Source organism: Engraulis encrasicolus, chromosome 20 (genome assembly GCF_034702125.1).
Source record: "Engraulis encrasicolus isolate BLACKSEA-1 chromosome 20, IST_EnEncr_1.0, whole genome shotgun sequence".
Classification (NCBI taxonomy): Eukaryota; Metazoa; Chordata; class Actinopteri; order Clupeiformes; family Engraulidae; genus Engraulis; species Engraulis encrasicolus.
The window spans coordinates 49170568-49313067 of NC_085876.1; the positions used below are offsets into that span (position 1 = coordinate 49170568).

The 142500-nt window shown below is 42.5% G+C and overlaps 6 protein-coding genes and 1 long non-coding RNA gene across 7 annotated transcripts in view; 3 read left to right on the forward strand and 4 right to left on the reverse strand.

Annotated features, from left to right (window-relative positions):
• Positions 1 to 9918: 9918 nt before the first annotated feature.
• LOC134435952 (uncharacterized) lies at positions 9919 to 11093 on the reverse strand. Its single transcript, XR_010032142.1, has 3 exons — positions 10994 to 11093; positions 10188 to 10286; positions 9919 to 10028 (listed from the first exon to the last, which is right to left on the reverse strand). It is a non-coding gene; the product is annotated as an uncharacterized LOC134435952 (long non-coding RNA).
• A 6517-nt stretch (positions 11094 to 17610) lies between these two features.
• On the forward strand, positions 17611 to 22384 carry LOC134436080 (class I histocompatibility antigen, F10 alpha chain-like). Its single transcript, XM_063185105.1, has 4 exons — positions 17611 to 17893; positions 20466 to 20765; positions 20870 to 21151; positions 22212 to 22384. Exons 1-4 carry the CDS (start codon positions 17611 to 17613, stop codon positions 22382 to 22384), a joined length of 1038 nt encoding a protein of 345 aa, XP_063041175.1.
• Positions 22385 to 28668: 6284 nt separating this feature from the next.
• On the forward strand, positions 28669 to 79586 carry LOC134436081 (uncharacterized). Its single transcript, XM_063185107.1, has 24 exons — positions 28669 to 28762; positions 32026 to 32325; positions 33775 to 34074; positions 34176 to 34465; positions 40029 to 40339; positions 43105 to 43274; positions 44621 to 44914; positions 45764 to 46063; positions 46172 to 46453; positions 46701 to 46838; positions 58430 to 58558; positions 63515 to 63808; positions 64842 to 65141; positions 65947 to 66273; positions 66629 to 66763; positions 69235 to 69375; positions 69486 to 69521; positions 69653 to 69696; positions 71147 to 71222; positions 72859 to 72911; positions 73313 to 73388; positions 73945 to 73971; positions 74076 to 74128; positions 79419 to 79586. The coding sequence occupies exons 1-24, from the start codon at positions 28669 to 28671 to the stop codon at positions 79422 to 79424; spliced, it is 4176 nt and encodes a 1391-aa protein (XP_063041177.1). The 3' UTR covers positions 79425 to 79586.
• LOC134436719 (coiled-coil domain-containing protein 42 homolog) lies at positions 39943 to 42056 on the reverse strand. The gene is made up of 2 exons (XM_063186062.1): positions 41482 to 42056; positions 39943 to 40337 (listed from the first exon to the last, which is right to left on the reverse strand). The coding sequence occupies exons 1-2, from the start codon at positions 41965 to 41967 to the stop codon at positions 40002 to 40004; spliced, it is 822 nt and encodes a 273-aa protein (XP_063042132.1). The 5' UTR covers positions 41968 to 42056; the 3' UTR covers positions 39943 to 40001.
• Positions 79587 to 82698: 3112 nt separating the features above from the next.
• Positions 82699 to 91326, forward strand: rnf5 (ring finger protein 5). The gene is made up of 6 exons (XM_063184986.1): positions 82699 to 82922; positions 83741 to 83759; positions 85536 to 85648; positions 88344 to 88398; positions 89679 to 89790; positions 90954 to 91326. The coding sequence occupies exons 1-6, from the start codon at positions 82720 to 82722 to the stop codon at positions 91064 to 91066; spliced, it is 615 nt and encodes a 204-aa protein (XP_063041056.1). The 5' UTR covers positions 82699 to 82719; the 3' UTR covers positions 91067 to 91326.
• A 30459-nt stretch (positions 91327 to 121785) lies between these two features.
• Positions 121786 to 132130, reverse strand: LOC134436082 (class I histocompatibility antigen, F10 alpha chain-like). Its single transcript, XM_063185108.1, has 7 exons — positions 131996 to 132130; positions 128751 to 129044; positions 123468 to 123767; positions 123083 to 123364; positions 122601 to 122807; positions 122247 to 122390; positions 121786 to 121970 (listed from the first exon to the last, which is right to left on the reverse strand). The coding sequence occupies exons 1-7, from the start codon at positions 132045 to 132047 to the stop codon at positions 121786 to 121788; spliced, it is 1464 nt and encodes a 487-aa protein (XP_063041178.1). The 5' UTR covers positions 132048 to 132130.
• Positions 132131 to 136625: 4495 nt separating this feature from the next.
• The window catches only part of slc44a4 (solute carrier family 44 member 4), a 47261-nt gene continuing 41386 nt past the window's right edge, over positions 136626 to 142500 (reverse strand). The window contains exons 20-23 of the mRNA XM_063186065.1: positions 139883 to 139953; positions 138830 to 138924; positions 137355 to 137439; positions 136626 to 136974 (exon numbers count right to left, since the gene is read on the reverse strand). Of these exons, the coding sequence (XP_063042135.1) occupies positions 136862 to 136974; positions 137355 to 137439; positions 138830 to 138924; positions 139883 to 139953 (364 nt within the window). The 3' untranslated portion in view covers positions 136626 to 136861. The remainder of the gene's footprint in view (positions 136975 to 137354; positions 137440 to 138829; positions 138925 to 139882; positions 139954 to 142500) is intronic.

Sequence of the window (142500 nt, forward strand, 5' to 3'; positions counted from 1 at the left end):
TCCTAAGGGTCTATTTGCCATGTACACCACATCACTGGGCCATGTTATCTGTTCTCACAGCTTCTCATACTACTGTTACACCAATGAAGCACAGTTACTTTGTGCCAGATGACTCCACGGTCACACACATTTCCGCTTGCCTCTCTGAACTATCCACAAGTATGAAGGAATGCAACCTTCAGTTGAGCCTCGCCCAAATGCACTGCTGGTGATCCCAGCCAAAGATTTAGGTTGCCATGATATCGAGCTCAATATGGATTCTGCTACTGTTGCCTCAAATAAGGCCACAAGAAATCTAGGTGTCATTGCTGATGACCATCTATCATTCTCTGACCACATAGCCTCAGTTTCCCAGTCATGTCCTCTTTTTCATGCCCTAATTGAATACAAGGCCCTGACCCTTGCCTATGAAGCTACAACAGGCCCTACTCTGGCTTACCCGAAAGCTATGCTAAAGCCCCATGTCCTTTCAGGACATTGTCTGTCTCCAGTACCAACCGTTTCACCTTGCCCTCTACTTACACATGTAGTGGCTCCTGTCTATTCAGTTCAGCTGCTGAAAGACCCAAAATACCTAGTGACACCATGATTCATCACTGATGATGTGCCCTGACAAACAGCACATGGATATTATCATAGCAGTTGTGTCTTTATCCACCCAAACCGCACTCCAAACAAACAGATCCTGAAAACACATTAGTTCATGCCAATGTAATTATTAGTGTTGCACCGATACCATTTTTTAGCCCCGATACCGATACCCGATACCTGATTGTGCAGTATCAGCCGATACCGATACCATACCGATACTACTCGAAATTTATATACAGTATATATATATGAAAAGTAATATAGGCTACTACTTGGATGTAACATCATTGCTATTATGGCTTTGTCAGGCTGCTGCCTACTCCAGTAGAACTTTTTATACTTTTAAATACCTATGATATAAAATAACTAAGATCAAGGCTCCGTTTAACTGTCATACTAGCATCTGTAAATGGTATCGGTGCCCTATTTGTTGGTATCGGCCGATACCGATACCACCATTTTAGTGCAGTATCGGGGCCCCGGCCGATACTGGTATCGGTATCGGTGCAACACTAGTAACGATCATGTAGTAACCTTTATTTTTTTTAAAACTTTGATCTTGAAAATGACACCTTTCCTGAAGTCAGATTTTCCTAGATTTTTAGTATGTTATTAGGGACACTTAGAGGTAACGAAATCAGTTGAAAAACCTTTTGTATCAATTTTTTTGGGGTTAGGTCTTTTTTTTGCATAGATGTACTCGCCTAATAATGGATCGATCAATTTTAAGTGGGTATACTGAAATCCCTGAAATTTTGAGGTGGGTATAGTGTGTATACCTGCGTTCTACGTAGACTACACCACTGTCTTCAAATAGGCCTATACCGTATGTAGTCATCTTACCGTCTCACAGGGAAGCAGACAGAGGGAGGACAAAGGGGTGAGTTGTGCCGGGCCCCAGGGAGAGAGAGAGGGTGCGTACAAAATTGGGTCCCCAACAGTGGTGTAGTCCAGTGTTTCCCAACCAGGGGTACATGTACCACTAGGGGTACGCGAGCACACCTCAGGGGGTACGTAGAGAAATGTACTAATAACAAATACATGGAGTGTAACCACTTTGGGATAGCAGAATATATAAAGATCATGCGTGAGGTTGGGAAACACTGGTGTAGTCTACGTAGAATGCAGGTAGGCTATACGCAGTATACCCACCTCAACATTGCAGGGATTTCAGTATACCCACTTAAAATGGATTGACCCATTATTTAGAATAGCACAAATATATACAGTATACCCACCTCAAAAAAAAAAAGCTCAAATATATAGTATACCCACCACAAAAAAGTACACTACACCACTGGTCCCCATTACATTGTATGCATTGTTTCAGGTTCAAACAATGCATACACTGTAGGTTCAAATCCCACCTTTACCACTCCCCACCACACTCCATGGCTGATGTGTCCTTGAGTAAGGTACCTAACCCCACACTGCTCCAGGGACTGTAACCAATACGTAACCTGTACTTAGAAAATAAGTGTAAGTCGCTTCGGATAAAAAAGCGTCAGCTAAGTGTAAAGTAATGTATTTTTTTAAAAGACATGCTTATGGGCTGTTTGCACCTTGAGCTTTATTAAAGGACCTGTTCAGTCAATTTCAACACGCAGTTGTAATGCTCACACTACCCTGGACTTGTCAGTATCTGAGGTTTTTTTTCTTTCTTCTTCTTCAGCCTTTTCCGAGATCCTGGTCATTGTAATGGGGGCAGCGCTTTGTTTACATTTCAATTTTTTCTTTTAAATTTATTCCCAAAAACATCCAAAAGGTTATACAACATCAGCAGACAACTAGCAAATAGCGGTACCTTTTGGGAAAATATTTGGAGTAGGCCTATGTTAATTTTGTTTTAAATGTAAACAAACGCTGCCCCCATTAGAATAGCTCATATCTCGGAAAGGGCTGAGCCGAAAAATGTGGCATCATCGGGTACTGACAAGTCAAGGGTAGCGTGAGCAATACAACAGCATATTGAAATTGACTGAACTGGTCCTTTAATGACAGGGCAGTAGAGATGATGACACATGGGGGCAGGGTTGGACCACAACCCAGGCCGTAGGCCTACTCGAACCCGGGTCCCCAAGGGGCATGCAAGCCCAGATGTGGGGACCTTATAGCGCACTGCGCCACAGCACACCAGGGGTGGTGGCAGCTCAGGTGGTAGAGGAGCCGTTCTGCAACCTGAAGGTTGCAGGTTTGAGCCCTGCTTGGCATGCCTCCATTGATGTGTCCTTGAGCAAGATGCTTAGCCCCAAGTTGCTCCTGGTGGCAGGGTGGTACCCTGTGTGGCAGCCACAGCCACCCGTGTGTGAATGGGTGAATGTGAGGCACACAATGTAAAGCGCTTTGAGTGCTCGAAGGAGTGGAAAGGCGCTATATAAATGCAGTCCATTTCCCATTCACTAGGCCTCCCCAATGACCCCCAGGGGGCTGTGGAGAAACACACCTCTGGGTTGTACTTGGTCCCACAGAACTGTCTAAAATATTGAATCGCTGTTTAACAGGGGGGGTAGCAGCACATTTTTTGGCCCTATGTACAATCAGCTCCAATCAGTGGTGTAGTCTACTTTTTTATGGTGGGTATACTGTATATTTGAGCATTTTTTGAAGTGGGTATACTGTATATATTTGTGATATTCAAAACAATGGATCAATCAATTTTAAGTGGGTATACTGAAATCCATGAAATGTAGAAGTGGGTATACTCCGTATAACCGCGTTCTACGTAGACTACACCACTGACTCCAATGGACCCCTCTAGTCATATATCGACACAAATCGGACCCTGTGTGGGCCCCCTATATGCATGGGGCCCTGGTGCCTTAGTCTCACTTCACTTCACCCCAGGGGTTCTCAACCTTTTTTGAGCAAACGCCCCCTTGGCCTCATCAAAAGTCTCCAAACGCCCCATTGACCTCATCATAAGCCTCCCAACGCCCCCCTGGCCTCATCATAAGCCTCTCAACACCCCCTTGACCTCATCATAAGACTGGTAACGAATTAAATTGACTAATGAACCTCAATGGCAACTAAACACCACCCCATCTCAGCTGTATCCTTCTCAACGCCCCCCCTAGAGGCCCTCAACGGCCCCTGGGGGGCTGTTCCGCCCCCGTTGACAAACAGTAGTAGGCTACTTCACCCCATTGCTGCCTAATCACATCACAGTGCTGTGGTAATCTCATTGAAGCCCAGACCACCCCAGCAAGCCTGACATACAGCAGCGGGTGGATCACCAACAGATAGACGCACACACACACGCACCACACACACACACACACACACAAACACAAACACATGCACGCACGCACGCGCACAAACACACATACACAGTATGTACAACACTACACACACACACACACACACACACACACACACACACACACACACACACACACACACACACACACACACACATGCAGTGTACACAAGCTCTCTCTCACCCCAATATTTTGGCAGAAGTAGGCCTACGTAAAATGACGCGTGAGGCTAACATTTAGGCGCCGTTAGAGTTTTGTAGGCCTAATAGACAGCGAACACTGTTTGGTGTCTTGTGGACTTACAGCTATTATTAGGCTATCATAGCGAAGCTCTCTTGTGAAACTACATGTGGAGATATTAGTTAGTAATGCGATTTGGATTTTTTAATTAACCCCTTAAGACACGGCTTTATAAATTACCTGTTACCAGAATGGCAATGACCAAGTCATAATGTATTACTAAAGGCCCCGTGCACTGTCACAGTAGTGTAGTAGGCCTACGGTATAGTAGTTAGCTTTCAATGTCTATTACAGCGTGCCACAGGAGGTACGACACGCATTAAGGGGATATATAATAGTATAGGCCTAGGCCTAAAATGCATCCGTTTTCTAGGAACCGAGTTTGGACAGGTGGTCGCTTCCTCCACGGCATTTTGGTATTGTCTCTATGGCACTCTCGGAAAGTATTGCTGTTGTCCAAATTCCACATCAGAAGCCATCCGTCCAATGCATTTTTAATCATGAATCCTAGAGAGGCTCTAGTTTGCCAAATAAAATCCATGTAGCCTATAAGCTATTCCAATCATGTTGTGTGTGTGCGTGCGCGCGCCTGTCTGTCTGCCAACGACAACGACATCAAGTAGGCTATTGCTGGTGCCACATTGTGCCATGGACTCGGACACCTGACCTGATCACCTTGAGTTTTGATTTGCATAATGTAGCCTAAACAAAACGAAATGGCACGAAACGTAATTTACAGTGCATCGCTTGGTTGGCTTTTGTGTGTGCTTTTAGTGTTATCTGTTTCAAGAGATGAGCCAAACCAGGCTATAATAAAAATGAAATGATACGACAGGGCATTTGTATTTAAGCGTAGGCCTACTGCACTGTAAATGATTTTAGGTAGGCTACTTTTTTTGTTTATTAGCCTACTTTCAGTGTCTCATCTGTTTCAAGAGATGGGCCAAATGATTTGTAGGCGGGAGTGTTTTCTCATGCCAGCCTGCCTTGCTGTCAAATGAAAGCCAATCAGAAGGGAGCAGTAGGTAATCGGAGACGCCGTTGCAACATCGCTTCCCGACAGTACCCACGGGCAGTGCAGATCGAAAGTAAAAAATAAAGTTTACTTTACTGCGTTTACTTCTGGATAGCCGACTGGACTATAGGCTACAGTAGAATAGCCCCGTCGAATGTTTATCTTGAATGTGGTAGCGACATTTCGGATGCTGGCTGCCGTATGTATTTAGAACAGGTTTACATAGGCTAGTTATATTACTACGGCGACGTATTGAAGACAGTTTTTTCTGGATTTAAAGGCGCAACCAAGAAGTTCTTGCTTGGAGGAACCCGTGTGCAGAAGTTTTGAGCAGAATGCGTCTCGTAAGCCTAGACATTTTGACGGTCTGTGTGATTCTCCCTGGATGCTTCGGTAAGAAATCTTTTTTTAACCTAAACTTATCAACTAGGCTTGAGGGCTTCGCTATTTTAGAAAAGATTTGCACAATAGACCATGGGCAGGGGCGGAGTGGGAAGAGTATTCCCACCGGGAGAATTTTTCCCTTAGCGGCCCTTTTTACCCCTCCACCAACACCAAAAAAAAAAACAACAACAACGCGAACAACATGGTTCCCTAACCAAAAAGACAAAAAACACGAAATCTGCAGTCGTAGGTGTACTACATGTGGACATTAGTGTTGTCAAAATATCAACCTGAAGTGGAGAATTGTAGCCTACACTTGATGAAATAGGCCTACACAGCCATCATCACAGTCCAAAGCATTCACCATAGAACATTGCAGGTTAGGCTACATCACGCTACTGTTCCATGAAAATGTGCACTCCACTGTCATTTTGACAGTTTGTAGGCCAATTGAAATATCGTAAAAGAGTCATTTATGTAGCCATTTATGTATTAAGCCATTTATGTAGCCCCTCCCTTTACCATTCAGATAAATAAGCGGACCAAAGTGGGTTCCTGTTGAGCTAGAGCAAGTACAGTGAGTCCAATATGTATTTGATCCCTTGCTGATTTTGCCCGTTTGCCCACTAATAAAGACATGATCAGTCTATAAATTTATGATAATATGTATTCAAACATGGAAAGACAGAATATCAAAAAGAAATTCCAGAAAATAACTTAAAATAATATATTTTAATTTATTTGTATTTAATTTAGGCTAATAAGTATTTGACCCCTCTAGCTAAAGAAGATAAAGTGCTTTGTGGCAAAGCCCTAGTTGTCTAGCACTGAGGTCAGATGCTTCTTTTAGTTAATGACAATGTTTGTGCATATAGTAGAAAATATTTTTGCCCATTTTTCTTTGCAGATTATCTCTAAAACATTAATAGTTTGTGGCTGTAGCTTGGCAAATGGAAGGTTCAGTTCTCTCCATAGAATTACTATAGGGTTAATATTTGGAGACTGTCTAGGCCACTTCACAATTCTTATTGAGTCACTCCTTCGTTGCTTTGACTGTATGTTGTGTATTATTGTCATGTTGGGAGATCCAAAAATGGCCCACCCTTCAGTGTAGTGGTGGAGGGAAGGACGTTTGCACTCAGGATTGCACATTACATGTCTCCCTCCATCCATTTGTTGACGATGTGAAGTTGTCCTGCCTTGGCCAGACAAACACTCTCAAACCATAATGATACCACTTCCATGCATGATGGTGAGGAGGGTGTTCTTGGGATCATAGACAGCAGTACTCTTTCTCAAAACACATTGAATTGTGTTAATGCCAAACAGCTTGATTTTGGTTTCATCTGACTACAGCACCTCCTTATCATATCCTAAACCAGCCTGATGTCCGTTGGCAAACCTCAGGTGGGACTGCACAGGTTCCTTCTGAAGTAGAGGTACCATGTGTGCACTACAGGATTTTAGACGTCTGTGGCATTAAGTTCTACCAGTAGTTTTCTCAGTGATTTTGGTCCCAGTAGCTTTGATATCATTGCTTAGTTCACCCCGCACAGGTCTAGGGTGCTTTCTTTCTGTTCTCATGGTTATCAAATCCCTACAAAAGGTCAAATCTTGTATAGAACCCCAGACAGGCTGATGGATAGTCATTTCGTATTCCTCACATTTTGGAAGAAATGCATCAACAGCTGGGTCATTGATACCCAGTCTTTTTCTTGTGGCTTTGCAGCCCATTTAATCTTTGTTCAGGTCTAAAATCTTGTCCCTGATATCATTTGACCGCTCTTTGGTCTTTCCCATGATGGTGAGGTTGGAGTGTGACTGATTCACTCATACTATGAACTGATTCTGCTGATTAAATGTGTCTTTTATGCATGTTAGTATGTACAGGTGTCTTTCATTCAGATGACAAGTTGATCGGAAGTGCCCATCTGGTCTGTGGGCCCGGAACTGTAATCAGTTGGCAGGGGATCAAATACTTACTTTGTTCGATGAAATGGAAATAAATAAATATATATTCTTTTAAGTTAATTTCTAGATTTTCTTTTTGATATTCTGTCTCTCCATATTAGAAAATATATTATCATAACATTTATTGACTGATCATGTCTTTGTTAGTAGGCAAACCAACAAAATCAGCAAGGGATCAAATACTTACTGGAATCACTGTATGTGTACCTGTAATGCAGTTACCTTAAGTGAGTGGAGTCTGACAAGTACTATAAGATATTTAAAAATAGAAGTATTTATTTTAATACCAAAAAGGTTCAATAGTAAAACAAATAAAACAGTGTAATTGCCCCTCTTTCACTAGTTATAAAGAAACAAAATTCACAAACCAAAAATGCATAAGTGGGGTAGCTCCCACTATGACCTAGATATAAGCCCAGGTAAACTCACAAAATAAAAAAAAAAACCAATAAAAGATAAGGTACTCACTAGTACACTTCAAGTCCTAGACTCTTACTATTAGAATTTTACTCTTTAACAGGAAGACAGGATGAGCACTGGCACAAAGTTTTGAGTGTGGGGATTTTTAGAAGGCTATAGCTTACAAAAAGTCTGTCATTGTGCAATAAACCCATCATGCAGCAACTAAGCCAAACCTAGGCTACTTCAAAGCACAACCATAAGTCAACAAAATTAATAACCAGACAGTGTAGGCCTACCTTAAAACGCTGTCTTCGTCGCACCAAAATGTCTTTGTTTCTTGCAATTACATTTTAATCCACAGTTTAGGCTACACACCCAGCACTGCTCACATCAGAATCTTGTGTGGTAATTATTTTGTTCCATTTCTTCAGACATTACATAGGCTACATCCTAAATGTGCCACATATAAATATATGTATGATATAACATTATTTCGACTGTAAGGAGATATAGGCCTACCGCTAGTTCTAACAAACCAATGCCATCAAAACATGTACAACGTGTTTTCCTGCTTAGCTGCAGTTCACCTCCTTACCACTTGGTGGAGTCTGTTCGTAACCCAAGTCAATAACCACAGAGCAAGTGAATCTGGACTGGCAGACTGTAAACTGTAACAGTCATGTGGAAATCGGAAAATAAATCACAACTTACTAATATTTCCATTCCTTGGTAACCAATCTAAATATCACAGGTTCTTGAAATACTGAAAACGAAACTATGTTACTAAGATCTAGTAAACTTCTGCGATCTACGGTGTATGAACTAGTGATGGGCAAATGAGGCTTCCTGAACCAATGAGGCTTTCAGGCAAAAAGGTTCGAAGCATTCGAAGCATTTTTTGAAGCCTCATTTCTCACTGGCGCCATCTGGTGTGCAATGAAATGACACGGCAGGCATTGATTTCATTTTTAAAAAATCCTGTGTCTTATTTGTATTCGTTCCGTTTCAATAAATGTGATCGGGTGTGTGTATGGAATTAATGACTCGTGACTGTGGAACACTCAAATCAAGTTTAACGCTGACCCATGTGTTATCGTGGAAGTGAGAGAGAGAGCATCATTTTCTGGAGGTCGGCGCGCGACCGGGAGTGGGCCATAAACGCAACAGCAGCCAATTAAACCGGAAAGAAATATAATGAATAGAGTCACATTATAGGCCTATGAATGAAATGTAGGCCTAATTCAAGAGATTCTAACAAATATCAGTTATCCACTAGGCTTTCACAGAAGGCTACCCTGCGAAATTATTTTTTTTAAGTTGTTTATTACACTGCTACCGCGAGGATTTGAACCAATGATCATGAGAATTCAGGTCGGACAATTTAACCACTGCACCAGCCATGTGCCTTCTTGAACAGCAGAGCTGAGTTTCCTTGTTGTGGTCAAGATGACACAACTTGTAAAGCCCATTAAAACCTGCACAAAAACCATTAAAATAGGCTAAATAAAATATGTCTGCACTCTTATTTAGCTACACAGTTGAGTAGGACTACTAACCCACACAGCAAAAGTACACCGTGATGGATCCGCCCCGGAGTCCACCATCCGGAGGTCATCCTCCGGAACGGATCCGGTAAACGGGGCCGTATCGGCGTCCACTTGCACGCCGCCTATCATCCGACGCGGAGGCGTGGTGCGGACTCAAAAGGGACCCGTTTGTCACCCGCAACGGATCCGCGTGCAGAAGCGTACCTCCGCAGTGAGCCCGGTTCGGAGGCGCGACATCCGATGCGGACTCATTCCGTGCCCACTTATTGCATCCGTCACGGTTCCACTACTTTTTATCAGTTACGGACCCATTCCGGACTCATAGATGTTCCGGGCCGGGACCATCGTTTATATAATCCCAATAAACGAACACTAAACCAGTTAACCGTTTCAAACAGCATTTAGATTTAATTCTACAGATAACACAGACCTGGCCTAGACACTGTTTAAATAAGAACCCGAAAAAAACACAACCTGACGAGGAACTTCACTCATCACGATTTTTTATTTACTTGACATTATTTTTCTGTCTCACTGTCATGTTGAACAATCGCGTGTCGTGGCTGCCTTCTCTTCCTTCCCTCATCAGTCGACGGGGAAACATCACATCAGCGCTCCGATCTGAAAAGGCAACAGAGCTAAATTTAGAGCTTTCATTTAAATTTCGTAAGATGACAATCAGACATTGCATTGCATATGGAATGGACAACGCTCTTTCACATCTCTATCCCGTGACAGTAATGATGTTGAATATTATAAGATGTACAATGTCCTACTTACTCTTGGTCGTAAAAGCCGGTAGGCAGGCGGGCATCACCGTAGCAGGGTGGATTACAGCTGGCTAGCCCTGTCCGAACCAGAGGTAATTCCACCTGTTTACTGTTGCACAAGATTAAGAACAAATTCAGATATTTGTAGCCCAACCACGGACATCTGTATCAAACTATGAGCTCAGCTACTTCATTCATTCACCAATGGTGGACAGCATATGGGACGAGGGCGCAGTTCATGGCCATCCATTATTGCTAATAAATAATTAGCCTGGATTTCGTTAACGTGAGGAGAACATGATGCCACCGCTTTAGGATTTGTACCGTTAAAACACAGTTGGTGCCAAACCTGTTGAGAGCATCACCAATCCGTGTAAAAGTGTACCACGAGCCAAATTCAGACCAATATAGCCGTTTCACAAGAGTATTTGAACACTTAGACCTACGTTTAACTTCACACAAGTTTGCTTCAGTCAACCGGTTTGCTATTAGCTGGCTAGCAAGCTAACGTAAACAAAGGCTGTTAAAATGGGCACAATGTAGATACATTTTATTCAACTGCACTTCCTCCATGTATCGGATGGCATCATATTTTAACAGCATTTAGGAAATACTACAATAGCCAATGTAGTTCTCCAAGTCTTTGAATGAATGAACTAGCTGTCTCGTTTTGAAAACAACTAGGGTTAACATACACTTTTAAAGTCATAAAAAACAAAATCCTACGAAATATCAATAAGCATTGATAGTATAAAAGCTTCAGATATACTTTTTGTAACTTTGTGTATCACCTAATATAAATAAATCAATACTTACTGGAGAGCGCTGTTCGGTCGTGTCTGCCCCAACAAAAACTGTACCAACGTCCGTTAGATTTTACAGCGCGTCCGCGTTTGTGAATCAGATATGGATGCGATTATGGCCCGCATTTTGACGGTAGAATTTGGGGCGGCGCACGGTGGCGACCCTGATCCACCAAGTGGAACCCAAAGGAATGTGACAGTGACACGGATGTGGTGACTTGAACGCGGCTCCGCATCGGAGTCCTCTGCTGTGTGGGAATAATTGCTGACAGAACTGCTGTCTCGTGTATGGTAGCTTAACTCAAGGTAGGCCTAGAACTAAATTTTTTTTTTTNATTTTTGGAAAAAAGGTTCGCACACTTCTTTGGATTTTTCTTCTTGAAGTTATTTTTTCATCTTTTTATTTATTCATCCATTGGCAATGACGTTTCGACCTCTCGGTCTTCCTCAGATGGAACCAAATCAAAGTCACTTCATATCCAGTCTCAACATTCAAACAACAAACGCAATCTGAAAACTTGACAAGTGCTCCGAGGCGCAGAAAGCTTGTTTGGGTAGCGGCGCGCAATGACACGTCCACGCGCTTCGCAAAATGTGAAGCCTCATCTGGCATTGTCACGTGGTATTTCTTGACGTCAAACGCCTCGAAGCGAGGCTTCAGATTTTGCGCCAACTTTTGCTCGAAGCACGCTTCGAAGCCTCGCTTCAAATTTCCCATCACTAGTATGAACATTATCAGTAGAGAAGGGGTGTGGCCAATTTACTGTTTGACACCGTCACTGAGGTATTGCGGTCGGGTAGACGGTATATATAGTGGTGAGTCAACCTTGCGTTTAATGAGAACAAAATTGTAGCTAGTCAATCCTCGTTGAGTCAGAAAATCACTATAAGACCGGTTGAAAACATAATGCGGCCGAATATTTAGGGGCCGGCTGAGAACATAATACGGTCGCTCTAATATATTTCGCGGCCGCGGCCCACCGGGACAAGTCCCCGATCTCCCGATGGCCACTCCGCGCCTGCTATGAGGTCTCCTTCAGACCCTTTTACCTGCCTGCCAGACAATTGTGGGCAGCTGACTGTCATTCTGTTCTAGCCTATGTGCCTGTTCCCAATAGTAGAGTATCATTTATTGATCCCAGGGAGAAAGGTAGGCCTATCAAGTAGCATACAAGACCTTAAACACAGGTGGGCCTATTGCACACATCATTACACATATACTAACCATATGTAGCACACTCTTACATACATTCAGCCCAAGGCTATGTAGTGTCTTTTCCATTGGGTTCCGCGTTCCGGTGCGGGCTTTATAAATATTCATGTAACTTGACGGGGGTCGATGGTGCTGTCTCGCACGCATTTCCATACAACAGGGACTAGAACTGGGCCGTATGATAAGCTGCTGCAACTAGCCGCGACAACACCGTGTTTTCACGCCATGGTGAATCTAAGCCCTAATCTAAACAATAGGACCTATAGGCTATAGGACTAAATATAACCAGCGATCTCCTTCTCTTAGACCGTGTTTGGGCTTGTTCGAAAGCTGCGAATCTTAGCTTTAGGTTTTTACGGAGTACGCTTATGCCTCCTCAGCGCTTGTTTAGAGCGGAATAGTGAAGATTGAAGGCAGCCACCTTTACAACAGACCTCAGCTCAGCCCGCTTGTACTTTGTCTACCATTGCCAAACCGATGTAGTTCACGAGGTGGCAGGTTCACGGCCCTGAGGGGGATGAGATGTGCAGGAACACCTCAATCACAATAGCACCATAGCAGAGATTACTAATGGTATCGTGGACATGTGAAATGTTTTTATATCCTAAATATCTAACATACTTTGTGCTACTCAGTGCAAGATATTCAAGATATTACAGGAATTTCCGTTTGATGCGTTTTATGCACGCATCTGACATGTATAATTATGTGTATACAGGTCCTTCTCAAATAATTACCATATTGTGTTAAAGTTCATTTTCCCCCCCATAATTTAATGATAAAAAAAATAAATTTTCATATGTTTTAGATTCATTGCACACCAACTGAAATATTTCAGGTCTTGTATTGTTTTAATATTGATGATTTTGGCATACAGCTCATGAAAACCCAAAATTCCTGTCTCAAAAATTTAGCATATCATGAAAAAGTTGTCTAAACAAGCTATTAACCTAACCATATACACTTAAAAGACTTTCTTACATACCCACATACATGACACAACACTATAGCACATATATCTCACACACTTGCACATACGCCAGTAAACTATTTATTTTCTCTCTCTCTCGCTCTCTCTCTCTCTCTCTCTCTCTATCTCTATCTCTCTCTCTCTCTCTCTCTCTCTCTCTCTCTCTCTCTCTATCTGTCTTTGTATGTGTTTATGTTTTATTCTTTCTTTTGTCTTCGTCAACTGTCTAGTGTCGATTTCATGTAACGAAAAAAAGATTTATGATCGTACAGCAGTGTGCATGTGAAGGGAAATGGACTACTGGGGATGTGCAATGTACTGAAAACTGAAATGATTATTGAACTGTATTGGATGTGTAATGTTACTGACCTGTATTGAGTCATTGTACACAAATGTATTGTTGGTAAACTACATTGACACAAAACTACTACCTATAATAAAAGTATGGGTATATACACGTGTGGGTAGTTGGCAACCAATGATTCCCTCTGCTTTTTTAATAATGCGCTGTAACATCTTCTTGTTGTCGAGTGTACACAATTTTACCCTAATATAAATAACATTTTCAACAGTTTTTAAATAACAGTTTTGAATGAAACTATCTAATGCTGGAGTTGCACAGACTTGTCACTGTTCAATTTCATGTCGTTTGTAGCTCCAACTCCTTCACCTGTAACACCTGTGCCAGAGGAGGCCTTCCCACCTGCCTACCTAACAGAGGAAGCAGAACCACGTCATGAAGCTGCTTCCCATAACGGAGGGTCGCCTGAGGAAGAACCAGAGGAGCCAGCACGACTCCATGTTCCAGCTGTAGTCCAGAACGGAGGGTCGTCTGGGAAGGAACCACAGGAGGCAGCGCGACTTCATGTTCCAGCTGTAGTCCAGAACGGAGGGCCACCAGAGGAAGATGCAGAGGAGGGAGCACAACTTCATGGCCCACCTGTAGTCCATAACGGAGGGTCACCTGAGGAAGAACCAGAGGAGGCAGTACGACTTCATGTTCCAGCTGTAGTCCACAACGGAGGGTCGCCTGAGGAAGAACCAGAGGAGGGAGCACGACTTCTTGGCCCACCTGTAGTCCAGAACGGAGGGCCACCAGAGGAAGATGCAGAGGAGGCAGTACGACTTCATGGCCCACCTGTAGTCCAGAACGGAGGGTCGTCTAAGGAAGATGCAGAGGAGGGAGCACGACTTCATGGCCCACCTGTAGTCCAGAACGGAGGGCCACCTGAGGAAGAACCACAGGAGGCAGCGCGACTTCATGTTCCAGCTGTAGTCCAGAACGGAGGGCCACCTGAGGAAGATGCAGAGGAGGCAGCACGACTTCATGGCCCACCTGTAGTCCAGAACGGAGGGTCGCCTGAGGAAGAACCAGAGGAGGGAGCACGACTTCTTGGCCCACCTGTAGTCCAGAACGGAGGGCCACCAGAGGAAGATGCAGAGGAGGCAGTACGACTTCATGGCCCAGCTGTAGTCCAGAACGGAGGGTCGTCTGGGAAGGAACCACAGGAGGCAGCGCGACTTCATGTTCCAGCTGTAGTCCGTTCTAGAGGGTCACCTAAGAAAGCACCATTGGCTGGTAATGTAATGTATTCCTGCTGATTAGGTGTTAGGTCGCAAAACGACCAAGACTGACTACACTGTCCATGGGAGCAGCAAATTCAAATTGTGGCCGCTAGGGGCATCTTGATTTCTAGGCTACTTAAACTCTTTTTTACCCTGACAGAAATAACATTTTCAACAGTTTTGAATGAAAATATTTCTTCAGAAAAAAAGACAGTATAATTACAATTGTACAATGCACTCAGTGAACAACCCTCCCCAAACTCCCACCCATTTACCCAGCCTCAGCTAGCCTATAGAAAGTGATTGAGTTTTAAGTAATATGAACATACACAGGCGCACACGCACATGCGCACGCACACACACACACACACACACACACACACACACACACACACACACACACACACACACACACACACACACACACACACACACACACACAGAGGGGAGAGAGGGGAGGGGAGGAAAAAAAAAAGAAAAAAAAAGGGGGGGTCATCTATTGTTCATGAATTGGTCCTTGTATGCTGTCATAATATGTAAGGAAAGATCCCTTCAGCGTATAGCGTATTTTTTCCAATTTTAAGAAGGAGAATGAAAATATCTAATGCCGGAGTGGTACATGTCGTTTGTACTAGCTCCACCTCCTATACCTGTAACACCTGTGCCAGAAGAGGCCTTCCCACCTACCTACCTACCAGACGAAGAAGAATCACTTCATGGGTTGCCCAAAGTTGCATTCTGGAACGGAGGGTCGCCTGTGGAAAAAACATCTGCTGGTAATGTAACTGTTTACTGCTGATTACTGTCTTTGCAGGAACAGAGAGAGTAACTAATGTTTTATTGAATCCAATCATAAGGTGTTAAAACAGTACAAATTCTGCAAACTGCCACCAGAAATATTTTTTCGGCCATGGCAGCTTGGATTGTTTAAGTCAGCCGTTCTCAAACTTCAGAACACCAAGACCCACTTTGAAATGTGAAAAAAAGAGACAGACAGACCAAGCGCTGCATATTAAAAAATGGCTCGTGGAAGTGATGGCACGGAGACAGACACCGATTCTCCTTATGAACATTTAAACCACCTGTGCAGCAAAAACAAGTAAGGACATCAACAACGTCCTTTTCGGATTTGAAGCGGCACATTGAGTTAAAACATCCATCCGGTGTGAATGCATATCGCCCTCGAGGGTCATAAGGGAGGAAAGGGGGATAAGACCCCTGCCAAGCCCAAACGTAAATGACACTGCCAGCAGCCTTAAAGAGGTCCGTGGTGGTCTCACAGGAGCAGGTAGATAAACCTATATTAGGGCTGCACAATTAATAAAATTAATCGAAAATAATCGAAAATTGTGAAATCGAAGTCGTGATTTCAATCGTGATTTAATCGTGGCACTAGTGACCTACCTTTGAGAGCGTCCTTGAAGCCAGAACATACTGGTGTATAATTTTTAAAAAAATCAATAATCGTGATTAATAATCGTGATTACAATTTTGACCAAAATAATCTTGATTATGATTTTTTCCATAATTGTGCAGCCTTAACCTATATATATATATATATTATTTTTTTTAAATGCTGGTAGACTTTGTTGCACTAGGCCAGCGGTTCCCAAACTTTTTTCCTTGCGCACCCCCTTGTACTTTTCAATGTGGTTCGCGCACCCTCTTAAGTGAATGTTTTGGTGTGCTGATGGCCACTCAAGTATGGTTTCACTGCACAAATCATTGCACATTATGCAGAATCATTTGGAGAATCCTCATTTCCGATGGACCTGATGTTTCTTCCAGCATACAATTCACCATGCAATTAAAAACTACTTCATTTTCATTAATGCTGTTATAAAAACACACACGTCCACCATTGCTCTATTCACCTCGCGCACCCCCTTGTGGCAGGGGTGCACGTACCCCAGTTTGGGAACCCCTGCACTAGGCTATAGAACTGGTCTACCTTGTCTGTACTGCATGCTGCTGCAAGGTTCATCACCTGGTAAGAAACCCACAATTGCAGTGTCATTAGCAAATGTCTTATTATCAGTTTCAAAGAATGTATAGTGATTTCTAGTTTGTGGTGTGAAAAAAAGTATTTATTTGAATAGCTCACTGAACTTTGAACTAATTCAGAATTAAAATTGTGAACTTTGAACGTGAACTGTTCACTTTCAGCATGTATGAACTGAACTTGAACTAGTTCAGAAAAGCTGTGAACTGGCACAACACTGGTGTGTGTGTGTGTGTGTGTGTGTGTGTGTGTGTGTGTGTGTGTGTGTGTGTGTGTGTGTGTGTGTGTGTGTTTGTGTGTGTGTGTGTGGTGAGCGACACAGCAGGCGACTTGCGATTTTTCCAAGGAATACAATGGATATTGTACTATACACAATGACGTCTGACACTCCTGGACACTTTGTTGATCCCTTTGACTTGGCTTTGTACTGCTCAGCTAAGGCACATGTGATATATCACTGGGAGACTTTTTCTTTGTACACTTTATAATTGTGTGTGTGTGTGTGTGTGGGGGGGGTATTGAGAGAGAGAGAGAGCTGCCTTGGGTTGACTGCATGTATAGCAAGAGTGAGCTATATACGTATGGTTAATATGTGTGAGGATGTGTTTAATGTCTTGTGTGTAATGTCTTCTGTATTTATGTATGTAGGTCTATGTATACTTACCTTATTTTCCCCCTGGGATCGATAAATTATACTCTACTGTACTCTACTATGTTTCTTCTTTCTTTCTGCTTATGTTTCTGTGATGGCCCTTTAGTTTTAGTGGGTTATACTGGACAATGTAATTATGGTAAAATAGCAGCATGCGACTTTCCATGCCACAAATATTTTAACACGGGCTACCGCTATTCCCTTTTCTTTTTCTCCTCAAAGCTCATATGGAGCCAGAAAGGCATTCCCTGTACTATGTGTACACGGCCCTGTCACAGCAAATCTCTGCTCCTGGCATCTACGAGTTCACTGCCATGGGTTTGCTAGACGACAGAATCATTGACTACTACAACAGCATGGGCAAGGTCAAGGTTCCTCGGCAGGATTGGATGAAAGCAAAGCTCCCCGCAGACTACTGGCAGAAAGGGTCCTTGTCTCGCAAGAATAAAGAGCAGAGGTTCAAACTCAACCTCAACACCCTGATGGAACGCATGAGAGACAACGCAAGTGGTAATACATACATATACATTTTTATTGAATATTTGCTTAATTTTATTCAGACAAATCCATGTCATTATTTTTAATGCAATTGTTACTCATATCACCCTGTGGTTCTCAACTTTTTAAACATTTAAAGGTGCACTGTGTAAGATTTTCAGTTGTTTATTTCCAGAATTCATGCTACCCATTCACTAATGTTACCTTTTTCATGAATACTTACCACCACCATCAAATTCTAAGTATTCATTATGACTGGGAAAAGTGCACTTTTCATGCATGAAAAGGGGGATATTCTTCATGGTCCGCCATTTTTAATTTCCAGAAATAGCCATTTTTAGCTGCAAAAATGACTGTACTTGGGCCATACTAGAAAATATTAGTTTATTACTTAGTAAAAGTTCATGAAAAGATGACATTTGGTAATAGGCAACTAAGTTTCAATGAGCAGCATAGTTGTAGTACCTCTTTTGACCATTTCCTGCACAGTGCACCTATAAAGCAAATATTTTCTAGTATGGTCCAAATAGAGCCATATTAATAGTGCAAAAATGCAAAAATGTAGGCCTAGTGGGATAACCAAACAAAACAGGCTCTCAGCGAGAGCAGGGACCAAGCGTAGGGTCAGCCCTGTGAGAGAGAGCGAGATGCTGAAAGCCAGCCACTTGTAGTAGCCTCCATCAAAGCAAACCAGCTCCAGCCATCTCCAATCTGCAGGATGAGACACAGGCACAAGGGGGCGGAGCCCACCCAGACGTTAGACAGTCCAGTCCTAACAAGGTCCATTCTTTTGGTGCTGCTTTTTAACTATGCGCAGAGCCAGCACCTTATACAAACCCCAACTCCGATGAAGTTGGGACGTTTGGTAAACAGTGAATAAAATCAAAATGCTATAATTTTCAAAACATTTAATCTATTCATTAGATGGAGAATAGTGAAAAGACAACATATTAAGTGTTAAAACCGAGAAAAAATATTGTTTTGGGGGACATATGTACTCATTTCTAATTTGATAAATCCAACACGTCTCAAAAGAGTTGGGACGGGGATCAGTGAAATTTAGTAAACATCCAAATAAGATAAAACAACAAAGAAGAACATTTCAAAATGAATTGTACTGACGGACAATATAGGTGTCCAGGTATAAGATCATCACAGAGAGGCTGAGTCACTCAGAATTAAAGATGCAAAGGGAATAATTACCATAGTTATTACATACATTTTTGAATTCCCTTTGATTTACCACGATTGAGTGTATATAAGACATATTTTTGTTAATAAAATCATTGTATAGGTTCATAACATCATGAAATATATATTGGCTGTAGTCTCACTCTAATTCCTGGAGTGCTAGAGCTATTGAAAATTGACCATATTAAGAATGCTTAATGCATGAAAATGATACAGGGGTTTAACATTCTCCTAAGCACCTGAGCTCACTTGAAATAGACCCAGAAGACATGGGAAACTGTCCTTTGCTTACAGAAGTCAGCAGAAGTTGTAGAAGTCCATTCTTTTTGACAATAATAGAGCATTGCACATCCTGTGCTACAGTGAAAATGGACCATCCAACTTGTGTTAGTGCTAGCTTCAAAAGTCAGCCTCCATGATGGCATGCGGATGCAGTAGTGATTGGTTAAGATGTTCTCACTCATCTGTAGAGTTAAATACAGTGCTGAATGGTATAAATGGGTTTTAAACAGCATGAAAAGCCACTCATGCATTATATTTTGAAGGGAGATCTTCGATTACTGCCACATAGTAAGGTCAAATTGCATTCTCTACTATGTTTTAACAGTTTGGCTCCATCATAAGGACCAGCAGGTGATAAAATGGTGGGTTTTTGGTCAAGACCTGTCACACTGTAAGCACTACAGAAATGAAAACATTGCAAAACATGACAAGGAATACACCCACCATTTAAGCTGGTGAAATCATGTCCAAGATAGGAATTAACACTGTTTTTTTATATAAAATCATCTCATCGGTTAATGTATTTAACTGTTAAGTGTTGTCTTTTGTTTTATTTTTAGTCTTCCTCGACATTTGCTGCCATTTATTGTCCCCGTCCCAACTCTTTTGAGACGTGTTGGATTTATCAAATTAGAAATGAGTACATATGTCCCCCAAAACAATATTTTTTCTCGGTTTTAACACTTAATATGTTGTCTTTTCACTATTCTCCATCTAAGGAATGTATTGAATGTTTTGAAAATGATAGCATTTTGATTTTATTCAGTTTACCAAACGTCCCAACTTCATTGGAGTTGGGGTTTGTATATGCAGCGGCAGATATAAAGGTAAAACAAAAAAGTTGTGTGAGGAATTGAATATATCTTTTTGATCGGCACTTTATGACGATTGCTATATTATGATCGGCAGCTGATTGATCAGAGTATCTCTACTTTTTTTGTGGTTGCAGGGGAACAATGAACTTCATACTATAAAAAGGCAACATACGTACGTGTGTCAACACATCACTTGATAGAAGATAAAGATGGTCATGGCTATGGGCGGCAACCATATATTATTTGAATAGCATAGTTGCATATGTTTTATTCTAATCACTCATGTTCTTCTACAGATATCCATTCCCTGATGTGGAGAGTTGGCTGTGAGGCTGTCAAAAGGCCAGATGGTTCTCTACAGTTTGTCAAGGGTGTTAATGAATACAGCTACGATGGCAGAGATTTCCTTTCCTTTGATGACAACTCGATGCAGTGGGTGGCACCAGTCAATGCTGCTCTGCAGACGAAACACAAGTGGGACGGAGTGCCAATCCTGAACCAGTACACCAAGGGCTACCTGGAGAAGGAGTGTGTGGAGTGGCTGGACAAGTTCCGAACATATGGAGACAGTGAACTTACAGAAAGCCAAAAACATTGTAGGTTCCTCCAGTAGCACCAGTACCATTGTTGGCAGGATTTACATTTTAAAATAATTGTAATAAATAATTTGTTTCTGTTTGTTCATGTTTCTGTTTGCTAGATCGCCCGAAGGTTTACCTTTTTGCCAGAAACGGGAGACCTCATGGTAGATACCAGTTGACCTGCTTGGCCACAGGCTTCTACCCAAAGGACATCAAGATCAGCATCCTGAAGAATGATTGGCCTGAGAAGGATGGCCACCCAAGCGATATCTTGCCTAACGGAGATGGAACCCACCAGATCAGAGTGACTTTCCTACCGGTGAAAGACGAAATACACATGTATAGATGTAAAGTGCATCACTGGACCCTGAACGAATCCACTATAGTCGATTGGAAAACAGGTGACACTGTCTTTCTGGGCTACGAGTCTTACATGATTTTACAGTTAAAGTGATACTGCCCCATTTCTGGAAATAAGCTTATTTTACACCTCCCCTACAGTTAAATAAGGGGTCTTACACACTAGGGCAGCAAAGCGTCGCGGAATGGGTGCGTTTTTTACTGGCATCGGTGAAAACACATTGAAACATATCTGTCCTTACACACCAACCGGCGGTAGTCGAGCGTCAGCGGCGCGGGAGCCGGCTCCGCGCCACGCTGCATTTGGAAAATAGAACTCGAGCGTATTTTTCACGCCGGCGACCGGCGGTGTCTCATTCAAATGAATGGCAAAGTAGCATGCTAGCTTTGGCTGTGGGGAGGGTTTTGAATAGGACTGGCCGCACACGCCGACGCTGTCAGTGTGAAAGGCAGAGAAAAACACGCCGGCCAAAACTAAGCAGAAAGACCGCGTTCGTCCCGGGACCGTTCCGTTCCACCTTGGTATGTTTTGGCCCTAATAGGGTTTACCGTTCTCCTATACTTTCAACCGTTCTCTGGGTACAGCAGTGCAAATTTTACCTCCAAGCTAGCAGTTAACATTGAGTCCTATGAGACCAGTTAGCCGCCAGCTGGTCTCATAGGACTCAATGTTAACTGCTAGCATAGAGGTAAAATTCGCACTGCCATACTCAGAGAATGGTTGAAAGTACAGGAGAAGGGTAAAACTCAACTATTTAACTCAAGGGGAGGTTTAATATGAGCTTATTTTTTTTATTTTTTATTTTATTTATTTATTTTTGCTTCAACAAGGAATGCACAATTTCGTTGTGCTTGTCACAATGACAAATAAAAGATATTGTATTGTATATTGTATTGTATTATTTCCAAAAATTGGACAGTATCACTTTAACTAACATACATAAACAGTGTGTTTAGTCAGTGTGTTTAGTCATCATTATTATTAGTAGTACTAGTGTGGATATTAATATTATGGTTATGATGATAATAATAATAATAATAATAATAATGATAATAATGATAATAAAACAATAACAACAGTTATGTTTCTGACATTTGTAGATGGGCAACTTGTAGATGAGGTTTCCCGCCCGGGCTCCGGCTCCGGCTCTGGCCCGCCAATTGGTGCCATTGCTGGTGGTGTCATAGCACTGCTGCTTATTGGTGCTGGTCTGGGGATGATCTTCTTTGCCAAAAAGAAAAAGAAACTCTGCTTTGGTAAGTTCTGCACATGAGAATGAAACAAAATAGTTAACCAGAACTGTCATTTCACTGCAAGCTAGCCTACAAGGTTACGGTTGTATGTTACGAATAAATGACTCTTACTCTAACTCTTAAATAAAAGAAATATTGAAACGGCAATCTCCAGATTGTTAGCCAAGGCTGATTAGAAGTTGAATTTTTTAGAAGAAACACATTTCTTATCGTGTTGGCCTCACAGATGGTACTGTATGTGAAATGTTTTCGTATCCTAAATGTCTTACGGTAGGGACACATACACGCGAATTTGCGAACTTTGCCATTCATTCCTATGAGAGAGGCGAAGGCAAGCGATGGCGAGGCGATGGCAAGCGACAGCAAGCGAACAGGAGCGAAGCGAAGCGAAATTATTAAAGAAAGTTTAATGTTATGCAAATGAGGAGCGAATTCGCCTGCCACGGCCCAATCAAATCAACAACATAACTGTTCCATTCCATTTGATTCGCCGCGACGACCTGATGACGGTTGAATTTCGCCTCTCTTCGCTTCGCCTGGCTTCGCCTCCTATGTGTCCCTACCGTTAGGGTTTTTCACATTTATAGGGTTTTCACACCTGGTCCCTTTCAGCCACCTAAGCAAACTCAGAGTAGTGACTCAGCGTTTTTCCGAGATCCTGGTCATTGTAATGGGNGCAGGTCTTTGTTTACATTTCAAAAAAATATTTTTATTTATTCCCAAAAACCGTGGCCTAACGGTAGGGCACTGGGTTACTTTGCCAGCGACGCGGGTTCGATTCCTGACCCGGGTCACTTGCCGATCCTTCCCCATCTCTCTCTCTCTCGACTCATTCCTGTCTCTCCTCCACTGTCCTGTCAAAAATAAAGGGAAAAAAACCCCTAAGTGTAATGTAGTGTAATAACATTATAACATCTCTCTTCTGTATAGGAAGCCAACGGAAACGGCTAAACACCTGTGCAATGGTGAGTGGGAAGCATTCTACCACAGAATATCCACAGGTATAAGAGTTCCTGTTAAATTCCACTTGGAAGCCTAGATAGCCATGCGCTGTGTGTTTTTAGCTATTTTGAGCTTTGCTCTGTAGACCTTTCTTTTAGATTACTCTTTTATCTTAACCCCTCCACCTTTGTATGTGTTTTAAATGTTCTCTATGTCTGTTAAATGTTTTGTGTGTGTGTGTGTGGGTGTGGGTGTGGGTGTGGGAGTGAGAGGTGTACCACCACTGCAAAACAATTGTCCATACTGGGACAAATAAAGGCTGCTATTACTACTACAGTAACAGGAAGCCAAATGTATCTTCAAGGTGTCAACAAAGTTTTTTTTTCCTGTACTCTTCAGGTTGAGATGATCCATGCTCTGGAGTAAAAGTCAAGAATAAGTAGCCTCTTTGTGCCCTCTATGGGCCCACCAGCAGGCTGTTCACTCATTGCTGAAAAGGCTCAACTACATCATAACATGCTGGTGTGGATGGTGGTCTTCTCATCCTTTTTGAGCCGCTGTGACCTGTTAAGGTGGTAACATTAGGCCACTTTCACACCAAAGCGGTGAAGCGTCGCGGGACGGAAGCCATTTTTACCAGCGGTGGCGAAAATACATGGAAACATATCTGTCCTTCCACACCAACCGGTGGTAGTCAGGCATCAGAGGTGCGGGAGCCGGCTCTGCTCCGCGTTGCATTTGGAAAGTAGAACTCGAGCGGATATTGGACGGTTACACGCCCATTTGGGCTGCTTGGGATGGCCGTCTGTGGGTAAAAACGGGAAAAATCGTCCATTTGGCGTTTTTTTTTCTGCAGTTTTATGCCCATAGAATCAATTCAATTTGTTGAAATTGGAAAGAATTTAGTGCCTCTCTCCGGCTTTTGAGTACCTTTTGGGTGGGATTTGATCAGACACATCTGGCAAAACTGCCTTGCCTCTGACACAAATGTACAAAATGGCACCTCAAATGTTTGTTATGCAACTTGGCAATTTATGGAACACAAGTGACACAGTACATTCCCCAAATTACTGACAAAAACTGTGAAAATTATATTAATATATTAATTAATTAATATATATTAATAATACTTTGAAAATAAAATATATAGTTATTGACAGATTGACTAATGGTTTTGACTGCCTTGTCCGTACACAGTGACATAACGAGCAAACATTTTGATGGCTCTGACACGTTCACAGACACAAAAACCTGGTTTTGAGAGATTGGCCAAGGGTTTTGAGCAAGAGATTGGGTTTTGCAGGTCATCCATGGTGTTTTGCCAATTGTTCAATCTGTTTTGGAAATGAACGTGATGTTTTGCAAAATGCGAGTAAGATTCGAGAAATGTACAAAACCAATTGAGAAATACTGTAATGACACATTTGACAAAATATGTAGAAAGTTAAGCCCTGTGTATGTGTTGCGTGTGCGTGTGCGTGTGTGTGTTTTAACCAGATGTAAGAGGGGTCACTGTAGCAGACTGCGCTACGATAGGATCCAGACCATGGGCAGACTTAGAGTGCGTCTTAATATGTGACCTTGCCTCCTCCACTTGCCTCCTCCACTTGCTTCTCGTCATGACATCACTGACAACAGCATTATATTTCAATATCTTGCAAAAGCTCAATTGTAGAGTCTTTTTCTCGTTTGCAATAGAGCTCTTCAGCGTTGACGTCAACTTGTATGCGGCGTTTGGACTACCGGTTCCATGGCGATTTTTTACATTGCAAAACGCCATAGAGATTCAGGTTTGGCAAAAATATAAGTTGCACGGCAACAACGAACATTAGCATGTCCCCGCATCCCTTTCTCATTAGTGGAAGGGATCGTATCACCATGTTGGTGTATTCACATGTTAAATCACGACGATTATAATTCAATATTGCTAACCCCTTTCTGATCATTAAAACTTCCGAACTACATACTTTCCTTTGGTTGCCATGGGTACAACCTTCCGCACGTACATGCCGTTAGATACAGGCGCCGCTTCTGTAGTCACCAAAAGCTTCCGGGTTTAGCATATGGACGCAACATCGTATTTATGTCGAAGTTTGACACAAAATGATCAACCATGTCATACCTACAGCCTATTTTTAACACCCTCGACAGTTTGCGGGGGTTCGCTAAGCGCGTGCTTGCACTCGGAGCTTATTTGAAATTTACCCCTATTCATTCCCAATGGAGGCCGGAAGCCGATAGGAACCAGGACGTCCTTAAATGCTAACATGAAAGACTACAATCTACTACATGCTTCCGCTTCCGCTGAAGAACTCTATTGGGATGGTGAATGAAAAACAGTGGCTAGGCTGACAGCTGGGAAACTTTATCGTTTTCTCCACGGAGGAGGGGCCAGGAGGCTGGACGAGGAGACAAGCGCAAGTGGAGGAGGCAAGGTCACATATTAATACGCATTCTTAATTGCATGGGGACCCGGGTTCGAGTCCTGCCTGTACTGATTCCCGGCCCCGGCCCCATCACTTCCTCCCTGCCATTTCCTGTTTACTCTTCAACTGTCCTGTCAAAGTAAAAGTATACAAATCAAATCTTACAACAACAACAACAAAAAATCTAACAACAAAAAAGAGAGACAAGCACACAAGGGTCTTTTGACATGAAGCAGCTCATGATCTCTGTCTTTTTCTGTCTATAGGCCCGTATTGAAACACAGAGGATTAATATTCCTCAAAAGCCCACCCTGTGTGTGTGTGTGTGTGTGTGTGTGTGTGTGTGTGTGTGTGTGTGTGTGTGTGTGTGTGTGATCTCTGTCTTTTTCTTCTCATGTTGTTCTTGTCTGCGCACTGTACGCTTTTGGTACTGATGACGTGGTGCTCTGGACTGGTGACTCAAATGCACTGAAGGACTGGACAGCCATTGCGGAACACATGTGAAAGTTTATTTTGGACCAGAGTTTATCATTATATCATAAAAAATGATTATGTAAGAAGATAACTATTAGTTATTATTGCAGGTTATTGTTTCAGCTTCGTAATGAGAACATTGTTTTCCCAAGTTGGCCTGTTATCTATTTTATTTTTTAAAAGGTGAATATTTCACAAACACATTTTCATATTAGGCTATACTTCTATTTCATTTGCAGCAAAGTGTAGCCTATCATAGCCTACTGACATTGGCACAGTTTGATTCATTATGCAATACATAGGCCTATATTGTTACATAGTAGGCCTTTATGTTATGCGTTATTTCATAATGTGTCTATAGGGCCACACAAGTCTAATCTAGTAACAATTGTGGTTCACCTGTCCAAATACTTCATTGGCACTTCATCGAGAAGTCATATTAAAATCACACACTAATGAATGTTATTAAATTAGACACAGGAGTCTAATCTCATAACAATTGTAGTTCGCCTCTCCAAGTTGGCCCTACTTGACACTATTTTCACACCTGGTCCTTTTCAGCTAAGCGAACTCAGAATAGTGACTCAGCATTTTTGCAGCATAAGTGAACGCTCCAAAGCGTACCCAGACCCCTCGGAAGCTAACTGTACTGAGACCTTGGTTGACGTGGTCTCAGTTCGGTTTGCTTATGAGTTCTGACAAATCACACTTGTGACTTGGTGTAAACATTACATTACATTACATTGGATTTGGCAGACGCTTTATAATCAACGTGACTCTCAAAAGAGGACATAATCAAACGAACATCACAAGCAAATACAAAGTGCACAGGAGATATACAGAACAACAAGTGCAGTTGCAAAGAGGGGTTAGGGTTTTTTTTTTTAAAATAATAAAGAGTACACGCACAACACACATACACAAACACATACACACACACATACATACATAAACTACACTAAACTAAACATCATGTCAAGAGTCTGCCATGGGGTTAGGCCAGCTCAAGCATTAGTCTAGTAGCTCCTCTCGAAAGAGGAAGGTCTTTACTTGTTTCTTGAAGGCTGCAAGAGATGTGCTTAGTCTTGAGTGTATTACAAAAATAACTGGCTGGCTAATCACTTAAGGAGGGCTCTAGAGGACCGGGTGTGATCAAAAAGAGGACTGACACACCATAAAAGCCTACCAGGACCAGAAAGATCAGCCAGTTCTTTTTGTAATACACTCACAATATGAACAAAAACAGAACTGAGTCCTTTTGCTGTCGGTTCACTTTTTGGTCCACTTAAAGAGGACTGAGTTCGGTTCACTTAAAGGGGACTAGGTGTAAAAACCCTTTGACACACACAATAAACCATGCAGCCGTACCAACAATCACATACTATATACATACACTGCCGGGGGCATACAGTGTTATTGTGGAAGGTTGTTGTGTAGTGATGGTAGATGGGATGAAGCTTTTGCTGAAATGTGCTCGTGGCCACCCGAGTATCTTGTAACTCCGTCTGGATGGGCAGTGGTGATTCTAGGGTAAATCGGGGGCCCAAGCGAAAATTCAAAAGGTGGAACATTCGCAACAAATCACCACTACTGTAGCATAAAGTCTTAGCTGTTGTTCACCCAAGCGGCTGCCTACCTAGCCTGGTGACAAGATGCGCCTCTGCAGATGGGAGCAGTGTGAAATGTTGATGGAGAGGGTGGGTGTGGTCTCTGATTATTGACTGTGCTAGACGTGTGACAGCTTTGTGGTTAAGATAAGTTAGGTTGTGTGGGGTGGCGAGTGATTTTGGATGCAGTGTGTGTGATTTTAATGATTTGTTCCTGCAGCTGGTGGAGAGCATGATATAAAGACAGGGTGAGCAGTAGCCTACACTAGGATGGGCTGGATGATGTGTTCAGGGTGTGGATCACCTGGACGTTTACGGATCACATTAAGTCTCTGTTGAGATCTTTTGTGGATGTTGGTGACATGTAGACATGTGTTGGAGTAGTCTGCCTATTGTGCCTATGGGTTTTCTATTTCATGGGGGGGGGGGGGGGGGGGGGGGGGTTTATAAATGTAGCACTTTCAGGAAAATTGTAAAAGCCTTGAGTTTTTCTTTGCTTTTGTCACAGGGTGACTAACTTTGGTGAACTTTTATTGTGACACCAGGTAAAACAAAGATGGCTGCCCCCTGTGTTTTCATCATGACAATGAGATGCAGGTGTGATTGATTAAACAACTGAGCAGTATGATTGGTGCAGACGGGATTAATGACTGTTTTTAAACCAAGGGTTGGACAGAGAAGGCAGGACGGGAGACGACCAGGACGAGGGGTGAGCACGGAGCAGGTGAGTGAGCCGCGGAGGGGGGCCGGTGACTGTGACAAGGCTGGGGAGCAGCGGCAGCAGAGGAGAGAACGCCGCAGACCGGTATCCGGGTGGAGCCAGCGGAGGATGAGACGGTACGCGATGTGAGTCCTATGGACGGTGACCCAGGCAGCCTGACAGTTCACGGAGGGAGCGCGGTGGCCTACGGCCGGATGGATACGCGCCCCGAGCTGAAGATGGTGCCTCGTTGGGATTGGAGGGGGAGGCAGATGAGACCCCCCCGTGAAGATAAGTACTGTAACCTGGCTACCACGGCCTTCACCAATGAGCTGCTCCCCCAGCTTCTTTCTGTGCCCCCCTTGGCTCTCTCTCGCTCACCCCCTTTCCACCATTGACTGTTATAGAGTGCATTGACTATTAACTCTGGCTACAGCCACACACCACAGGATCAGGCACAGCTAGCCCCTTTTGTTTTCGTGGATTAACCACGCATATTGCAGTGTATTTCACCTATGGAGTGCAGTGAGTGCTGAAGATTATTTCACGTTTGCTGTGATTGGGTAGCGACAACCTATCTGTGTGTGTGCCAGCCTTCATATTAAATGCACACTAAACTTTTGGATGTTCTGTGCAGAGTTCCGGAGTACATTCGCCCATGAGGGGTCTGCCAGCTTGCCTCCTACACCGACGGAACCGAGTAGGCCTAGTAGTAATGGACGCTGCTACAGGACTTGTGATCCTGAGTGACTATGATTGTGGCTTTCAGCCCTTGGGACAATTGTATTTTATATGAAAAGTAAATAAATGTATGTTTAAATCCTGAAACTTGGTCTTGTCATATTGGTGGTGTGCAGTTACTCCCCAGGGTGGTTGTTTGTATCAAAGGGGGCGCCGCACAGAAAAACGTGCGCCCTCTACCTGTGACACTTTTGTCACAGCAACGCACATGTGAATAAAATATCACAAAGTTTTTTCTTTGTAATGTGAACTCGTGCTCTTAAACAGCATGCTGACACACTTTTGATGTACAGCTATTTAATTTATTTGAAATGTATTTGATTGCTTGTTTTTAATTGTTTACTTGCTTGATGGGTGCATCCCCCCCCCTGCTTTTCCCTTTGAGGCATGGCCAAAACAATTCTCACGTATTACATGTCTGTGTGTTTTGTGCTGTTTTACGCGTATGTTGAATAGGACTGTTCTCTCACGCACACAGTTTCCTTACCAAACTTCTGTAGTGATATATGATGGCTTTCTGTTAGTAGAAGATCATTGGCTGATGCTTATTATGAACCAGTGTGTGTTCCCCGCATCTGCGCTCTATACAGCTTGTAGTGAAGAGACGGAAGGTTGGAGTCGGCGAGCCGAAGAGCCTACGCACTTAGGCGGCCATAAGAATCCACAATTCCGAACCTGGATGAACAGTGTGGAGAAAAGTTGAAATCAACATTGATCAGGATGCATCTTCTTACCCTTTTCACGATCTCCGCGTTTCATTCGGCATGTTTGGGTAAGAGTTCTTTTTTAAACTGTTTAACGCCAGGGACAGGTGTCGAGGAACAAAATGAAACCGAAACGAACTCTACACCCCCTCGGATCGCATAACGATTTCGATAGTCAAGATTAAAATTTTTACACTCAATGTGTATTTTTAGCCGAGGGACTGTGCGAAACAGTTGTCCGATTATGTTTTGGCAAACAATACAAATTCTTTGCCTTTCGAACTGACTTCGAGGAGCCATTCACCGCGTCTGGATTCGGTAACAGTCGGTGTAGGATACGAAGTTTGTTTGTGACCTTGTAAGGTCTTCGTTTCTTTACGGCTCAAGTATGCTGTTAAAATGTTTGGTTTTCAACATTAGGTTACCCCTCATCAGATAATACGTTGTTGTTGTGAGGCTTATGTGCTTTAACGGCACGCCAGAAGGAGTAGGCGTAGGCTACTATGCACCGCAGACCTCCCCAATGTTCATCTCCACCTGGCGATCCAAAACCAATTCTTCACAAAAGCGGAGCGCACTTGTTTTCGTCCGATTTTGTGTTCTCTTGGTAGCGGACAAAGGTCTGACACATATGTAGGGCATATTGCTTCTGTATTAAACCACTATTGCCAACGCTGAAAGACGTATAGTAGGCCTAACATTTGGGATTCTTCTGCATTAGGCTAAATGACTTGATGAACCATCTCCACTCCCCAAAAGACGTAGCCTATTGTTTTGAATAACTTAATTGATACGTTCATCAAATGGGCTACAATAAAATAGGAATAAGCACTGTAAGCTACTTATTATCAAGTTTGCATGAAGTGTTTTGCATTTGTGTTTTGCATTGTGCATTTCCACTAACCCTAAGTGACTCTGAATTGTAATTAATGTGTCATAGGCTGAATCAAATCAACAACTGTCAGGAAAAAAGCTCAAAACTGCTACCAGAAAACTTTCTGTTATGGCAGCTTGAAGAATTGTAAAAGCCCAACAACGAGGCTACTGTGAACACTTAAAGTGTAAAGTTTATGTTACTAGAGGTGTGCTGACTTTTAAAACAGGGGAAGCCCATGCTACGTGTTCAGGGTTGTAGCCTATCATGCTTTTCTTCAAATGTGTATTTCTGCATAATTCTGCTGCAAGACCTGACCTCAAATACTGAGCATGACGGCCCTCTGAAACATCAAAGAATCCCAAAAAACGCTCCTGAATGTGAGTCTAACAAAAGATGTCACCTGCCAAGCAAAAAAGAGAGCAGCCTGCACTTCACTTATTTCATCAGAGACAGTGGCAGCAGTCGTATTTTGCCAGTGTTTCTGGGAATTCTCTATGGTCCCTTATTATCTGATTCTTGACTGCCAAGACAAGTTATGACATGTCAATCAGGCGATTTCAGAAGAAATCACTTCATTAAGCTATAGGACAACATGTTGTAGTTATGAAACTACATGCAGTATTGGGCATATCTTGTGTTTTGTGAGTTACTATTTATCATCAATATTTATCATTGGAGATGTTTCTGTTACGCCCGAGAATGAGGGAGGCCATCCGGCTTTCTGAATATCTGTGGCTGATGGGGAGGTTCAAAGCTGTGTTGACTGTTCAGTAATTGTAGGCCTATCATTATAGTGTTTGTGTGACAAAAAAGAGAAAAGGGAACGCTTCACTGGGTCATGTATCCAGTTAGTGTAAAAGGGTGCTCATCAAAAAGAACTTGGGCGTCCAAACTTCCATGAAAAGATAAAAAACACTATTTGAGGCACTCCTTGTGAATGGGTCGAAATGCGTAGGCATGTACAGTATTCAATAAAGGCTTTTTAACTTTAGTAAGGAGTGCCTCAAATAGTGTTTTTTTAATCTTTTCATAGTGTTTGTGTGCATGTATGTGTGTGTGTGTGCGTGCGTGCGCGCCTGCCTATATACCTTCTTATATTAGTATAACAGTATGCGACCTCTTGACATACACATTTTAGTATAATATTACAGTAGCTAAGCTGTTCTTCTTTTTAATTTTTCTCATCAAAGCTGATATACAGCTAGAGCCAGAAAGGCATTCCCTGTACTATGTGTACACGGCCCTGTCACAGCCCGTCTCTGCTCCTGGCATCTACGAGTACACTGCCATGGGTTTGCTAGACGACAGGAAGATTGACTACTATAACAGCATCGGCAAGGTCAGGAAACCTCAACAGGACTGGATGAATAAGACAAAGGTTCTTCCTGCCGACTACTGGGAGAAGGGCACCCAATCACGCAAGAGTAAAGAGCAGTGGTTCATACTCGCTCTCAACATCCTTATGGAACGCATGAGGCACAACGCAAGTGGTAAATGTCAACACATCCTGGTGGCATACTCATGTAATTTTATTATGAAAAATAAAAGGGAAAATCCCACTGTTTCTACCACAAGAGCTACTTGTGTAATATTTGTGATTATACATATATAATGCTCGTAGGCGGTGTGATTAATAACACTAGATGTGAGGAGTCATCTATGGAGTGTTGGTGGATACCCTCACTATTGGTGACTTGTCCAATCAGAAATTCTTAAATAACTCGAACGGATCTAACTATTGTATAATATACAGTAAAATGTGATCGTGAAATCAATCAATCAATCAAAAATATTTATATAGCACATTATCATAAATACGTGTTATTCTATGTGCTTCAGAATAGAGAAAAAAGGGGAAAAACTATCCTGTATTATGAGAATAAAGCTGTTTAACTTCCTTTTAAAACAAGATATCTGTTGGGGGAGTTCTAATTTGGACAGGGAGTTGGTTCCAGCATTTTACAGCATAATGACGAAATGCCAGTTCCCCCAACTTAGACCTGACCCTCGGCACAACCAGTAGATGATATTCTGAAGACCTAAGACATCTACAGGGGTTGGACAAAATATCTGAGACACCTGTCGTTTTAGTGTGCAAAGTTTCATGGCTCAAGTGGACTAGCCTGTTGGCCAATCTTTATTAATTGCACATTGCACCAGTAGATTGAAGTGTGAAGGTTCAACTAGCAGGGTAAGAGCACAGTTTTGCTGAAAAATTTGCAATACACACAACATTATGGGGTGACGTATGAGAGCTCAAAAATGAGAAATTCTTGGTGCACGTGTGTAACTGTTGCATCTTTGACCGAGACAGCAAGTCTTTGCGATTTATCAAGAGCCACAGTAATGTCTGAGAGCCAAGGTAATGTCTGCATACCGCCAAGAAGGATGAACCACATCCGGCAGGATTAACTGACATACACTCATTTTGGTTTCCATGCATGTAAATATGCTATAGATGGCCTCAATGGCATATGGTCAAACTGAGAACACCCTACACTACACCTGCATCTTAAATGATGATCAATACAATCAGGAGCAAACACAATTCATATTTTTAAATACCATACATATTACTCAAAACAGCTAACTGACGAGTCATTAACAAATTATAAACGCAGCATGGCTTGGCGAATCAGACCATGCAGATATGAATGGTGAAAATGAAGGGGGGCGCGGGTGGTACCCAAAAGTTAAGTACAAGTGCAGCATCAGGTGTTAAGGCAAAACCTGTGGTAGCAGGAGAACAATGAAGGCCTACTTCATACTAAAAAGCCAACGTATATCAAACCAACGCATCACTTGATCTTAGTACTAGATAAAGATGTACATGGCCATGGGCAGCAAGGACTTATTTGAATAACATAGTTGCATATTTTTTATTCTAATAGTTGCATAGTTGCATATGTTTTATTCTAATCACTCATGTTCTTCTACAGATATCCATTCCCTGATGTGGAGAGTTGGCTGTGAGGCTGTCAAAAGGCCAGATGGTACTCTACAGTTTGTCAAGGGTGTTGATGAATACAGCTACGATGGCAGAGATTTCCTTTCCTTTGATGACAACTCGATGCAGTGGGTGGCACCAGTCAATGCTGCTCTGCAGACGAAACGGACGTGGGACGACGTGCCGATCCTGAACCAGTACACCAAGGGCTACCTGGAGAAGGAGTGCGTGGAGTGGCTGGACAAGTTTCAACCATATGCAGACAAGGAGCTTGCAGAGACCCTAAAAGAGCGTAGGTTGCTTCAGTAGCACCAGTACCATTGTTTTCTTTTAAATGGCATCATTTACATTTCAAAGTCATTGTGATAAATAATTCATGTTTCTGTTTGCCAGATCCTCCAAAGGTTTACCTTTTTGCCAAAAACGGGAGACCTCATGGGAAATACCAGTTGACATGCTTAGCCACAGGTTTCTACCCAAAGGACATGACGATCAGCATCCTGAAGAAGGATTGGCCCGAGAAAGATGGCCACCCAAGCGATGTCTTGCCTAACGGAGACGAAACCCACCAGATCAGAGTGACTTTCCCACTGGAGACGATGGAAATACACATGTATAGATGTAAAGTGGAACACAGGACCCTGCCTGAACCCATTATAGCTGAATGGAAAGAAGGTGACGCTGTCTTTCTAGGCATTGAGTCTTATATGATTTTACGGTTAATTTGCATACATGAATAGTGTGTTTGGTATCATTGTTATTATTAATAGTATTATTATGGCTATTGCTATTATTGTTAATAATAATAATAATAATAATAATAATAATAATAATCTGTCATATTTCTGACATTCGTGAAGAACTTGTAACTGAGGATTCCGGCTCCTCCCTGTCAATTGGAGCCATTGGTGGTGTCATAGCAGTGCTGATGCTCATTGGTGTTGGTCTGGGGATGATCTTTCACATAAAGCAAAAGAAACTCTTCTTTGGTAAGTTCTGCATGGAAATGGGACTGAAGCAAAATGAAAGAAATATTGAATCTATGACTTCCAGTTCTCACTGTTTCAGCTTCTACTTGAAAGCTATTTTACCCCCTACAGAAATAACATTTTCAATCGTTTTTAAATGACAAGTTACATCTAATGAACATATCTAATGGCAAAATTGTACAGACTTGTCACTGGTCAATTTCATGTCTTTCTAGCTCCATTGGTACGAGAGGAGGCAGAACTACATAATGTGCAGTCTCGCATTAGCAGAGAACCGCTCAAAACACACTGAGGAAAACTGCATGAACATTTCAAGGATGATGGAAAAACATTCAATGAACAATACAAAGACACTGAAGAATATTCCATGAACACTTCAGTCCACCATGTCACTTGCACTTTACTCTTCTACACTACTGCACATACGTACCTGGTATATCTATTGATTGAACGTCTGCTGCTGTGAGTTAAACACGTCAGTGGGTGGGACAGAGGACATGTCGAAAGGCGATTGGAACAGAGGTGCTGGCTGAACGCTTTTATTCCAGAGACATGAAGACGACAGGTACCAAAGAAGAACGAGAGGAGGAAGAGGGCAAGCTCGAGAGGAGGCGGCCGCGGTTGGGAGAAGGTACCGGAGGGGGGACACCCAGGCACTGACGCCGACGACAGCGGAAGAAGATCCTAAGGATCAAGGCTGCGTCCTGCAGCCCCACAGAGGGAGCGAGACCGCATCTTGCCAATGGTGGTCTGCGACCGGAGTGCACGGTGGAGACGCGACGCCACATGGAACACTGCGTTGCCTGGTCCCTGTGGATTACTACTTCCCCCCTCTCGGACATGCACGCTAGACTATTATGACAGTGTTATATTGAGATTGGCGTGATTTATACCAGGAGCTGGAAAAATATTGCATTACAGGACATAGAAACGTTGCAATTGTTGCCTCATGGACTTTGAACTCTTTGTACCTTTTGGGTTGACTGTGGGGAATGGGGATGGACTAGTGGAATAGTAGCAATTGGATCGTCTGAACTGAACAGATGTATTTTAGTAATAATGGTTAAAGTAGACCAAATATTGCTCAATTGAAGCTCCTTTTGTGCCTTGACGTGTTTTCCCATGTAGGCCTACAGTTATTCCTCAGGGTGGTGATTGTCACCAGGGGGTGTCACCAGAAGCCCCCATGCTGTGACTCAGGGGGTCAGGATTTGGCTGATTAGCTTCGCCGATTAGCAAGGCACTTCCTCGTCGCAATTCTCAAAAAAATTCTGATTTCTGACGCCACTTAGCTCAAAGAGGGTGGATGCGATTGGTGGGTGCGCGATGGGCACACATACCTGTTCTGTAGGCACCTCCATGCATCCAATGCCAGTCTTCCATATATTTCTTTTAGGTCAGTCATTAACGTGGCACGTAATTGGCTGAGTAAACTGGCGGCGGAAACGACTCCATCTTTGAAGCTGAAAAATTCGTTCAATTTTGGCTGAATTCACTAGCCTAGCATTTCCCATTGAAATGACTGGAGGAGGGACTTATTCACTCTCTCCAGTTCTTATACTACCTCCATGGTGACTCTACAAAAAAAATGAAAAAGGTTGGGAACCACTGGCATAGAATACTGGCGTTCTAAACCCTTTTTCTACAGGGACCCATATTTTTACCATTTTAAGCTTTGGTGACCCAACCACGCGAGCGCCCGCACGAGAGGGAGTTACATGATTCTCTGTTTCTTGCGAAAACTCATTCGTTATCATTTTATTCCTCAATTTGTCTTTGGTCAAATATATAATAAATGTTTAATGTATCACTTACATTTTGTTGCTTCTCAACATTAGTTTAAATGCCTTGTCATTTATTCAACATGGGATACTGTATATATGGTGTTAGAATTAAACCCCTTAAAATCAAGAGGGCTTCGAGACCCACTGTGGGCCTTTGGCGACCCATAGGTTGGGAACCACTGTTCTATGCCAATGTGTTAACTATTGGTGTTTTGAATGGTGCTTCTAAATGTATGCATTATTTTCTTGTATTTTATTTTTTTGTGATATGGTTGTGACCACATTCAAGACTGCAGGTGCAGGGCAAAAGGTCAGAATACTATGAAGATGTTACTTTTTTGTTTGTTTTACATAAATTGTTTGCAGTGTAAATGTTACCTTTCCCAACTTTTTCTAATCTTCTGTTTTCCCATTTTGGTGAGTCTGCGGCTGACAAGAGTGGCACCCGGTGTAGTCTTCAGCTGTTTTAGCCCATCTGCCTTTAAAATAAAAAAAATTCTATTCTTACATTTTGAACCGAAAATAATAATTTTCCTAAGTAGAAGGATTCTATTTTGTATGCCTTCTGCCTCTGCCAGGTTACCATGGTATTTGAGGTACATTTTTAAAATGGTGGGTATAACCAAACCAAACCACTCCACAACCAAATATTAACCAAATCGTAACTCATACAAATAACCACACACTTGGATTTAAAAATGTTTTGTGAGCTATGTGTAGTTTCCTATGGACAAATCTCAGAGACCTGCATGTTGTCGCATCAGGCCCCATATTTAAAAGTAAACATGATCAAGATGATAGAAAATATTTGATTAAAAAGAAATCAAGACTATGTTTTACCAGTGGGCAGCAGCTCATCCTCTTGATTTTAAACATGGGAGCGGCCGGCCCCCAATTATGTTCCTGTCCTGTCTTGAGTACAGTCTCCTCGTACACATCTTGGAGTGTATTGGGTAACGCCAAAGACATCATATAGAACGGTATTATACACTCACCGGCCACTTCATTAGGAACACCTCTCTACTGCTGGGTTGGACCCCCTTTTGCCTTCAGAACTGCCTGAACTGCCTACAACAAAACTCGGGTAGGCTGTGGAATTCCAACAAAGATAAATTGGTACTAATTGGCCCAAATTATGCTAAGAAAATGTCTTTATGCCATTATATTCCCAGCCTAAAATGTTGATGTAAAGCAGGGTTGACCCATGTTTTCATGCTGTTGATGCCAAATTCTACCTGAGTGTTGCAGTAGCTATCAAGACCAGGCAACATTTGTCCGATCTTCTAGTGCCGTTTACTGTATGGTGAGCCTGTGTACATTGTTGCCTCTTTTTCGTGTTCTTAGCTGACTGGAGTGGTACCAAATGTGGTTTTCTGNAGCTGTAGCCCATTTGCCTCAAGATTTGATGTGCTGTTTAATCAGGGATTCTCTTCTGCATACCTCGGTTGTAATGAGTGTTATTTTTTTTACTTAATGTTGCTTTTGTATCAACTCAAATCAGTACGCCTATTCTCCTCTGACCTCTGCCATCAACAAGTCATTTTTGCCCACAGAATCGCTGTTCACTGCTTTTTTTTCTTTTTCTTATAATTCTTTGTAAACACTAGAGATGGTTGTGTGTGAATATCCCAGTAGATCTGTCTTTTCTGAAATACTCAAATCAAGCCCTTCGGCACCCACAGCCATGCCATGTTAAAAGTCATTTAAATAACCTTTCTTCCCCATTATAATGCTTGGTTTGAACTCTATCAGATCATCTCGGCCATGTCTACATGCACAAATGCATCGATCAGAAATTTGCATCAATGAACAGTTGTAACAGGTGTTCCTAATGTAGTGGCCGGTGAGTGTATAATCTATATGATGTCTATGGGTAACACTCCCTCACCACTTAGCTTTCAATGCAGAACAAGCAAAGGCTTCTATCAAGAAGTACCCATGACTCTGACAACATGCTATTCTGTTGATTTGGGCAGGCTTAATTGCCCATGGGGACCCGGGTTTGAGTCCTGCCTGTGCTGATTCCCGGCCCCGCCCCCATCACTTCCTCCCTGCCATTTCCTGTTTACTCTTAAACTGTCCTGTCAAAGTAAAAGTATACAAATCAAATCTTACAACAACAAAATACATCAAACAACAAAAAAGAGAGACAAGCACACGAGGGTCTTTTGACATGAAGCAGCTCATGATCTCTGTCTTTTTCTGTCTATAGGCCCATATTGAAACACTGAGGATTAATATTCCTCAAAAGCCCACCCTGTGCCTGTGTGTGTGTTTGTGTGTGTGTTCGATTTTGGTGATGATGCTCTGGACTGGAGACTTGGATGCACTGAAGGACTAGACAGCCATTGTGGAACACGTGTGAAAGTTTATTTTGGACCGGAGTTTAGCATTATATCGTAAAAAATATATAACTTAAAAATGTAAGAAGATAACTATTTGTTATTATTGCAGGTTATTGTTTCAGCTTCATAATGAGAAAATTGTTTTCCTAAGTAGGCCTGTTTTTTATTTATTTTTTCCCTAAAAGGTGAATATTTTAACAAACACATTTTCATATTGGGCTATTATATACTTCTATTTTATTTGCAGCAAAGTGTAGCCTAACATAGTGTACTTATATCAAAACATATGGCACAGTTTGGTTCACAGATGCAATACATACGTATACTGTTACATAGTAGGCCTAGCCTATATGTTATGCGTTTTTTCATAATGTGTTTATAGGCCCACACAAATCTAATCTAATAACAATGGTGGTTAGCCTCTTCAAATTGCCTACTTGGCACTTCATTGGGAAGTCAAATTTAAGTCACACACTACAAGTGATGTCAACTAAGTCCTGAATAAAAAGATGAATCTTCTCCAGTTGCTTTACACTGTCCTCGAGTGGCACGGCATCCTCGTCTCCAGTCGCTGCACGGTCGGTGTGGAACAGGTTCAAAATGCCACTTCAGAGATAAGCATAGGACGGTCTTTAAACATGAAACAGCACATGATCTCTGTCTTTTACATGATCTCTGTCTTTCACATGATCTCTGCCTTTCACATGTTGCTTTTGTCCTTTCCTAAGTAGTCATTTAAGGTGAATATTTCACAAACACATTTTCATATTAGGCTATACTTCTATTTCATTTGCAGCAAGGCGTAGCCTAACACGACCTTCTTACATCAACATTTTTGGCACATTTTGGTTTACAGATGCAATAGCCTACATACTACGTATATGGTCACATATAGTAGACCTATATGTTAATGCGCTGTTTCATAATATGTCTGTCTACTATAGGCCCACAGAAGTCTAATCTAATTGCACAATGGTGGTTAGCCTCTCCAAATAGGCCCTTCTTGTGGGAAGTCAGATTAAAATCACACACTACTACTAGTGATGTCGACTAAGTCCTGAATAAAAAGATGAATCTTCTCCAGTTGCTTTATGCTGTCCTCTAATGGCACATCATCGTCATCTCCAGTCGCTGCACGGCGGTGTGGAACAGGTTCAAAATGCCAAACTTCACTTGACCCAGCATCAGAGTCTCCCTGGCCGCTGTGGACTGGATGCTGTTCCAGGCGTACTCCAGCTTGCCGCCGCGGGAAAAGACGGCGTCCAGTTCGGTCTGCAGTTTGGACAGCGCGTTGTTCAGCTGCAGCAGGAGGGAGCTCTGGTGACTGACGTAGCGCCTCAGCTCGACGTGTTGTCGCTCCGCTTGGCTGTCTGCTCGCGTCCCTTGCTCCAGCAACTGGTCCCGAGTGGCCAGAAGGGTGTCGAAGCGAGCAATTACCTGTTAGCGATGCAAACGATTCATCGATTAATCGACTTTAATCAATCAATGCGTTCATCGATTAAAAAAACATTAATCACAATGAATTAATCGACACTTCAACTGACAAGAGACCCAGGTGAAATGGACATGGCAAGAGTGTGTGTGTGAAGAGGGGTGTGGGAATATTTTAATCACCTCTGGATTAAAGAATTGAAATATAATTAATTTAAATTAAGGTTTTTTTTTCTAGAAACATTGAGATTTCAGGGGGAAAACGCCGCTTATCAATTAATCATAAGTCGATCGATAAGGCTATCAACTAATTAATTACAAATAAATATAAATTAACTACGAATTAATCGATAATTTGCATCCCTATTACCTGTCAAGTCAAGTCAAGTCAGCTTTTATTGTCACTGTCTTCATATGCACAAATCATAGGCCGACAAGGAAAATGAAATCACGTTTTCTCTCTATGGCCTACCATGCCAAGACATAGCCTAGACATACACAAACCTGACATGAAGTGCAAGACAGGACAGGTAACAGCAGGGGCGAATTAAGAAATTATGGCCCCCTGGGCCAGACTTCCACGCATGTGATGCTATGCTGAGATTACTACCCATCAGTCATGACTGACAGCCCAAAGGCATAATTTTGAATGCCGAATCCACCAAACAGTAGGTAGGCCTACACACAACACAAGTCGTTTTTAGCAACCACAATCAATGGTAGCACATGAACTCAAATAATTGGAAAGATGATTATTGCAAAGGAGGTGGTTTTGAAGACCAGCTTGGGTTGTGGCCATGGGGCCAAGTCAGTCCTGGCCCCTTGGGCCCCCCTACGATCAGACCTGGCTTGGCCTATAGGGACTATACCACTTCATATTGGCTGGCACATAAAGCACCTTGGAAAGATGCATTAATCCACCCCTGACTGGTAACAATAAGTGAATAACACTAAGTACAGTAGGCTACAAATGAGCATTTAACATTGAACATGTAATATGTAACATGTAGACAGAAGATAGGCCTAAGATTAAAAAAAGAATGTAGACATTACAATAATAAGACAATAATAACAGTGACAGTGGCAATAGTAAATAATAATAATAGTTATATTTTTTTTAAAGTAGCAGATTGGAGTAGCGGCATTATACCTGGGCGATGTCCTCGAATTTTTTTGACATGTGCGTAAGTTTCGTTAGAAACGCATGATACACGGTTGACTTTGTTACTCTGCAACTAAGTTTCTCTCTTCTGGAAAGCAAGGTGCGGTACTCTCTTTTCAAATCGTCTAGTTCTTGTTCTTTCTGGGCGACCATCACTTTTTGCAAGTCAGCTTTTTTCTTGCCTCGGGATCTTTTCGCGTCGTTTTCTGTGATGAACTTGTCGAATTTGAACAGTGCCTCCTTTGCCTTCCCTTCGTTGTTACTCAGCTTGTCTCGCCTTTGCCTAATTTGTTCGCAGGCTACCTTGAATTCGTTGCGCTTGGACTGCAAGGACGCATCCACGGCATCTATTTCTTGTCTTTTGTCCAGAAATCTCATGGCGTTGCTCGTCAAGCTCTGCTTATGCACCGGTAAATCCAAAATGCTCTCCTCGAAAACCTGTCTGAAATAATCATCCAGTTGACTTTGAGCCATTTTCGAGCAATCCGAGAGAAGTTCTCCCCAAAACAGTTCACTCAATTGTTTGGTTTCTGGTTACTAAAGTAACAGGAGTGAGTAAAACACTCAACGGCGCCCTCCTGTGGTAGTTAAAACGACAAGTGAATGTGAAAGTTCATATTGTATGTCAGGGTCATATGTTCATTGTAGTGGCCTGTGCGGAAAAAAAACCCATAATAAACACATAAAAGCCATTCATTCACGTTGAAGTTGAGGCGCATAAAGGGCAGTGTTGGTCACTTCTGAAATACACACGAACCTACTACCGGGAGAGTGCATTACATCTCTTTAGTTTTCTGTTATTCATGCAAGGCATTTGCCTGATTTTCATAGACTTCAGATCACTACAGCTGTGTGTAGCTTAAGCGTTGCATCACCAGTAGGGCGGAGCCCGGCATCCAAAAATGGCCCATTGAAATAGTCTGTTAAACATTTTTATTGATCTTTTCGCCAGCCTATTATTTGGAGTACCCTGCCTTTTATTGTTAGAAAGCCAAAACGCAGTGACAGCCTTGGGTTTATTTTGCTTTTGCGTTGTGTTCAGTGAAAGCTTTGGGTTTATTTTGCCTTTGCAAGTGTTCAGTGAAAGCCTTGGGTTTATTTTGCTTTTGCGTTGTGTTCAGTGAAAGCTTTGGGTTTATTTTGCTTTTGTCACAGTCACAGAAATGCACAAGTGAATAAAATGTCACCAAGCTTTTTTTTCTTTGAAATGTGTGTTTCTATCTTGCCAAACAGCATGCTGACACACTTTGAATGTACAGCTATACATTGGTTTATTCGAGTGTGTATTTGAGCGCTTGTTTTAATTGTTTGCTTGCTTGCTGGGTGCATTAAGCTGAATAGAATTTCGATTCCATTTCCCCTGCCCACTTTCCCATTTGACACCCAGGCAGGACTTTTAAAAAATCGCACGTATTTCACACGGCTCTGTGCTTAGAGCTATTTTACGCATAGGGTAAACGGTGTTCTTTCCCACATCAGTTTTGCAACCAAACCTCTATGGGTACATTTCACATAGTAATAAGCGATGGCTTCTCTTGGTAGAAGATCATTGGCTGACGCTTATTATGAACCAGTATGTTTCCCCGCATCTGCGCTCTATACAGCTTGAAGAGACGGAAGGTTTCCTGGAGTCGGCGAGGCCAAGGGCCTACGCATTTACGCGGGCAGTCAAAATCCGCAATTTCGAGCCATAAAGTGTGGAGAACAGTTGAGATCAACATTGATCAGTATGTCTCGTGTAACTCTTTTCACGATCTCCACGTTTCTCCTGGCATGTTTGGGTAAGAATTATTTTTTTAAACTGTTTAACGCCAGCGGAGCAAAGCGAAACCGAAACTTAACAACCACTGATCGCAAAACGATTTCGGTTGGCATATACTAGATAATATTTTTTTACACTTAATGTGTACTTTTAGCCGAAGAACTATGCGAAACAGTAGTCCGATTATGTTTTGGCAAACGATATTTGAAGATGTTGCCTTTCGAGATTATTTCCCGGACAAAGCGTTTTCACCACGTCTTCTCGGTAACAGTCGGTGTGTAAGCTATAGGCCCTAGTACGAAGTGTTTTTGTGACCTTGTAAGGTCCTAGTTCCTTTAGGACCGAAGTATTAAAAATGCCAGTGTGGTTTATACGTGGCCCCTCATCAGTTAATACGTTGTGTTGTGAGGCTTGTCTGTGCGTAAACAGCACGCCAAATGGCGAGTACGCACTTCTGGCCTTGTCACTTGTCTGGAGCGGAACGCCCTTGTTGCGTCGTCCGAGTTTGTGTTTTCTTTGTAGCGGACTCAGGTCTGAAACTGCTTCTGTATTGAAACACTGTATCGCCAAGCAGCTATAAAGAACGCATAGTAAAATGTGTGATTTATCTGCATTAAACGACTCGATGAACTAGCTCCGCTCTCCAAAAAACTATGCATTGTTTTGAAGAACTTCATGAAGTACATTCCTCAAATTGTCTGCACCAAAAAGAGGAATTACCCTTATCATCCAGCTGATAAGAGTCACTATATGAAGGGTAATTAATGTTGAACAAAGTATCATAGTGAATCAAATAGACAACTGTCAGGAACATGTTAAAATAGTAAACATTCCCCAAACTGCTACCAGAAATCTTTCAGTAATGGCAGCTTGAATTGTAAAAGCCTAAAGAATAACGAGACTATACTGGCAACACTTTAGAACGTGTACAATTTGTATTATTTTACCACATTTTATGTATGTTGTCACTAAAACCAGAGCATAGATGAATAGAGGTATCATGTGGAGGTTCAACTTTTGTTTATTTGTTACTGTGCTGTGGTGACCCACTGTTCCGTAAAGTACACCATTAGTGTGTGTGTGTGTGTGTGTGTGTGTGTGTGTGTGTGTGTGTGTGTGTGTGTCACCAGCCAAAATGGTTAGTACGTAGATGTTAATCTTACTAGCCAAACAGATAGTACTCACTAGTGGGTCAAAGTGGCTAGTAATTGGGTCTTTCCTACCAGCCAAACAGAAAATTAATCAGCGTTTGGCTGGTGTTAATTTAGAGCCTTGTATATATTACTATAACAATATGACAAACATTTTACTATAATATTACAGTAGCTATTAAGCTGTTGATTCTTTTTCATTTTCTCCTCAAAGCTGATATACAGGTAGAGCCAGGAAGGCACTCCCTGTACTATGTGTACACTGCCCTGTCACAGCCCGTCTCTGCTCCTGGCATCTACGAGTTCACTGCCATGGGACTACTAGACGACAGGAAGATTGACTACTACAACAGCGAAAAGAAGGTCAAGGTACCTGAACAGGATTGGATGAAAGCAAAGCTTCCGGCAGACTACTGGGAGAAGGGCACCGCATCCCGCAAGAGTAAAGAGCAGTGGTTCAAAGTCAACGTCAACATCCTGATGGAACGGATGAGACACAACACAAGTGGTAAATGTCAAAATATCTTAGTGGCACATTTATGTAATTTTATTATGAAAAATAAAATGGAAACGTCCCATTGTTTCTAGTACTATTCCGATTTGTGTTACTTTTCGGATATAGACCTTTGGTAAAATGTGATAGTGAGGTGTAATGAACAGCAGACATTTGGGGGGGGCAGGTGGCGAAGGGGGGGTGGGGAGAGGGCTTCCGGTTGCTTTATTAGGCTAGAGAGGCTATAGTATGTATTACACTGGGGCATTACTGTCATATGCTTTTGATCGTGACGCATTTGTAGATTATCATGTCAACATGGACCACAGTTAATTGTGACAAAAAAAAAAATCAAAAAGGACACTTTTTGTCCAGTAGGTCAAAGTGGCAGGTCGGTGCTTTAGCAACACCTGTTCCCTATCTGTGCACAAATATGAGGAGAACAATGTACGTCATACTAAAAAAGCGGTAACACTTTACTTGACGCCGGTGTAATAAGCATGTCATTACAGTGTCATGACACAGTCATAGAGAAGTCATAAACATGATGTCCATGTCATAAGCATTTTATGACCTTGGGTTGTCTTTGTCATAACCGAATGTCACTAAAGGCCAACAGTCTTGTTTATGACATGGACATAATATTCATGACACATGCATAACTGTGCCATGACACTATTATTATGACACTGTAATGACTTGCTTATGACACCAGGCGTCAGGTTAAGTGTTACTAAAAAACCCAAAATACATGTTTATCAACCCATCACTTGATATACTGTAAAGATGAACATGGCCATGGGCTGCAAACATTTATTTGAATAACATAACTTGCATTACATTTGCTCTAATGTTCTTCTTCAGATGTCCATTCCCTGATGTGGAGACATGGCTGTGAGGCTGTCAAAACGCAAGACGGGTCTCTAAAGTTTGTCAAGGGTGTTGATGAATACAGCTACGATGGCAGCGATTTCCTCTCCTTTGATGACAACTCGATGCAGTGGGTGGCACCGGTCAATGCTGCTCTACAGACGAAAAGGAAGTGGGACGACGTGCCAATCCTGAACCAGTACACCAAGGGCTACCTGGAGAAGGAGTGTGTGGAGTGGCTGGACAAGTTCCGATCATATGGAGACCGTGAACTTACAGAAAGCCAAAAACAACGTATGTTGTTTCAGTAGCACCAGTACCAATGTTTCCTGAGGTTGGATGCCTTGACATTACACTGTAAAAATGACGATAAATTATCATTTCTTTTCATTGGTTTTCCAGATCCCCCAAAGGTTCATCTTTTTGCCAGAAACGGGAGACCTCATGGTAGAGACCTTTTGACATGCTTGGCCACAGGCTTCTACCCGAAGGACATCAAGATCAGCATCCTGAAGAATGATTGGCCTGAGAAGGATGGCCACCCAAGCGATGTCTTGCCTAACGGAGATGGAACCCACCAGATTAGAGTGACCATTATAGCGGAGAAAGAGGAGATACATATGCATAGATGTAAAGTGGAACACAGGACCCTGGACAAACCCATTATAGTGGAATGGGAAACAGGTGACGCTGTCTTTCGGAACTATAAGTCTTACATGATTTTACAGTTAATTTACATACATAAACTTTGTCTTTCTTCTTTTTCTTCTTCTTCTTCTTCTTCTTCTTCTTCTTCTTCTTCTTCTTCATTTTATTATTATTATTATTATTATCAGTAGTATTATGGCTAATGATAACATTTATTACTATAATAATAATACGGTAATACCAATAACAATAATAGCAACAGTCACGTTTCTGACATTTGTAGAGGGAAAACTTCTCGAGGATCCCTGCCCTGGCTCCGACTCTGGCCCGCCAATTGGAGCCATTGTTGGTGCTCTAGCAGTGCTGCTTATTGCTGCTGGTCTGGTGATCTTGGCCAAAATGAGAAATATGCTCTGCTTTGGTAAGTTCTACACGTGGGAATGAAACAAAATAAAATAAATATTGAAACCGCAATCTCCAGTTCTCACTGTCAGCCAAGGAATTAGAAGTTGAACTTTTTAAAAGCAACACATTTTTTCTCGCGTTGGCCTTATTTAATTAATTATTGCAAAAAAATAGATGGTATGCAAAATGTTTTGGTATCCTAAATATCTGATACTTTCTGCTACTCGACACAATATATTTCAGATATTATGGACATTTGCGTTTGATGCTTTGTATACACACATTTGACATGTCAAAAAACACGTACGTACGTACAGTATATACGCCCTATATAAATTATACATAGGTTGTTCAAGCAGAAGGCATAGTGTGTAGTTATGAAAGCTTAGGTGTAATATTTTCAGTTATGCTTTTGCTACATAAAAGCTATTTTACCCTAACAGAAATAACATTTCAACTGGATTTTTTTAAATTAGATTTTTGAACAAAAATATCTGTCAAGAAAACGAATTAATACACAATTAGACCACGACAATCAGATCAGGTTTACAATTGACTTTCGCAAAAGGAGAGAGATTGATAAGCCGAAAAAACATGTTCCTCACTTGGCATTTTTCTCTCTGTCTATCATTTCTACTACAGACAAGGCATAGGAGAAATGGTAAAACACAGGGGTTACATTGTTTCATATCAGGCGACCTTGAATGTATCTTCCTGGTCACATAGTTTTCCCTGGTAAAAACATGGAAAGGAACAGAGTGCAACCGTATATGAAACAAGTACAAAAGTGAATATAAAGCAACGAGTCCCTGCTACAGATTGTGATTATTTCTACAGTATATCTAATGCCAAAATTGTACAAACTTTTCAATGTTCAATTTCATGTAATTTCTAGCTCCACCTCCTTCAACTGAAACTGTTTACCACAACGGAGGATTGCCTGGGAAAGCACCACCTAATGGGTTATCTGTAGCCCACAACGGAGGGTTGTGTTTCCCACGACACTTGTAGCGGGTCGGTCTGTCAGAAGTTACATTTGGGGTTCTCAGCAGACCGGCCGTGAGGGTGGTCGCGAGAGTAATCGTTCACTTACTAATGATTCAAATAAGCATCGACTGACTCGGAACAGTGATTAATGAGCTTTTAATCCTACATAGAGCCCCTTTAAGCCCTTGCAGTCTGTGTGATGTAATATAATGCGTTTTCTCAAGCACATCCTGGGTAGCCGTGGCCTAAGGATGATGTCTTTAGACCAGTACCCTGTAAATAACTGACTGTAGTCAATACCCTGTAAATAATTGTAAGTCCCTTTGTGTCAGCTAAGTGTATTGTAATGTATTAACAAACTCACATCTCTCCTCAGCATAGGGAGCCAATGGGAGTGACTAAACATCTTGTGGAACGGTGAGCGTGAAACCTTCTGCCACAGCAACACATGTATCTTCAAGATGTCAACCACGACACGAAAGACGTCCTTGGAGCCAGAACATGTTGACAGGCCGGTGGTACTGGCCAAAAATCTGGAGGCCCGCCTAAGTTTCATGCTATACATGAGTTTTTTATAAAAATCTGTAGGCCCGCCTAAGTTTCATGCTATACATCTGTAGGCCCACCTAAGTTTCATGCTATACATGGGTTTTTTATGCTGTCCAATGTCTGGCTGCGCACGCAGACAGGAATCTCAAAATGCTACGTGGCTATAGGTGTTTAACATGGTAAGTCCCATTGGAGCTGTGCAGTGCATGGTTAGAAACCTGTTTTGTAGTTGCCTGAATGTTAGTGGTTTCCGTGGTTTCAGCCTGGTACTATTTTCGAATCCCTGTCTGTGCACGCATTCAAGTATTAATAAGCATTTGAAAGCAATGTTGTGCCTTTAACATTTCAACATATCAATTTTATTTTGTTCATCCTTTATTTAGTACATTCTTGGTTTTATTCATTTCGTTATTTTAAATAACATTAGGAACAACATTCAGTTGTTTGTTGTTGAATGATCATGATTATGATTCAATTTTGATCCAAATAATCTTTTTGTATATAATCGTGTTACAGCCCTAGTATCTTTAATAGAAATCGATTGTTTGTGACTTTTCTGGCTTTCTGGCCTTAGTCTCTCACATAACTCAGCAAGTCTAACTGAACTTGATACTGAAAGGGCTCCAGAATGAGCGTGCGGATGTGCTGTGTACATTGGCAAGGCTTCTCAATGCCACAATGCCACAATGCCACGTTAGCAGGAGGTAATTTCAAGCTGTTGAAGCTTTTTACAGTAAAATGGAAAAAAATGCAGAGAAAATGGAAGATGAGGGAGTTGAAAATGTCAAAAGGTCAAAAACAAAAAAATATGGTCAGAATGATCATGACATGGTTGGAGTGATCTCTGTCTCACATTTCTTTAGTGCTACTGTGTAAAATGAGCTTAGTTTCCAGTGCGTTTATTCTAGAGGTGATATTGCTTTAAGTGCTATTTTCACAAGGGGGAAACCTTGAAGCTCAAAAATGTTGCCTGGTTATCACCAGACCCAATCACACGTGTCTCTCAGATTGGGACTATTGTGCAAAGTAGAGAGTTACCGTACTTGTGCACAATCCCTGGTGCTGAACAAAAAGATTACGTATTTTTGGAAAAAAAGGTTCGCACACTTCTTTGAAGAAAAGAAGAAGAAAAAATAACTTAAAGAAGAAAAAAATCCAAAGAAGTGTGCGAAGCTTTTTTCCAAAAATACTATTGTGCAAAGTGGCATGGGATTTCCCAGGCTATCAGAAATTTGTTCCCAATGATCTGGCTCAAACAAATCTGCATCTGAACATGTGCAGCCATCCTAGGAAGCTCACAGGATGTTACAGTACAATTCTGCCCTACAAAGCAAAAAGGCAGTAACTGCACAGACCTCCAAACGGAGTAAAATGTCTTTAAGTAGTTTTAAGTAGATTACAGAGACAGGTGGCAGTGTTGTCACTTACTACAGTCTTTATAGATGATCATTATTTCATAGCCTATTTAGAATTTGGTATACAAGTCGTTAAAATCATAATAACTCATTTTACAGTGCTTTTTTGCTTTGTAGGGCAGAATTGTTAAGGTGTGAAGAAACCGGCCAATTCATTCACTGTGAAATTTATTGATAAGTTTGGAAATTCAGGTTACACCTGGAAGGCAGAATTTTGACAATGTTGTAAATTTTAAGCAACATGTTTAAGTGTGTGTGTGTTGGGGGGGGGGACTTTTCCTTGTTACATTTCAGAAGATTCAAGTTCCACCATCTATTTTTTTGTCATATACATGTTTTTATTGTACCTGGTATTGAAGAATGTAAAGCCACTTATTTTTCCTGCTTTTACTGGTATACATACCGGTATGTACTTGGAAACCATGTACAGTGTGTACTTCACTTAGTACAGGGGTGGGGAACCTTTGTCTCTGCGGCCCTTGAGGCCGTTTTATCCAACCCCCGATGTAATTTTAATGTTATGCAGCTTCACATGAAATATGACATATTTTGTAATGGAATTTTAGAAAATACATTTGCAATACAATTAAGTTATATTCAGGGGACCTAGAGAAGGTGGGGTCTGTTTTAAAAGTGGCTGCCTTCAATATAGGCCTAAAGTGCAGGGGGAAATCCTGGTTTGTGTTCATAGTACGGCCCTCGGAGGACTTTTACGGCCCTCGGATGAATTTGAAGTGGCCCCTCGAGAAAAAGGTTCCCAACCCCTGACTTAATACATGTATGTACGTTACTACTAATTAATTTACTGCTGTAATTTTTTGTGTTAAAGTATTATATCTGAATTTAAGCTCTGTAATAAAGATGATTTTTTTGTTTTTGTTTTTTATCTGATTCTGATTTTGATAATATACCGGTAACTGCATTATACTCTGCTGATGAAAATGTTTCCCAGTTGATCCCACTACTGGGAGAAATCATAATGTTTTTTTTTTTTTCTTTTTAATCCATTGCATTGGACATCTGGACTAGATGACTTCAAAATGTCAAAAAGCTATTTACTATAGGTGAACAAGGTCAATTTGATTTCAAAAATATTTCCTTAAAATATTGAAGTAGTGAGTATTAAAGGTGTACTGTGTAGGATGGTGGCCAGAGTAGGTATTGCAGCTACACAGCTCATACTGTGCTGTCTACTACCAAATTTGATCTTTTCACGAAAATTTACTAAATAATGACTTTATATTTACTAGTATGACAAATGTACAGTAAGCTTTGCAGCTAAAAAAAAGTCTTTATTTTTTTGGTAATGTAAAATGGCGAACAATGGGGAAGATCCAAATCCAGACATTGGCCTAATGAATAATTATGGTGAACTGATTGAATTGATGGTGGTGGTGAGAGATCATGAAAAAGCTAACATTCGTGAATGGGCAGCATGGATTCTGGACATAAACTACTGAAAATACTACACAGTGCACCTTTACATAGAACGTTGTCAATCGATTGCTTACATCAGCATAAAAACATTGTATGGGAAGTTTTGGAAATGTAAAAATAAAATACATTTTTCGCAAACTTGCTGCCTTTTTACTTTTTTATTTTTAAATTCCCAGTGTTGCTACATTTTCAAACTATTAATGCAGACACCATGTTTGACACACTTCATAGGGCTCGTTTATGATGGAGCAGTGCTGCTTTTGCTAAGCAGCGTGCCTGCGCACTTTGCCTTTTCAATGCATTCTGATTAGAATTTCGTAACCAGAATGCACTGAAATGGCAAAGAGTGCATGCGCGCTGCACAGCAAAAGCAGCACTGCTCCATCAAAAACGAGCCAATTGGCCATTAGACTCGTTAGTGACGAAGCAGTGCCGCTTTTGCTAGGCAATTTTTCTAACCACAACCCATCAAACTGGCAAAGTGCGCATGCTCGCTGCTTAGCAAAGCAGCACTGCTTCGTCACGAACGAGCCTATTGCCTAGGTAACAGGTCACATGATACACCAGTCAAATTCCTGATTGGATAGGGAATCTACTATTTAAAATGTGCACCCCAAAGTTATCCATTGTCAAAGAGACTGTAAGGATATCCGGGTTCTCTGAGAGAGATGACTGAGACGTCTCTCTGCTTGACCCTACTCTGCCATGGGCTCAGAGGATTTGTTGACTACTGATTGTAGCCTACCTCTCTGCTGTGTGTGTGTGTGTGTGTGTGTGTGTATTCATTGTCCATCAGTAATGTTTGTCTTATAATTGCACAGGGTGTGTGTGTGTGTGTGTGTACATGTCTTGTATCAGTAGACTAGGCCTACCTACAGTTTCCTTTTGCACGTGTGTCTGGTATGGGTGAATTTGTCAGAAAGTTAATTCATTTGTTTTTACTCATCGGTTTTACGGCATTGTGTGTGTGTGTGTGCGTGTGTGTGTGTGTGTGTGTGTGTGTGTGTGTGTGTGTGTGTGTAGGCCTATGTGATTTTGTGAATGTCTGAAATGTAGCCTATGTTTAAACGGCTCATTGGAGACTGGTCAAACGTAATTTCACGTATGTGCTAACCCTGTTACATAGATTTTTGACAATAAAGTACACTTGACTTGACTTGACATTGTCTTCTCGTCTACATTAGCCTTGTCATAATATTCTATGCTATGAAATAGGCTACCCGATATCAGAGGATTGCCTATAGGCTATTGATTTGCCTCGGTATTTTGGCTGATGCGCATGTTCAAACATGATTTGAATATGGGGAACTACTAACGCGCTCAACTCAAAACAACATTAAAAGCAACTGGGTGCTCATTAAAATAAAGAGAACAGGACAGCACTCCACGTTGTGTATCTTATTGCCCGTCAATAAAATAAGCTACGCAACGTGAAGTGATGTTCTCTTTGTTTGCTACGGTATGAGGAACTAGATACAATTTCATTTCCAGACGACTGACGTCATTTCAGTGTAGGCTACATAGAAGTGCGTCTCCTTCAGTGCGTCTGACAGTCTGTCTGCGGCTGGTGCCTGTGAGCCTGCGGTTTTCCGTTTGTGAAAGCGTAGTCCCAGGTTGTCAATAACAAATACAGAGGTGAAGAGAACTGACTGGATCAACAGCTCAGGATGGGACTCCTGACCCTTGTCGGGCTTTGGACGATTCTATCGGCATGTTTGGGTAGGAACTGTTTTTTGTTTTGTTTTTTAAAATGTGAATATTTCAGGCTGGCGTTGCAAACCGAAAGTAAAAGTGGGGTAAATGTTTTGTCTGCTTGTGAGCTTCTTGTGAGTTAGTTATCAAGCTTGCTTTGAAAGTAGGCTAGCCTCAACCATACACTACTCGAAATAAGAAATTTCGTTGCCTTTTCATTCGTTAAATTATGTTTTAAGTCGAATGGACCAATTGTAATACAATACAACAGCTGACCTGTAATGCGCACACTGCACGCTAGAGGGATAATCACCATAACGCGCCCAAGACCCTCAGGTCTTCATCGGGCAAAAAAAGACTTTCTAGACTTTGATTACAATTGTAATTGTATAGAACTTACAATACACAGCAACTTCTAAACCAACCCTGTTGTTTTAGGTCAAGCATCCTCAGATAGCACTGGAACAAATAACCTTGTAGAGTAGAGTAACTTTATTGATCCCCGAGGGGAAATTCAGGTGTCAAGTAGCTTACATAAATACACATAATGCCCACATGGACATTTAAAGACACAGGTAATAGTCAGGGAGGAGGAAAATAAAAATAAAGCAAAAACTAAAAAGGCGATGTGCATAAACATATTCTGTGTAGACAAATGTGCAAAAGACATACTCTGAGAGTTGAGGTAGACAAGATAAAAATGGCCAGAGATGAGTGTTGAGTTGTAAGAAGTGGCATGGATATACTATAGGACAGGGCTGGGGAACCTTTTTCATTCCAGGGGCCACTTCAAATTCATCCAAGGGCCGTACTATGAACACAAACCAGGATTTCCCCCCACATTTTAGGCCTATATTGAAGGAAGCCACCTTTAAAACAGACCCCACCTTTTCTAGGTCCCCTGGATATAACTTAATTGTATTGCAAATGTATTTCCTAAGATTCCTTTACAAAATATGTCATCTTTCATGTAAAGCTGCACAACATTAAAATTATATCGGGGGCGGATAAAATGGCCTCCAGACAGGTTCCCCTCCCTAGATGAGTGTTGGGTTGTTGTAAGAAGTGGCATGGATATACTACAGGAAGTGAAACAAGAAGTGAAAAAATAAAGGGTCCCCCTTAGCCAGGGCTACGAATGTTGTTTATTAACCCATTTTGTCCTGGAGTGACATATACGCTGCATTCAAGTTCTTGAGATTTGAGCTGTTTTATTTAAGGATAGACTGATATATATCGGCATCGGGACGATATTTGCATTTTTAAGTGTATCGGTATCGGCCGATACGCGTGTGGTTTTGGCTGATAAGCAATATTTAGAATTTATGTCATTCTGGTTTTTTTTAAAAGTACCAAGACACTTTATTTTTTTATTACTTGATTGTTAGACATTACTTGATTGTTAGACCTCAGTTCTACCTCAATTTGTTCTACCTCAATTCTACCTCAATTTGATAATGTTAAAGGAATGTTTATTTTTAACTTGAGACCTGGAATATTTGTCATTTTTTAACCCGTATCGGAAATCGGGTATCGGCCAAGGGTGATGAAAAGAAATCGGTATCGGATCGGCCATTAAAAAACCTGTATCGGTCGACCCCTAGTTTTATTAAACATGTGGGTATGTCAGAGCTCAATTAACACATTTACAATGCAAAATGAGGGTCCTGGCTTTTAAATGCAATTATTTCATGTTTTTACTATGCGCTTCGGAGGCTGAGATATTTAGGTTTTAATAGGCAGAGGACACCTTTTCCCCAAAAAGGTCTTGGGCTAAAATGAGTTAAGAATTATGGGCAAAAAAGGAACTCAGTGCAGTGTATTGGGCTGCAGTGAAATAAAGCATTTGCCTTGCGGCCGAGAAATTTCTGCCTACTTTGGTCTTCATAGTTGTATACACTCACTGCAGCGCGTGCATGGCCGGCAGTAGGCCTACCCTGTTTCCAATGATTGCTGTATGAATTCATTAAACTTTTGAAACCGGTGTAGTGGATCACAATCAATCTTCCCTATAGTTTCCCAATGTAATAGTCATGTTTCGGTCGTGAACGAGCCGGTTCTAAGAGCCACACAACGAGAGCCGCTTTTTTTTTTTTTTTAAATAAAAAAAAGTATTGTCTTCCGGTGCCTCACTGTCTCCCCCAATCTTTTTTTGAGGACACAAAAACACAACAATTTTTACTCTTTATAGGCTTCAAACCTATAATAAGAAGTAATAAACTAATCTTAAATCTTGAATCTTGTTGCGCATATGCTCTGCACTTTCCACAGAGCCGGCGATTTGTTTTCCCTTGTTAGTGCAGGAAAACACTTTTTTTTCTCAATGTGTTTACGTGAAAACGGCACATACAGTAATTGGCCAAGATGTATAATGGGCATCGCTAGGGGTTACAGACAACAGTCAAGCAGCAGAAACATGACAGGAGCAGACCAGAATAATAAGCGAGAAATATGGATGGATGGGGGAGCCGATTGGGAGGCAAAAGAGCCGGCTCTCCTTACAATGGAGAGAGACGAAAATCCCATCACTGCAAACATAACTCCCCTCATAGACATACGTATAGGGCAGTGTTTCTCAAACTTTTCCAGACCGAGGACCACTTTGTCCCCCCAAAAATGCTCAGGGACCACCTGTCAACTGAATTGACAGTTGACGGGTGCTTATTTGACACTGCTAAATTCGAGGCACTTCCCTTACTTTTTATTCACATCACAAGCCTGTCTTATTGTGGTGAAAATAAAACTTCAGCTATGTTTAGCTTTGTAATAATGTTACAAATATAGTCTACTGCTAGCTTGTCTTGGAAAAGTAGAAATCCCCTCGGGGACCACCTGAGCTCTGTCGTGGACCACCAGTGGTCCCCGGACCACACTTTGAGAATCACTGGTATAGGGCCTACAGCTGGGGCGTCAGCTGACCTAATGCTGTGCAGAGGCACAGTTGCAGTTGCTTGTTTTTAAAAGCTTGTAAAAATGGGCAGTCATGGGTGAGCGGTTAGGGCTTCAGACTTGCATCCCAGAGGTTGCCGGTTCGACTCCCGACCCGCCAGGTTGGTGGGGGGAGTGATCAACCTGTGCTCTCCTCCATGACTGAGGTACCCTGAGCATGGTACCATCCCACCGCACTGCTCCCCCACTTGCATGGGTGAAGCATAAATGCAATTTCGTTGTGTGCTGTGTCACAATGACAATGGGAGTTGGAATTTCCCAATGGGCTTTCACAAATTAATTGTATTATTGCAAGTAGTGCATGTGCACATTCTGTAGATTACTCTGTATGCTAAACTCCAAAGTAGCAAAGTTGTTTATTTTTGTGAAACTCTTACTGGGGCACAGCAAATCAATACCCAGGCACGTGCCCCTGTAAAATAGGTCTGGCGACGCCCCTGACCTGCAGTAGATGTCTACAGCGTCCTGCACGTACAGTCGCCTAACAACCTGGTCTTCTCTTGTGGCGAATGGGATGTTGTATCCAGTATTCCTCGAGATCAGGGTAGCAAATATATCCCGAAAGTCTGTTGGGGAACGTTTGGCTACGTTGCGCCCACACAAGTTATTCACACAGGAAACTGTAGCAAAACGTTGCAGGGAAAGATTAAAAAAACACTATTTAAAGCACTCCTTACTAAAGTTAAATTTGGCATGTAGCCAGTATTTAATAAAGGCTTTTTAACTTTAGTAAGGAGTGCCTCAAATAGTGTTTTTTATCTTTTCATGGAAGTTTGGATGCCCAAGTTCTTTTTTATGAGCACCGTTTTTTACTAACTGGATACAGGACCCAGTGAAGCATTCCCTTTGCTCTTTTTTGTAAAACGTTGCAGGGATTGAAAACAGAGGCTTTATAGGCCAACTAATTAATCACCATCAATAATCCCCTTAACAAAAAGCATAGTGAGACAATTATCGGTAACCAATGAGACAAATCAATGGCAGAATGGCGACACCTTGTGGGCAGGTAAACACATGGCAAGCTCAGAAATCCACATAATTGTTGCCTTCACCAGCTCGGGACCTCTCGAGACAGCTGACGACACTGCTCACATGACAATCGAGTTCTGGAGTTTGGCGCATGAACGCCACTGATCCCGGAACAATCGGGATTCATGCGTGTTTTGTTTTGGTTCTCTTTTCTTTTTTTCACCTCACCTTGAGCCTCCACACCCACGACATATAGGCCTAAGTTTAGCTGAAGTAAGCTAAATTAAACAGCCAGAGACCAGCATTACTGACATATGTGCATCTGCAATTGAATGACATTGACTGGTGTTGTTGATAGTGATTACAAGATGATATTTTAGCATTTATGATACTGTTTACATGTCAGTTGCATGCATGGGCGCCATGTTGATGATGCGTGCGTCGTCACACAAAACACAAGCTCGGGAACTGGTTCTTCTATACTTCCGCTAGAGATCAACCTCGATAATTATCGATCTGACATTGCGTCACCAAATGTTCACTCCCACTTTCCCGAGGTTTTAGGTCGGCTTTCTGGGGATTCTCGATTTTTTGAACGAGGCACATGTGTTCATTCCAATATGCACACTCCCGTCCTCCACTTTGTTTGTGCTTGTAGCCTCGCCCCGCCTCCGTGGAGAAAACAATAAAGTTTCCCAGCTGTCAGCATACATGTAACCACAACAACTTTTGAGGGACTGTTTTTCAATCACCATAACAATTACACAAGAGAAAATGACATTAGAATTGTGCTTTTGCAAGATATTGAATACATTTTCTGTCGTCAGTGACATCATCATGAGGTCACAAGCAGGCAAGTGAGCAAGGGAGGACGGAAGTCCACATATTGGAATCCACATAGGGTGAGTGTGTGTGGAGACTAACTAGTACATGACCTGAGTTGGGTAAGGGCACAGTTAGTTTTGGCCGACTAGTTTTCTACATATATATATAAATACAGATAGGAAGATGTGGAAGCCTAGAAAGACAACTATCCTCGCCTGTATACATGGGTTCTCATTTTTTGTTTCTCCCTGGCTGCACAAACCTGGCTGCGCACAACTCAACCTCTGATTGTTGGAAAAAAAAAAAAAAATAGAAAAAAAAAAAATAGCTCATAGCTATTGGCTGTATAGCTTCCTAGGGCACGCCCATACCTGTGCACTGAAAACACCTGTAGTGCAGTGTTGCCAGATTGGGCTGTTTCCCGCCCTGGGCTGCTTAGAATGGCTGTGTGCGGGTAAAAATGGCATTTAGCAGAAAAAACCCGCCCAATTTTTGCCAGAGAAATCAATAGAATTGGGCAGGATTTTGTGCTTCTAGGCGGGTTTTGAGCATTTTTTTGGACTGGAAATTATCAGCCTCATCTGGCAACCCTGCTGTAGTGCTGTTCCTTTGGCACTGGAGGGCATGGTACGGCAGGTTTACCTGCTGCACTTGAACAAGCTGTAACCTGACACGTCACAGCAGTGAGTCTAATGTAGGCTATTTACGGGGCATGTTACGACATCACAGCACTCAGTTGGTCTTGCCAGTGGACTCGACATTTTCCTTGTTGAGGCGAGGTGAGGCGGAGGTTGTCAAAATCAACAAAGGGTCACCTACAAAGTCAAGACAAGTGACAGGATCCACTTCGCTCGACCCAGGATGGGGCCTGGGACCCTTTTCGTGGTTTGTGCGATTGTCTCGACGTGTTTTGGTAAGGAGCTGACTTTAAAATGGTTTATGTCTGGGCGCAGCAAAGTGAAAGTAAAATGGACAAACACCTGTACTGGTGTCATTTGTCCGCCATTTTAAATTCAGGTGGATTGTACCTCAGATGGTTCTCACACCTTATGTTAGAAGTGATAACAGGCAGTATACATGATTTTATGATATTATAAGGACTATCCTTTGTTATGTCTTATTGGTGCATTTTATTCACTTAAATAATAATAACAACAACAATAATAATAGAAATAACAATTATTATTATTGCTATTATTATTATTACTATTATTATTATTATTTATATTAAATGTGTTAATATAGCACTTTTTATAACAAAATAATTTCAGTTGTAACTCAACACTACTTGGAAATGACATCGCTCAAGCAAAACTTTTTATGACGATGAGTTGTAGCCCCCTGATGCTCGCCGTACCTCCAGTGGCACTCTGTAATAGTGAACAGTTAACCATAGCACTGCAATACTATGACATAACACAGGGCCTTTAGTGATGCACTACGAGTTGGCCGTTGCCATTCTGGTAACAGCACATTTATAAAACTATGTCTCAACGGGTTAAGGAGGGCCAAACATGGATAGAGATTTGGCTGACTTGGTTTCCTCCTTTGATCATTCCAGAGCAGGGGTCCCCTACCTTTCTAGGTCTGCGGGCTACTTAGGGCTACTCGAGGGCTACTCAGGGGTTACTGAGAGCAACCAAGGGCTACCAGAGGGCTACTTTTGCTCAAAATCCTCTACTGATGTCTTGACTTCATTCCCAAATCACACTAGATTGAATAATAATTTGCTTATAAGTCATAAATAAATATTATGTATAGGCTATAAAGAAATAATATCATATTTAAATTAAGAACTGTGACTCAAATCTTGTAGTCGTCACTATTTATTTACATCCTTGGTGGGCACCTGGAAGCACCTCCAGGGCTACCGCGGGTACCGTGTTGGTGACGCCTGTTCCAGAGCCTACTGTAGGTGCCCTGAGACTACAAACATTACCTCTTTTAGATTGACCTTAGGAATGGATAACAAGGCGATAGAGATAGGAGGCAGATAGGAGTGCAGGTGTGTCAGCAAGCAGAGCTGCTTTTACCAATAGCCCGCCTAGGCAATTGACTAGGGCAGGGATGTCAAACTCAGGCCCGGGGGCCAAATTTTATTTGGCCCACAAGATAATTTCAAATGTGTATAACAGTTGGCCCACATACACTATAACTGTATAGAGTATTAAGATTTGAACATGAAAATTCTTATATCACATATGATTGAATATGATTTGAGTATGAATATGAGTGGGCCCAGGCCATTGAAACAACTCACACTCAAATGCAACAGAATGTGCAGACACATTTGAACTATGATGGGAATCTGTTTAGACATCAATTGAAACATTTTTTTATTTTATTTTTTTTACAAAAATGGACTGAAATGCCCGAGTTTGGCCTGCGACTTCGCGATTTTGGCCCTCGGTCAATTTGAGTTTGACACCCCTGGCCTATGGCCCCACGGAAATAAGTCCTCTGTAGCAGTACTGACAGCAGTGCAGGTGTGTCAGCAAGCAGAGCCGCTTTTACCAATAGCCCGCCTAGGCAATTGACTAGGGCCTCGCGGGAATAAGTCCTGTATATGGGGCCTCCCCTTCAGTTTATTTTAGTTTATTTGATAGGGACAGATACATAACATGTAGGTTGCATAACAACGAAACAGAACAGCAAGCATCATAGCATTTAAAGCCAAAAGCTAATTTCCAATGCCCGTCCCTAGAAGGGCTTTTAAAACAAGACAATAGCAGCAATAACAATAATATATAATAAAAACAGCCTATACACTCATTCAGTCCAATCATTCATTTTTTTTAAATATATCAATCATATTTAAAATAGATGTTTATTCATCCATCCATCTCATGCATTCACTAAACAGCATAATCACATTTCCTACCAATCTTACATCTGTCCTGTACTTACTGTTATGTATTCTTACACATTATCACACACACACACACACTCACACACACACACACACTCACACACACACACACACACACACACACACACACACACACACACACACACACACACACACACACACACACACACACACACACACACACACATGAAATCAGTCAACCCACCGATGGCATACACAGGCATCAATAATTCAAGAAGGTCCCATGTCATGTATAATGTTTACTAGAAGCTAGTCCTTTGTCTTAGCAAGACGACCAAAGTTCCAAGACGCACTGTACTGAGAGTGTGTTGTCTAACCGGTCTGTGTAAATTCCTAGTGGTATTTATTTCCTTGTTGCATTTTCTACATACTACAAGCACCACAGTGAAACGATAGATGCACCATGGGACACTGTCCCATTTTTGGAAATAAGCTTATGTTACATCTCCCCTTGAGTTAAATAATAGGGTTTTAGCGTTCTCCTGTACTGTTAGCCGCAAGCTGGTCCCATAGGACTCAATGTTAACTGCTAGCATGGATGTAAAATTTGCACTGCCATACCCAGAGAACGGTTGAAAGTACAGGAGAACGGTAACACCCTACTATTAACTCAAGGGGAGTGAAATAAGCGTATTTCCCAAAATGGGACAGTGTCCCTTTAAGGTTGCAGGTGGAATCATAGGTGCCAAAGGAGGGCAGACAGAAGCGAGCTCTAGCTACACTGATAGAGGGGTGAGACTAGTGCTGCCACACGTCCAGGTTTTTCCTGGATTGTCCCGGTTTTTATGGTCTGTCCGGGTAAATTCTTTTTTATAATGCACAGCTTCAGATTAGCCCATTGAAGTAAACATATGTCATTAATGATTCGTGCTCGCGCATCAGTGTGTCCAGATTTTTTACCCCTGAAATGTGGCAACCCTAGACAGTGGTGTAGTCTACTTTTTAATGGTGGGTACAGTACTGTATATTTGAGCATTTTCTGAAGTGGGTATACTGTATATATTTGTGCTATTCCAGATAATGGATCAATCAATTTTAAGTGGGTAAACTGAAATCCCTGAAATTTTGAGATCACCAAGCATGTGATGGTAGGTCATGGATAGTTAGACTGTGAACGGGAGCCTTTCAAATATGTAGTGTGGAAATTATGCTGAGAAATTGAGCGAAACTGAAAACTGGGGATCGGTTCATGGATTCCTGATTCGGAGTAGAAATGTCTACATGTTTACATGGCTATGGATGTCTTAGTGGAGACTTCAAAACACAAGACAACTAAACACATCTGTCACAATGATGTTTTGGTTTGATTTGTTTTGTTTGTTTTTTTATCCACATTTAGTGTTTATATGTACTACAGTATATGGATGTGACACAAAGGAAATGTTGAGTACCCAAAAGTTTGTGCAACTTTGGGCAACCAAGCTAAATGCCATTCATTTAGCCTACAGATGACATTTCTGCAATAAAACATTAGGGTACTCAACATTTCTGGGTTCAGTACAGGGGCCTATGGGGATCACGACTAGACAAAAATGCACCATAACTGCAACTTTTCTACAACAACTGCTTTGTCTAATCATGGAAATGTTATTACATTTCTTTTTGTTTAACTACAATTTAGCTAACTAGACTGCCTGTGCAGTCGCCTTCGACTGCTTAAGGTATATCCCCGAAATGCGACGCTTCCAGTCCCCCATCATTCCTACCACTCCCGTCCACCATTTCGTAAACGTATATGATACATACAGACGTGACATGACGTGCATAGGCTTAAAACCAAACGACTATTGTGAAAATGAAGCAAATGGTAATACTGTTTTAATGGTTCAGTGGATATACCACATTAGGTACAGTGTAATAACCAGTGTAACAATATTTAATACAATGTAATGTTTTTACTTACATCATGTGTTTGTGCGTAAGTGGTATTACATGGTATTGCATATTGTTACACTGGTATTACACTATATTACATGGTATTGCATACTGTTACACTCGTTATTACACTGTACCTGATATTGCATATTGTTACACTGGTATTACACTAGTATTACATGGTATTAAATATTGTTACATTGGTTATTACACTGTACCTAATATGGTAGATTCACTGAAATGATGAACCATTAAAATAAGGTGTTACCGGGCAAATCAATCCACCCAGTCAGAAGTTATGGGCCAAATGAAAATTCCGCCATTTTGAAAGTGTTGTCTTCCAAACTCGAATCAGTTCATGAACCTACCCTAGAGCATTCACACACAAAATCCGGGACAAATCCATCCACCCGGTCAGTAGTTATGGGCCAAACAATAATTCGGCCATCTTGAATTCAGCCATCTTGAAAGTGTTGACCTCCAAACTCGAATCAGTTCATGAACCTACCCTAGAGCATTCACACACCAAATCTGGGACAAATCCATCCACCCGGTCAGAAGTTATGGACCAAACAAAAATTCGGCCATCTTGAATTCAGCCATCTTGAAAGTGTTGACCTCCCAACTCGAGGCAGTTCATGAACCTACCCTAGAGCATTCACACACCAAATCTGGGACAAATCCATCCACCCGGTCAGAAGTTATGGACCAAACAAAAATTCGGCCATCTTTAATTCAGCCATCTTCAAAGTGTTGACCTCCAAACTCGAATCAGTTCATGAACCTGCCCTAGAGCATTCACCCAAAAAATCTGGGACAAATCCAAACATCCGTTCAAAAGTTTTCGCGTTAACACGAAAGACCTTACGCGGCGGCGCACGCGGCGGCGCACGCGGCGGCGCACGCAAAACCATTACATCCCCGACGCTCCGCGTTTCGGGGATATAATAATACCTTAAATGCTCCATCTTTTCAGTGGCATCACTGTGGAATTCGATGTTTGTTTACTCTTCTGTGGTGATCATACTGTAAATTGACACTTGACAAACATTTTATCCTGAGCTCACAGCCATTAATTGCCTTTTCATTTTTTTCTCCTCAAAGCTGATATACAGCTGGAGCCAGAAAAGCACTCCCTGTACTATGTGTACACCGCCCTGTCACAGCCCGTCTCTGCTCCTGGCATCTTTGAGTTCACTGCCATGGGACTACTAGACGACAGAAAGATTGACTACTACAACAGCGAGGACAAGATCAAGAAACCTGAACAGGATTGGATGAAAGCAAAGCTCCCCGCAGACTACTGGGAGAAGGGCACCCAATCACGCAAGAGTAAAGAGCAGTGGTTCAAAGTCAACGTCAACATCCTGATGGAACGCATGAGGCACAACGCCAGTGGTAAGTACCAAGTTGCTACAGGTTTGTCCAGGTTCAAGAATGAGAATAAATTATCTGACTAAGGCACTCCAAATTAAAATGTCTTTATTAACTTGACAAGTCCTACATGGACAAATTAAAACCAAGGCCCGTGCGTAAGCGGCCTGAGTGCCTTCTTCAGTACTGCCCTGAAGAAGGCACTCAGGCCGCTACGCGTGGGCCTTGTTTTTTAATATGCTCTCTGATGATGGAGCCCAGGGGCAACATATATATAGAGAAGAGGAGAGGGCCCAAGCAACTACCCTGAGCAACTCAAAAAGGCACATCAGACTTGTTGGAGACGTGTTCTCCAATGGTGGCAAAAAATGGCCTTCCTATGATGTATGTTTTGAACCAGTTTAAGACATGGTAGATGGTAAGACATGGTAGGTAGGTATAAGACCGTCCTACCCAAGATTTTTTCCAAGATATCATTTCTAGCCAGGTGTTGATTAAGTTGTTTAAATACAAGCCAAAAAGCCAATACGTATGTTTCATATATAGTCTTAAAACGGATCAGAGGACATCCAGCAACCTTTGTGCCTCCGCCAAGGAGGTAATGTTTTCAGTCGCGTTGGTTTGTTTGTCTGTCTGTCTGTCAAGGAACAAGTGATTCAATTCTGGTGGGGATCTGGATTACGAACCGGAGCCAGGACTTTTTTTTAAAAGATTCTGTCAGCAGGATAACTCAAAAACTAATCATCGGATTTGGACGAAACTTAGTGGAGTTGTTGGTAATGGCCCAAGGACCCGGTGATCCAGATCACGAACCAGAACCAGGACCTTTTTAAAGATTCTTCACCATTGCTGGCCTATAAATCTAGACGCCCCTAGTGACCACAAATTGAATTGCGGGACAGGGCAAAACATTCCAGTTTCTAACTCCACAAAAAGAAGACAGGAAGACTTAAAATGAAAATAGGATGTAACATAGCCCAATGTTCTATCAAGCAGCTTCCTTTGTAGAGGTGCTCTCTGAGTGCTTCTAGTTTTAACTTGTCATTTTATTCCTCAGATATCCATTCCTTGATGTGGAGACATGGCTGTGAGGCTGTCAAAGGGCGAGACGGTACTCTACAGTTTTACAAGGGTGTTGATGAATACAGTTACGATGGCAGCGATTTCCTCTCCTTTGATGACAACTCGATGCAGTGGGTGGCACCAGTTACAGAGGCTTTTCAGACCAAACGGAAGTGGGACGACGTGCCAATCCTGAACCAGTACACCAAGGGCTACCTGGAGAAGGAGTGTGTGGAGTGGCTGGACAAGTTTCGAACATATAGAGACAGTGAACTTACAGAAAGCCAAAAACATTGTAGGTTCCTCCAGTAGCACCAGTACAAGGGCTGCACGATATTGGAAAAATATGCGATACGCGATAACATTAGTCTGGTTCTCATCGACGATGCGTGTGTGTACACAAACTACCATCTGGTAGCGCTGCCATTAACATGCTCTTCTCGAGTCAGAAAAAAATGGTGCATTTATTGCAACTCACCACCAACAAATTGTGCAAAAACGTTTTCTGTTAATCTCTTAAGAGTCAACATAGTCTATAATCTGTTCTGTGATTCATAAATGCGAGCTGCCATTGATATTTAAAGGGACACTGGTCAAAAAAGGTACTGCAACTATGCTGATCAATGAAACTGGGCTGCCTATTGCCAAATTTGATCTTTACATGAAAGTTTACTAAGTAATAAGCTAATTTCTAGTATGGTCCAAGTAGAGTCATTTTAGCAGCTAAAAATAGCTATTTTTGGACATTCAAAATGGTGGACCATGGAGAAGATCCCCCTTTTCATGTATGAAAAGTGCCATTTTTCCAGTCATAATGAATACTTAGAATTTGATGCTGGTGGTAAGCATTCATGAAAAAGGTAAGATTAGTGAATGGGCAGCATGAATTCTGGAAATAAACAACAAAAATTTCACACAGTGTCCCTTTAAGCAATAAATGCTCCGTTTATTTTCAACTCGAGAGGAGCATGTTAATGTAGTGTGGTATTGTGTGTAGCTACGCTCCACCCGTCCTTGAAAACCAGGCTACGATAACATGACTGAATAACGCGATATCGATATTACTTGCGATATTTAATATATACATATATTATTTTCAGATCCTCCAAAGGTTTACCTTTTTGCCAAAAACGGGAGACCTCATGGGAAATACCAGTTGACATGCTTAGTCACAGGTTTCTACCCAAAGGACATGAAGATCAGCATCCTGAAGAATGATTGGCCTGAGAAGGAGAGTCACGAAAGGGATGTCTTGCCTAACGGAGATGGAACCCACCAGATCAGAGTGACCATCATAGTGGAGAAGGTGGAAATAAACATGTATAGATGTAAAGTGGATGACAGGACCCTGGACAACCCCATTATAGCTGAATGGGAAAAAGGTGACAAGATTTTCCTGGGCTATGGGTGGCAATTTTTTGTAAAATGTGTTTTTGCTATTACTGTTGTTGCTGTTGATATTATTAATGATGGAAGTAGTATTTATGATAGAAGCAGTGACTGAACAATTGCACAGCAGCTCCTAGGGCAAAACACTGATAGATAAAAACTGATATAAAAATGTGGGTATGTTACAGCTGAATGTACACACTCTAATGCAAGATGAGGGTCTTATGGATTTAAATGCAACTTATTTCATGTTTTTATGTGCATCAGAGGCTGAGATATTTAGGTTTTTATAGGCTGAGGGCAACTTTCCCAACAAGGGCTTAGGCATTCAGCAGGCGTTTTTGCAGGTGCTTCAGTCCTCAATGGGTTAAGCATTTTTGCCATTCTTTGTAGTTGGAGTCCCTCCCCCAGAAGATGCCAAGTCCTTCCCCAGTGAAGCAGTTGGTGGTGTAGCAGTGCTGGTGATTCTTGCTGCTCTTGGTCTTGCTGTTCTGTTCGTTGCCAAAAAGAAAGAGAAATTGTGCTTTGGTAAGTTCTGCATATGGAAATGAAACAAATATTTTAAATATTGTCCACTGATGCTCACTGTTATCTAAAATATTGCAAATAAAACTGTTTGAAAAGCAACACACTTCTTGTTGCATTTGTCTTTAAAGGACCACTTCAGTCAATTTCAATATGCTGTTGTATTTCTCATGCTGCCCTTGACTTGTCAGTACCCGGTGATGCCACATCTGAGCTATTCCAATGGGGGCAGATTTTGTTTACATTTTAAAAATTCTTAACATAGGCCTACTCCAAATATTTTCCCAAAAGGTATCGCTGTTTGCTAGTTGTCTGCTGATGTTGCATAACCTTTTGGATGTTTTTGGGAATAAATCAAGATGTTTTTTTGAAATATAAACAAACACCTGCCCCCATTACAATGACCAGGATCTCGGAAAAGGCTGAAGAAAAAAAAAACCTCAGGTACTGACAAGTCCAGGGTAGTGTGAGCATTACAACTGCATGTTGAAATTGGCTGAAGTTATCCTTTAACTTATTGCAGAAAGAAATATTTTGGAATACTAATGGCAAACGTCTGTGATAGGTTGTGCTACTCATCTCTACTGTTTCCACTTTCATACACACGCTGACATGCATACAAACGTACACTGTTATACATTGCGAAAGAAGTATATGTTGTCACATAACAGGATTGTAGGATTGGTGCTCATTGGTGCTTTTGTGGCATTTACCACCGTTGCCAAAAAGAAAGAGAAATTCTGCTTTAGTAAGTTCTGCATATGGGCATGAAAAAAAATAATAATAATAATTAACACATTGACTGCTAATTCTCACTGTTAGTCAAAATATTACAATCTAAACTTAAAAGCAATACATTCGTTGTTGCATTTTCCTGAAAGTTATTGTAGAAACAGGATCTGGTCTGAGATACAATACATGTGTGATACAATACACTGTGGTACAAAGGTTTGGGGTCACGTTTTTTTTGTTTTTTTTTTTCAGTTAATTTTTGCAATTCATGTAGTAGATATCTATTAGGCCCTGCCGTGGCCATCCGGTAGGGCACTCGGCTGCCATGCGGCTGACCCAGGTTCGATTCCCGTCCTGTGTCCTTTGCCAACCCCTCCCCATCTCTCTCCCCGTTCGCGTCCTGACTTGCTCTTTTACTGTCCTGTCCATAATAAAGTCTAAAAAGATCAAAAGAAATATCTCTAGATATGTATTGAGTGACTTGAATTGGTACGTAAGTACTCAACAGCCAAGTGTGAAAAAAGGTTTTGTTTACCCATCATGGTTAAACTGGAGAGAAGAGTGAAATCCAACCAACCTGTTTCACACATGTATTAGGGAACATACGAATACACATTGCATTGTAATCCATTTTTCTTTTTTCATGTCTTTGGTGTGTTTGACAATGGAAATGTGTTAGACCAGGGGTGTCAAACTCAAATTGACAGAGGGCCAAAATCAAAATCTGGAGCGAAGTCGCGGGCCAAACTCTTTTTATTTGTTGTTTTTTACGAAAATGAACTTAAATTGCTCATGTTTAAATGTATGTTTAAACAGATTCCCATATAGTTAAAATGTGCCTGCACATACCGTATTCTGTTGCATTTGAGTGTGAGCTGTTTCAGTGGTCTGGGTCCATTCATATTCCTGTGATATACGCATTTTCATGTTCAAATCTTAATACTCTACACAGTTATGGTGTATGTGGGCCAACTGTAATACACATTTGAAATGATCTCGCGGGCCAAATAAAATGGAGAGAAGAGTGAAATCCAACCAACCTGTTTCACACATGTATTAGGGAACATGGGAATACACATTGTAATCCATTTTTCTTTTTTCATGTCTTTGGTGTGTTTGACAATGGAAATGTGTTACCATTGGAAAGCTCCGTTTCCGCCCTGTCCAATGTACTGTAGGTGTATGACATTTGTTGCATTGCTACCTCGGCTACAAATCAAGTCAGAGTACAGTAGCTGCATGAATTTCGTTTCTAGCCACCTAATGAGACCTGTTATGAATTCTCGGCCCATTATCTCGACTCTGAAATAACGTTTAAGACATTTTGTTTAATAGTTTTTAAAGGGACATTGTGTGAGATTTTTAGTTGTTTATTTTCAGAATTCATGCTGCCCATTCACTAATGTTACCTTTTTCATGAATACTTACCACCAGCATCAAATTCTAAGTATTCATTATGACTGGAAAAATTGCACTTTTCATACATGAAAAGCGGGATCTTCTCCATGGTCCGCCATTTTGAATTTCCAAAAATAGCCATTTTTAGCTGCAAAAATGACTGTACTTGGACCATACTAGAAAATATTTGTTTATTACTTACAAGTAGTAAACTTTCATGTAAAGATCAAATTTGGCAATAGGCAGCCCAGTTTCAATGGGCAGCATAGTTGCAGTACCTTTTTTGACCATCGCCAGCACAGTGTCCCTTTAAGGCTTCACTGTTTGATTTCATGTATTTCTAGCTCCACCTCCTCCACCTGATCCACCTGTGCCAGAGGGGCAGAGAGATGACGAGGGGGCACCAATGCTTCCTGTAGTTGCCAACCAGGATGGAGGACCTCCAGGGGAGGTTGAAAATGTGAAAGTGGAAGATGATCAGAAGGGTGCGGTTGAATAAGACATGCAGTAATCCATTTGGCACTTGGATTTGCTTTTTCCGTGTTATTATTTCAGTTGTTTTGTAATGTTTTTGCTTTTCTGCTTTTCTAAACAGGTACAGAGAGAAAAGACAGTGATGGTGGTGACTCTGGTAACAATTTAATATATTGTATTTGTTTGTTTACTCATTTTTCTGACTATTATTAATTCAGTAATGGTCTTTAACTTGCAATGCTAAGCAGCATCTGAATCTAGCTCAACACATTTCCCCGCTTGTTTCAGGTAAAGGAGGAAGCCCACCGGGCTCTGTGACTGGACAACTACAGGTAAGCAACCAATACTTATGAACGGCGTGACCTTTTCCATGTGCGTCACGCCCTTTTGTGGGGGAAAACAGCCCATGCAAGTCAATTAGTGATGTTGGGGGAAGAATAAAGGAAAGACTAGCGCTGTTCACGCGCAACATGCTGAAAACACGTTGTGTTGCCGGCTGTTCAAATACCATGACCAAACAGCCGTGGTTTAAGCAGGGACTGTTCATTTAGGCTAGCCGATGTAGCATGTAAGTTAATGAGACATTCAGTTTGTTTTCCTCCATAAAGGGGCGTAACATTCACGAGCAAAGTACCCAGATGGTTATCATGCACAGACTGATAGAGGCAGTCGGCTGGTATGCTAATGAGCAGGCGGAGCACTTGGAGGGTCACTCTCAGCCTCAAAATGAATGGCAGTGAATGAGAAGCAGGCGCACAGGAGGGTAAACTCTGCTTTTTTTAAACTTGTAATCGTCGGGAGCACTTTCATTCGAAGTCCACTGCCTGCGTCGTGATTCCAGGGAAACAACTATGAAGTGGCAACGACCACAAGCAGTTGTAGAGTCCACAGTCCCCCCACCAACACTAAGCTGTCAGACTGAGTGTTAGTGGGGGGTACTGTGGATTCTAAAACTGCTCGTGGTCGTTCAGACATACATATGGTTCTGCCACTTTATAGTCGTTTCCCTGGATTCACGACGCAGGCAGTGGACTTTGAATGAAAGTGCTCCCGACGATTAAAAGTTTAAAAAAAATCAGAGTTTACCCTCCAGTGCGCTGGCTTCTCATTCACTGCCATTCATTTTGAAGCTGTGTGTGACCCTCCGAGTGCCCCGCCTGTTCATTATGCATAGGTTTAGCATACCAGCTGACTGCCTGGAAAATTGTTTGTTCAGGTACTTTCGGGTTCAATCCACAGCTGGACACTCCACCCACTTTGTAGGGCAACAAATCAACTTTGAGCATTTCCAACCATCCTGGGTTAGATTAGATTAGATTAGATTAGATTATCCTTTATTGTCTCTTCAGGAGAGAAATTCAGAATGGACATGAGAAAGTGTGATTCACAATTAACATCAAATTACCACAATAGACAGACTTAGGACCACAAAGCACAAACGAACATGTAAACAAGGCGTAGAGGCGTATTCAAGACAGTGACGTTGTTTAAGCAGAGACGCTCTATTGGGACTAGGGAATGTTTGGTTTAGACTTTGTCTCAGCCTGTTCAGCCCTCGACCGGTTGCAAACCAAGGGAGGTGGGTCAACCATGCCGTTTAAGAATGTTAGTTGTCATGATAATCAGGCTAGATAACAGCCCTTTTTAGCTCGTTTTAAAACTAGTATACCGCGTATAATTTATTATACGGTTAATGTATTCACTTAAGACTGCACACCAGATGTTGTCATCTCTGCAATTTGATGGAAAATATTGTGCTAACATCTGTTACCTTCTGCTTAGGAGGCCAATGGAAATCACGCCTCTGCATCTCGTGAGACACTTGAGGCTGCTGTGAACGGGGATGAGAATCAGCAAGGTACGGTTGGACAGCGCTTGAAAGCAGAAGTGACCTTAACCATTAGGTTCAGCGGAACTGTTCTAACACAACTAGGCTTAATAAATATTCATGAAAGTTGACGGGGGCTCGGTGGTGCTGTCTCGCATGCATTTCCATACAACAGGGACTAGAACTGGGCCGTAGGTATGATCAGCTGCTGCAAGTAGCCGCGACAACACTGTGCTTTCACGCCATGGTGAATCTAAGCTAAAGAGTCCTAATCTAAACGATAACAGTTATATTCATTACTCACTTGGCAAGTCGTCTTGTGAATATTGAATATAGGCCTAGTAGTAATAGACCTACAGTAATAGTGAATATTGAAGTTGGACTGTAGATTTTAGCCGTACCTTCCCTCTGCCTGACTGAAGTGCATTCGCAAACCAGGAAGCAATTAAATGAACATTAGTCCCGTCGTCGAAAAAGTAGGCTACTTTCTGGGGATGTTTATCATAATTTCTCAGCGTGCTTCATCTAAGGCCCCGTGAAATCTAATGAAAGTAACGCTCCTCTTGCCTGCATGCAGGCGCACACCATGGTAAATAGCGTAACACAGGCAAAGGAATCCTCATCAAAACGATACCAGTTATTCATTACTATAGTCTTGTGAATTGTAGGCAATTGGATATTGAGGTTGGACTGTAGAGCGTAGGTTTTAGCCGTGGTATTTGGAGCCAATTCCCTCCGAAAAGTGCATTCGCAAACCAGGAAGCAATTAAATGAACATATCCCGTCATCGAAAAAGTAGGCTACTTTCTGGGGATGTTTATCATAATTTCTCAGCGTGCTTCATCTAAGGCCCCGTGAAATCTAATGAAAGTAACGCTCCTCTTATGAAAAGATGTGCAATGAAAAGGAAAAGGCTATTTTAGTGTGCCCTGTGACTTTTTTGCATGGTGCGTGTTCTGTATTTCTCCCGTAAAGACTGCTTCTCACGAGGAGGAGGCGTGGAGCTTCCCACATGGAAATAGCGTGATTTTAAAATAATAATAGGCTAATAATATATTTTAATCGGTCGATAGCCGAATGCTGTCAGCACAAAAAACAATTCCTTGGCAACTCCTTGGCCAAGGACTGGAGTTACTTTAAATAACATTTGCTTGACCAATTTTCTATGTCTAGTCTACTGTAAAAACTGCCGACAGAAAAGCGATGTTGATTTTTAAAGTGCGTGGGTGGGGATAGGTGTTTGCACATGCCGGTAAATCCTAACACAGGCAACATAGCCTAGTGGAACTGAGCTCCGCACGCCCAGAACCACGTCTGTCACGATTCTATAATCGCCCCTGTTTGAGCCCTGTTTGAGCTGATGATGGGTGTGTATGGGTGGAGTAAATGCAAAAAGAAAATGAAACCACGCCCCAGCAGTGCGGAGCCCCGTTCTAACAGGGCTAGTAGAAAAGGCCTATAAGTACCACATCTCACCGGACCTAAGCTGACCATCTAACAACATGGTAGCAAGTAAATATCTTCTGATTTCAGTCATTATATGTGCTGGGCTACAAATATGCTGTTTATGGAGTCAAAATTAGATTATTCATGCAGAAGTATAGTAATGTTACCTACTATACAAAGTAGGCTACAAAGTGTTTTCTCAACCAAGCTTTTGTTTTAGGTGAAGGAACTAGCTCCAACGGCTCATCAGATGGAAGCACTGAAAACATTCAGGTAAAATATGCATGAATTGAGGAGAGCCCTTTTTTAAAAAAAAATATTGGTTTAGCACTTAGCAATAATTTCTTTATTTTGCGCTACACACCAGCCGTATGTCATTCTTAAAGTCAGTAGCTCCCAAACTTCTCCTGCTGGGAGAATGTTTTCGTGAACCTTCAAATTACTCTGAGGGCCCTAAAAGTCCTCCGAGCGCCATACTATGAACACAGACCAAGATTTCCCCCTGCACTTTAGGCCTATATTGAAGGCAGCCCTTTTTAGCTCGTTTTAAAACCAGTATACCGCTTATAATTTATTATAGGGTTAATTTAATCACTTAAGACTACACACCATATATTGTCTTCTCTGTAATTTGATGGAAAATATTGTGCTAACATCTGTTACCTTCTGCTTAGGAGGCCAATGGAAATCACGCCTCTGCATCTCGTGAGACACTTGAGGCTGCTGTGAACGGGGATGAGAATCAGCAAGGTACGGTTGGATAGAGCTTGAAAGTGGAAGTGACTCAGTGCCGCATTCACAGGTCCTTAGCTGACCATCTAACAGCACGGTAGCGAGTAAATATCTTGTGTTTGCAGTCAGTATATGCGCTGGGTTACAAATTTGCTACAGATATGCTTTATGGAGTTAAAATTATATTATTCATATTATGGAGTTAAAATCATATTATATTATATCATTCATCGATATTTTGTTCCGAGGCCATCTGCATGAAAAAACACACCCTGCTAAATCGTTTGGTGTTTGGTACGAAAAATTTTATAAAAATATCAGACATATTTGAAGCCCGTGGCACAATTCAAAGGGGATCAAAATATAATTTTAATACCACCATTGGATTACATGCTAAAAATTTCTGCTAAAAACGCTGTGAGGTCCCATGAAATGGAAGGATGTGACGTCACTTTCAAGCTCTATTAGGGACTGATTCATGGGATTCATTTGGGAGTGATTTGGTTGTATAGTAGGCTATACCGTGGTTTGTTTTGTTACGCTTTCCTGTAACATTTCATTTCTTTCATTCCAGGAACAGGGAGTGATACTGATGACACTGGTAATTATGTCATACATTTCTTTATTTTTCTGACTTGTCATTATACCTAGGCTACTATGTGTAGTAGGCTACAAAGTGTTTTTTCAACCAAGCTTTTGTTTTAGGTAAAGGAACTAGCTCCAACGGCTCGTCAGATGGAAGCACTGAAAACATTCAGGTAAATGTGCATGAATTGAGGAGAGCCATTTTTAAAATATATATATATATATATATATATATATATATATATATATATATATATATATATATATATATATATATATATATAGTGGTTTAGCACTTAGCAATAATTTCTTTATTTTGCGCTACACACCAGCCATATGTCACTCTTAAAGTCAGTGGCTCCCAAACTTCTCCTGCTTGGAGAACGTTTTCGCAAACCTCCGACCCCCTCACAAACCTTTGGGAATCATAGCAAGTAATTTCATGTTATTTAGCTTAAGGTACACTGTATTAGCCTGAGTATCATCCTCCGTAGTGACCGCGCTGGCTCAATACTTTCGCTTGCTGTCCGTGGTCAGCAAGCGAAGGTATTGAGCCAGCGCGGTCACTACGGAGGATGATACTCAGGCTAACACTGTAAGATTTTTAGTTGTTTATTTCCAGAATTCATGCTACCCATTCACTAATGTTACCTTTCATGAATACTTACCACCACCATCAAATTCTAAGTATTCATTATATAACTGGGAAAACTGCACTTTTCATACATGAAAAGGGGGATCTTCTCCATACTCCAAATTTCCAGAAATAGACATTTTCTACTCGGGCTCTGCCCTATCGGTGACGCAGCACCTTTGGCTCATCTACACACACTAGGGCCAGGATCTTTGGCTCGTTCAAAAAGTCGAGAATCCAGTAGCAATCCGAGGGAGGTCGGTTAACCAGGCCATTTGGAAACACTAATCGTTATAGTCCTGGTCAGACCAGAATCGCGGTACGTCAGAATCAGGCAAGATATTGTCAGCTGCAAAAATGACTGTACTTGGGCCATACTAGAAAATATTAGTATATTATTAGGTAAACTTTCATGAAAAGATGAAATTTGGCAATAGGCAACCCAGTTTCAATTAGCTGCATCGTTTCAGTACCTTTTTTGACCATTTCCTGCACAGTGTACCTGTAAAGAAGGGATTAAATTACTTTTGAGTGATATATGCTACCACATGCCAAATTCTATGACAGTGGTTCTCAACCTTTATTGAACAAACGACCCCTTGGTCTCATCACAATTCTCCCAACCCCCCCTGACCTCATCATAAGCCTGACAGCGCATCCCCCTTAGTATTAAAAAAAAAATAGAATAAAAAAAAATGAATGGACTTATGCAACTAATTAACGTCCCCTCTCAGCTGTATCCTGTAATTTTTAAAGTGAGGAGTCAGCACCCCTACAGGCTAGGCATCTTCTTAAAGGGACACTCTGCAGGAAATGATCAAAAAAGGTACTGCAACTATGCTGCTGTTTGAAACTGGGCTGCCTGTTGCCAAATTTGATCTTTACATGAAAGTTTACTAAGTAATAAACAAATATTTTCTAGTGTGGTCCAAGTAGAGTAATTTTTGCAGCTAAAAATGGCTATTTTTGGAAATTCAAAATGGCGGACCATGGAGAAGATCCCCCTTTTCATGTATGAAAAGTGCAATTTTTCCAGTCATAATGAAGTTATTCATGAAAAAGGTAAAATTAGTGAATGGGCAGCATGAATTCTGGAAATAAATAACTAAAAATCTCACACAGTATCCCTTTAACACTACTCAGCCTGTGTCTGTAGAGAATCTGATGGAGACAACAGTTGAAATGTCATCCTATCCTGCCAAGGAATAAATACAAATTATTATTATTTTAAGTTGGAGGACTCTTCACTCTAAAACTACAGCTTGCTAACCCATGCCATTTAATTAAACTTACGGCCCGTACCCACACAGAGTAATTCCGCTCCGCTCTCATTGACTTTGAATGGGGGCGATATCGCGCTTGACAGCGCGGAGGGGGGGCGATATCGCAGCGGGACGCGGTTTGATATAGACGAGATCTCTATATCATGCAAATTTGATGGTCCAATAACCAATCAGATGGGCGTATGGGTAGCAAGGGCGGGAGTTACAAAAAATTTTTAAAAACATGGCGGCGATTTCTGTGATTTCCAACATCACGTTTTTGCTGAATATAAAGACCTAAAATGCTTATAAATGTCACAACTACCACGGATTGATGTAAAAATGCACCACGAACTTATGTAACACAAATAGGTTACCCCACATTGCCATTTGATCACTCGATGTTTTGAGCTAACCGGGTAAGCTAACGTTAGCATTTTACCAGAACCAGGCAGCTACAAGCTTATATTAGACTACTTCTGTACTTCTATAATGATATAACGGGGCTTAAATGTTATCTAGGACCAAAACACAATCACATTTAAGCCATGTACACACTGTGTTGTGATATTGGGTGAGTAATGTGTGCAAACGACCTTTCGCCGTTTGTTATCTCGCTCGGTCTACCCGGTGTCAGCTGCGAGACACATGCCGCGCCGCGAGGCTCGAAAGTCGGGTGAGCAGCGTTGTTAGCCCCGGGGAGAATCTACTGGGAGTATCCGTGACCACACCCCCAGCGCGATATTGCGCGTCGCGGATCCCGCCTGCCAATTTCCCCAGTCGGTATAGTAGACAGGTCATCAGCTGGGAAAATTAGGCCTTTCGTCCTACCGCACTTTTCTCTGTGGATTATTGACCAGAAGGCCTATTGGAAGAAATTAAAACATGGGGCCACGTCAATTTCTGCTCAGAATTCAATATGGCCGCCATTTTCCAAAATGACTTGTTTTCATGCATTATTACATTGTACTATAAGGTGATATTCATGAACGATTAACTACTTTCAGCACTATTCTGTCCTATTTCCCTACATACATGTTTACAAAGGTTGACTAAACTAAAACAAATGAAAATAAAGTTGGCCACCTTGCAATATCCAAAGGAAAGTGCTGAAAATAATGATTGAAATGCACATAGAGAGTCTATGGCTGGGAAAATTAGGCCTATTGTCCTGTCAGGGTTTTCACAGTGGATCACAGAAGGCCTATTGAAAAAGATTAAAACTTGGGGCTATCTATGTGCTCCAAAATTCAAAATGTTCTCTGTTTTTCAGAATGGCAGACTTTCACACATTTTGAAATATCCAAAGGAATGTTGTCAAATGGTTGAATTCCACAGGCACAGTGGACTGCTGAAAAAAGGCATATTGTCCTGCCAAACTGTGTGTGTGTGTGTGTGCGTGTGCGTGTGCGTGTGCGTGTGTGTGTGTGTGTGCGTGCGTGCGTGCGTGTGTGCGTGCGTGCACGCGTGCACACGTGTTTGTGTGCGTGCGTTTTTATGTGTGTGTGTGACTGAGTGCGCTTTTCTCAAGTTTGTGTGGCCAGTGTGTGTCTTTACATACACTGACATAGACACAGTAGACAGGGTGTGTGTGTGTTGTGTGGGGGGTTTAAGGTGGGGGGGTAGGGGGGACCGAATAATGTGGAGGAGCAGGGGGATGAATGAGTCGGGATTGAATTAGGGGATGGGGGGGCAGAGTAGTGTGTGGGTTTCGGGGGGGCAGAATAGTGTTTGTCTGTGTGTGTGTGTGTGTGTGTGTGTGTGTGTGTGTGTGTGTAAGTTCAAAGGGCGGGGGTTGACTTGCCAAACTTTTCACATTGGATGGGGGGTGGGGGGTGGGTGAGAATTTTGTGGGGGGGTGGGGGGAGAATGAGTCAGGGAGGGCGAGCGTGGGGGGCAGAATAGTGGGGGGAGTGAGTGAGGGGTGGGGGTGCAGAGTAGCATGGGGGGATGAGTGAGGGGGTTGGGGGGCAGAATAGTGTGGGGTGGGTGGGTGGGGCAGAATAGTGTGGGGTGGGGTAGAATAGTGTGGGGTGGGTGGGTGGGGTAGAATAGTGTGTGGGGGGGAGATGAGTGAGGGGGTGGGGGAGGCAGAATAGTGTGTGGGGGAAAGACACTGTAGAGCAGGGGGAAGATGAGCGGGGGATACACGCGCACACATGCACGCACACTCACCCTTGCTTTATACAAAAACATGTGGCCTGAAAAACTTTTGGTCAGTAATCTAATGTAGTAGTTCATATACCGCGCTCTTCCGTGTGGTGCGTCTCCAGTTGAATAGGTAACTTGGAAGGTGAAAAAGTGGATCGCACTCGGGTTCTTCTTTTTTATTTTTTTATTTACATAGCAGCAGAAGTGTAGACAAACGTTTCGGCTGTTGCCTTCGTCAGTGTGGAGACACTGGTCTGGTCCGTCAGTGTGGAGACACTGACGAAGACAACAGCCGAAGCGTTTGTCTACACTTCTGCTGCTATGTAAATAACCCACCCCCCACCCCCCATCCAATGTGAAAAGTTTGGCAGGTCAACCCCCGCCCTTTGAACTTACCCCCCCCCACACACACACACATAGACAAACACTATTCTGCCCCCCCGGAAACCCACACACTATTCTGCCCCCCCCATCCCCTAATTCAATCCAGTTTGTCTACACTTCTGCTGCTATGTAAATAAAAAAATAAAGAAGAAGAAAAGAAGAACCCGAGTGCGATTCACTTTTTCACCTTCCCAGTAATCTAATGTGAAAAGTTTGGCAGGTCAGTAGCCTTTTTTCAGCAGTCACCTGTGTATGTGTAATTCAATCATTTTCTGACAACAACCCTTAGGATATTTCAAAGGGGCAGGATATATATTTACATATTTCTGTTGCCAACCTTTGTACTCACGTCTGTAGATAGGAGATAGGACAGAATTTCACTGAAAATAGGTTGTCTTTATTGATAATTATGGTCTTACAGTATTGAGAAAAATGTATGAAAGTCTGCCATTCTGAAAAACGGAGAATATTTTGAATTTTGGAGCACATTTGAGATGGCAACCAGCTGGTGAATCTTTTTCAATAGGCCTTCTGGTCTGTAATCCACTGTCAAAACCCTGACAGGACATTAGGCCTAATTTTCCCAGCAATAGACTCATATGTGCATTTCAATCATTATTTTCAGCACTTTCCTTTGGATATTGCAAGGTGGCCAACTTTATTTTCATTTGTTTTAGCTTAGTCAACCTTTGTAAACATGTATGTAAGGAAATAGGACAGAATAGTGCTGAAAGTAGTTAATCGTTCATGAATATCACCTTATAGTACAATGTAATAATGCATGAAAACAAGTCATTTTGGAAAATGGCGGCCATATTGAATTCTGAGCAAAAATTGACGTGGCCCCATGTTTTAATTTCTTCCAATAGGGCTTCTGGTCAGTAATCCACAGAGAAAAGTGCGGTAGGACGAAAGGCCTAATTTTCCCAGCTGATGACCTGTCTATAGGCGTTACATGCCCCACAATGTTTTACAGGAGCGCACAAGTGTTACAAGTTAGCATCTCAATTAATTGCTTATTTTGTATTTTAGGCCTGAAGCTCAACAACGAAATGACAACAGAGACGATTGATAAGGAAGTCATGGTTCATAGGGAGCTTCGTACAGAATCAGTTCGACGTAAGGGTTTAAGGATGGAGAATTAACAGCCTTTAATGAGAAAGATACACCCATTTAGGAGACTGGACTTTGGTAGTACACTTTATCACACACACACACACACACACACACACACACACACACACACACACACACACACACACACACACACACACACACACACACACACACACACACACACACACACACACACACAGGTGTAGTCTACTTTTTTATGGTGGGTATACTGTATATTTGAGATTTTTTTGAAGTGGGTATACTGCATATATTTGTGCTATTCAAAACAATGGATCAATCAATTTTAAGTGGGTATACTGAAATCCCTGAAATTTAGAAGTGGGTATACTCCGTATACCCGCGTTCTACGTAGACTACAACACTGCACTTTATCTTGGTTAGTTGGTTGCAAACTACTGTATTTGAACTGCAATAGCAGATTGGCCAAAGCTTCCTTCCATGGTCATTGAGTGTTTTGTGTGGCTTGTCTTGATTTCTTTGAATGCTATCTTTTGAGAAGGTTAATGTGAACTTTATTGTTAGAGTGTTTTGATACCGACATATAATATGTCTCACTTCTATAAGTGTCAACAGGTAATGGGGATATGATGACTTTGTATGAAACTATATGTGCTGTGAGCACACTGACAAAGCTGCAGCCCAATGGTTTATGAGTTTGTTTTAGATCAGAAGGTTGCAAGATCGAATCCCATAGTATTATCTATGCCCAAAGTGCCATGAGCACCTAACCTCACAAGGACGGTAACCAATATGAAAGACCAACTTTATCTTGTTTAAACATGCAGTGAAACATACACCATGTCCAATCTCAAATGGAGGGAAAAACAGTCAATGTAATAATTGTAAAAATTTAACAGAATTATTAATTGTGCAGTGAAACTGCATATCGGGGGGTGGGGGGGGGGTCGGGGGCTTGCATGCCCACGGGGAACCGGATCCTCTCCCGTCTCTCTGTCCCACTCGCTTCCTGTCTCCACCTCACACTGTCCTGTCAAAATAAAGGCATTAAAGCCCCTAAAAAAACATTTTTAAAAAACTGCATATCAGTGCACTTTCTCTCATTTGAAATCTTTGGGTGCCTCATGACCCAAACTGCAGCTAAAGTAACTGTTGAGAAGGTTTTAAAAATGATAAATGTAGCTTTGGAAGTTGTGTTGAATATGACTACTTCTTTCATATATTTCCCTGTTTTGTTTTAAACTATTTTTAAAAAAAATCACTTTTTTATGAGCAAGCATTATTACCACTTGTTGTTTACATTTAACTCTTGATTCACATTAATGCCAAATGATTGTTTAAAGCTTTTGTGCAATTAAAGAAATTATTATTATTATGATGATGATTGTGAAATATGACATGATATATAATATGAAACTACAAATGACAAATAGAAAGCTTTATGATAATGTAGCTATCTTTGTAACTTTGTTTTCTTTGTCTGTGGTGATGGTGAATGTTTTAAGCAGAAAAAAATGCTCTTTTTCTCTGAGAATGTAATCGTTTTCAAATAAAATATATATTTGTTACACCTGATTGATGTCATAACTGAAAGGCACCAAACCGCTTGGGTGTGTGTGTGTGGGTGTGTGTGTGTGTGTGTGTGTGTGTGTGTGTGTGTGTGTGTGTGTGTGTGTGTGTGTGTGTGTCTCAAGTAGTATAAATTGGGTTCTTTCAGTGTGTGTGTGTCTCAAGTAGTATAAATTGGGTTCTTTCAGTGAAGTGCTCCTTGTAAGTCGCTTTGAACAAAGGCATCTGATAAATGCTAATGTAATGTAAAAGTTTGTGAGACACAGCCCCAAGTTGGTGAGTAACAGCTCACATTTTACAGCAGCAGATTTTGGTTCAAATGTTTATTCCTTTGAATTTTTGCTTGGGGCCCCAGCTGATCCAAGAGTTGCCTCTGTGAAATGGCTTGGGTAGGCACCTATGCCGTGAACTATGGGCAGGGTGGGTATCTCACAAGACAAGGTTGAGTTCAAATCCTGTAGTCTGTTACAAATATGGGTGAATGCCTATCCTGCACTTCATTCATGGTTGGAGTGCCATAGACCAAGCGGTAGCTACACCATTCCACATTACAACAGAGATTGTAGTCTCTAGCCAGGGTTTCCCAAACTGGGGGGCGTGCACCCCAGGGGGTGCGTGGCCGGCCAAAAAGGGGGTGCGCAAGCTCAATTGGCAGATATGTGTTTTTATAGGCCTACAGCATTGATGAAAATTATGTAGTTTCTAATTGTATGAAACATTGTAAGAAACATCAATTCTATTGGAAATGAGGATTCCCCACATGACTCTGCATAATTTGCAATGATTAGTGCAGTGAAGTCTTAATTGAGTGTCCATCAGCACACCAAAACATTTGCTTAGGGGGTACACGATCCACATTGAAATGTACAAGGGGATGCAGGAAAAGAGTTTGAGAACCGCTTCTCTAGGCTATTGGCCTATGTTTTATAGGCCTACTGAAAAATAGATGGGGGTGATATCAAAGTTCTTGTGATGTGACCTGTGGTTAGGCTATGTGCTTGAGTTTGTGTCAACTTGACCGAAGGTCTTTTCTGTGTGAACTAATAGGTTCGATAAAAATAGAAATCTTGCAGCAGGTTATTTCAAGTTTTTAAGTTGGCTCAACATCTTTTACAGTGGTAATATGCAACCACTAGGCCAGGGGTCAGGAACCTATGGCTCGCCATGCATGTGGCTCTTTTGGGAACTGTATCTGGCTCTTAGGCCTAGCCTACCTATCAATAACAGTAATAACTTGACTGGAGGCCCACACTCAAAATGGTTTGAATAGGCTACATGCTTTCAATTGTATTCAGTGTTTTTAAAATGTCTTTTATGGCTCTCTCAAACAAAAAGGTTCCTGACCCCTGCCCTGCACTAGGCCTTCAAGTGTAGCCTGTCGGGTATTCTGCAACCACGCATTGTGCCTGCTTTCTTTACAGTGCCAGAAATAATTCTGTGAAAAGTCAATAGTAGGCCTTCTACAACCCATATGAAGTAAATAAAATAAGATAAACAAACAAAACAAAAACTGTCTTGCACAGAGCCCATGTTGTTGTCTGTTGGCCAAGTGGAACTTGCTTGGCTGCCTGTCAGTAGAAGGCGGAAGTGGGTGTGGGCGACGAAATCCCATACATGAGTTTTTAGCAGCTGCTAACCCGTTAGCATTGCTACCTTCCCGTAAACAAAAATGGCGGCCGCAGATCCAGGACCATCGAATGACGGCGGACCAGCTAGCAGAGGAGGATACTCTGAAGAAAAGAGTAACGAGCAGCGAGATGGCCCGAGCGGGACTGGTGGGGAAGGTGAACGAGACAGAGCCACTTTCGAGTGCAACATTTGTTTGGATACGGCCAGAGACGCTGTCATCAGCCTGTGTGGCCACCTATTCTGGTATGTTTAGTTAGCTGCTGTTGTTGTGTCCACATAGGCCCATTACCAGGGTCTTTTAATTTTATGAACGGACCATATCAGCCATAAACAGCTGTTTGTAATGTCTGTGCATCGTGTCAATGTCAACACGAAATGAAATTCATAAAGCTGGGATGGTTCAGTGTAGTTTGGATGACTGGCTAGTGTTTCCTAGACATGCTAACACAACTCTTCAATGCTACACTGTCAACACCTTGATTTGAATGATAGCTACGTCCACCCTCGCCTTTGCTTTCTTGAAGCAGGCTATTCGTCCTGCCTAACATGACAACATAACATATACTAGCCTAATCAATTATTGGCACTGCCACATATGACGAGTAAGCATAAGATACCTTACTGCCATTTCAATCTGACAACCCTTTACGTCAACGTGTACACTCGTACGTCTAGTAGCTCTATCGAGTAAGAATCCTCACCTAGCTGTTTCCTGAACTCTGAATGGCCCTGGTTCAAAATATGAAGCGTATTTGGTGACCTGGTAGTGATATTTTGCCAGAGCAAGGCCAGTTTATTTTCCTGCAGGATGTAGGCTTTCTTATTATTAATAATATTCAGGTTTGTCCCAAGCTCCCCAACACACTGGCCGATGTTGTGCTTTGAGGCTGAGCTAGAGAGGACCTTTGTCCACATTACGTTCAGTCCTGAAGTAGGTTACTCTGTGTTGATGGTTGACTTGTAAACACATTTCCTCACATTCTCTCTCTGTGTGTCTGTATGTGTGTCTGTGTTTGTGTGTGTCTGTGTCTGTGTTTTTGTGTGTCTGTTTGTGTGTACAGCTGGCCCTGTCTTCACCAGGTAAGGCCGTATGTTTTTTCGCCCTGCTTGCGTAAGTCGTGTGTGTGTGTGTGTGTGTGTGTGTGTGTGTCTGTTGTGCACTGCGAGCGTGCCATTGGTTAGTCCGTTAGCTGCTCTAGTCCTGGATTTAGCCCCTGCAGGACTTAAGGTGATCAAGCAGCTACTCCTTCTCTACGCTCTCTTGTCATTCACACTTGTGCACTGGTTAAGCCTCTGCCTGGGCTGCCGGCTAGCTAGCTGGTCTCATGGGCAGGGTTGCCAGATGAGGCTGATGATTACCAGCCCAAAACATGCTCAGAACCCGCCTAGAAGCACAAAATCCTGCCCAATTCTATTGATTTCTATGGCAAAAATTGGGCGGGTTTTTCTGCTAAATGCTATTTTTACCCGCACACGGCCATCCTAAGCAGCCCAATTGGGCGGGAAACAGCCCAATCTGGCAACACTGCTCATGAGGTCAGCTCTATATTCCCACAGCCCATTGGTCCCACAGCCCGTTGGTCCCACAGCTTATTCTTCCTGGTCCATGTTCCTACTTTTTAAATACATTTTGAAGAAATTTCCGAATAAACTAAGAGAACATGTCTTTCTCCCTGCCATGGGACATAGGGCCTACATTTTAATAAATGAATGTGGGATCATTGGCCAGTAGGTATAAGCTGTGGGACCAATTGGCTGTGAGACCAATGGGCCTAAAAATTAATGTTAAAAGTCTGAGTGGTGTGGGACCAATGGGCTGTGGGAACATAGACACGCTCCCGGTCTCATAGAATTTAATGTTAACTGCTAGCATGGAGGTAAAATTTGCACCGCCATACTCTGATAATGATTAGAAGTACAGGAGAAAGGTAAAAGTCAATCTTTTAACTCCAGGAGAGGTGTATAGTAGTAGGCTTATTTCCAAAAATGGCACAATATCACTTTAAGGCTACTACTCCAGTCTACTCTCTCTGTCATTTACATTTGGACACTTTCTGACATCTGAGCTATTCTAATGGGGGCAGACTTTGTTTGCATTAAACACCTTCTTAGCATAGGCCTAATCCAAATATTATCCCAAAACGTATTGCTATTTGCTAGAACTAACTGTCTGCTGATGTTGCATAAGCTTTTGGATGTTATTCGGGAATAGGTCCAGATATTTTTGAAATGTAAACAAACGTCTGACACACACACACACACACACACACACACACACACACACACACACACACACACACACACACACACAGTAATTGTGCTTGTGCTGTTGTGTCTGCAGTGGCTGGAGACTCGGCCCACTCGGCAGCAGTGTCCCGTCTGCAACACAAACACACACACACACACACACAGACACACACACACACACAGACACACACACACAAACACACACACACACAGTAATGTTGCTGTTGTGTCTGCAGTGGCTGGAGACTCGGCCCACTCGGCAGCAGTGTCCCGTCTGCAACACACACACACACACACACACACACACACACACACACACACACACACACACACACAGTAATGTTGCTGTTGTGTCTGCAGTGGCTGGAGACTCGGCCCACTCGGCAGCAGTGTCCCGTCTGCAACACACACACACACACACACACACACACACACACACACACACACACACACACACACACACACACACACACACACACACACACAGTAATGTTGCTGTTGTGTCTGCAGTGGCTGGAGACTCGGCCCACTCGGCAGCAGTGTCCCGTCTGCCACACACACACACACACACACACACACAGAGTAATTGTGCCCCTGTTGTGTCTGCAGTGGTTGGAGACTCGGCCCACTCGGCAGCAGTGTCCCGTCTGCAAGGCCGGCATCAGCAGGGACAAGGTCATCCCTCTCTACGGCCGCGGCAACTCCAGCCAGGAGGACCCCAGGTACTGTGTGTGTGTGTGTGTGTGTATGTGTGTGTGTGTGTGTGTGTGTGTGTGTGTGTGTGTGTGTGTGTGCGAGGGAGCCTGCGTGCGTGCGTGTGTGTGCGCGAGTGACAAGGTCATCCCTCTATACGGCCGCGGCAACTCCAGCCAGGAGGACCCCAGGTACTGTGTGTGTGCGTGTGTGTGTGTTGAGTCAGCCTATCAGTGTGTGTGTGTTTGTGTGTGTGTATGTGTGTGTGTGTGTGCACGCGTTACAAGGTCATCCCTCTATACGGCCGCGGCAACTCCAGCCAGGAGGACCCCAGGTACTGTGTGTGTGTGTGTGTGTGTGTGTGTGTGTGTGTGTGTGTGTGTGTGTGTGTGTGTGTGTGTGTGTGTGTGTGCGCGTGTTACAAGGTCATCCCTCTATACGGCCGCGGCAACTCCAGCCAGGAGGACCCCAGGTACTGTGTGTGTGTGTGTGTAGTGTGTGTGTGTAGTGTGTGTAGTGTGTGTAGTGTGTGTATGCGAGCGTGCGTGTGTGTGCGCGAGTTACAAGGTCATCCCTCTATACGGCCGCGGCAACTCCAGCCAGGAGGACCCCAGGTACTGTGTGTGTGTGTGTGTGTGTGTGTGTGTGTGTGTGTGTGTGTGTGTGTGTGTGTGTGTGTGTGTGTGTGTGTGTGTGTGTGTGTGTGTGTGTAGTGTGTGTGTGTGTGTGTGCGCGAGCGAGTGTGCGCGTGTGTGTGCGTGCGCGTTACAAGGTCATCCCTCTCTACGGCCGCGGCAACTCCAGCCAGGAGGACCCCAGGTACTGTGTGTGTGTGTGTGTGTGTGTGTGTGTGTGTGTGTGTGTGTGTGCGCGCGCGCGTTACAAGGTCACCCCTCTATACGGCCGCGTAAGGAGGACCCCAGGTACTGTGTGTGTGTGTGTGTGTGTCTGTGTGTCTGTGTGTGTGCGCGAGCGAGTGTGCGCGTGTGTGTGCGTGCGCGTTACAAGGTCATCCCTCTATATGGCCGCGGCAGTAGCTGTGAGGAGGACCTCAGGTTGTGTGTGTGTGTCTGTGTCTGTGTGTGTGTGTGTGTGTCTGTGTGTGTGTGTGTGTGTCTGTGTGCACACGCGCGCACATTTTCTATCAATTAAACAGAGGGTAGAAGGTGAAAGGATGGTGGAGAAAGTGTGTGTGTGTGTGTGTGTGTGTGTGTGTGTGTGTGTATCTACAAACCCCAACTCCGGTGAAGTTGGGACGTTTGGTAAACATTGAATAAAATCAAAATGCTATCATTTTCAAAACATTCAATCTATTCATTAGATGGAGAATAGTGAAAAGACAACATATTAAGTGTTAAAACCGAGAAAAAATATTGATTTGGGGGACATATGTACTCATTTCTAATTTGATAAATCCAACATTTTGATTTTATTCACTGTTTACCAAACGTCCCAACTTCATCGCAGTTGGGGTTTTTAGTTAGTAGTTATCTTAAAGGGACACTGTGCAGGAAATGGTCAAAAAAAGGTACTGCAACTATGCTGCTTATTGAAATTGGGCTGCCTATTGCCAAATTTGATCTTTACATGGAAGTTAACTAAGTATTAAATAAATATTTTCTACTATGGTCCAAGTATAGTCATTTTTGCAGCTAAAATTGGCTATTTTTGGAAATTCAAAATGGCGGACCATGGAGAAGATCCCCCCAGAGATACTCTACACAGAGATAAGTCATTCTAGTTCATTTCTGGTATTCACTGTCGGGTGAACGCCCCTTTAGGAGACCTTCAGTTAGGAGACCTTTAGAATCCTGAGGTTGAGAGTAAATGGAGTCCCTTATTAGCGCTGTGGATTTGCGGTAGTGCACTTCTCGTGCAAACACCTCAAAAATAGAAGAAGAAGGAGGGGACAACGCCCCCTTAGGAGACCCAACTTGAGCACACACTTTTGCATTGGGTGGGCAGGTTTCGAAGCCTCTTTATTACTCCACCCTCTTTGATCCAACTTTTCATGTATGAAAAGTGCAATTTTTCCAGTCATAATGAATACTTAGAATTTGATGGTGGTGGTAAGTAGTCATGAAAAAGGTAACATTAGTGAATGGGCAGCATGAATTCTGGAAATAAACAACTAAAAATCTCACACAGTGTCTCTTTAAGGACTAAGGATTTGTTCTTCCTCTACTCTGCATTCTCTAGCTGTTAGTTTGATGTGATTGTATGTCTGTATCATTGTTGCTCTGTAGGGATGCACCGATACCGATACTGGTATCGGTATCGGCACCCGATACTGCTCATTATACTCGTACTCGTACTCGTCAAGCACTTGCCGATACCAGGAACGATACTGCTATTACACAAAACAATGCAAAATCTTGTCACGTTCTGTGGACTTGAAAGCAGCATGGAAAAACAGTGCCACCTCATACATTTACGAACATTTAAATCTACATGGAAATGGACAATAAAAATATCACAGGTGGAAAAAAACAAGGCCATGCATTTATTTTTATTGTATTTTGGTGGTAAAAGGTATCGGTATCGGTACTCAGTATCGGCAAGTACACACATTAATGTACTCGTACTTGTATCGGTTTTCAAAAAAGTGGTATCGGTGCATCCCTACTGCTCTGCACTCTTCTAGCTGCTGGTCTTATTTTTGCATTGTTGACTGTAGTTTTCGTGTGTGTGTGTCTTGTTTGTTTGTTTGTTTGTTTGTGGCAGGTTGAAAACACCTCCTCGACCTCAAGGGCAAAGGCCTGAGCCGGAGAGCAGAGGGGTGAGAGCATTTCCCCTAAATCACTTCTTCCCTTGAATCCTCACAATTTAGTCTGAAGATTTATTATTATGTTTTTAATCTACGCATGTAATGTAAATGATGTTCAACACTTACCGCCCGGTCTGTGTGATTGTGGTTTTTCTTCTTTATTTCGTCCTATGTCCTCAAGTATGTCTATGTGTTCCAAGGTTGAGAGATTCTTTCAAGTCCCCTTACTTGTCCAGCACTTTGGTCAGCTACCTCTGTTGTAGTTTAAAGTGATTTATAAATAAAATTGACTTGACTTGACTTGACACCGCCAGCGTTGAACGCGTGGAAAGATGCGGAAATAATTGACTTTGTGTGGGAGAGCAGGCGGCAGAAGCGTTGAAAGTCGCAAAGCGTGTCTAGAGTCAAAAGCATAAAAAGCCTCAAAAGCCAAGGGCGTCAAATCTTGAACTTCATCTAAAAATATGTAATTAGCTCGGCGGTAGTCAATGGAATGTTCACATTTTTCTAAACACGAGCTTCGGTTGCTCGAGATTCCTGGTCGAATGCTTCAGGTTGAATCTTTTGCCGCATTCAACGCCCCTAACCTGTGCTTTCCAGGCAGGAGTCAGCAGCGTTGCAGCTCTTTTAACGCCGGCGGTGTGATCACAGCATTAGAGACGCATTTGAAACAAATGTATTGTTTCAATAATGTGTCACTCACCAATGTTAAATGCTCAGTTATTATTTATTACTTCATCACTTTACTGTTATTGGTCCATCACTGTTACTTGTTACGTGTCTTACACTTTGATGTCAGTCTGTAAAATGTCAGTCCAGTGTATGTCTATGTCCTGGTATGGTGTAGAGAAAGAAGTGTAATTTCAATTTCCTTGTACTATGACCTGTGCACATGAAGAAACTGAAGCTGAATAAGGCTTAGGCCGAAACGTCTGTCTGTCTGCCATGCTAACCCAGTATTAAAACTTCAAGAAACTCATCCGGGAGTGCGGCTTTTTTACTATACATATGGATATTTTCCACACACCGCGCTCTTCCGTCTTGTTGGTGCGTCTCTGAAGTAATCTAGTAGTTAGGAAATGGATCGCACTCGGACACTGAAGAAGGCTCTGTCTGTGCAGCCGAAACGTCTGTCATGTCAGTCCCTGCAATGTTAAAATAAAAATAAAACGACAAGAAAAGAAGAAAAACTGAATGCGATCCATTTCCCTAACTACTATACATATGAAGAAACGGACATGAAGAAACTAACATACTTGAATTCCCTCCCCTGTTCTGCCCCTTCCCTGTAGCCGTTCCAGGGATTTGGGGACACTGGGTTCCACATGTCCTTCGGGATCGGAGCCTTCCCCTTTGGCTTCTTCACCACCGTCTTCAACACCAACGACCCCTTCCACCGACCAGGTAGTGTGCACACACACACACACACACACACACACACACACACACACACACACCAACGACCCCTTCCACCGACCAGTTACACACACGCCCACCAACGATCCGTTCCACCGACCAGTTACACACACACACACACACACACACACATACACACACACACACACACACACACACACACACACACACACATACACACCAACGACCCTGTCCACCGACCAGGTAGGGGCTCGCATGTCGCCTGTACACACACACACACACACACACACACACACACATACACACCAACGACCCTGTCCACCGACCAGGTAGGGGCTCGCATGTCGCATGTTGGTAGTATACGACCTTGTATACCTGGTGACATTTTCACATCCTTTATTATGTTTTGACTAGGTCTGTAACGATACACTTAACTCACGATTGGGTTTGTATCACGATTTTTGACCTGCGGCTCAATACCCCTTCTCCATTCATTTCCATTTCTCCGGTCTACCTCCAAATAATGGCTGCCACGGATTGCAGTGAAAAAGGGGGCGGGGTCACCTCTAGTCTAATGTTCTACCTCTATGGCCTTGCATGTCCACACGCACGCGTGCACGCACACACACGCGCACACGCACACGCACACACGTACACACACACACACACACCCACACCCACACCCACACACACACACACACACACACACCCACACCCACACCCACACACACACCCGCCCTCCCCCTTCTCTATCCTCCGCCTCAGATGCCCCATCACCACAAAAAATATTTTTCTATTTGTTTGCCTTACCTTGAACCTAACACATCATCTGATATGACTTACAGTATTGTATAATACTGTATAAGATATCAATATCATAATACTGTGTACGATATGATATACTGTGTGTTTTTCCTAAGCGCATTGAATGACAACTGAGTACGGCGGGCTATATAAATTCGATTGATTGATTGATTAATTGATTGATTGATTGATTGATGAGACTACAGTAATGTCTGACATTCTTGTTGCTCCATCTTACGCCCCCTTAGCCGCCGCAGACTTATTTATTGATTGATTGATTGATTGATTGATTGATTGATTGATTGATTGATTGATTAGTAGAATATTATTTATTGATGCCAGGGGGAAATTGTCTGACATCCTTGTTACTCTCCCCCCTCCCTCAGCCGCCGCGGAGCACCAGGGCAACAACGGGAATCAAAACAACGGGAACAACTGGCAGGACTCCCTCTTCCTCTTCCTCGCCATCTTCTTCTTCTTCTGGATGCTCAGCGTGTAAGACAAAAGGACGCAAGTCTGCACATTGGAATGCACCCTATGCAGTTTCCTTCCTCTGTAACTCAAATACAAGGGGTGCATTCCAATAGGCAAGTGTGCGAGGGAGGACTGGAGTGCGCATATAGGAATCCACCCAAGATGCGCATTAAAGATGAAACCCGTTAAAGAGGAGAGGAGGAGAGGAGAAGGATTGGAGGAGATGCAATTTAGGAAACTTTTACAAAGGACACACACGCGCACACACACACGCGCACGCACACACTCACGCACACACACACGCACACACACACACACGTACGTGTACATGCACGCAAGGTGCATACACCCTGGAGAGAGTCTGAGTGGCGGTCATATAGAGTGTACCTTTTTGGGAGATTACTAAGCGCAACACACACACACACACACACACACACACACACACACACACACATACTAACTAACGCAACAGACCATCGCTGTACTATTCTACGGTGATACACTACCTAGTCATAACAAAGCACTTTTTATTCTCTCTCTCTCTCTCTCTCTCTCTCTCTCTCTCGTATGTTCTCTTCTTCACCTTTATACATACACACACACACACGCACGTTACATATTCGTGAATTTTGAGCTCTGAGTCGGCATGGTTGGCTGCTGGATGGTGATGTTTTTTTGGGAGACGCGGCGCCGTCGGCATCAAATCTGTGTAGTAGAGGAGGCAGTATTATTAAAATAGCCATCGGAAGTTGATCCAGCAGGGGGACGGGATGTGCTGATGCATTTGGTCGACTGAAGGTGCTCAAATGTCAAAAATTAATGAATAAAGAAGCACTCATCAAATTTCTTTTTGTTTCTTTTTTATCGTCTCAAGGCGAAGGCATGATGAGTGCTCCGTGTGACACCTCAAGGCGATTTAAAAAAAAAAAAAAAGAAAGAAAGAAATCTGATGAGTGCTTCTTTATTCATTTATTTTTGAGATTTGAGTTCATTCATTGACAAAGTCAAGCACCCAGTGTGGAGAATTAGACTACAAGCAGAGATTCTTTAAGTATATAGAGATATGCCAACATAATAGGTTTCTATGGGCACCTAACATGACCAGGTTCCGGTCTGCCTAAAGGGGCGTGTCATAATGCTCCTAGCATTTAATAGAACAGTCCTTAGGTCTGCCTAAAGGGGGATTTCCCCCCCAATAATAGAACACGGAAAAAATGGGCCAATGGAACCTCTCTCTCTACTCTGTCTGCTACAAGGTGTTGAGCGTGCTTCCTGGTCCTTCAGTTTGAAGGTGCACCGTGTGGACTGTGAGTGCTTCTTAATATGCGACCTTGCCTCCTCCACTTGTGCTTCCTCGCCCCGCCTCCTGGCCCCTCCTCCGTGGAGAAAACGATAAAGTTTCCCAGCTGTCAGCCTAGCCACAGCAACTTTTGAGGGACTGTTTTTCATTCACCATCCCAATTGCCAATGAGAAAAATACTCTACAATTGAGCTTTTGCAAGATATTGAAATATAATGCTGTTGTCAGTGATGTCATCATGACGAGAAGCAAGTGGAGGAGGCAAGTGTAGGAGGCAAGGTCGCATATTAAGATGCACTCTGTGTCTGGAAGTATTAATGTAGTGACGGGGGAAGTGACAATAGGTTCTTTCTGACATGTGCACTCCTGTCCTCAACTTGTGCTTGTGTTTGTGCTTGTGGCCTCGCGTTTCACTGACGTCCCGCCGCCTCTCTCTGTGGAGAAAACGATAAAGTTTCCCCGCTGTCAGCCCTAGCCACAACAACTTTCGGGGGACTATTCTTCCTTCGCCATCCCGAATGGAAATGAGAAAATGGCGGTATAATTGCACTTTTTGCGAGACATTGAAATACACTTCTGTCGTCGTCAGTGACGTCAACACGAGGCCACAAGCAGGCAAGTGCGCGAGGGAAGATGGGAGACAGCGGCTGGAACCTGAGCGAGGCGAGCGACGGAAGTAATTGACTTTGTATTGAGTCGTGCGACAGTGTGTAGTCGAACTCCTGGCTATGTTATGCTAATAAGCTATGACATGTTTCGGCAACAGTCGCCAAAGCCAATGGGAATGTTGGAATGCTTGCATACTCTAGTAGCGCCTCCTATCGCTCTTGCTGCACAGCAGCGATTCTCTATCGCTTGAATCTCGTCGCGGCCGGTGTACTCGTGCGGTTAGGACAGGGGTGGGGAACCTATGTCTCGAGGACAGCAGGGGTTGGGAACCTATGTCTCGAGGGCAGCAGGGGTGGGGAACCTATGTCTCGAGGGCCATTTGCGGCCCTTGAGACCGTTTTATCAGGCCCACGATATAATATTAAAGTCATGCAGCTTCACATAAAATATGACATATTTTGTGAAGGAATCTTCGAAAATGCACTTGCAATACAAAGAAGTTATATTCAGGGGACCTAGAGAAGGTTAGGTCTGTTTTAAAGGTGGCTGCCTTCAATATAGGCCTAAAGTGCAGGGGGAAATCCTGGTTTGTGTTCATAATACGGCCCTCGGAGGACTTTTACGGCCCTCGGATAAATTTGAAGTGGCCCTCCGAATGGAAAAGGTTCCCCACCCCTGGGTTACCCACCCCTGGGTTACCCACCCCTGGGCCAGGATATTAGCATGAGCCCAAGGGGTTGTGTGTGTCCACTTCCTCCACTGTCATCCGCATAGCAGTCACTTCCCCCATAGTCTGGTGGTCCTGGTTCCATAGCAATAGGTTTGGAGGATACTAGATTATGGCATCGTATTTGATGAAATAGAATAGAAGAGGACAATATTAAAGAATTTTATTACTATTATTATTATTATTATTATTATTGTGATAGCACGGCCTCTCAGTTTATGCCAAAGAAGTCATTTGAAGAGTTTATTTGCAAAACGGTGTACCTACATTTTGTAGAATGATGGGAAATTGACATTTTGTATTGGGCATTCCATTGCATTGCATTGCAAAATGCATTTTATGCGGCTTTACAAAGTATGTTCTCAAAGTATTTGAATGGCAAGAATTCACGCATAGGTGATGGGACCTCTGAACAGTCATTTTCGATAATAAAATGCAAAAGTCAAAAATGGTGGATACGCCGTTTTGCAAATTAACTCTTCATTTTAAAACTGGAAGTTGTCAGGGACGGTAATTTGCACAGCCCACCTGTAGTTTACACAGTATGATCGATCGATCGATCGATGTCGAGCGAAATTCCAGATCAGTAAATGCATCATAGCAAGAATGCGTGGCAGAGATCTCCCCTCACGAAATACAGCAGTGAAAAAGCAGTTTCATTGGCTATGCTATGATGACGTCACATGTTTTACAGTGTGGCCTCTAGAAAGTAGGGGTGTAAATCGCAGCCTCCATGACGATACGATTCAATATAGATATCTTATTATTTGATGTGATGCGATTAGATTATTTTTGATACTTAAGAATGCCCGGCGATACGATACAATACTATTCGATTCGACTTTTTTCCAATTATTTTTTCACTTCCATTATGTTATGGAACTAGGGCATTGGGCAGGGGGTCAGCGATTCGATTATATTCGATACTTGCAGGTTAACCATCTTAACAATATGTACTATTATGACCTCACGTTGGGGGTTCCGCAGGCTCATAGGAGTCTATGTAGAATCGTAGAATCCTGGGGGAGTTTCCACAACACGATGTCATACCTGCAACCCCACCTTTAAGAATGCCCCATGATACGATGCGATTCGATTCAATCGTCAGATTATATCGTGATATATCTTCGAGTATTATTTACACCCCTACTGGAAAGGTATCCGAAAGCTTCAGTTGAAGTTTGACAGAAAGTGGAACTAGCTGTCTTAAAAGGTCGATCATGGAATTTAAGATTATTCAGACTATTGAAAACATTTGTTTTGATGGCAGTGATGACCGGAATATACACTGATCCACACGGCACACTGTGTTGCTGGGCCTGTTGGACTTGACGTGTGTGTGTGTGTGTGTGTGTGTGTGTGTGTGTGTGTGTGTGTGTGTGTGTGTGTGTGTGTGTGTGTGTGTGTGTGTGTGTGTGTGTGTGTTTGTGTGTGTGTGTGTGTGTGTGTGCATGCATACAGTATGTGTGATGGGTTCGTCTGTCAGGGAGTGCGACCTCCCCCAGTCGTCTGGGGTGCATTTCTCAAAACTGTAGTCGCTAACTACGTTAGCTACTTTGTTGTTTGCAATGCAATTTCCCATTGTCAACTACCCAAGTTGCTAACAGGTTAGCAACTACGCTTTCGAGAAACAAACGCCTGATCTGTAAAGGTACTACGAACATCTACTGGGAGAAGTCTTAGTACGTTAGCGTGCGTGCGTGCGTGCGTGCGTGGGGGGAGGGGTTGTATGCAGGACTCTAAATTAACACCAGCCAAACAGCCAAGTGCTGGTGAAAAATCAGTTTGGCTTGGAAGACAAGACCATCTTACTAGCCACTTTGACCCATTAGAGAGTCTTGGTCGGGCTAGTAAAGCAAGCATCTACAAGCCATTTCGGCTGGCGATAAAAATAGTTAATTTAGAGCCCTGGCTGAATCTAGCATTCAATAGGCGGGTATGGGTGGGGTAGGACGGGGTGTGATGGAGTGGGGTGTCGATAGCCCCGTCTCTACTAGATTATTTTAATCTTCGGTGGATAACGGTGAATGAGCGGCACCACCATCTTAAAGAGTGAAAAAAAAAACCTTTTACATTTTCCCTGTATTGTATATACGTATATATCCGTCTTAGTCCTTCATTTCTCCCTCATGTCTTTATTTCAGTCACTTCTTCTCACAAAAGCCGTTCTGAATCCTTTTCGAGAAAGGGCCAGGTGTGGTGGTATTAGTGGTGTGCATTGGCTCTGCCCTCACGATACGATTCTGGAGGTAACGATTCAATACGATTCGATTCAATACGATTCTGCGATGCATTGCAAAGGCATTACATTTCTACAGAGAGCAAGGCAAATTTTTCATCAGTCATTTGGCAATACAAGCAGTCAGACACTGAACCACATTGTATTGACTGTTTTCTGTATCATTCTTGCAGTTTCCGTGTGCTTTAATTTAATTAAATGTAATTTGCTCGGAAATATCCACAGAAGTAATTGAAACTTGAAAAAATATGCCGCATCGATATTGGTACTTGCCTAATTGATTATTGAATTGTCCTGCCCGAATCGATTATTGTTGACACCACTAGGTTGTATAGTATTAAGAACGTAGAATGCACAGCACCCAGTCACTGTTACAATCAGGGCTCCAAATTAACACACAAACTGGCCAGACGATTGTTAATTTCCCGTTTGGCTGGTAGAAAAGACCAACTTACTAGCCACTTTGACCCATTAGATTAGAGAGTGTGTGTTTGGCTAGTAAACTTGGCATCTCATACCTACAAACTCGTCACCTTTTGGTGACGGTCACCTTTTTCCCGGCCAATTGGGTCATTCACGTGAATAGAAATAGAACCCCTGCTCTACACTGTCACCCTTTTTTCTTTGACGAGTTTGCAGGTCTGGCATCTATTGATGAAAAAAGTGATTGTAATTTAGAGCCCTTGTCATGATGCTTCAGACGAAACCACCTGTTGCACCGAAAGACTCGAATTCCCATGAGTTTGACACATCTGTCCTCACCATCGTGTTTCTCTCTCTTGTTAATCAGTGGAGTTTTCTCCCCAGTTGAGGTGTGTGTGTGTGTGTGTGTGTGTGTATGGGAGTGTGTGTATATATCTGTGTATATATGAGGTATTGTAAATGCGGATTTTTTGTTTTGTAAACGAAAAAAAAAATATCTACAGCGGCCGTGATTATGTAAGGCGGATCAGGTAGATTTAACAAGGTTGTGCAGATGTTTTTTTTTTAAAGTGATTCTTTTAATTTTGTGCATCTAGATATGATTGACAGTCTGTACTGTCCAATCACAAAGCTAGGGGTTGCCTTCCTACTTCCCCTGTTGGACAGCACAGAGGCCTTCCATTGGCTGGTACGATCTCTACATAACGCCAGTGAGGCAGCTCAGATTGTGTGAAACGTGAATAGATAAAATAGCGAAATGCCACTTGGGGCCTGTACTGAGAAGATGGTTCAGGAGTAAACCAGGTTGAGTTACGAGGTAAATCATCTAATAGAAGAGCCTGGACTCCTCATTTTTCTCAAGATGAGATTTTCCGATGAGGTAAATCATCTAATAGAAGAGAACTCCAGGCTCTTCTATTAGATGATTTACCTCTTCACTTAGCCTGGTTTACTCCTGTCGTGAACCAGCTTCTTAGTACAGGCCCTTGATCTCAATCAGATCCGGGTAGGGGGTAAAGACACCTGGCAAAATGTGAATCTGAGTGACATCACTGTAAAAAAAAAATACATTCAAGTTCCGCAAAGAATCTTCAGTTGCCACTGTGAGGGAACTTTAAAAGGTTCTGCGGAACCAAAACAATTCTATAGGAAGAACCCAAAGATTCCTCAGAGAACTTGTTCCCCCACACTCCAAAATCCTCTTAGAATATAATCCTTTGGGTTTGGGCTCTCTGATGAAAACTGAGATAACATCAGGATTCTTCCACTCAAGAACTATATTTGTTACCTAATTCTAATAGGTACAAAAGAACTTTTGGGTTCCTCAGAGAGAACTCTTCATGGTTCCTTCACAGTGGCTGACTGAAGTTTCCTGAAAGGACTTTTAATTTGTACAGTGTAGCCACTGTCTAATTCAGAATACAGAGGAATGGCAATGAAAATAATGTGTTTTGAGTAACTGGTTGGGGAGATGTTTTCTCTTTTCTTTCTTTCTTTTTGCTTTTAATTGTTATTTTGTTTTTGCATATCACTGTCTAGTTGTAAGAATGCATTAGTGTTATTCTTTCAGACTCAGAACCGTTAAGCTCAGCATTTGTACCACGAGTCTTTTCTGAAATAAATGGGAGAGACTTGACATCGCTACAGAAAAAGACATTTTAAATGACCCAATTATGAGGACTGTTTTCTTCTGTCAGTAAATAAATGTTTAAATACAATTGTATAGTATGTGGTGTATTTATGTCCATTGGTTAGAACAGCGGTTCTTAACTGGTGGGTCGGGACCCACATTGGGCCATGTGGAGGGGTCATGGGACACCGGGTTACACAGCTGTGGTGTGAAAACATTTTAATTCATACTTTTATCGCCAGTTGCAAACTCTCCAAAAAGAACAGCCGTTTTCAACGAACCAACTGACAATGGCACGGCAAAAAATTGGGTCACATCCTAATGACTATGGAAAATTTTGGGTCCGACTATTCCAGTTAAAATCCACGTACAGCTGTCAAACACTCGCGGGCTTCCTCCCGACCCATGTTTATGAAATTGTTTAATGTGGTGTTTTTGAATCTCACAGTACAAGGTTTTAAATTCAGTTCAATGAATTCGGTCAACTCAATTCAACATTTCCAACTCAAACGATTTGCTTTCCTGTGAAGTGTTAACAACAATAACTGTATTTGTATAACACAGTTCATTGTGTCATCACAATTGTACAGATCAATTACCTTGGGCCTAGTTAAGATGTAAATCATTTACATTTACATTACATTTACCGTTTACTCCTGAACCAGCTTTGTAGTACAGGCCCCTTGTCAGTTAGATTGTGAGGCATTAGTACATTACATTGCACTTAGCTGACGCTTATTATCCAAAGCGACTTACTAAATATCGTTTCTGATCTCCCGAAAAATTGTGAACTTTGTCAGGAACCAATCAACCAGTAGCAAACCAAGGGAGGTGGGTCAACAATGCTGTTTTGGAAATGTTGCTCTTGGTCAGGCCAAGTCTCGAAGTGATTTGAAAGTCGATGATAATCAGGCTACCAATCTCCCTTCCTCAGGCTTTCAAGGTACAGTATGTATGCCTGCGACTGCCGGTTTTTTTTCTCCCTCAAGGCAAAGGTTGCGTGCGATTACAGATCTCATGTTCTGCTTTCTGCACTTTGCATGATTGGGTAAGCAAAATGCAGCTGCAAGTCAGTGGGCGGAGCTGTAGGAGGGGCAAGCAAGGCATTTGCCCCTGGGCCCAGGGCCCTCGTGTATTGTTGGTGGGGGCCCTATTGTGACCATGGCAAGCTGTTTAAGGGGTCCTATCAGTGTTTTGCCCTGGGGCCCTGTGTGCAATTGTTCTGCCACTGGTCAGTGGGCTAGTACCCAAAGAGAAAGGACTGTTTTCATGAAACATAATGCACATACTTCACATACTATTTAACCAGCAATCTATACACTAAAAGGTTTACAACATTATTCACTTATATGGTTAACAAATGCATTTACATTTCCCTGTGAGGTCCATATTAAAAGGAATAAAGTTTGACGTTTTTTAATATGGGAGGTGAAGTCACAAAAATATTTTTGAGGTCGAAAATAGAATCCTTGCAGAAAGTTTGTGGTCCACTTCTTAAAAGAACACATTCACATGTAGAGCGTGTGTCTAGCATGTTGCAGTAGACTACTACGGTACTTGTAAAATGCAAATGCGTACAAAAGTATTGAGGACCTTTTTTTTTAAAATGGAGGCATGGTTGTTCTTTTTTCATCTCCGTCATCTTGATGGTTTCCATTCCATTCCATAGATGCATGTACTGAATGACCTTTGGAAACCGCTGACAACAATGTGACTTCAGACAGTGTTGCCAGATGTGTCTGATCAAATCCCGCCCAAAAGGTGCTAAAAAAGATGCTGGAGCCGCTCAATTCCACCCAGTTTCAACAAATTGTATTGATTTTTATGGGCATAAAGCTGCAGAAAAACCTGCCAAATGGCCGATTTTTACCATTTTTACCCGGCTAACCCAAGCAGCCCAATTGGGTGGGTAACCGCCCAATCTGGCAACACTGACTTATTCAGAACCAGTTGCACAACAAATGCAAATCAGAGCATGAAAACCTGACTGGCAATAATAACTCAGGCAGCACTGATCTGATGGAGATGAAACAGCTCCTCCTCACATAATAACCCTCATGTTACTCATGTTCATGTTACTACTTAACCCCGCATGTTACTTTCAGTGGTGTAGTCTACGTAGAACGCGGGTATTCGGAGTATACCCACTTCTACGTTTCAGGGATTTCAGTATACCCACTTAAAATTGATTGATCCATTGTTTTCAATAGCACAAATATATACAGTATACCCACTTCAAAAAATGAGCGTAGAGAGAAACGGCTCGGAAAACGACCTCGGGTCACCGTTGTAGCAGTTGAGTGCCCATCCAATTGAGCACCGGCTGGGCCCAACAATATGTTTTGGTGAAGTGAAGAAATAGGGTCTGAGGCACTCTGAAGTACGTTTAAAAGTCTTTTATTATACGTATTGAGACACAGCAATAAACATACATTTGAAGGGATGGCAGTCTTCATGTGTATATCTAAATGCCTGTGGAACTTCCTAACTTTTTTGAACAAACGACCCCTTAACCTCATCATAAGCCTAAAGTGGTGTCAACCATGATCGATTCGGCGATGCAATCCAATACGGGGCATGGACGATCCAATTCAATGCGGCAAGTTCCAGAATCGATGCGGCAATTTTTTTAAGTTTCAATTACTTCTGTGGATATTTCGGGAGCAAATGAATGTTAAATTAAATAAAAGCACTTCAAAACATTGCAAGATCTGACTACTTGTATTGCCTCATCATGACTGATGAAACATTTGCTTTGCTTTCAGTAGAAATGTAATGCATTGCAATGCATCGTAGAATTGAATCGGATCGGATCGCATCGCATCGCATCGCATCGAATCGCTACCTCCCGAATCGTAATCGGATCGAATCGTGAGGGCAGTGCCAATGCACACCACTACTAATGTAGTGGCACTTTTGGCTTAAAGGGAGCCCTCATAATTAGTGGCGCAGAACTTACTCACTGGTGGGCCCCGCGCCCTTGTGAGTCCCTGTTTTCACAAATGTAAAAAAAACATTTCTGAAAATAGGGGCCCATGAGGGTGCAGGGCCCACCGGGAAATGCCCGTTATGCCAGATGGCCAGTCCAGCCCTGCATATACACTGCATTCAGGCTCTTGTAATTGTGTTATTAAAATGTTCTAATGCAAAATGAGGGTTCCTAGCTTTTAAATGCAATTTGTTTTATGTTTTTATGTGCTTTGGAGGCTGAGATATGTAAGGGTTAACGTTCGGCGAGAAGGTCGCTACCGTGGAATAGCAGCACGACAGAGAGAATCTTTAGACCCCGACGCGGAGCGGAGGGGTCTTGTTCTCTCTGAAGTGCTGCTATTCCACAAAGCGACCGACTCGCCGAAAGTTAACCCGCTTATTATATGGATATACTTAAATGATTCACACTTGGCGGGGACATTTCTTTAGACCTACCGGTATTTAATGTTAAGATTGTTGCTGCGCAAAACAAAACAGTGCCGTTGTGGAACACCGCTAGGCAACAGCTAGGTAGCCAGGACAACAGGTGTTGTCTATCACAGCAGCTGATTAGAGTGACAAAAGACCGGACCCCCTGCGGAGTGATATGAAACATTCGCTTTAGCCACTGACTTGTATACAAGCCAGTGGCTTTAGCAGTGAACGTCTTGTTGCCATTGACAGCGGTAGCCAGGACAACGCTGTCTATCACAGCAGCTGATTAGAGTCTTGTTGAAAAGTCGCTTTAGCAGTGCAAAGTCTTGTTGCCATTGACAGCGGTCTGTTATAGACCAACCCGTCCGTTATCGAAAAATAACAGACGTCCGAACGTTGGGGAGCCCCGTTGAAATGAATGGAGCATTCGACAGATGACGTCACAACCATATAATAATAGGTTTTAATAGTCACGAAGGGAACCTTTTCCCAAAAAGGGCTTTGGTATTCAGCAGGCTTTTTTTTGAAAGTGCCTTAAGCTAAAATGGGTTAATGTGAAGGTGTGGGAGAGAAAGAGACAGAGAGAGTGTCAGGGGGTGTGTGTGTGTGTGTGTGTGTGTGTGTGTGTGTGTGTGTGTGTGTGTGTGTGTGTGTGTGTGTGTGTGTGTGTGTGTGTGTGTGTGTGCGAGAGAGAGAGAGAGAGAGAGAGAGAGAGAGAGAGAGAGAGAGAGAGAGCGAGAGACACAGACACAGACACAGACACAGACAGGGGGAGTATCCTAGGTGATTTGGAAACTTGCCGAGATAACAAGTCGAGACAAACAGCATAATAAAGTAGTCACACTTCCTGATACGTACAGTACAGGTCCCATGGCCAGTGTTGCCAGGTTGGGCGGGTGCCCGACCATTTGGGCTATTTGGGATGAGCATCTGCGGGTAAAAACGGGGAAAATTGGCCATTTGGCGTTTTTTTCAGCCGTTTTGGGCCCATAGAAGTCAATGTAATTTGTTGAATTTGGGCGGAATTTAGCACATTTTGGCGGTTTTTGAGAAGCTTTTGGGCGGGATTTGGTCAGACACATCTGGCAACACTGCCCATGGCTTCAGACTCGGGTAAACACTATGGTCTCTGGGCTGAATAGTTTATGATAAGAGTCATTTCCGAAGACTTGACAGTTATTTGAGTCCAAGAATATGTAGTACATGTAAGAATAAGTGAGTTCTACATTATGTATTTGAGTGTGTGTGAAGAAAGGCAGTGGTGTAGTCTACGTAGAACGCAGGTATACGAAGTATACCCACTTCAAAATTTCAGGAATTTCAGTATAGCCACTTAAAATTGATTGATTCATTATTTAGAAAAGCACAATTAATGAATAAATGAATAAATGAATGAATGAATGACTGAATGAATTCATTCATTCATTCATTCATTCATTCATTCATTCATTCGTTCATTCATTCAGTATAGCCACTTAAAATTGATTGATTCATTATTTAGAAAAGCACAAATATATACAGTACAGTATACCCACTTCAAAAAATGCTCAAATACACAGTATACCCACCATAAAAAAGTAGACTACACCACTGAAGAAAGGGAACATGAAGTGAAAATGCCACAACAGTATGTGTCTGCAGCCAGGGTCGCTGACAGATTTGGTTGGGCCCAGGACAAAGACATCTGAAAGGGCCCCCCACCCAATACATTCAATGTAATGAGGACCCATTTATGGGCCCCCTATCTCCTTGGGCCCGGGTGAACTGACCCCTTTGCCCTCCCTTGTCAGCCTCCCTGTCTGCAGTCATGCCCTCGCTGTTAGAGCTCACATGTTAAAAGGGGGGGGGGGAGGACGCCAAGGCACTCTTAGATAAAACTGATTTAGTGTAAGTGCTTCAGTAGTTCATGTTTGAATTTCGGCAGTAATTTAAATGTTTTAAGTTCAAACATGAACTAGCACTTAGGCCTATACTAAAGTGATTTTATCTTAGAAGAGTGCCTTGGCATCCTGTCCCTTATATATATATATGTATGTACTATATTTTCTACGTCTTGTCCAAAGAGCACCTTCAAACCACCAGTTTTACTACTTGAACGCAGCAGCCCTCCTGCCCTCTGTTTTTCAAACCTCCTAGTTACTGTTTGAGTTGCAGAGGAAGGAAAACTGCTTGACCTGAAGTGAAAACAAAACCAATTGCAAGCCTATTATATTTTAGTGCGCAGCGCATAGTAACCTTCAGACTCTCTCAACAAACAAACAAACAGGGTCATTTTATATTACTTATACTGCACACTTCACTTACCAGCTGAACTCTGGTATGAATGTTATATCAACATGGCCTTATTATCCCTCACTTTGCAGTGCAGTCAGAGATTCTTTAAGTATAGAGATATGCCAACATAATAGGTTTCTATGGGCACCTAATGTGACCAGGTTCCGGTCTGCCTAAAGGGTCGTGTCATAATGCTCCTACAATGAATAGAACAGTCCTTAGGTCTGCCTAGGTTTGCCTAAAGGGGGATTTCCCCCGCAATAATAGAACCCGGAAACAATGGGCCAATGGAACCTCTCTCTCTCTACTCTCTCTGGTACAGTAGTTCCCAAACGGGGGGGGGCCGGGACCCTGATGGGGGCTCGTGGAGAGAAGGGACTATTTGCATAAAACCTTGAATGTATGCTTTTATATAATATAACCATTCCATAAATTGGTTAGCAACAGTATTCATTTGAACATCTATACATGTATTTATTACTTTTCCTGTGAATTTCATATGAAACAATGATTGACTGTGCAAACGTTTGGAAATGTAATGGTGGTGGGTTGCGGAAATGATCTTGGGTTCAAAAGTGGGTCCCAGCAGACAAGGATTGGGAACCAATGCCTTGTATAATTCAGGTATGGATGTAATCAACATGGCATGGTTCCAGGAATGCAAATGACAACCAGTCATTCTGGAACTAGAACACTTGGCAACAGCAGAAACCGCACCACCTGCTGCCTGATCTTGGTACTGACAGTTAATATTCACCATAGGGGGATTTGGACACGAGGTCTTAAGTCAAACAAGCTCCAAAAGCCTCACAGAACTCTAGTTGTATACATCTTCACTACTTTGAATGACATGACCTGGATGATGTGAGAAGCTTCATCGACATGTCAGTAATGCTTAAAATAAACTATCTAAAATCTATTAACCATCCAACACTTCTCTTGAAGTGCGAAATATTGCACAGGAAGTGTGAATCAAATACCGGTATGTTGAATATACATATTTTTTAATAAAACAATCGTATAGGCTGTTTAATCTGAGATCTTAATCTGTGGAACCAGTTGAACAACTTTGTGTTGTCACTGTGGGGCTTTGCACATCAGATACTAGAAACGCATGCACCTGGAATGTTGCTCTGTGTCAGGTGTTTGAAACGATACATTTCTATCTTTCATTTCCTGGAGAGGGAGATGAGAAACTAGAGAGCGATGCCAGGTATGGCTCCTGGCAACAGGGTTGCCAAATGAGACTGTCGATTTTCAGCACAAAAAAATCCTCAAAACCCGTCTGGAAGCACCCGCCCAATTTGAACTAAATTCTATTGATTTCTATGGCCATAAATTTTCAGAATCCCCCCTAATTGCCCCTTTTGCCCATTTTTACCCACCGACTGTCTTCCTGAGCAGGCCAATTTGGCGGGAAACCGGGTTCTTCTGGAGCGCGCTACACCGTCTCATGGGTGCAAGGGCGTTCCTAGGGGCGGGCCAACTGGGCAACTGCCCCGAGGCATCACCCACAAGGGGGCGACATTTTGCCCCTGACATAATTGCATAAACATCGAAAAGAAGTGCTATTTCTGTGCTATTATCGTGCGATTGCAACAATAACATCATATTAGAGTTTTTTTTATCAGCCATTCATATTTCGCTAATTTTGCTACCTTTTTTTCCTGGGAGGGGGGACCGGTGTGCTGGGGGGGGTCGTTGCCCGGGTTGCCAGTCATTGTAGGACTGCCACTGTGTGGGCAGAGAGGGTAGAGAGGGAGAGGTTCCATTGGCCCATTGTTTCCGGGTTCTATTGTCGCAAGGGGGAGGGGGGGAAATCCCCCTTTAGGCAGACCTAGGCAGACCTAAGGACTGTTCTATTCAATGCTAGGAGTATTATGACACGCCCCTTTAGGCAGACCGGAACCTGGTCATGTTAGGTGCCCATAGAAACCTATTATGTTGGCATATCTCTATATTCTCTTGAAGAATCTCTGGTGTGGGTACATTCTGTTCTCCAAAACCATAACAGACTTCCTTGTAAAAAATCACCACCATTCTTTTTATTATTATGACAAATATACACGCAATTCATTAATTCGATCATTCATATCATATGTACATGACTAAAACAATCTGTATAAATATAATATATATAAAAAAAAAACTCCTAGTTACAAAAAAAGGGGCAGGACGCCAAGGTGCTCTTCTAAGATGAAACTGCTTTAGTATAAGTGCTACAGTAGTTCATCTTTGAGTTTTGGCAGTAATTTTATTTTTTTAAGTTCAAACATGAACTAGCACTTAGGCCTATATTAAAGCGGTTTTATCTTAGCAGAGTGCCTTGGCGTCCTGTCCTGTCCCTTTTTTATATTTTCTATGTCAGGGGTGGGGAACCTTTTTCATTCGAGGGGCCACTTCAAATTCCTCCAAGGCAAAGTCCTCCAAGGGCCTTACTATGAACACAAACCAGGATTTCCACTCAAAAGGTATCTTCACTTTGCCTAAATCCTACTCAAGTAAAAGTAAAAGTACCTCTTTAAAAGTCTACTCCAGTAAAAGTAAAAGTACCTCTTTAAAAGTCTACTCAAGTAAAAGTAAAAAGAACTTCACTGAAAATGTAACTTGAGTAAAAGTACTTAGTTAGGCCTACTTTTAATTAACTTTCCTCTCAATAACTCAATGTTTCTTTTTTCTTGAATATTGTTCTTCATAACCTCTTGCCATCATCCAATAGGCCTACATTGATCCGGAGTAAAAAAACTGTCTCAGTCTTTCTTTTTTACTCAGTACTCGGGCCAGGTTCCAGTGCAATTGAGTAAAATATACTGAAGTACAAGTAAAATGATTAATTTTAAAAACTACTTTAGAAGTATAAAAGTACTCATAAAAGCTACTTAAGTACAATACTTGAGTAAATGTAATTAGTTACTTTCCACCCCTGAGGCCCGGGGCCATGCAAGACTATTCATTCTGTAGTTTTTACATAGAGTGCGCTACAATATGCGACCTTGCCTTCTCCACTTGTGCTTGTCTCCTTGTACAAGGAAGTAATATGTCATGATGACATCACTGACCACAGCATTATATTTCAATATCTTGCAAAAGCTCAATTGTAAAGCCTTCTTCTCATTTGCAATTGGGATGGTGAATGAAAAACAGTCCTTCAAAAGTTGTTGGCTGACAGCTGGGAAACTTAATCGTTTTCTCCACGGAGGAGGGGTCAGGAGGTGGGGCGAGGCCACAAGCACAAGTGGAGGAAGCAAGGTCGCATATTGTAATGCACTCATAGCCTACCTACTTACTTACTTTCACATACATATACATATATACAGTATTCTCACTTGCACATGCAGATATTCTTACTCTCACATAGGCCTACATACATTCTCACTCTCCATAGGCTACACAGGATCTCGGAAAAGGCTGAAGAAAAAAAAAAAACCTCAGGTACTGACAAGTCCAGGGTAGTGTGAGCATTACAACTGCATGTTGAAATAGGCTGAAGTTATCCTTTAAGTGGTGTGGTATTCCATAACAAATTTTGTCGCATTTTATTCAACATTTTGTAAATAGGGGCCCGTTTTTCTTTCGCAAAATGGTGAGACAAGGCAGCAGGACAAGGAACATCTCTTTCAGCCTTCAAGAAGCAATAAAGACTCTCTCTTCCGTGACTATCTACTACACTCATGGCCGTAACTACCATTGAGGACACAGAGGTCATGTCCTCTGTATTTTTTTTCAGTGATGTCAAATTTATCTACGATGAAAATCGATATATGATCAACAATGATAAATTCAGTGTTTCATTCAGAGTTTGACTTACGTGTTGGAAGCATTCTAAATGTACAGTAAGTACGCGCAGTATTTGACCCCGGTATTTGAAAATGTCTGGTTACAGCCCTGACTACACTAATGCTGAGCTGCCCTATTCCCTGACCAGACTCTATGTGTGTGTGTGTATGTGTATGTGTCTGTACTTTACTTTCTAATAAAAACAAACTAACCCTACTTTGCATCTTCACTTGCTCTGTATATTTCCTGTCCACTTTCTATCTGCTTAGTGATGTTGGCTATGATTACGTCCTCGATTGTAAGTCGCTTTGGTTAAAAAGTTTTTGCCAAATGCAATGTAGTGTAATATAATGTAATCCTGTATCAGCAGGAGTATTTGGCCAATATTGTTGAGAGCTTAGGTAGCGTGTACTGTCTCCAATCAATTCCATTTCACTCCAAAGTAAAAGCATGAGCTTAATACAAAAGGAGAGCGACAGATGCAACCCTGAATTTGCGGTTTTCAATGATGACATCAATCAAGGTGTAACAAATATAGTTTATTTGAAAACACAAAGTAAATCTTACACATTTATAATTGTTTAAAGCTTGTCAACCAGTTTGTTTAGGTGCAGTTTAGGCTGTGAGGCACCTACAGATTTCAAATTACAGTAAGTGTTCTGACCTGTAGCTTCAGTGCCTAATTAATACATGATTGACAGTTTCTGTCTCTTGAGATTGGACACATATATCTATATAGCCTACTGTATATACTGTACATATGGTTATTTGTCCACACGGCCATCCAGCTCTTCAACACAACGCCGAAAAATACCCTTAAAAAGATCATCATTGGTGACTGGTGGACTGCATAAACCAACCCCCACACTTGCCCTCATCTGCACCCCTGCTCTGCACCCCCACCTCTTTCTTTTGTCTGTGGAGCAACTACACTTCACCCAAGCCCACCCCATGGCACAAGCGCCTGCACTAGCCACTAGGGTCACCTAAAACAGGACAGTAACCCACTACACCCCACCTACCTCACCCCCTGGGATAGCTGCTTTGTACTACCTTGGAATTTGCTATGACATTACCGCGAGCCTTAAGTAACAGATTAAGACATATCCATTACAATTTTGATGAGAGTAAGGTTATAACATAGGCTCTGTGCTAAGGGGTTAAAAGAATCATGGCTGTAATATCTGAGAGGGAAATGACACCACAGTCACCCAAATATACTTCAAGATTCAATTCAAGATTAGTTTATTACGTCTTATTATAGGTTTGAAGCCTATAAAGAGTAAAATTGTTGTGCTTTTGTGTCCTCAAAAAGATTAAAAAATAAAAATAAAAAAGAGGGGGGGGGGGCTGGAAAAAAGTGCAAAGAAAGTGCCTTGTTGTCTTCAGCATGAATTCAGTAATCTAACTGCTTGGTGGAAGAAACTACTTTGGAGTCTGGTAGTATGAGATTTCAGGCTTCTGTACCGTTTCCCAGATGGTAACATAGTAAACAGTTCATGGTTGGGGTGACTAGGATCAGCCAATATTTTTTTAGCCTTCCTGATGCTCCTTATATAAAGATGGAAGTAGCATATCCTGTGTCGAAGTAGCATATCCTGTGTCACACTGTCTGATTCACACCTGACAGCATTCTTCATTTGTAGCTGATGTCACATCCTAAAAAATATATAGTAAAGAATTTTCCATCAACAACTCAAAGGTCTTTTTTGGCTTCGCCTTGTCTGACCACCTTTATGTACACAGTTCAAAACTGCAGTGCTAATTCAACACTTAGAGAGTATTCTGGGACCAAATATAGGCCTACTTGTTAAATCAGTGTTAAATTGACTCTCTACGTATTGAATTAACACTGGATTTTTACTGTGCAGTGATTTCATTCAGAGAAATGTTTATTGGTCTGAAATTGATGTAAAGCTAGGTCAGGCTATGTTTGGCTTCCTTGGGAAGACCATGGGTGTTCACACACTCACCATTCCACAGATCAGTTAAGGCCTCATTTCCTTGGTCAACCTACAATGACCTGCAGTGGTGAGAAATGTAAAAATGTTAAGAATGTAAATAATGTAATTCTGAAAGCAATTTAATGCAATTTTATAGAGAATTCAATGTGGCAATAAAATGGGGCGTGGCTGGTGTATAGCAATTACCGCAAAATTAATGTCTGGGTTGAGTGCAGAGCATGTTGACACGGAATCGTAGTCAGAGCCTTTACCTGCAACAAAAGAGTTCAGAAACTTGATTCAGATGTTCCTCTGTATTGTAAGTTCAAGTTCAAGTTCAAGTGTACTTTACTGTCAAAAATCTATGTAACAGGGTTAGCAAGTTTGAAATTGCGTTTGACCAGTCTCCAATGTGCAGTTTAACTAAAAAATATTTATTTATTAAATTGTTACCAGAGTCACCACCATCACTGCCTTTTCTCTCTCTGCCTGTTAAGAAAAAAAAATGAGCAGGAAAACATTACAAAACAACTGAAATAATAACACGGAAAAAGCAAATCCAAGTGCCAAATGGATTACTGCATGTCTTATTCAACCGCACCCTTCTGATCATCTTCCACTTTCACATTTTCAACCTCCCCTGGAGGTCCTCCATCCTGGTTGGCAACTACAGGAAGCATTGGTGCCCCCTCGTCATCTCTCTGCCCCTCTGGCACAGGAAGTACTGGTGCCTCCTCCTCTAGCTTAATGTCTGGGTTGAGTGCAGAGCATGTTGGCACGGAATCATAGTCATGGCCTTTACCTGCAACAAAAGAGTTCATATCATAAACTTGATTCAGAAGTTCCTCTGTATTGTAAGTTCAAGTTCAAGTTCAAGTGTACTTTATTGTCAAAAATCTATGTAACAGGGTTAGCAAGTTTGAAATTGCGTTTGACCAGTCTCCAATGTGCAGTTTAACTAAAAAAAAGACATTGATAATAATCTCTCTCTCTCTCTCTCTCTCTCTCTCTCTCTCTCTCTCTCACTCACTCACACACAAACACACAGTTCTGTAACACTGAGATAGGCAACTAAAAGTCAGAAAAAAATATATAACCATCATAAACTGCAAGACACATCAGAGATTCAGAACACAAGATAATCATTTGTTGCCCTGCAATAAAACTGCAGTGTTTCCACGGGACTCTCCTACTACAAGCACAAAGTGCCAACTGGCTGTTTCATAACTGCATTTTCCCCCAACTTGACGGTCTCACTTGTTTCGTTGATGTGTAGGTTAGGACTATGATACAGAAATACGGAAAACATATATCAAATGCACAAGCTTATTGTGTTCACACACATGTCATTTTGACCGACTTCTGATTTCATTTTCTTTCAACAACAAAATTAAACCCCCCCAAATTTTCCTGCACCTGGTCTGGTTCCTTGGACATCATCTTTGGACCAACCTGCAAAACCTTGATACCTCTTATCATTTGGCCAAGACAGCCAATCAAATGTGTCCTAACAGGAAGTAAGGTCATATCTCTGCAACCCTTTGATGAAATCAGATAAATTAGAATAGAGGAGAAGCTTCAGTCTGATTGGTTCCCATTGTAGCCAGTTAGCTTTGCAGTTCCTCTTGGGTGTCCACTAGTTTGTGAACGCAGGCAAGTGGAAACAGAGTGGAAAATGTATGGAATGGAAAAGGGAGCCCATAGGGCTAAATGCAAAAAAAAAAATGCTACGGCAATTTCCAGTCACAAATCTCATCAAAAAAATATTCTTGGTAAGAATTATAGCTGGTGTTATATAATAGGCTGTATTGTCAAAAAGAATCGAAAATCGAAACGATACTCAAATGAGGTCTTGTTATTTCTAGCTTCGAACTAAATATTAATATTTCAGGGCAAAGCATTATACAACCAGACAAAAATTATAATAGTAGAAAACTCCATTGACACCAATTCATTTTTCACTTGGTTGTGGGTTAGGGTTAGCCAGTTGTAGCTAGTAGCTAGTTCTGTGAGTGAACACCCCCTGGTTGAAATCTTTTGTACATGTTCACCCACATCCGTGTCTATCCCATGATTCCACACATAAAAATCCAGGACCACAGCTCAAACCCTCTAGCGCCACCAACAGTCCACTGTAATAGAATGTCCATTTTGGATTTCATGGAAATCAATATCAAATTCACAAAGAGTGGTTGACATGATCAGTGGACTTTGTTTGGCCATGCCATCCTATCGTTTGGCCGTGCCAGCCAATCAAACATGTCTGAAAAGTCGCGTAACAGGAAGTAAGCTCATATCTTGGCAGTCCTTGGACCTTGGCTTAAACCGATTATAACTAAACCTGGCACATGTAATCAGCACCACAGATCTGTATAGAAGACTAGATATCGACGCGTATTCCAGCACGTCTACATAAATGACCCCTCCCCTCCTCTCCACTGTGAATTTGAGCTCCTAACCTCTGGGAGGTGTTTTAGGGTTCCCAATCCCAACGCTGTTAAAAACATTTTTAAGAATTCTTTTGTCCCTACAGGAATAAGGGCGATTAATAATACAGGTTTTTACACTTAATCAACCTCTCCCCTGCTCTTTAATTGTTCTTGTTATGTACTCTATTTATTGTTGTAGGCCTACTCATTATATTTATTACTCAGCTCAGCTATTCTATTCTTTTAAACACTCCACTGAGTGCTAATGTACATTTTTATATTCACTTAATATATAAATGTACTTTTATAATAACCTGTCCTCCTCTTCTGCTTTGTACAGGTGCAGTGTTTGAATACTTGATTGTGTTTTTGGGGGATTATTGTTTTTAAATGTTTGTATGTTTGTGAAACTGAAGACAAATTTCCACTCTGTGGATAACAAAGTATTCGTTTTCGTATTCGTATTCGTATTGGTATTGGTATTCGTATTTGGCCACATTATCTCAGAATCTGCAGTAAACTGAGGTAAATGGAAGTAACAAAAATTGAGGTGCTTAAATATTTATACTGTTATCTCACTGAAATGTTGATGCATGTATATAAATGGCTGGGTTCATTAAAACTGAAGTGTAGAGTGGAGTAAACGCCACATTTAAGCATTATCCTATGTTCTATGGGCTGCCATAGACAACATCACACAGGAGAAAAAAATGGGCCTTTTAAATGTTTTTGCTAATTACAGCGCCCCCTATGGGCATTGTAGACAGAATCCTAATGTAGGTCCCCACCTCGAACCCTCTAGTGCCACTAGCAGATTTGAGGCAAAAGGGGTGATGCAGTTAGGAAAAAAGGTTCACACATCAAAGTTGGAGGTACTGCTTGTAAAAACTTGCTGTGTGTGCCTTTGATCATCTGCTGGGTCAGCTCTTTCTCTTGCCATGGCTCCTGCGGGTTCACTGCTTGGCCCCGCATTGCTGCTTGCAGCTGTAATTTTTCTTTCTTTTATCAAACATTTTTTTTTACTTTATTCATGATAGGACACTGAAGGTGTTGACAGGAAGCGAGTGGGGAGAGAGAGACGGGAAGGGCCGGCAAAGGACCAGAGCCGGGAATCGAACCCGGGTCAGGTGCATGGTGGACGAGTGCCCTACCATTTGGCCACTACACGGCAGGGCCACAGCTATAATTTTTCAAGTTTAACTTGTGATATTTTGTCTAACAGTGAGGATTACACGTTGATGTTTAGAAGTTTATTTTCTTTTGTTTCATTGCCATATGCAGTACTTACCAAAAGCAGAACTTTTTGGCAAGTGCTACAACAGCACCAATGAGCACCAATCCTACAATAGCACCGGCAATTGCTCCAAAGGGGTTGCAGTCTTCAGGGGGAGGTACTCCAACTAGAGGTCTGCGCGGGACGCGGGGCTCCCGCAGTGTTCAGTCCCGCTCCCGCAAAGAATTATGAATTTCAGTCCCGTTCCCGCCCGCACCTGTAATAGTTTGTCCCGCTCCCGCCCGCGAATCCCGCATGATTCCGACACTGCGGGAACGGGCGGGCGCGGGACTAGAAAAATCTGTCCCCCGCAGGCCTCTAGCCTACTGCTCAAGGCAATTTGTTTCATTAGTTTGAGAAATTAAACACGCTGTGCTTAGCTGAGCACATTACTGGCCGATTCTTAACCGTATAGTGCATGACGCACGTTAGGTGGCACGAGCTGCAATAGGCTACAGCTCCATCACAGCAATACCCAACTAACCTACCAAAATCTACTGAGGATATTAAGAATAATACATTGTGCATAATCTTATATGCCACTCATCATCACGTTCACATATGAAATAAAAATATAATACATTAAAATGAATCATTTTAAACACCGTATGATGGAGCCCCACCCCACGAGTGCATTTGACCATAATAGCAATCGACAGCTCACGTTACAATTGATTTAAATGCAAACAAGTGAAATGGAAAAAATATTAGCCTGCCTTTTCTGAATCCAGAATATTGAAAATGTAACATGTAATCCTAATAAGTATTATTATTTAAGTGGGCTAGCCATGGCCTGTCCCCCGTGGTGCATATCCTGAATAAAAGGAGCGATGGATTGCGCTACTGAACCTTTTCCGTCGTTTTAAGCAGTAGGAGAAAGTGGTTGTTGCCTTTGCCAATGTTTATAATAATAACAATATGATATAGTCTAATAATTGAATAATAATAGTAGTAGTAGCAGTAGTAGTACTAGTCTACTAGTAATATTAATTACAATGATGAGATAACCATTTGAAGGAGAAAACAGTAGACAAGCATTTAAGTCCAAGTGGAAATGTTATATTTATTTTTCAGCAAAACATTTGGCTAACCCAGCATTATGTTATAACAAAACACGGTCCTGAATGCCGTTGACGGACGCTCCTCATATAACAAAAAAATCAACAGTTGGCTACATAGCCATCACTATTTGACATCTGCATATTTCGAAATTAGTTGGGCTTGAGCAGTGCTTAATTTGTAAATCACAAGGTACCGGAACGCAAAACACATATGACATCACAGCGATGATGAGTTGGACAGAGGTCCCGGAACGCACAAAAAATAATAATAAAATAAAAACGGGGGAAAAAATGATTAGATGCAATTCCCTGCATTTTAACGACATTGAGTCCCATGTCAGCTCATATGGAACCATACTTTTGTATACAAGGGACGGTTGGCAATCCAATGGCTATTTTAAACAACAGCCATAGTAGCCCATTAAATGCTGTAATGACAACAAGTTACCAATATTTTTAGTTTGATCGCTAACTTTATGCTTAGTAGTTTCAGCAAATGCAGTGCATGGAAATTATGCTTTCCCCATGAGGTGAAACGAAACCAAAGCGGTCTTCTTCTATGGAAAGGACAGTGGCTTTCCAATTGTTATCCTTTCCCCGTATTCACACAACGTTGGCATATGCCTATTAAACGTTAAATCCACGCTTTGTCGGTGACTTTGTTGCATATAATTTGGCTAATCCGTTGTTGCGATATGCCACTTAACTATTTCAAGGGCTCGTTGTTGTGTTCTGACTTTACATTCATTTACATAATTACATACTTACCCCACGCCACTAGGAGGCGTACCTGACATACTGTAATGTACATCTGTACATGGGTATATAAATGTGTGATGACGTTGAAGTGATGTCTTATGTTGAGTATGAAGATAAAGAACACGCGTTGGAAGTAGCTACGGTTTTGTCCCTCATTTCTTCATCTATTCTATATTAGTAAGTTCAATCCTAGTATAGAACAAATTGGCGACGAGGATGGCGAGTACAGTGCCATTACCTGCGTTATTTTTGCCCTGTGCGGGACAACCTACAATGTGGGCGAAAATGTTCCAGAACTACCTGCTATCTATTCACGCGGAGGGGGACCAGTGGCCAGATACGAGGCTACGAGTGTAACGGAGGCTCACTAGCACAGAGTTGGCGTGGAACGTTGGTAAACCTCCCTCCGATAGCCTCATACAGTCTCGTGCCGTTGGGCCGAGAGACTAGTCTCTTGGCCCAGCGGTATCGTACTGTGTCTCCCATTGCCGAACCGTTGTAGTTGACGAGGTCGCACGTTCGATCCCCGAGGGGGGTGAACAGGTGCAAGATGACCTCCGTCACAGTGGTGCCGTGACCCGGATGGGAGTGAGGTTTAAGGGGGAGAGTGTAACGGAGGCTAACTAGCACAGAGTTGGCGTGGAACGTTGGTAAACCTCCCTCCGATAGCCTCATACAGTCTCGTGCCGTTGGGCCGAGAGACTAGTCTCTTGGCCCAGCGGTATCGTACTGTGTCTCCCATTGCCGAACCGTTGTAGTTGACGAGGTCGCACGTTCGATCCCCGAGGGGGGTGAACAGGTGCAAGATGACCTCCGTCACACGAGCACTCCTGCTACATTGCCTGGGGACGGAAGGACAGCGTGTGTTTTACACACTTGCAGATGCCGGTACAACCTACGAATCGGCGATGACAGCGCTGGGTACACACTTCAACCCTGCAACAAACATCGTGGTGGAGCGTCACAAGTTCAGACAGCGAAGCCTGAAGCCACACGAGTCCATGGAAACCGGAATACGTTGCAGCCCTGCGCGAGCTTGCGACTACATGCGGTTTTGGAGGTAACATGGATGAAATGATTCCTGACCAGATAATTGAGCATGCAAGCTGTTCAAAAGTTAGGGAAAGACTAATAGTGCAAAGCGATGCAACGTTGAATTTGGAGAAAACCCTGAAAATGGCAAATCAAGTGGAATCGGTTATGCACGAACGCTGGGTGCAGAACCTTGTGCACCTGTGCAAGCGGTGCCGGCGAAACCCCGCCATTTCAAGAGGGCTAACCACGCCGGCGCTGCTAAAGCTACACCCATCCAGGATCGACGATGCTGTTTCAGATGTGGATCGTCAGCACACATCGCAAATGCTCCGGATTGCCCTGCACTGAAAATCACCTGCCGGAAATGCAACAATATTGGACATTTCGCGAAAGTCCTCTGACAAACCTGCAAAGAAAGTTAGTGTAGTGACTGTACTGGCGATTGATTCACCTCATGCTGCTGAGAAAATTACATGTGCAGTGACTGTAAATGCAAAGTCACACAGCCATCCAGTTGAATTAGTGGTGGATACGGGCGCTGCTGTGTCCATTATTACTGAATCTACAGGCAGCATTTTAGTGACGTGCCGCTGACTGAACCTGTCGTTAAATTAGTCTCATACACCAAGTCAGACATCCCAGTGCTAGGCTGCTTATCAGTTACAGTGCAGCATGATTCTACTACAGCGCCAGCTAAGCTATACGTGGCGAAACAGACAGGTACCGCTGACTTAGGGATGGGCTTGTTCAGGGCACTTAAACTGTCAATCGTGGACAATGCCGTGCAATCACCTGCTGCTGCTCCGGTGACTGAGGTCACACAAGGCACGAGCATGACACTGGGCTTAGCCAAGAACTTTGTACACCAAGTGAAGGTGAAGGAGGGCAACGAAGCCGTCCGACCCAAGCAGCAAAAGCTGAGGAGACTTCCACTTTCCGTGAGACAGGCGGTCTCCGCGGAACTCGAGCGACTGCTGCAGCGGGACGTGATCGAGAGGATCGACGCTTCCCCATGGGTCTCCCCCATCGTAGTCACGCTACGAAAAAACAGTGCGGTGAGACTGTGTGTGGATCTACGTGAGGCGAACAAGTCAATTGTGATGGACAGTTTCCCTTTGCCTCACATGGACGATATATTCTCAAACATGAGTGGGGCAACAGTGTTTTCCAGCATTGATTTGGCAAACGCCTACCATCAAGTCCTCTTGGCTGAGGATTGGCTTGCTGCATTCATAACTCACGAGGGACTGTTCAGATTCAAACAAGTGCCTTACGGACTCTGCTCAGCCCCAAGCGCATTCTGCAAAATGATGTCAATACTGCATAAAGGGCTCGAGGGGGTGCAGTACTTCCTAGATGACGTCATCGTCTATGGCAAAAGCAAGGAGGAACACGACCGTAACCTCCAAAAGGTGCTCGCTGCGATCAGAGAGGCTGGCCTACAGCTCAACGACGAAAAATGCCAATTCAACAAATCTAGCCTGCGGTTCCTTGGGCACATCATCTCCGCCCAGGGCCTGCAGCCACTGACCGAGCATGTCAGAGCCATCACGGAGGCTCCAGCACCAACGGATGCAACAACACTACGCTCATTCCTGGGGCTCACAGCGTGGTACCAAAAGTTCGTCTACAACTACGCCTCGCTTGTGGAGCCCATGCGGCATGCGCGCTTGCTTGCTTAGCACAGGAAAGTTTCCAGGCGGTCAAGGGCCGCATAGTCAACAGTTCAGCACTCGCCGTGTTCGACCCGAGCTTGCCAACGTATGTGTCCCCGGACGCATCGGACTACGGCTTGGGAGCGGTGCTGACCCAACTTCACCCGGACGGGACCGAACGCACCGTGGCATGTGCGTCACGTACACTTTCCCCTGCTGAGCGCAAGTACTCCATCGTGGACCCCAACACTGGCCTGAGTGTGGGCAGTAGAAAAGTGGAGATCTTTCCTGTGGGGCACGAGATTCACGCTCCGCACAGACCACCAGGTGCTGACTACCCTGCTTGCAACCAAGGGCCTGGGCCGTGCAGGAATGCGCATTGCCCGTTGGTCTGCGAGACTGCTGTGCTTCACGTACGACTTGGAATACCGCCCTGGCTCACAAAATCAGCCGGCAGACAGCTTTTCCCGACTTCCTCTGCCAGCTGAGGAGGACACTGAATCAGTGACAGAGCCAGAGCTCGTTGCTCTGTTGGACACAGAGCTGAAAGCGCTCTCAATAGACAAGTTCACCGAGGCATGCGAGGCTTGCCCCGAATTGACAGCTCTCCGAGAGCAGATACACCGGGGCTGGCCAAAGAATCAAAAATCTCTGCCAAACGAACTGATACCATACTTCTCAGAGAGAGATGAACTTTCTGTACAGGACATGATCATTTACCGGGGCCCTCACCGCCGCATTGTGCCAGTGGCGTTGAGAGAACAGCTGCTGGGCCTAGCACACGAGACACACCAGGGCATCGTGCGCACAAAGCAGATGTTGCGGGACTTGTACTGGTGGCCCGGGATGGATGCGCGTGTGCAGGACAGCACGCGCAACTGCGAAGCTTGTCGGCTGAATGACAAAAGTGCTAAAACTCATGTTGCTCCTCTTCAGCCGGTGGCACTGCCTGATGCCCCATGGCAGAAACTGGGCATCGATATCGTTGGGCCGTTCGAGTCTGCGACCTGGGACTGCCGATACGCAGTCACTCTGGTGGATTACTTCACAAAATGGCCGGAGGTCGCTTTCACTTCTACAATCACCACTGCGTCAATCATTTCATTTCTATCTGCAGTCTTTGGCCGATTCGGAAACCCTACCGAATTGGTGAGCGATAACGGAACGCAGTTTACATCCAACGAGTTTGCCGAGTACCTTGCCGTGAGGGACATCAAACACCGCAAAGTATCCCTTTACTACCCTCAAGCGAACGGCGCCGTGGAGCACTGGAGCCGCGTTCTGAAAGAAACACTGCTGATTGCCGAACAGTTGAGAAGGCCCTGGAAGCCGTTCATACAAGAATTCCTGCTCGCTTACCGTGCGACTCCTCATGGCACTACAGGCGTGTCACCCTACGAACTCATGTTCAACCGACCGATGCGCGGGAGACTGACACAGAATCAGAGACTTCCCCTGCACCTGTGTCCGAGCCTGCCCCGAAAGCTTAGACACCCCAACAACCGGCTGGTGGTGGGGTCGTGGAGAGACCAGTCATGGACAGACCGGTAAGAGCGAGAAAGGAGCCTGCTTGGCTTCAGGTGTATGAACATTAAATTGAAAAAAAAGTGTAAACAATGGACTGATTGTTGCTTTAATGGACTGTTTCTGAGTGTTGCTTTAATGGACTGTTTCACAATTGAAAAGAAATTGGACTGATTACATTGAAAGAAAGACAAAAAAATGGACTGTTTACCTTTTGAAAAAAAAAGTTTGATTGAGATTAAACTTAAAAGTATTACTTATGTGAAAAAATACCTTGTTACTCGATTAACTGATGTGATTCTGTGACTACTTAAAACTAATACTGCTAAGGTTGCTTGGTTAAAAACGTTATCTTGCATTTGCTGGTTGAATACTTACCTGATATGATGTTGGATCGCTTATGAATCAGTTAACATGGTTATTAATTACTTACGATAATTTTCTCTAAGATGATTGCTTCTTAAGAGAGGGGAAATGTGTTGTGTTCAGACGTACTATAACTTCTGTTCTTGCTTTACAGGTATGTTTCTTAAGAGAGGGGAAATATGTTGTGTTCTGACTTGACATTCATTTACATAATTACATACTTACCCCACGCCACTAGGAGGCGTACCTGACATACTGTAATGTACATCTGTACATGGGTATATAAATGTGTGATGACGTTGAAGTGATGTCTTATGTTGAGTATGATGATAAAGAACACTACTACGGTTTTGTCCTTCATTTCTTCATCTAATTCTATATTAGTAAATTCAATCCTAGTATAGAACACTCGTGCACTGATGGTAAGCGAGCGGCAAGAAGACGCGATTTTCCCGGTAGACTTGGCTTTTCACACTGACTGTCTGCTCACGCTGCGGTCCGGTTGAAAATCCCTCCAGCCAATGTTTTATTTGCAGCGTGTTGACCCTATTTGAATGAAATATCACATTGTCTTTGCTGTTTTCGTGCTCAAATTGACTTGTAAGCAACTGTCGGGTCTTGGAAGGGACGGAAACGCACACACACACACATGCAGAGCGCTCGAGAGCCGAGGAAGATCTCATCCTCTCACCTATCTGTCTTTTTTGCTACATGGCTGATCAACGCACCAACCGTAGCCCAGGTGCCACTAGAAATGAGTATGTCCAAAACCTTGTGTGCTGACCAAAATTTGACGAAAACTTTTAAACAATGTTTAAAGCCATGCTTTCCATCTCATCCGCGCATATGAACAAACAACGAGGGAGGGGCAACTTCATGTAGCCTACATTTAATCAGATACTCCGGATGGAAATGTACTAGATCCATAAATAGTTATTATTCTTAAATGTTAGGGACAAGCAGTAGGCTATCAATTGTGCTTCCCTCACCAAAATAGCCACACAAACGATGGACTGCAATAAGTGGGGTGGTCTCGACTTTCGTCTTCATTGGAATGTTATGTTGTTAAATTTTAACTTGGCCTCCTTAAAACTCCCCTGCGCGCGGCTTTGTATGAAGACAAAGAGAACATTGCCTAAAACGTGGGCAGCCTTGCATGTCAAATAGAAAACTAGAATTTTATAATATAAAAATATATATATTTGTTTTTCAGCAAAACCCAGCATTATGTTACAACAAAACACAGTCCTTGAATGGCGTTGACGGATGCTCATCATATAACAACAACAACAAAAAAATCAACAGTTGGCTACATAGCTGTCACTATTTAAAACATCTGCATATTTCGAAACTAGTTGGGCGTGAGTCTCCAGCGCGCAGGGTTTTGTATGAATAAGAAAAAACGGAAAGTGACCTTTTTAGGTGGAGGTGGCTCCGCGCTTTCAGCAGTTTGGACATCAAACCCCAAGTCTGCGCTCATCTCTTTGACAGCTTCCATCACGTGCTGTCTTTCACTTGCATCGATCATCCTTAGATGACGCAGCTTTGGATTAAGGAAAGTCGCTACTTTATAGAGCATGTCAATTCCGTTTGGGACAAGGTGACTTGGAGACAGCAGTGCGTCTAAGCGTTGCGCACACGCAGATGCGATGGCACTGAGTAGGGCGTCAGCCTTGGACACTTCACAGTGGTCCCTTAACTTCACGGACCATGGCAGAACAAGCGCAGCATTTAATGCCGTATTGTCAGACTCCAGGTCGTTCGTTGCGTCTTTGAATGGTTATGAATGGTTATGCTGTCATATGGACGGAGGTCCGCGGCAACGAAATCAACGCATTTCTCCACCGTCTTTTCCTTCAAAGCCTCTGACACTTTTGCTTTGTTCCCTCTGAATTCCAACAATTGTTGTCCTTTTAAAACAGTACAGACATGACGATTCAGGCCCGATGTACCTGATTTGTGCCCGCTGTATGTGAGAACCAAATTTTGGCACTTGAGTGAGAATGACTTCCAAATATCTGATTTCAAAACTTTCGATTTGTTCACGGTGAATGTTCCTCTCTTTAGACCAGCACTTACTTCTGAAGCATTATGTGTTGTTTCACTAGAGGAGCTCTGCATTTCTGCCATGATCGGAGAGCAGAGCAGAAGAGCCAGAACACGGAAGAGCAGAACAGAATCGGATATGCGAGATTACACATCCGCAAATATATTTCCAAAATGTTTTTATTAATAGAGAGGCTACCAAACACAATATCCAACACATTGTGATATATATAAATGATAGACATAGACTGATAATTTATGACTTTATTTTACATTTTAAAACACGTTTTTAGTTCGCGGGACTGCCGCTCATCACCGTTCCCGCCCGCAACCCGCACTGTGCGCTCTCCCTCCCGCCCGCACCCGCAATGAGCTTTCAATATTTGTTCCGCGCCGCACTGCTTTGCATTGGGTCCCGCGGGACTCCCGCGGGAATGCAGGTCTCTAACTCCAACTACAAAGAACGGCAAAAATGGTTAATATGTACAGTACATGTCAGAAACATGAATGGTTATGGTATGTTATGGTTTGCCCATTCGGCCAAAATGGGTTTGTCCAGGGTTCTGTGTTCCACTTTACATCTATACATATTTATTACCACCTTCTCCGCGAGAAGAAATGTGTTGCTTTTAAAAAGTTCAACTTCTAATTCCTTGGCTGACAGTGAGAACTGGAGATTGCGGTTTCAATATTTCTTTTATTTTGTTTCATTCCCATGTGCAGAACTTACCGAAGCAGAGTTTCTTTCTCATTTTGGCCAAGAAGATCACCAGACCAGCAGCAATAAGCAGCAGTGTTATGACACCACCAGCAATTGGTCCAATTGGTGGGCCAGAGTCGGAGACGGGGCCGGGATCCTCGAAAAGTTTTCGCTCTACAAAAGTCAGAAACGTGACTGTTGTTGTTATTGTTATTGGTATTACTGTATTATTATAGTAATAAGTGTTATCATTAGCCATAATACTACTGATAATAATAATAATAAAATGAAGAAGAAGAAGAAGAAGAAAAAGAAGAAAGACATTATGTATGTAAATTAACTGTAAAATCATGTAAGACTTATAGTCCAGAAAGACAGCGTCACCTTTGTCCCATTCCACTATAATGGGTTTGTCCAGGGTCCTGTGTTCCACCTTGCATCTATGCATATGTATCTCCTCTTTCTCCGCGATGGTGGTCACTCTAATCTGGTGGGTTCCGTCTCCGTAAGGCAAGACATCCCTTTCATGACCATCCTTCTCAGGCCAATCATTCTTCAGGATGCTGATCTTGATGTCCTTCGGGTAGAAGCCTGTGGCCAGGCATGTCAACAGGTATCTACCATGAGGTCTCCCGCTTCTGGCAAAAAGATGAACCTTTGGGGGACCTGGCAAACCAAACAAAAGAAATAATCATTTATTGCCATTATTATTATCATGCCATAATACTACTGATGATAATAATAATAATAATAATAATAATAATAATAATAATAATAATAAAATTAATAAGAAGAATAAGAAAGACATTATGTATGTAAATTAACAGTAAAATCATGTAAAACTTATAGTCGAAAGACAGCGTCACCTGCTTCCCATTCCACTATAATGGGTTCAGGCAGGATCCTGTTTTCCACTTTACATCTATGCATGTGTATCTCGTCTTTCTCTGCCATGATGGTCACTCTGATCTGGTGGGTTCCGTCTCCGTTAGGCAAGACATCATCTGGGTGACCCTGCTTCTCAGGCCAATCATTCTTCAGGATGCTGATCTTGATGTCCTTTGGGTAGAAACCTGTGGCCAGGCATGCCAACTGGTATCTACCATGAGGTCTCCCGTTTCTGGCAAAAAGATGAACCTTTGGGGGATCTGGAAAAGAAAAGAAATGATAATTTATCGACATTTTTACAGTGTAATGTCAAGGCATCCAACTTCAGGAAACATTGGTACTCGTGCTACTGAAACAACATACGTTGTTTTTGGCTTTCTGTAAGCTCCTTGTCTCCATATGTTCGGAACTTGTCCAGCCACTGCACACACTCCTTCTCCAGGTAGCCCTTGGTGTACTGGTTCAGGATTGGCATGTCGTCCCACTTCCGTTTGGTCTGTAGAGCTTCATTGACTGGTGCCACCCACTGCATTTCATCATTGTCAAAGGAGAGGAAATCCATGCCATCGTAGCTGTATTCATCAACACCCTTGACAAACTGCAGAGAACCATCTGCCGTTCTGACAGCCTCACAGCCATGTCTCCACATCAGGGAATGGACATCTGAAGAAGAAAATGACAAGTTAAAACTAGAAGCATTCAGAGAGCGCAGACCTCCGCCAGGGAACCTGCTTGATAGATCATTTGACTATGTTACACCCTATTTTCACTTGAGTCTTTCTGTCTTCTTTTTGTGGGGTTAGAAACTGGAATGTTTTGCCCTGTCCCGTAATTCAATTTGTGGTCACTAGGGGCGTCTAGATTTTTAGGCCAGCAATGGTGAAGAATCTTTAAAGGAACAGTCCAGCCTTTTTTGATTTTCACATATTTGCAGTATTCCCAATCATTAAATTCATGAATGTGCATATCATTTTCTTCTCAGTGTTTTCAGTACTCAGATTTATTGGATCAGAATTAAGTAGTACTTAAGCCTAAGTAGTACTTAAGTATGAGGGGCCACCTAGGCAATATACCAGAAATAGGTTTCACATCATCACTAAAAGTTTATAACGACATTATTTTACCTCACACATGCAAGCATTTTATTTGCATGTACCAGAACAAAACATTGCATGTAGGCCAATACGACTATTTTATGCATTAACTTTTTGTGATATGATATTGCCTAGACGGCTCCTCATATTTACAGTTTTTCTCGATTGGTTTGGCTAATTTCTTGAAACCGAGATGACATTTCTATAAATGTTGGGTCATTTGGCTAAACATTCTTACACTTCTGCACAACAGTTCAGATAACTAGCAAAATGTCACATACCTCCAAAAACAGGTCATTCTTGCATCAGCACTAAACCTTCTCCCACATAAATAGTCTCCCACATAAAAATGGCATATATCCTTCTCAATTGCTTTGGCTCATTTGCATTAATTTAGTCATTCTGTCAAAATAAACTGGATGGTTCAGCATAACGCCATGGATCCTCATCACTTTCTCATATCACTCCAAAAACAGTTTACCCGTGTGTCGAAACTAAATTCCTTCCACAGAACGTTGTTTGAAAAAATGTCAAGAAATTAGCCAAATAACAGAGGAAACTGTAGTATACACGGTTGTAAAATTATTTTCTACAAACTAGTAAAGTTACAATATTATCTGGCCTGTTGAGCACTGTCATGAATTTACTGTTTACAGTAAAGAAATTCTTAAAATATTATGTCCTTGGCTGTTTTGACAATTGTGTAGACTACTTTGCATATGATGACTCACACAATTAAATCATGCTGACATGTTTTGGAGAGGGCAACCATTAGACTGAGAATTGTCTAATTCGTTTGGATAAGACAGGTCAATTTATTTGGGAAATGTGCTAAATGTATGCTCAATGTGTCAACTGTAGGGTACTTGTATATAGCCATCTGCCGAGATGTACTAAACATTTGAGACATGTACAAAGCATTTGAAATTTGATGAAAGCAATGAAAAATGCCATTCTGTTGTGGGAAATTTTAAGTTGGTTTGGAGATTTGTCCGTGTTGTTTTAAGAATGTCATCTACTACTTGGGCTTAAGTACTACTTAAGAGTTTTTGGGAAACTCAGCCCTGGTCGGTAAGTGATGAAGGATGAAGCTCCTCAAAAAGTGATCTGTGATGATCTGACACTACCCAGTCACACCAGGAAATCGCGGGCATTTTCTCAAAAATTCGCAATCTGAATTGCCAGATGGTGCACGAGGATTTCCAGAAAATCGCTCATCTCAGTGTTCCATATTCCTAGCAGGAGACTTGCGGCAGGTAGCAGTCTCCTTTCGAGTCCGTATAAGCAGATGAATGCAGAGCCGTGTTCCATTTGTGAATGGCCAGTTAAAAAACAAAGCATCATCACATTACTTTCTGGACTTGTTGAAGAGTTTCTGGGATTATGTGATTCAATCCACAAGTACCTGTGATTACACCAAGAGTAAGATGATAACTCAGTTTTTTGGATTTTGCCTAAATGAGCCTCGTTGGTCTGGGTGTCTGGCGGACTCCAGGCAATTTGATAGCATGCTTTTACTATGTTTTTAGCGAACTGCTACGTATAATGTTAGTTTTAGCTAAGAGCAGTAATCTTATCTAGGCTTACTAACACACTAACCTAAATGTCCGTAATTAGTGATACAAAGTAATACATATTTGTTGAGATTGGTGTTGTGTGGTCAATTTAGATGATTCCCAGATCCATCCAATTCCATTATAATTTTAACTTGGACTAGCTCTACAAGTTTGACATGTTTTAATCTGCATTCACACCTCTTAGTACCGTCTTCTTAATAAGTGCTGAACGATCCCTAAACAATAATGGCTGGTTGAACATGTTGATAATGGGCCATTATGCTACATCTCTGGTTGGAATAGCCTTTTACCAGTCAGGGACATTTCACTGGTGGAAAGAACAACTTCAGGTTGATATCAGGTGAAACTGAGAGAATTTTAAGTAAAAAAAATATGGATAAATATTCGAATATATTCGAAGATCGTTTTTAATTTAGAAACTTCAACTATGATTTTTGGGCAAAAGTCAAAGCCCTAACTTCCACCAGCCGACGGTCGTGTAGAGGGCTGCCTTCACTGACCGTATCTCCCTCTCCCAAGCCCCACCGAAATGGGGTGCACCAGGTGGGTCAAAGTGAAAAGAGATCTGGCTCCGGGCTAGGGTCTGTTGCAGGTCTGGACTCCTTGAAGGCCTTGTGCAGCTCCTTCTCCCCATTAAAGTTTGTCCCTTGGTCGGAGTACAGCTCTGCAGGTCGTCCACGGCGAGCTATGAATCTCCTCAGGGCCATGAGGAATGCATCCACGTCTATGCTGGTCAAGACGTCCAGATGTACTCCTCCTGTCGTAAGGCGTTTGAAGATGATGCCCCATCTCTTTTCATTCCGCCTTCCCACTTTGACCAAGAATGGCCCGAAACAGTCCATGCCTGTTAAGTGGAAAGGAGGTTTGTGGAGACGTAGCCTAGCAGCAGGCAGGTCCGCCATCTTAGGAACTGCTGGTTTGACTTTCCATCTCCGGCACTCAGTACAGAGGAACTGCTGCTTGCGGATGGCCTCTCTTGCTCGTAGAATCCAGACTGTCCAACGCATCTCAGCGAACACCCTTTTCCGGGCCAGGATGGTGAAGTCTGCTGTCGTAGTCTTGGATCAGCAGCTGGGTTGCTGGATGCTTGGGGTCAAGAACGATGGGGTGCATAGTTGAATACTCTAGCCCCTCAGCTCTCCGAAGCTATCCTCCAACTCTGATGAGCTCTGCTTCTGGGTCGAACTCGGGTGCTAAGGTAAGGAACCGGCTGGATGAGGGGGAAAGGCTTTCCTGCTTTTAGCAAGCGGTACACGTTGGGGAAGTGCTCCAGTTGCATTGCTCGGAACAGGAGCCTCTGTAGCATTCAGCAGAGGGGGCACCGTCTTGGTTGGCCGCCCCGTGCAGGGACTGTGCGGTTGCATCAAGGAGATCCTGCCAGCTCATGTACTGCTTGGCATCAGGTATCTGCACATCGGAATCCACGGTGGCTAGGCCGCAGTAGGTAGACTTCCTGAGTTCCTCTGCATCCTCTTCTGTAGGGTGGTCTGACTGGCCAATCCTCCAGTGGCTGAATAAGAAACTGTGGACCTTGGCACCACCTGTTAGGCTCTGCAAGCTTGGCCAATTACTTTCCTCTTGTCAGATTCTGGCAGAGTCAGTGCCTCTTCCTTTGTTGGCCTGTGCTTGTAAACTAGGACGTCTCTGTGACACCCCAGGGTGGAATCATTCACCTCTGTGCATTCCTTAGCAAGCCAGATCTCAGACCTTGTCTGAGCGGGCCTCTGTAGGCAGGTGTTCAATGACACTGGACACGTTGCTAGCCCACTGGCGTATCTCAAACCCTCTCTATGAGGTATTTGGCTTCACCCTGGGCTCTTGTGCTATGAAGGCAGTGTCGATGTAGAAGTCTCTTTTCACACACAACCTCACGTCCCCATCCGCTGCACAGTGGTTGGTCATATGCCTTTGAAGGGCAACGGTGGCACAGCAAGGACTACAGGTTGTTTCAAAGGGCAACACCTGCCACTCGTAGATGGTTGGGGGGCACTCTGTCTTCCCATCTCTCCACACGAAGCGAAGCAGAGGCCGATCTTCAGGGAGAAGGTGCACCCGATGGAACATACCTTTTATGTCCTCACTGATGCCAATGGCATGCTGGCGGAACCTAAGTAGCACTCCTAGCAGTGAGGGCCCCAGCGTTGGTCCAGGTAGCAGTATCTCGTTGAGTGACAGGCCTTTATGCTGGAGTGAGCTGTTGAACACAACTTGTCTTGATGCTTGCCGTTGTGCGCAACCATGTGGTGGGGTATGAACCAAGACTCTATGTCATGCTCCAAGTCACTGCTGCGACGCTGCACCAAATAGCCGCTGTCAACTAACTTCTGGATCTCTGCGTTGTATATCTGAGCCCTCTCTAGAGTCTTGACCAGTCGCCTCTCCGTACTTCGGAGCTACTGCATCCACTGAGGCTTGAAGAGTGGGCATGCCTTTCTTCTTCAGCAAGGGTGTGGCGTAGCGCAGAGTGCCTGCTATGTTGATGCAATGGCTGCCTGATCTTCTCTGGAACGGGTGACCAGCTTGAGATTCCGCGGTGGCAGGACATCTAACTGCCATAGCTTCTCCACGTTCCTCTGTAGCTCATGTAGGATAATTTTCAGATTGCATATGATTACACAGTATATACAGTACATACTGTATGTGGATATATAGATTTCTACTCTCATTCCTGTTACAATGACTGTAATCTGCCAAGATTGTAATTCTGTGCCAAGATTGTGTAAACCAGTGTTTCCCAACCTTTTTTGTGCCAAGGCACACTTTTTTTTTTTTAAATCACGTACTTCATACTAGCCTATTTGTCCACACGATTTGTTATACAACAAGTTGATCATTATGAGGATTTAGGTACAGAAATAGTTGAGCAACATCCAGGCACCAGTAAATATATTCTGTTCATGTCACAAAACAATCAGTTATATTTTCCCCTCTATTTTGCAGAATAAAATACAAACTTGTTGCAATTTGGTACTTACCACTTGCGTTGTGCCTCATGCGTTCCATCACGATGTCGATGTTGACTTTGAACCACTTCTGTTTACTCTTGCGTGATTGGGTGCCCTTCTCCCAGTAGTCTGCGGGAAGCCTTTCTCTCATCCAATCCTGTTCAGGAATCTTGACCTGGGCCGTGCTGTTATAGTAGTCCATCTTCCTGTCGTCTAGTAGTCCCATGGCAGTGAACTCAAAGATGCCAGGAGCAGAGACGGGCTGTGACAGGGCTATGTACACATAGTACAGGGAGTGCCTCTCTGGCTCTAGCTGTATATCAGCTTTGATGAGAAAAAAATGAAAAGGCAATTAATGGCTGAGCTCAGGATAACATGTTTGTCAAGTGTCAATTTACAGTATGATCACCACAGACGAGTAAACAAACATCACATTCCACAGTGATGCCACTGAAAAGATGGAGTATTTACGTTATTAGCTAAATTGTAGTTAAACACAAAGAAATGTAATAATATTTTCATGATTAGACAAAGCAGTTGTTGTAGAAAAGTAATGATTATGGTGCTATTTAGTCTAGTTGTGATCCCCATAGGCCCTTATACTGAAACGAAAAATGTTGAGTACCCTTACGTTTTAGTGCAGAAATGTCATAGGCTAAATGAATGGGATTTAGCTTGGTTGCCCAAAGTTGCACAAACTCAACATTTCCGGGTTCATGAAATCACAACTAATTCTCATTTTAGTTTGAAATTCAGTCATTATACTTCCTGAGTCTGACAGGTGCTCAACTGGGATTCTTCTTACATGAAACAAATCTCATACAGTCTTGCTACTATTAAGAAGTATATTGAAAATTAGATCAATCTTCTTTATTATGGCCTGCAGATTTGTGCTACATCCATATACATATAAAAACACTATATGTGGATTAAAAAACATCATTGTGACAAGTGTGTTTTAGAAGTCTCCACTTAAAAAGTTAAAAGGCCACTCTGGTTCTTGTAGGGATGGCACAATCCGCACTGAAAACCAAAACACTATTTTCACACTGCTAAGCCTATACAAACCATAAGTAGGATATTTATGTGCAAGCGCAGATTAGCACAAGAGGTCTCAGACACATGAGAAAGGTCAAATTCAACTTGCACATCATTACATTATAATTGTAATTATATAAATATAGTTTAATATTCCCAGTGCACTGTGCATTATGAGTTTTTTGTTTTTTTAAAGAACAAGAACTGTAAAGAACCGAAAACCTTGGATACCGTGATATGGTTTGAACCGGGAATTCTGCAAACGGTGCCACCCCTAGGTTCTTGTATGTAGAAAATGTAAAAAGGAAATAAGTGCCACTAGGAATGTACACAGACCGCCGGTTAGACAACACACTCTCAGTACAGTGTGTCTTGAGACTTTGGTTTTCTTTCTAAGGTGCCGTTTCCACGTAGCTGGATATTTTTATATGTGGATATTTTTTTCTCCTGCTTGTATTGGTTTTGCATTGGTTTTGGCCTTCCGTTTCCACGTAGCAGATATTTAAAATCCAGGTATAAAAAGCAGGAGAAAAAAATATCCTGTTTAGGGGGCTGAAACACATTTGTTACAATGGAGGTTTTTTTTATCCACATGTTGCATCCACACCTAGCAGGAGAAAAGAATACCCTGCTAAAAAAATATCCTGCTACGTGGAAACAGCACCTCAGACTAGCTTCTAATAAACATTACACATGACATGGGACCCACAGGTGCCGGCAAAGGGGATGCAGTGGTGCATTTACCTAGGTGCCGGGCTATTGGTAAAAGTGGTTATGCTTGCTGACGAGCCCTATCTCACGCCTTTCGTAAAGTCTTCACGAAAATAATATATTAATTTTCGTGGTGCATTCACGTTATTGCCCTCCTTTCGTAAAGTCTTCACGAAAATAATAGATTAATTTTCACGCTGCCTATTCACTTGAATTGCCCCACTGCTGCTATGGTTATCCAAACGTCTGCAGGGGCGGGGAGGGGGTGCTGACAGAACACTGCTGATACACTCGGGACTCACTAATTCGACGCCCTTTCGGTACTTACGCCTTATGTCCCCTAAACCTAAACCTAAACCTAACCCTAACCTTAACCCTACTTAACCCTAAACCTAACCCTAACCCTAACCTTAACCCTAATTTTGACCCTAAACCTAACCCTAAATTGCTTGTTTGAAATGTTTGATTACCATGTGACAGTAGGCTACCGAAAGGGCATCAAACTAGTGGGTCGCTAGGCAACAGTCGGGCAATTTAAGTGAATAGGCAGCGTGAAAATTAATCTATTATTTTCGTGAAGACTTTACGAAAGGCGGGCAATAACGTGAATGCACCACGAAAATTAATATATTATTTTCGTGAAGACTTTACGAAATGAGTGAGATACGGTTGGGCTGACACACCTGCACTCCTGTCAGTACTGCTACAGAGGACTTATTTCCATGTTGCCCCCTTGGCAATTGCCTAGACGGGTTAATGGTAAAAGCGGCTCTGCTAGCTTACACACCTGCACTCCTATTTGCCTCTATCTGTATTGCCTTGTTATCCATTCCTGAGGTCAATCTAAAAGAGGGCATGCTTTTAGCCTCAGGGCACAACAGTAGGCTCTGTAATTATCAAGTGGGAGGAGGAAATCAAGTCAGTCAAATCTCTATCCATGTTTGGCCCTCCTTAACCCGTTAAGACACAGTGTCATAAATGTGCTGTTATCAGAATGGCAACGGCCAAGTGGTAGTGCATCACTAAAGGCCCTGTGTTATGTCATAGTATTGTAGTACTATGGTGGTTAACTTTTCACTATTAAAGAGTGCCACTGGATTAAGGGGCTACAACTCGTCATAAAAAGTTTTGTTTAAGCGATCTCATTTCCAAGTAGTGTTGAGTTATAACTGAAATTATTTTCTTACAAAAAGCGCTATATTAACACATTTAATGATAATAATAATAATAATAACAATAGCAATAATAATAGACATAATTGTTCTTGCTATTAATATTGTTGTTGTTATTATTATTATTAAAGTGAATAAAACAACAATAAGACATTACAAAGGATAGTCCTTATGATATCATAAAATCATGTATACTGCCTGTTATCACTTCTAACATAAGGTGTGAGAACCATCTGAGGTACAATCCACCTGAATTTAAAATGGCAGACAAATGACACCCGTACAGGTGTTTTGTCCATTTTACTTTCACTTTGCTGCGCCCAGACATAAATTATTTTAAAGTCAGTTCCTTACCCAAACATGCCGAGACAATCGCACAAACCACGAAAAGGGTCCCAGGCCCCATCCTGGGTCGAGCGAAGTGGATCCTGTCACTTTTCTTGACTTTGTAGAGCTGACCCTTTGTTGATTTGGACAACTTCTGTCGACAGACCTAGGGCAAAGAAAATGTTGAGATATGATTAGCATACATGGGCTGCCATGACGTAACAAGGCTTGTTCAACGGCTTGTGCTTGTTCTGCTTGTTCAAGTTCAAGGTGTGTTCTCTTTCAGTCAATTTCGTCAAATTTTCAAGGTTATTAATAACTACGCCACTCTCATTTGTTAGGGTGAAAGAACCCAACCATCAGACACTTGGTTACAGGTTAACGAGAATAACTGGAAATACAACTGTCGTGCAATTTAGAGTTCTTTTTATTTCCTTTCAGCAGTTCTTCTCTCCTTCTGACTGCAGATGGGGTCGCCGGCAGACCTCTTAACTATATGCTGAAAATACTCAATTAGGCCTACATTACATTGCTATGTCAGTACCAAGAGCCTTAAGTAATAGATTAAGACTTTCTTGAATTCTGGAAATTCAAAATGGCGGACCATGGGGAAGATCCCCCTTTTCATGTATGAAAAGTGCATTTTTTCCAGTCATAATGAATACTTAGAATTTGATGGTGGTGGTAAGTATTCGTGAAAAGTGAATGGGTTAGCATGAATTCTGGAAATAAACAACTAAAAATCTTGCACAGTGTACCTTTTAAAATAGTTGCTTCCTGGGCTCAGTCATGGACATCATACAAACGTCAGACATGTGTAATACTTTCAGTTATTCTTCTCTTTTCTTATAGTAGTTGTGTCATCGGCTCAGTCGTGTACACCACTGGTTCTTAACCTTTTTTACTTAACGCACCCCCTTTCCTGTGCCGAAGACAAGCCGCGCACCCCCAGCACAAAGTTCTGCACGTAAAAATGCACTAAAAAATGTTCAGTGATTAATCGCAATGATTCTTGCTTGAGACATTAATCAATACCTTAATGAAATACATTAAAATGGGTACCATAACATGTTATAATTTGTTCTAAATTTGACCTAAGTATAATGTTTGCAAGCATAATTTTGGTCACAACCTCAACACAAACAAAATTCTGCGCACCCCCTGGAATCTCTGGCGCACCCCCAGGGGGTGCCCGCACCCCAGGTTAAGAACCACTGATGTACACCATAGACACTACATGTAATGCAGGACGGGCCATTAACAATGATTACAAAATGTGCAGAGTGTGTACGAGAAGGGGGCCAAATAGCAGATGATGCACTGCAAACATTATTGGTAAAATGAAACACACAAAAAAGGAATGAAAAGAAAATCACAAAAAAGTGAAACTAAACAAACAAAAACAAAACTGCCCATAAAGGCAAAGCCTGAATTGGTCACACTCTTGTATTAGATCACGCTACATTTGGTCTCCCACTACAGCAACCAGAAACCATTCCAAAGGTCATTGGCAATGGGTCCTAAAGGATAATGGAAGCAAAACAAAACAAACAATTTGGGAAGAGAACAGTGGTGCCCGCCTCTAGGGATGCTGCGCACTAACGATGATGCCACAAATTCCTCCTCCTGATCATATATCGAATATCAATGCCGCGACACAGCTCCAAATGGCGTCAGCAACTAACAAACCAGACATGCTTCTTCATTCCTAACTAAACTAAAAGGTGAACCTTACCGGGAGCCAATGCAGGGAACTTAAGATAAGTGTAATGTGATCAAATCGTCTTGTTCTTGTAAGAACCCTTACAGCTATATTTTGGATATGTTGAAGCTGTTTGATTGTCTTCCTGGATGATGTGAGAAGCTTCATCGACATGTCAGTAATGCTTAAAATAAACTATCTATCCCTCTCATACATTTGTTTTTAAGTGCGAAATATTGAACAGGAAGTTTGAATGAAATACGTTGAATATATTTTTTTAACATAAAACAATCGTATACGCTGTTCAATCAGAGACCTCTTGCCCATGTAATACATTGCAACTTGTGAAGACAGGTGCGAAACCAGTTGAACAACTTTGTGTTGTCACTGTGGGGCTTTGCACATCAGAGACTAGAAACTTGTGCGCCTGGAATGTTGCTCTTTGTATCATGTTTATACTTCTATCTTTCATGGGCAGTCATGGGTAACCGATTTGGGCGTCATACTTGTATCCCAAAGGTTAACGGTTCGACTACTGACCCGCCAGGTTGGTGGGTCGAGTAATAAACCAGTACTCTCCCCCATCCTCCTCCATGACTGAGGTACCCTGAGCATGGTACCGTCCCACCGCGTGGCTCCCCATGGGGCGCAACTGAGGGCTGCCCCCTTGCACGGGTGAGGCATAAAATGCAATTTCGTTGTGTGCAGTGTGCAGTGTTCACTTGTGTGCTGTGGAGTGCTGTGTCACAATGCCAATGGGAGTTTCCCAATGGCCTTTCACTTTCACTTTCATTTCCCGGAGAGGGGGATGAGCAACTCAAGAGCAATGTCAGGTATGGATCCTGGCATCAGGGTTGACAGATGAGGCTGATGATTTCCAGCCCAAAAAATACTCAGAACCTGTCTGGAAGCACTAAATCCTGCCCAATTTGAACTAAATTCTATTGATTTCTATGGCCATAAATTTCCAGAACCCCTAACCCCCCCCCCCACCCCCCACCCCCCCATGCCCCTAATTGCCCATTTTTACCCACCGACTGTCTTCCTAAGCAGCCCAATTGGGCGGGAAACCGGGTTCTGGAGCGCGCTACACCGTCTCATGGGTGCAAGGGCGTTCCTAGGGGCGGGCCAATTGGGCAACTGTTCAGGGCAACACCTAATTATAACCTGGTTCTCACGCAGATGGATATGCATGCCCAACCCCCCCTCCCCTGACAACATTGCGAAAATCGCCAATTGAGTGCTATTTCTGTGCTATTACCATGCTATTGCAACAATAAAAAGATATTAGAGGTGGTTATCATTTTTTTGCTGATTTTGCTACTTTTCAATGATTTCTGCAGGTTGTGGAGTTCTACCAGAACTGTCATTTCACTACAAGCTGTAAACTAGGTTATGGTGGTACTCTACTCCAGTGGTTCTTAACCTGGGGTGCGGGCACCCCCTGGGGGTGCGCCAGAGATTTCAGGGGGTGCAGGGAATTGTGTTTGAGTTGAGGTTGTGACCAAAATTCTGTTAGCAAACATTATAATTTGGCCAAAAAAATGAATTTAAACCGGTTTTGGTCCCGGTATTGATTAATGTCTTAAGCAAGAATAATTGTAATAAATCACTTAAATCATTTTTTAGGGCGTATAGAAGTGTAGAAGTTTGGGTTGGGGGTGCACGGCTTGTCTTGGTCACAGGTATGGGGGTGCGTGAAGAAAAAAAGGTTAAGAACCACTGCTCTACTCTACTCTACTCTACTCTCTACCTTTTTTTGTGGGGGCGGGGCCTCGGTTGTGGAGCAGTGCGCTGGAGGGGGCGTCGCCCAGGGTGCCAGTCATTGTAGGACTGCGACTGCGTGGGTGCATGCTGTTCTTTTTAGACAGACATCCAAAACCATAACAGACTTCCTTTTAAAAAATCACCACCATTCTTTTTATTACGATGACAAATATACACGCAATTCATTCATTCGATCATTCATATCATATGTACATGACTAAAACAATCTATATAAATATAATATATATCAAAAACGTTTTTTTGGTTTGGCTCATTTGCAAGTTTTAAGGCACAAAGTAATCAAGATTCAAGGCACCAAGAAAGGCCGTTATGTACTACAAATAAAAAGTATGTTTGAATTTTGAATTCTACACATTTCAGACAGAAAAAAATAGACAGGTACCATAATATACTGTGTATGTGTGCGGGCTTGTGTTTCTTCATTGGATTCTACAGTGATAATCGTATGAAACGTGAAGTCTCCTCATACATAATAATGATTGGGGACAATCTATTAAAATTAAAAACAATAAATGAATTAAGACAAGAATAAAAATACACAAAATCTGTAAAAGAATCCTAAAAAAGTGCAAAAAAGGCAATTTGTGCAACGTAAACTCCTGGCATTCTTCAAAGAACTCACACAGACACGATCAATCAATCACAGCTGAGGATGAACATGATTTACAGCTTGGTTTTCAGTGTTGAAGAGGAGTGCTGTGGAGGAGGAATAGGCTCGGTCCATTAGTGAAGAGGAGTGCTGTGGAGGAATAGGCTCTGTCCATTAGTCACTGGGTCTTGAGGTGCCGTGGGGACGTTTTGGGGGGTGGAGGGGAGCTGTAGGGATGTTTTGGGGGGTGGAGGGGAGCTGTAGGGATGTTTTGGAGGTTGAAAGGGGTGTTTGTAATTGTGTGCAGCATTGGCCATTCATACATACATGGGTCATTGACATTTTTTCATAGTAGTAGTAGACTTCAGGTAACCACAACCACAGCTGATGCCAATATGGTAGTAATAATATTAAAATTAGTGGATAACTGATCATTAATTCACAAGCAATGACTGTGCTTTTTAGATAAGACAAGTAAAAATTAATAAAAGTCATTTAATGTACACAGTAGGGACATGAGCAGTGGTTGTAACTACCTGACATCTGCTCATATAAAGTAAAAAGCCAAAATATATATATTGAAATACATGGGTTTTGTTGTTATTGTTTCTTTGTTCGGTGGGTGGGGTACATTGGATGATGATGTGTGTGGAGGGGTGTTGACTAATGGCTGCCAGTCTCTTTTCAGTGTTCAGATGACGTATGGGGTTGTGTGTGTGTGTGTGTGTGTGTGTGTGTGTGTGTGTGTGTGTGTGTGTGTGTGTGTGTGTGTGTGTGCGTGTGTGTGTGTGTGTGTGGTAGGAGTCCTCTTGGTTCACTCCTCTTCGTTCTTGGGCTTCTTGTTCTTCTTGTTGAGGATCTTCATCAGGTTCTTGGACATGAAGTAGGGCTTCTCCATCGAGCCGTCGTTACGCTCCAGGTCCTCCACTACAGAGACAGAAAGACAGAGACAGAGAGAGAGAGAGAGAGGGAGAGAGAGAGAGAGAGAGAGAGAGAGAGAGGGTGTTTGTGCGTGCGTGCGTATGTATGCATGTGTGTGTGTGGATGACAAATACATGTAGCTGACAACCAGAGGAAGAGTGTGTATCTGTGTGTGTGTGTGTGTGTGTGTGTGTGTGTGTGTGTGTGTGTGTGTGTGTGTGTGTGTGTGTGTGTGTGTGTGTGTGTGTGTGACAAATAAGTGTCTCTGACTTACGGAAGCAGAGGAAGTGTGTGTGTGTGTGTGTGTGTGTGTGTGTGTGTGTGTGTGTGTGTGTGTGTGTGTGTGTGTGTGTGTGTGTGTGTGTATTTGTGTGTGTTTGTCTTACGGAAGCAGAGGAAGAGTGTGTCCACACACATGCTGTAGACGCTGAAGAATCCCTGAGCGATCATATAGGACCCCACCACCACCGTCTGCAAATACACACACACACACACACACACACACACACACACACACACACACACACACACACACACACACACACACACACACACACACAACAATGTATTACAAGATGATAAACTACACTAGGTTAGATTAGATTAGATCAGATGCGGCCCTTGGATGGGCAGGTTCTAGCCCCCATAAGTTCAGAACAAAATGAAAACAAATGTGTGTGCTGTCTGTGGCCGTGTTTAATGTGTGATCACTAAAACTTCCGATTGGGGATATCTCTACTATGCATTCATATGAGCGTGAAATCTTATCTAAAACAGTGTCATATAGATAATCCTAAAACTACTAAGAAATAGAGAACCGAATATCTGTTCTGTCTGGAAAGCTATCTGCTTATTTCGCGCCCTAACCTCAGACACCGTGCTGCTCACAGTTATACAGATTTTATGTTCGGCCCCTTCACTGGAGAGAATTTGAAAAATTGGCCCTCGGTGACTTTTAATTGTATACCCATGGATTATATGAATCGTTATTGTCTGTTATACATGAAACAGAAAATTGTCTACTGATGCACAATGTGATGGATATTGAAACAATATTGAAACCATAAGTTAATATGGGGCAGGGAAAACCAGAGAAAGAACATTATTGACGCACATATTAGATTACAGTACATTATAGAGACAAACTTAACACAGAGAGCTAATGTACAATCAGGGACTATTATTATAGTAGAGGTTTGTTACAATGGAGGATTTTTTTTATCCACATGTTGCATTTACACCTAGCAGGAGAAAAAAATACCCTGCTAAAAAAATATCCTGCTACGTGGAAACAGCACCTTAGGATGATTTTAATGACTCACAATGATTGGCATCCAGTAGTAGTACAATAGGTTCGTGACTTCAAATTAAAAGTGTGGTAAATGTGTGTGACTTACGATGATTGGCATCCAGTACTAGTACAATAGGTTCGTGACTTCAAATTAAGAGTGTTGTAAATGTGTGTGACTTACGATGATTGGCATCCAGTAGTAGTACAATAGGTTCGTGACTTCAAATTAAGAGTGTAGTAAATGTGTGTGACTTACGATGATTGGCATCCAGTAGTAGTTAGTACAATAGGTTTGTGACTTCAAATTAAGAGTGTAGTAAATGTGTGTGACTTACAATGATTGGCATCCAGTTATAGTTAGTACAGTAGGTTTGTGACTTCAAATTAAGAGTGTAGTAAATGTGTGTGACTTACAATGATTGGCATCCAGTAGGCCTAGTAGTACAATAGGTTTGTGACTTCAAATTAAGAGTGTTGTAAATGTGTGTGACTTACAATGATTGGCATCCAGTAGTAGTACAATAGGTTTGTGACTTCAAATTAAGAGTGTTGTAAATGTGTGTGACTTACGATGATTGGCATCCAGTAGTAGTTGAGGGCGGTGGCCTGGAACATGTGATCTGGAGGCTTAATCCGACCGGAGAAGAAGAAGAAGGACAGCACACCTGCAGGGACCAGGAGGGAAGTTACACAGGAAAATTAAATGCAATACTACGAGTGCACTCCGAGAGTGCAGGTCTCCGTCAAGGAGGCTGTTTGATAGAACATTTGACTATGTTACACCCTATTTTTATTTACTATTGAAGTCTTTCTGCCTTCTTTTTTGGAGGTAGAAACTGGAATGTCAAAATCTGGGTCATACTCTGGGTCAACTCTAGCCTGGAAAACCAGCGCCAACTGCTGGACGGCAAAATGTTTATCCAATACATTTAGGCTGGTTTATCAGGCTAGGTCAACTCCACAAAGTTTCATCCAAATCCGTTCATAGGTTTTTGAGTTATCCTGTTGACAGACAGACAGACAGACAGACAGACAGCGCAATGCCCTCGCTCCATAACATAATAGAAGGGCAAAAGAAATTGGAAAGAAATCAAATCGAATAAAATCGTATCATAACGTAACGTATCGTGGGGCATTCTTAAAGGGACAGTGTGCAGGAAATGGTCAAAAAGGGTACTGCCACTATGCTGCTCATTGAAACTGGGTTGCTTATTGCCAAATGATGTTTACATGAAAGTTTACTAAGTAATAAACTAATATTTTATAGTATGGTCCAAGTACAGTCATTTTTGCAGCTAAAAATGGCTATTTTTGGAAATTCAAAATGGCGGACCATGGAGAAGATCCCCCTTTTCATGTATGAAAAGTACAATTTTTCCAGTCATAATGAATACTTAGAATTTGATGGTGGTGGAAAGTATTCATGAAAAAGGTAACATTAGTGAATGGGTAGCATGAATTCTGGAAATAAACAGCTAAAAATCTCACACAGTGTACCTTTAAGTATCGAAACCAATTGACTTGCTGCCATAAGAAAGAAATCTTTATAGAATCGTATCGTCATGGAGGCTGTGATTTAGGCTACACCCCTACTAGGAGGCAGGGTCTCTACTGAGTTCTTACCGACTCCTCCGACCACCAACAGCTTCCCAAACAGCAGCAGCAGGTCTGTCACCTTGTCCAGCACCACCACCCTATGGAGCACACACACACGCACGGGCACATACACACACACACACACACGCACACACACACGCACACGCACACAGTCACAGGCACACACATACACAAGTTTAGATAGTAGAATTCACACACAAGGGCCAGAACAAACAGTATGTCCTCCACCAAAATAAAAGCATAAAAACACAGCAGATCATTTTAAAAAAGCATTAGAGAGCAATATGAAAGTTCAAAATGAAATGAAGTATAATAAGTGTAAAACCATTAATAATGATAGAGTTATGACTTCATAGTATAGGTCAGGATGTCAGGATGCATGGAGCACCTTCCAAGCCACAGACAACATGAGCGAGGGGACTCACTAATTTGACGCCCTTTCGGTACTGATGTCTTAAATCATACAACCCTAATCCTAATCCTAACCCTAACCTTAACCCTAAACCTAAACCTAATCCTAATCCTAACCCTAACCTTAACCCTAAACCTAAACCTAAACCTAATCGTAATCCTAATCCTAACCCTAACCTTAACCCTAATCCTAATCCTAACTCTAGCCTTAACCCTAAACCTAAACCTAACCCTAACCCTAAAATCACTTGTTTGAAATGTTTGATTACCATGTGACATAAGACATCCCCCTAAGAAGAAACATAAGGTGCGCTATCACATGTGTGTGTGTGTGTGTGTGTGTGTGTGTGTGTGTGTGTGTGTGTGTGTGTGTTTATACTTACTATGCGTGCGTAACTAAATTAGGCTACTGCAAATTGCCTCATCTTAACGTCTTTGCCTATCTTGGCTGTTTATCACGTGGTATTTCGAGTATGGAGGAGCCCACATAGAAAATCTTGCTTGCGCACAGGTTCTGTTGTTATTACAGTGGTCTCGGGCTTCGGGCGGGTTCGGACACAAACATTTTAATTAGTCTCGGGCTCGGGTCGGGGTTGATCACTTTTCTGTCGGCTGGGGGCCGGGCTCGGACAGAAAAAACCGGCCCGAGCCACACTCTAACACACACACACACACACACACACACACACACACACACACACACATACACACACACACACACACACGCACACACACACCTCTGAACCGCATCACGGTGCTATTTAGAAAACAGGATGTTGCATGTCAAGTAGCACACGCTAACATCACACCAGAGTAGCACACGCTAACATCACACCAGAGTAGCACACACTAACATCACACCAGAGTAGCACACGCTAACAGCCCCGCCGACAGGGGGGGACTAAAGGGCTTTTTGTCCCGGGCCCTGGGAATTCTGGAATAGAGGGGGGCCCATAACTGGGCCCCCATGACGTTGGGCTCAATTATGATACGTTCACTTCAAAATGTGTTGTTTTTAGGGTAGAAAAGTGCTTTATTTGCATTCAAGGTTTGTCTTCATTGCCCTTGAAAAAACGGCCAATAACCCCCTATCACCCCTATTCCAAAATGGTTTGGTCTTTCTAGAAAAAAAGACGACAGCATTCGATAAGTGGTCAGTGTGCGCGAGCCAGTTAGTAAACATGCACAAGTCAGGAGCGCAGAAAAAGAAGGAAAAACGAAAAAGAGAGGAAGAAGCCAAAAGGCTGAGGGGTTCTCTGGCTAAATATTTCAGGAAAGACTGGAATGATGTAGCAGGCACCAGTAAAAGCAGCTGTGCAGCAGATCCAGGTAAGACACGGCAAACTTTTTCCAGCCCCGTCGTCAAGTAGGCTAACATTGGCACAGGAGGCCGTGAGCAAGTCACACGGAGATCAGTATCAGAGAGACAGGGGGTATCGAATAATTTGATTACCACAACGGCTTAATTACAATGTGTTTCATACGCCTATCTAATTGAATCTATGAATATGCGCATTACTCTGCAATTATGTGTCCAAATCAAATGTTTCAGGCAGGCACGCGCACGCCAATCAGGCTGAATTGATTTGAGAATCATCCCCGGTCAGCTGAATTACAGCCAGTGTAACTCGACTCTGGTTTAAACTTATTTGGTTTAAAATAAGCCAGTGGCATGTCAACGTGTGAAATTGACATTTAGATAGCCTAGAATTGAATGTAACGAATGGGTTATAACGGTGGCGTTTTGGGGTAACCTGTAACTTTCGTTTCTGATTGCGGTGAACTTGACACTCGCAAGATGAATGTGCTCCGCCTTGTTCCCCTCTCTGGAAGTTCAGCGGACATACACGCGTCCTTGACATGATTCCCCTTGGTCAAGTGAAAATGGTCGATGTGATGAAAAATGTGCTATTCATGAGCTCTAAAGTAATACAATAGCGTGGATTTTATTGTGATAGGATTTTGAAAACCATAACTTTACTCAGTCCCCATATCCGTAACGTTATAAGTAAGTTTTTGTTTATCCGTCATAAATGGGCTTGTCATCCCGACGTGGTGTGTTTTGGCGCTGCACAAGGGAATTACGTGGTTGTGGTTGGGCGTTTGACTATTGATATGAGAATCATCCCCGGTCAGCTGAATTACAGCCAGTGTAACTCGACTCTGGTTTAAACTTACTTGGTTTAAAATAAGCCAGTGGCATGTCAACGTGT

What these genes read in the sequence shown, in the direction of transcription:
- LOC134436080 (XM_063185105.1), top strand. Translation starts at nt 17,611, where the DNA reads ATGGAGCCAGAAAGGCATTCCCTGTACTATGTGTACACGGCCCTGTCA. An exon ending in TACAGAAAGCCAAAAACATT is followed by an intron (nt 20,766 to 20,869) that starts GTAGGTTCCTCC and finishes TCTGTTTGCTAG; the next exon opens with ATCGCCCGAAGGTTTACCTT. An exon ending in TATAGTCGATTGGAAAACAG is followed by an intron (nt 21,152 to 22,211) that starts GTGACACTGTCT and finishes TGACATTTGTAG; the next exon opens with ATGGGCAACTTGTAGATGAG.
- LOC134436081 (XM_063185107.1), top strand. Translation starts at nt 28,669, where the DNA reads ATGGACGGTGACCCAGGCAGCCTGACAGTTCACGGAGGGAGCGCGGTG. An exon ending in TATAGTGGAATGGGAAACAG is followed by an intron (nt 46,454 to 46,700) that starts GTGACGCTGTCT and finishes TGACATTTGTAG; the next exon opens with AGGGAAAACTTCTCGAGGAT. An exon ending in GAGTGATACTGATGACACTG is followed by an intron (nt 73,972 to 74,075) that starts GTAATTATGTCA and finishes CTTTTGTTTTAG; the next exon opens with GTAAAGGAACTAGCTCCAAC.
- LOC134436719 (XM_063186062.1), bottom strand. Translation starts at nt 41,967, where the DNA reads ATGGCTCAAAGTCAACTGGATGATTATTTCAGACAGGTTTTCGAGGAG. An exon ending in AATTCGAGGACATCGCCCAG is followed by an intron (nt 40,338 to 41,481) that starts GTATAATGCCGC and finishes CATCGCTAACAG; the next exon opens with GTAATTGCTCGCTTCGACAC.
- rnf5 (XM_063184986.1), top strand. Translation starts at nt 82,720, where the DNA reads ATGGCGGCCGCAGATCCAGGACCATCGAATGACGGCGGACCAGCTAGC. An exon ending in CTGAGCCGGAGAGCAGAGGG is followed by an intron (nt 88,399 to 89,678) that starts GTGAGAGCATTT and finishes CCTTCCCTGTAG; the next exon opens with CCGTTCCAGGGATTTGGGGA. An exon ending in CGACCCCTTCCACCGACCAG is followed by an intron (nt 89,791 to 90,953) that starts GTAGTGTGCACA and finishes CCCCTCCCTCAG; the next exon opens with CCGCCGCGGAGCACCAGGGC.
- LOC134436082 (XM_063185108.1), bottom strand. Translation starts at nt 132,047, where the DNA reads ATGGGGCCTGGGACCCTTTTCGTGGTTTGTGCGATTGTCTCGGCATGT. An exon ending in TACAGAAAGCCAAAAACAAC is followed by an intron (nt 123,365 to 123,467) that starts GTATGTTGTTTC and finishes TTTCTTTTCCAG; the next exon opens with ATCCCCCAAAGGTTCATCTT. An exon ending in GAGAAAGAAACTCTGCTTCG is followed by an intron (nt 121,971 to 122,246) that starts GTAAGTTCTGCA and finishes CGTTCTTTGTAG; the next exon opens with TTGGAGTTAGAGACCTGCAT.